General features: G+C 37.9%; 1 long non-coding RNA gene across 1 annotated transcript; it reads left to right on the forward strand.

Annotated features, from left to right (window-relative positions):
• Positions 1–47,670: 47,670 nt before the first annotated feature.
• On the forward strand, positions 47,671–48,172 carry LOC149267283 (uncharacterized). Its single transcript, XR_016253073.1, has 3 exons — positions 47,671–47,723; positions 47,929–47,999; positions 48,106–48,172. It is a non-coding gene; the product is annotated as an uncharacterized LOC149267283 (long non-coding RNA).
• Positions 48,173–144,179: the final 96,007 nt, after the last annotated feature.

The raw sequence follows: 144,179 nt of genomic DNA on the forward strand, positions 1-144,179 counted from the left end.
TTTAATTGAGATATCGAGAGGTATCATCTCTTCGATATTGAACAATTTCTTTTCAAAATCGGCTTCGTGAATTGAAATGGAAATCATAGGAAACTCAACAATATTGGGTTGATACAGGTCGCTAAGATTATCCTCAACAGAATCTGGTAAGGAGAAACAATGATGATGATCATCCCATGACATGTCGTCTGGAATCATGATGTCCATGATGCTCTCATCGGTAGGGAAAGTGAGAGAGAAAATATCAGAACACATGCCATAATCCAATGGATGATCAATCCAATTTCCTAAAGATGTAAGCTCAGGATGCGCTGCACAAGCAGAATAAATGGTGTCATAATCAAGCTCAATAAGGATTAGCGGCATTTGGTTTCCAAAACTGTCGATGTTAGTTTCATTTGGTACAATCTAAGGATCAGTTGGAATAGTAAAAGACGATATCATATTCATATAGGCAACCGAAGGAGAGCTATTGGGAACCAACGACGAAGGAAGAGAAAAGTTTCCCATGACAGAGGGATCCTTAAGCAATCCAACCCTGACATTTTGTTAAGGGTGTAGAGTTTCCCCTACAAGAGGTACACTTCCTATAACTTGAGAAATAGAGGCAAAGAAGGTGAGTTGATTGATGGCTACAATCCCGCCTTTATGGGGAAATTTCATCATCCAAAAATAAGTTGAAATGATAGTAGCCATGGCATAAACCCATGTGTGACCCATTAGAAGGTTATAGTCAAGTAGTACATCCATAATTTTGACTTCTATGGATACAAATTTACCTCTTGGTCTGCGAAGCTATAGATTATGGGTTTTCTCCCTAGTGAAGTCACCAATTTGTTATATGAAATCTACAAATTCGGACAGACATATCTTCCCTAGACTAGGCGTCCTAGTCTAAAACAAACAAAATGAAAAGAAACCAATGCTTTCCTTAAAGTAAATGGAAAACAGGATGAAGCCTACCTAGAATCCATCGTAAGCCTCGTTCCTCTCTTATCTTGTATGCTCCAATCATAGCTTCGATCACTATAATTAGAATCTCCACAATCAAACAACAGAAGCCAAAAATCTACAACATCTATGTAACATTGTCCAATCACTTCATTCAATAGGTCAACATGGTATTGAAATACATGAAATCATAACATCACATATAGGAACCAATGAACTCTTTGTATTAATTTAAATGGAAAGAGTTATAACCAAATATAGACTTGATCTTGTAGAAGAACTCCTCCAAGTTGACTCGTCCTTTCTTGTCAAAACGTGTATTTGAATGTCACCCTAATGCATGGAATAATGGCTCTCACCACAACTGCATGAGGGTAGAATCTATCTCCAAAAGCCAAGTTCTAGCTTATTAATGGTAGTAAATATATACAAAAGGATGGTACGTTAGTAATTATTATTCATTTACAAATCTAAGCTTGATATCCACTCTTGATGAGAGGATGAACTCAAGGGATAAGGTGTGAAATCTAAAAGGTTGTATAGGATAGGATTAGATAATTTCGTCTAAGGTAAATTGTTGTAACAACTCCAGAAGCTTCTAGAAGAGGAAGCTTCAAGATTCTTTTTATTTTCCACGAATTTCTAGAATCAACACACCTCCAACAAGGGGAAACTTGCTAGTGATTAATGCAGGTCCAGAGAGGGCAGTGTTGGCATTATGGCTAAAGTGTTGTCCTTGATGGCAACCCATTCAGGTGATAGATCACAGTACTTCAAGTCAGCAGCAGAGATTGATGATCAGCTATCAAATATTGAAGAAAATAAGGGGTACGCAGGTACATCTTACATAAGGTGCGTACACGCAGGTCAGTGTTACATAAAGTGCGTACATACCCGCAGTTATCCCGTTCAGGAGGTGCGTACCCCCAGTGCACACATTTCAAGGCAAAGAAATTCACATGTGGGGTTTTCTTATGTTTTACTCTTGGTATTTAGCCGACGGTATTGGGTTATTATGGTGTCGGCTCGTGGTATTGATCCATGTTTTAAGGAAGAGCTTTCCTATATAAAGCAAAGGAGATCATTTGGCTTGAGTATGTTTTGGGTTGAATATCTTATGAGGGCTAGATCTGGTCTAGATCTAAATAAGGCGAATCTATTGATGGACTGAGATCTTTTCGGTGCATGTTCAGATCTGTAGATCTGACTGTCTGGGTTATTTCTGAAGTCTTGAAATCATCTATGCCCGAAGGTACGCAGGTACAGTGAAAGAAAAGTGCGTGCATACGCAGGAACGAAGCGTTTCAGGTGCGCCGGTACGCAGGCATAGAAGGGTTTCAGGTGCGCCAGTACGCAAGCACAGAAGGGTTTCAGGTGCGCTGGTACGCAGGCACAAAAGGGTTTCAGGTGCGCCGGTACGCAGGCACAGAAGGGTTTCAGGTGCGCCGGTACGCAGTCACAGAAGGGTTGTAGGTGCGGAGGTCTGCAGGCAGTTCAATGGACTCAGAGCGAGGTACGCAGGCGAACAGTTGAGCAGGATGCGTACTGTAAGCAGGCAAGCAGTTGAGCAGGATGTGTACTGTAAGCAGGCAAGTAGTTGAGCAGGGTGCGTACTGTAAGTAGGCAAGCAGTTGAGCAGGGTGCTTACGTAAGCAGGCGAGCAGTTGAACAGGGTGCTCACTTCTCTTAAAATCTTTGTTTATCATTGCTGTGTTCTGGGTTTGGTCCTATTATTGTTGATCTGGTTACTACAGTTGATTGGGTGATTCTCTTATACTTGATGATCATTTGATGCTTATGGATCCAGTTTGAAAATTTATGAAAAGTGGTCCTTGTAAGAAAAGAAGTAGGGGGTTGTAGCTCCCTTCCAGGAGAGACTGGAAAACGAGAGAGAGTTGTAGCTCTCTGCAGGTTGCAGCCTGCGTACTGGTAAAGGACTGCACCAGTACAAAATCATTGTAAAAGGAGTTTCTAATTTGAAAGAAGATAGAGACATATTGCAGCAGGTGGTTTTCACCCACATTGGGTTTCCACCTTACATCTTGTGTTCTTTGGTGTGACTATCTGTTTTCTTTGTTCATGCTCATTATTTTATAGTACTGACATGCAAAACTAATTCAAAGAACAAATAAGGAAGATTTATTAAAAGAATTAGATAATACTGATTCACCCCCCCTCTCAGTATTATTTCCAACAATTGGTATCAGAGCAGGTCCTTCAGAGAAGCTTAATCGCTTGAAGGTACATCGTTCATCATGAGCAACTACGAGAGAGAAGCATCAATAAGGCCACCAGTTTTTGATGGGACAAACTTCAATTATTGGAAGGTAAGAGTTACTGCCTATCTTCAATCTCTTGGTACAAAAGTTTGGGACATCGTAGAGACAGGCTACGCTTTTCCTTCAGCTACTCCTACAGATGCAGCCGAGAAAAAGAAGTATGAAACAAATGCGAAAGCAGTCAGTACTCTATTAGGATGTATATCTCAATCAGAATTCATGAAGGTAATGCACTATAAATCCGCAAAAGAGATATGGGACAAAATTGTCACGAGCTATGAAGGAGATGAACAGGTAAAGCGTGCTAAACTTCAAACTCTCAGAATTCAGTATGATACTCTCAAAATGTATAATGATGAAAGTGTGGCTAACTATTTTCTTCGGGTAGATGAGGTTGTTAATTGTATGAAAAATTTGGGTGAAGAAATAAAAGAGGCTATTGTGGTTGAAAAGGTTCTAAGATCATTGTCCCCCAAGTTTGAATCTAAAGTATCTGCAATAGAAGAAAAGGAAAATCTGTGAATTCTTACTATGTCTGAGCTACATGGAATTCTAACTGCTTATGAAATGAGAAAGGGAGGTCCATCAGACAGAAGAGAAGCTGCTTTCAAGGTATCAGGCAAAGGAGATTATTATGAAGCAAGCCACGTCCCAGAAGAAGAGGAAGAAGAATCAAATTTTGTCAGAAATCTTCAAAGGGGTTCTGGAAGGTTCAGAGGTAAGTTACCTTTTAAATTCTTTGCTTGTGGAAGAGTAGGTCATTATGCTGCAAAATGTCCTTATAAGGATAAAGGAAAGGAACCTGCTAGATGGAACAAGAAACAAAACGCAAATAAGAAAAGCTACTACACTCATAAAGATAGTGATGGTCTATCAAACAGTGATGAAGATGAACAAGGTAATGAATATAAGTTGTTAATGGCATTTGAAGATGATGATTATATGGATGCTATAGATGTGGATAACCTTTATGATGAAATTACTAGACTCAAGAGATGTATAGAAGAAAAGAACATGATCATTGATACTCTACAATTTCAAATTGATGAAAAGGAAAAACATCTTGAAAAATTAGAAGGTGAAATTGTTGGCCTTAGAAAAGAGATTGAGAAAACAAAAGCTATTAATCTCAAGTTTGTCAAAGGATCTGAAACTTTGGATGAGATTATCAATGTGCAGCGGTCTCCACTAAACAAGACAGGTCTGGGCTATAATGGAGAAACTTCTCAAGCATCCACCTCAAAAAGTTATCTTGATGCAGCAAGAAGAAATGAGCAAAAGCACAATGGAGATCATCAGGTAAAGCAGGGAAAAATTACAAACAGAAACTATCAGGGGCAATCCATCTTAAGTGTGAACAAAAGCTACAACCAGCCACAGGTAAAATCTTCTCAATTTGGTTCAAGAATAGATGACAATAGAAATTACAATCAATTGGCTGGTAGATTCGATAACCGCAGAAGTTTCTTCAATGGACAATGCTTTTCTTGTCATAACTTTGGTCACAAAGCAGCTCAATGTGTTGCATATAAAACAATCATGACTAGGGAAGCTCAAAAACAAAGAAGTATGACCGGGATTACAAAAAGGACCTATAACAACTTTTCGGTTCTTGAAAATGAAGTTGAATGTTCTATTTGCAATAACTTTGGTCATGAAGACTCTGAATGCAGGAGCAGGTTTCAGAAGAAAAAGGAACAAGCCTCAAGCACCAAAACATGGAGAATAAAGGAACCACAAACAGAAAGATGTGGGATAGCATTTTATGCAGAGGGACAGGAAAATCTATGGTACATTGACAGTGGATGTTCGAAGCATATGACAGGTGATAAAGAAAAGCTTGAGTCATATTCTGCTCTAGAAAAAGGAAAGAAAGTCTCTTTTGGAAATGATACTCCTGCAACTATAAAAGGAAAAGGCATTGCTCAGTTAAAAGAAAAGGTCAAGGCTGGAAATGTTTTGTATGTTGATGGACTGAAGCATAATCTTCTAAGTGTCAGCCAGATGTGTGATCAAAGAACCGAGGTTATATTCAGATCAAATGGATGTCTTGTTCGTGATCTTGATACAGGTAAAACAGTGATCAAAGGCAAAAGAACTCCAAATAATCTGTACATATTTGAAGAAGGACAACAACAATGCTATCTGAGCAAGGATGATGAGCACTGGTTATGGCATCGAAGGTTGGGACATCTAAGCTTTTCACAAATAAGGAAAGCATGCAAATATCAGGCAGTTCGCGATCTTCCAGATATCAAAATTCCTGACAACACTATATGCAAATCATGTCAGTTTGGAAAACAAACCAGAACTAACTTTCCAGAGAAAGAAGGTTCAGTTAGCATGCATCTTGAGCTAGTACATACAGATACATGCGGTCCTTTCAGGAAAAGAACACCTCGAGGAGAAGAATACGTGATATTATTCATTGACGATTTCTCCAGGTTTGTTTGGTTAGGACTTATGAAGCACAGAGATGAAGCATTCGAAAAATTCAAATCCTTCAAAGCCTTGGTTGAAAATGAATCAGGTCACAAAATTAAGTGCCTCAGATCCGACAGAGGTGCGGAATTTACTTCAAATGAATTTTTCGATTTCTGTGAAGAACATGGGATAAGAAGAGAATTCTCTACAGCAAGAACCCCTCAGCAAAATGAAGTTTTGGAAAGAATGAACAGAACAGTCCAACAAATGGCTCGTGCTATGCTTGATGAGTCAGGAACTCCCGCAACTTTCTGGGGTGAAGCTGCACATGCTGCGGTTGTTATTCTCAACAAAACAAATTTCCGGGTGAACAACACTCAAACTCCTCATGAGCTCTGGAGTGGTAGGACTCCTTCGGTAAAGCACTTCAAAATCTTTGGGAGAAAATGCTATATCAAGAATACTGATGAGCAGCTTGGTAAACTTGAACCTAGAGCAGATGAAGGCATTCTTCTTGGTTACTCTCCACATAGCAAAGCATACAAATGCTACAATAAAAGACTTGGCAGAATTGTTGACAGCATTGATGTAGTGGTTGATGAGAAGGGATACATTCCTAGGCAAGTACATCATGAAGACATCGAAGAAGATGAAGGCTACCCCCAACGACAGAATGATGAAGAAGAAGAACCTCAAGAAGAACCTCAAGAAGAACCAGAGGAGCAAACAAGAATAGAAGAAAAGACTCCATCCAAATATGTTCAGAAGAATCATCCAGAATCTCAGATTATGGGGCAGAAAGAAGCAGGTGTACAAACAAGAAGAACAGTTGCAGAAGCTTCAAGCTATTTGGCATTACTCTCATCTACTGAACCACAAAATGTGAAAGAGGCATGCAAAGATGAATGTTGGGTGAAAGCAATGGATGAAGAACTTGAGCAGATCGAAAAGAACAACACTTGGGAGCTGGTTCCTAGACCAAAAGATAAGAATGTTATCGGAACAAAATGGGTCTTCAAAAATAAATTGAATGAAAATGGAGAAGTAATTAGAAACAAAGCCAGACTTGTTTGTAAAGGGTATGCGCAGCAAGAAGGAATAGAATTTGAAGAAACCTTTGCTCCTGTTGCAAGACTTGAGGCCATCCGAATGTTCCTTGCTCTCTCGAGTTTTCAAAACTTCAAAGTATTTCAAATGGACGTGAAATCAGCCTTTCTGAATGGAGACTTGGAAGAAGAAGTGTACATTGAACAGCCAGATGGGTTCATTCTTGGAAATGATCCAAATCTTGTATGCAGATTGAAGAAGGCTCTCTATGGTCTCAAACAAGCTCCAAGGGCTTGGTACTACCGTTTGGACAAATATCTTCATCAACAAGGCTTTTCAAAAGGATCAGCAGATAGCAATCTTTATATAAAAGTTGAAATGACAAATTGCTAATACTTGTTTTGTATGTAGATGACATTATTTTTGGGAGCAATGAAGAAGCTATGAGTCAAAGTTTTGCCTTGGTCATGCAGAAAGAATTTGAAATGTCCTTGCTAGGAGAACTGACATATTTCCTTGGTTTGCAAATCCAACAAAAAGAAGGAGGAATATTTTTATCTCAAACCAAGTATCTCAAACAGATTTTGAAGAAATATGGTATGGAAGATGCAAAACCAGTATGTACACCCATGGTCACAGGATGTAGCCTCAGTGCAAATGATGAATCTGCAGCAGTACATCAACCAACCTACAGATCTATGATTGGAAGTTTACTTTATTTGACAGGTACCGGACCGGACATCATGCATGCAGTTGGAATAGTTGGAAGATTTCAGGCAAATCCGAAGGAGACTCATCTTCAGGCAGTGAAGAGAATTTTCAAATATCTTCAAGGGACTCAAAATTATGGCTTATGGTATCCTAGAGATACAGATCTTACACTTCATGCTTATACAGATGCAGATTGGGCCGGAAGCATGGATGACAGGAAAAGCACAAGTGGTGGTGCGTTCTTTATGGGTTCTAGACTGGTATCTTGGTTCAGCAAGAAACAGAGTTCAATTGCCTTGTCTACAGCTGAAGCGGAATATGTTGCTGCTGCATCTTGTTGCACCCAACTCCTTTGGATGATGCAGACTTTGCAGGATTTTCAAATCACTTGTAGACCACCAATCCCCATCTTATGTGATAACACAAGTGCAATCAACATCTCAAAGAATCCTGTTATGCAATCAAAAACCAAGAACATACCAATCAAGTACCATTTTCTCCGGGAACAAGTGCTTGAATAGAAGGTCAAGTTGGAGTATGTTCCTTCTAAGGAACAAGTTGCTGATATTCTCACCAAACCATTGCCCAGGGACACTTTTGAATACCTCAGGCAAAAGCTGGGGGTTGTTGATGCATCATCTTATTGCTGAACCTCTTCTGATTGATGGTACAGGTTCAGGGGGAGGATATAATGCATTGTTGGCATTATGGAGGATGTGCAAAAGGAGATCTTGGAAGTAGCTGCAATATGTCTCTATCTCTTTCATGGTGGATTATGGTTCTTCGTTGCAGATCTGGTTCATATTCAGGGGGAGCATGTTCTTAGGGGGAGCATAACCCTTTGCCCTTGATGTCAAAGGGGGAGAATGAAGCTGAAGTTTTGAGGTTGACATCAAGTCCAAAGGGGGAGATTGTTGGCATTATGGCTAAAGTGTTGTCCTTGATGGCAACCCATTCAGGTGATAGATCACAGTACTTCAAGTCAGCAGCAGAGATTGATGATCAGCTATCAAATATTGAAGAAAATAAGGGGTATGCAGGTACACCTTACATAAGGTGCGTACACGCAGGTCAGTGTTACATAAAGTGCGTACATACCCGCAGTTATCCCGTTCAGGAGGTGCGTACCCCCAGTGCACACATTTCAAGGCAAAGAAATTCACATGTGGGGTTTTCTTATGTTTTACTCTTGGTATTTAGCCGATGGTATTGGGTTATTATGGTGTCGGCTCATGGTATTGATCCATGTTTTAAGGAAGAGCTTTCCTATATAAAGCAAAGGAGATCATTTGGCTTGAGTATGTTTTGGGTTGAATATCTTATGAGGGCTAGATCTGGTCTAGATCTAAATAAGGCGAATCTATTGATGGACTGAGATCTTTTCGGCGCATGTTCAGATCTGTAGATCTAACTGTCTGGGTTATTTCTGAAGTCTTGAAATCATCTATGCTCGAAGGTACGCAGGTACAGTGAAAGAAAAGTGCGTGCATATGCAGGAACGAAGCGTTTCAGGTGCGCCGGTATGCAGGCACAGAAGGGTTTCAGGTGCGCCGGTACGCAGGCACAGAAGGGTTTCAGGTGCACCGGTACACAGGCACAGAAGGGTTTCAGGTGCGCCGGTACGCAGGCACAGAAGGGTTTTAGGTGCGCCGGTACGGAGGCACAGAAGGGTTGCAGGTGCGGAGGTCCGCAGGCAGTTCAATGGACTCAGAGCGAGGTACACAGGCGAACAGTTGAGCAGGATGCGTACTGTAAGCAGGCAAGCAGTTGAGCAGGATGCGTACTGTAAGCAGGCAAGCAGTTGAGCAGGGTGCGTACTGTAAGCAGGCAAGCAGTTGAGCAGGGTGCTTACGTAAGCAGGCGAGCAGTTGAATAGGGTGCTTACTTCTCTTAAAATCTTTGTTTATCATTGCTGTGTTCTGGGTTTGGTCCTATTATTGTTGATCTGGTTACTACAATTGATTGGGTGATTCTCTTATACTTGATGATCATTTGATGCTTATGGATCCAGTTTGAAAATTTATGAAAAGTGGTCCTTGTAAGAAAAGAAGTAGGGGGTTGTAGCTCCCTTCCAGGAGAGACTGGAAAACGAGAGAGAGTTGTAGCTCTCTGCAGGTTGCAGCCTGCGTACTGGTAAAGGACTGCACCAGTACAAAATCATTGTAAAAGGAGTTTCTAATTTGAAAGAAGATAGAGACATATTGCAGCAGGTGGTTTTCACCCACATTGGGTTTCCACCTTACATCTTGTGTTCTTTGGTGTGACTATCTGTTTTCTTTGTTCATGCTCATTATTTTATGGTACTGACATGCAAAACTAATTCAAAGAACAAATAAGGAAGATTTATTAAAAGAATTAGATAATACTGATTCACCCCCCCTCTCAGTATTATTTCCAATAGGCAGGTCCAGAGAGGGTCAACCTTCTCATGAACATAGTCTCCTAAGTCAACAAGGTGCATTGGCCCTTAAAGTCACTAAAATGAAGCAATTAAAGTCATAAATTTAGGGATTAGGGAGAGTCAAGCTTAAGGATTTGAGAAAGGTGATGACAAGGGGTAAAAGGATGTTGATTGATCCAGTTAATATGCCTATTGGCCTGATGTGACAAAATGTCCTATAGCTAGTTTATTACCAGAGCATAACCCCAAAGGCGTCGAGAAGAATTGACCTTGTGACCTCCCATTAGTGAGTATTTTTAGCGATGGGAACTTGACCAATTGAGCTAACCCTTGGGGCTAATTAAGTGTATGTTATCTCCAATATGTGTATGTGTGTGTGTGTTTTGATGTAGATCTTAGATGAAAATATCTTCCCTATTTGAATGATGATGTTTCTATCACAATGTATAAGAGTAAGGGAATTGACATGCTACTAAAAACATTTCACACTTCTATAGCTAAAATACTTAACAACATGCTTAGATAAACTCTGTGATTCTTTTTAAAATCAATGCTATAATTTGAATTCAAAAAGTGAAACTATATATTGAAATTGCTTTTCAATCACTTAATATACTAATTCATTTCAAATATTAAAGTATGACTAACTCCATAATGCTTGTGGTTGTGTTTTGAATCTCATGATCCAATGTGTCTTTCACAAATATAGTGTTCTATTTATTTTTTTCATATTAATCTATCATAAATATGGAAAATGACTTATTACAAAAGGAATATCTAACTATAAAACGAATTAGATTACCAACTAACCTTTGCAATTAACTTACGATAACATTGTTTCTCTTAGCTTCTTTACTCCTTTTTTCACCTTTCCTTATATTAAATTCTACTTTCATACACTTTTCACTCAAAAATGAAACAATAGATTGTGGGCATACTTTAAAGATACCATTAAGTGATATTGATTTCAAGCATTATTGCATGATTAAATTCATGAATCATATACATAAAAAAATAACAATTAAAATTTTGTTATCTTTCCTTTTTACATACTATGTTGGTTCTGTTTGACTTCTAACAAAATCGTAAAATCATGTTGTTAGTGGTAATTATCAATTCTTCTATAATATGCTCTAGGGTCTTGTTTTGAGCCATAAGATGCTTCAAAGTAATTATTTAAAAATTTTGATTTTATATCCATTTGGTTAACTTCTCACTTATGGTGTGTTGCCAAATATAAATTTATGAACATCTAGGGAAGATGTTTCTTCATAGTCAAAGACTTGCATATATGATTTTTCCAATAGCCTCTCCTTATACCTTTCAATCATACCATCACCCTTGTTCTTGTTTTTATATATTCATTTTACTCCTACTACTTATTTATCTGTTAGAAACACTGTTGGGTCTCCTCCTTCATTATTTTCAATTACCTCATTTCCTCCTCTATTACTTTACAACAAAATTTAGGTTTAGTTGCATCTCCATAACATATTAGCCCACCTAAATTAGAAAAAAAAAAGTTTAACAATATCCACTTGATAAATACGTATTTAGTAATTTTCTTTATGGCCTTTTAGCATTGGAAAGACTTGTACTTACATTTGGGATTTTTTTTGGAGCTTTAACTACTAGTACTAGTGGGGGATGTCTCTCTTTTTATACTTATTTTTGTCCATTACACTCTTGGAACACTGCTTGGTGAAACATCACATGATAATTTTATATCTTCATTATAAGAAAAATGTTTCACATTTTCATCTATGTTTACTTTCTTGTAACTTTTAGGACATATACATATTCCAATGAATCAAAAATGGTTAAATTCTTCACTCTTCGTCTTCGCTTGCTCCGTGATTTCTTCATAACTATTCACTACTCCTTTAGGGTTGTAATTAGAAATATACATCATATTATTGCTTCTACGGAAAGCTCATTTTCAGTTGATTTTGTTGGCTACATAAACCTTGTCATTAGAAAAAAAACTAGACATTTTCATTTTAACAATGTTAAATTATTGCAGTCAAAATGACTTTTTATTATAATGTCTATGCACCTGGGAAAAAAAAAAAAAAGTGTCTATGCAATATATTTTTTAATTCAATTGTCTGTACATTATGCATTGAGTTATTTTGAATTGAATTATTCCACTTATAATTTTAAGAGAATAACTAGGGGAGAGATTCCTAATGTTGTGTAGGGACCAATGATTGATATAATACTGGTCCCACCAAACTACCATAAATTGATACTTTTGAAACCAATATTTAAACAAAAATAAATAACATTAAGTATAAATAGGTATTAATTTATGTTCAAAATTTCCCCATACATTGACTGGGCCCACAACTGTCCATAAATAGTATTTTACTAGTTAAAACTGCAAACCATATTTACCCAATTAGAAAATAGCTAAAACCATAAAGGCTTCCAAAATGGCCTATTCCAGAAGTACAAAGTAGTAATCACTTCAACCCCCACTCATCAGAACTGTAGCTTTGCATCCCAAAGGAATATGCCTACCTGCACATAACAAAAGGGAATGTATATCAGCCATAACTACTGTGTTATTCAACAACTAAACACCATATGTTCAATAAATGGCACCCAACCCAATAACATTTAAACCCACTTTGTGCAATAAATGACACCCAGACCCAATAATTGCAATAAATGACACCCAACTGACTCTATTTCTCATTAAAACAGATCAAAGTACATGGATCAACAAATAACCAATTCCCAACCATTAGATCACATCAAATTAAATCCAGAGCACACATTCAAAATGAAGCCATTGCAATCCATGTGCATCCATGTCCACCAATTAAATTCAAGTGCCCAAAACTATAAAATAAGTCCACCCACTGTTGAAGTTGCATCTTATGCTTTCAAACCATTAAGCAAACTTGAAGACAACATCACAAAACAGTTGCCAATATATTCAGGTTAGTTATATGAATTACAACTCATTCTTCTTACAGTTCTGTTTTCATTGTTTTCATTTATCATATTTCTTACATGATCTGTGTGGCCATAACTACTAGAAGGATACCTAGATGGTTTCACAAACAACCATTGAAAGTCATTTTTCTTACAGTTCTATTTTCATTGTTTTCATTTATCAGAGTTCTTACATGATCTGTCTGGCCATACTAAATATTCAGAGTAACTAAATATTCCGAGGGAGGTTTTTCTTATTTTTCTTGAAGATAATAGGGACGTAGTTCAAAAGAGTTCCATGCTACTGTAGCAAAAATAAATTCAAAATTTTATTTAATAACCATGTGGCAACAATGATGAGAACAAGAGCAAACAATCTTGATTATAATTTATCATAAACTAGAGACACATCAATACGACTCTTTAGTGCCTTCATTACATAGGTAAGCCTATGTTTTTGGTAGTCATTTCTTGATGCTAGATAGTGCACAGAAAAACTTTGTTCGGCTTTAATTTTCAAATTCTCTTTGATCCAGGAGTCACCCTTGGATCTCATCATGAATTGTTTTGGCGGCTGAAAGCATTTTAATTGAAATTGGCCGCATTGAGATCAAGATCAGAATAATCAAACAACAACGCATATGGAAATTTACAGAAACCAGAACAATCGAACAGCAATGCATATGGAAACCAAGATGACTCTAACGATTGCTTCCGAGTCAAAGTTCAATTCCAGTAATCAGAAATTATCCCAATGCAGTTTAGCATCAAAAGAGACTTCACTAATTTGAATGAGTATGGTATCAAAAATCATTGTGGTATTGGCATGGACCATTATCTTTGTTTTGTTTTATAGTGAGATATGGGCTCAAAGGAATCATGCTTTGAGATGGTCAAAGGAGGAAAACAAAACATTGATAAACTACTTGACAGTTATCCTGGTTTTCATCACTTCTGAGATTTTGGCATTGCTTCTTTTTATTCTTCCTTGAGATTGTTGCTTGCAAATTTCCTCTTCAACTACTATTTCCAAATCAAACCTATGGTCTCTCTAATGAACGCAAAATTGAAGATTAAAAATATTCCATGCAAGTGGCATGTTTTACTTAATCAAAGTAACAAAATTTCTGTGGTGTGATCATGGGTCCTGGTTAGTCATGTATTTCATGGACACCTTGATATAGTATTCCATTCTCACATCCTTCATTTTTTGTGGGAATATTCTCCCATATTGGTGAGATAAGGAATATTAGAAATTTGAGGTTGTGAGTGCTATCCAAAACCCAGAGAAAATATAAAATGTAAATCCATCAATGTGAAAACTAATTTTTGCAGGTGGCCCTAGGAGGTGAATTTTGACAGCTTATTTCTGGAAAACGAAGCAAAATTTTGAAAATCCACGAGAAGTTGCAGTACTGAGACATTTTTGGCAATGCCAACTATCATAGAATCCTACTTGAATCCATATAAAAGTTTCTAAATTGATGAACCATGGATTTACTTGGAATGACATTTGCAAAATTTTGACACCGCCCTAGGAAAGTTAAACATTTACTCTCATTATGAAAACAGATGAATACATGGAAAAATAGCTTAATTGCAAAATTTCCTGGATCACTTTGGGTTTGGGTTATAAGAATTTATAAGCAAGTGTTACATTGTGAGTCATTTGGTGCCATTGTCAGCCTACACAACATATGTACTCCATAAAGATCATAAAGAGTTACAATTGGATCTAGTGGACTCTTCAAGGAATCTGGTATAGATAGATTTACAAGGGTTTTAAGCAAAAAACCTTAGGTTAGGTATTAATGGGTGGCATTGTCAGCGTACACATCATACAGATTCCATGAAAACCATCAAGAGTTACGACACAGAATTATGGACTCTGCCAGGAATCTGGAAAAGAGATATTTACAAGGGTTTAAAGCAAAAACACTTAGGCTATGTATCAAAACCCCCGATCCATTGTAAGGCTATTAATACATGCAAAAAACAACATTTCAAATGAATCTAAGCCACATCAACAAGAAACAACATCAGAAACACAAAAAAAATTCATCTCCATTACAAAAACAAAATCCCACTTCACCACTGAACCCTTAATGGGATAGACAGAGTATCAAGCCATCCCCAAGGGTTCCAATATCGTTCTGGTCTCCCCCACCAAATAAAGAAGAGAGGCAGGGGAAAAAATCCAGGTGATTTTGACAAAAAACCTCGCTCTCAGAAACCTACATCTAAACCGAAATAAGTCCCCGGGGACAATCGGGTCTACTTCTCCAAACAACATCCAACCAAACAAAAGATGAATGAATAAAACTCATTACTAAAAAAGATAAAACTTGATCATTTCTAAGCACTCATTCCATCGAATCTTGAAAATTCACATATCAAACTTCAAAGATATGAAGTAGATGACTTGACTCGCCCTAATCAGGGTATAGATTGGTAATACCAGCATCATATTTTTCAAAAAAAATAATAATTTACCAACATTGGAGCTACATGAAAACGAGTATAAAGGATCGAACCCATGACATACCTCTACAGAGAAGTTGTAGTATTGAGACATTTTTGGCAATGCCAAACAACAAAAAAAATGGAAAATGTTATTTGAAACAACTATCATAGAATCCTACTTGAATCCATATAAAAGTTGCTAAATTGATGAACTATGGATTTACTTGGAATGACATTTGCAAAATTTTGACACTGCCCTATGAAAGTTAAACATTTACTCTCATTATGAAAACAGATGAATACCTGGAATGGTGGCCATGGAATACAATGGAGAAGTTGTAGTACTGAGACATTTTTGGCAATGCCAAACAGCAAAAAAAATGGAAAATGATATTTGAAACAACTATCATAGAATCCTACTTTAATCCATATTAAAGTTTCTAAACTGATGAACAAGCAGGTAATTGAGAGACTACGAAGTAATTTGCAATGATAGACTATGAAGTAATGCAATTCGATTTCCTGTAACATAAGTAATGCAATTCGATTTCCTGTAACATACATGTTGATAATTTCCTGTAATAAAGGAAAAGTATTTTTGCAGAAGTAATAAAGCATAATTTACAAATAATAATGTCTAAATGCATGCAATAATTTTACAGGTTGTTGCATCTATGGCAAAAGGAAGTTACTCTGCTCGTACAAGGAGAAGTGGCAGGAGAGTGACAAGGGGTTCACAACAGCGATGCACATCATCTGATGATGACAGGCCAACTGATGTCAATGCCAACCATGCACCAGGGAACATTGTTGAGGATGACCATGTGATAGCAGTTGATGTTAACACACCATCAGCCACAGAACCACCATCAACAACAGTCCAAGGGGAAAGCTCAACTAAAAAGATTAGTGGTATAAGAGGATGGACAAAAGAACAAATGTTAGTTGCAATTGACAACATAGAGTTTCATGGATACTTAGTTCGGGCATCTGCAAAAAAACATGGTATTCCTCCCTCATCAATACATTATTGGATAAATGGACTGACTCATACAAAACGTAGAGGGCCTCTTACAGATCACTGAGGAGGAGGAGGCCAAGATGGTTGAGTGGTGTAAAGAGATGGCCCAACTGGGATATGGGCTAGAGTTGATACAACTCAAATCAACAATTGCTCAAATCTGTCAAGGGAGGCCAAACCCATTCAAAGATGGGTTTCCTGGTAAATCATGGTGGTTTGGGTTTAAAAAAAGGCATCCAGAACTTGTATTGCGTACTACTGAGGGCCTTGATAGAGACAGAGCATTAAATTTGCGCCCTACAGTTGTGCAAAAGTTCTATGACACACTTTCTAGTGCTTACAATAAACATTCTTATGGAGCAGACCATATATGGAACTGTGATGAAATATGTTTACAGGCATGGAGGAATTGTGGCATGCGGGTAATTGTCAAGAGAGGGAGCCGAAATGTGCCAAAGATTTTTCCCAAGGGCAGGGAGTGGATAACTATTTTATGTTGTGTAAATGCAATTGGTACTTCAATCCCAAGATTTTATCTATTCAAAGGTAAAAATCAACTGAAAAATTATATGCAGAATTGTGAACCAGGTGCGTGCATGGCTGCACATCCCCATGCATGGATGACTAAAGAACTGTTTCTAAGTTGGCTTTTTCACTTTGCTGCATCGATACCAGGTGGTGTCTCGCCTAATAATAGACACCTTTTGATATTAGATGGCCATGGGAGCCACATGGCTGTACAAACAATTGAGGAAGAAAAAAATTTAGGCATCGACCTATTGACATTGCCAGCTCATACCACTCACAGTCTGCAACCCCTTGATGTTAGTGTGTTTGGTCCTTTCAAGAACTATTTCAGGTCGGAGCGTGTTGCATGGATGGCAAAGAATCGAGGGGTTGAGGTGAAAAGGTTTGAACTGGCATAGCTTGCAAGTAAAGCTTTTGGAAGGGCTTTGACACCATAATATATCAAGGTTGGCTTTAGGAGGACAAGAATCTGGCCACTGAACTATGATGCTCTTATGCATGATACTAGTTGTAGCCAAGCATTTCATGTGGATGGGCAGGAAGAAGGGAATGCCCAAACAGGTGTTGAAGTGCAAGAAGTAGATGACCAAGATGATGTTGTTGCAGCTGATAATATGATTTCCCCATCTCAAGGACACTTATATGCTGAAGATGATGAAACTGTATGTGAAACATAATATAACAATGAAAAAATTCGCAATAACATGGAGATCGTTCCACCAACTCAAGAACATGAAATTCCTATTGCTGATATTGTTAATGACATTGTTGAGCATGGAGTTGACAATGACCAATTCACATTGCCAAGCCAAGTAACCCCACCTTCATGGCTAGCAGAAGTAATGATCAATATGAATGCACATAGTGTCTCAGCAACCAATGAAGAAAGCATGAACATGCCCTCACAACTAGCAGAATTGAACAGTGAAATTGTTCATTTTTTTGTGGAAAATAGATCAATGGAAGAAGATGAAGGACATAATGAGGCATCAAATGAAGATAATGATATAGTTCAATCAGTTCCAAAAGATACTAAAAGGGAAGTACCAAGCACTGACATGCAGGTGGGAGGGGTGGAGAAGACACTTGGACAGTTCCTAAAGCTACCAGTACATAGAGTATCAATGAAAAAAAAGCAAGGTGCACCGGGTAGTCTTCGTCTGGGCCGAAGCTCACAGTTACTCACCTCAGAGGACTATATAAACCTGCTAGTTGAGTCTGAAAAAAGAAATTTGAAATGCAAGAATTAAAACAGAAAAGAAGGATCTAGTCAAGGAGAAGAAGGCAGCAAGGATTGTTGCAGCACAACGTCGAGCAAACGAAAGGATTGAAAGAGATAAAGCAAGGCAAGTTAAGGACCAACAAAAGCAAATGACAAGACAGGAAAAGGAAAAACGAAAGGCACAACAAATGCTTGAAAAGGAACAAGGGATAATCAATATGGTTGACAATGATACAAGAATAGCCGATGAAACCAAGATTATTTCAAACTCATTGGACTCCATTGCAAATAATACACCATTATTCCAAGATCTCATAAACATTCAAGTGCCTCACTATCAAACTGAGGGTTTACCCACTTGCCTTATTCCTACCAGAGTTGGTGACAATTCTATGTATTCTCATTACACACCTCCACTTAATGCAAGGGTCAGTAGTGCAAATGTGAGGTATGGGTACTCAATACCTCCATGGTTGGAAGCTGCAAATTGGAGTCAATCATATGGCAGAAATCAACCATTTCCTAATCAACCCTTGACAGGTAGGCCAACCTACCTGGCTCAAGAAGGTAACTTGCGGAGTTTTGTCACTCAAGATTCTCAGGGCCATAAATAATAGGGGTGTCATATGTTTTTGGTTGTAACCACATTATGATGTGGATTTTGGATGGATTGTATCTTTTTCTTGTCACAGAAACATTTTGGCTTACAACCTAGGTTGTTTTATTTCATAATGTGTGATATATTGTAGCCAAAATTCATTTTAGAAGGAACATATATAGTCTATTATAATGTAGAAATCTTACAAGATTCTCAGGGTCCTAAAGAATGGGGGTGTCATATGTTTTTGGTTGTAACCACATTATGATGTGGATTTTGGATGGATTGTGTCTTTTTCTTGTCACAAAAACATTCTGGCTTACAACCTAGGTTGTTTTATTGCTTTGAAATGCTAACAACATTATGGTTCTATGCATTCACTACATTGAAAAGCCAACAACAGCTTGGTTGGTTGTAAAGCAATTTTATTTGCGAGCTAAGCACAAATGTTTATAAAAAAATAATTATTAACATTGAAAGACTATTTATTACAGTGGAAGAAATGCTAGTACCTAGAAAGACAAAAAGAGAAACCAATGAAGTCTGCCACCCAATGGATGCAAACATAATAGTTAGACCTGAAACCAATGGCTCAAAAAATACACCAACCTCTGAAATATTTAAGAGAGATGATATCAGTCCACAAAAGATGCTACAATGATAACTTAGATACTTATTCCCCTTTTGAAATTGTTATGTCAATTCATATTATGTCTTGGGGCTTCCTTTTCCACTGCAAAGATGAACAATATTCCACAAAATAAATCACTTAATACTTCACCATTAGCTTCAAAATGATGTTCCCAAGACTGATAAGTGATTTCTTATGGATATTAAACCTTAGAAAATTGATTTCTTCCTACTGAAACAAGTACACCAGATCTCGAAAAGCATATTTTAGATATCAGAAAACATATACCAGACCTTAGAAAAACACTTCGAAAGTCACCAACAGAAAAACATATGACTTTATTAGCCTCTTATGGTCAATGTGCAATGGTCTTAGGCTTATTATTATTGTCTTATGGTATTTATTAAGTCATAGTAGCAATATGCTTCAGATCTAATTATTCATTGCAGTCAACAAGGATCATAGAAAGCAGGCCACTGTAAGCAGTTTTTCAATTTTGAAAGAATAACCTAGATCTAAGTAAGCTTACCTACAACATCTAGAGCTAAGAGAATGAGAGGGAGGATATGTCAATGTGATCCTTCATACACCTGTATAGTGGCATGGTCCATTGCACCAACATCGAGGGAAACTGAAAAGGAAGCTAGGGGTGACGATGCTTAAGAGTAGGACAACGCCTGAAATGCTTCGGATCTAGTAGTTCTTTTAGATGACGAGGAAGTAATCATAAACAAGAAGAAACCATCCAGTTAGGTTCCATGTCTCATATCCTGCTAGGTCCCTTACTATAATTTGACCTCTACCCCGACAAAAGACTGATTAAAGAGGACAAATACCTACTGAACTACTTGGGATCTATCAATTTTTTCAAATGATGAGGAAAGCTGAAGCAATCATCCACATCCACACAATCTCAAAATCATTAATCGACATGCTTACTAATTTCATTCACATCCACAAGCCTATCTCCAAGACGATGGTGTGGAAGGAAAAGTAAATGTTAGCAACCCTCAACTGAAAGTAGCTAATTTAGAAACTAAAAGCCATGCACAAAAGTCACCTTTATGTTAATTTTAGATCTGACTTCTATAAGATTCCTTCTCTACTTTAATAATGCAACAATTTTGGAATGATGCGTTGAAAAGTGTGAAACAATAAATGCTTGTTGAGAATGCAACAAGATTATGGAGCTTAGTGGAAAGGAGTCGCCTTCACTAAGTGGGCCCGCTGGCAAATTATGGCGCAAGTTCTATTTTTGGATCTCAGCAAGGATGATCACAGTAGGAGTGACCACAGCAGGGATGATCACAGCAGGAGTGACCACAGAAGGAGTGATCATAGCAGGAGTGATCACAACAGGAGTGATCAAAGTCTATTTTTAGACTGGCTGTCAAAAATAAAAAAGTCAAATATTATTGTCTCATAATAATATTTGGACTATAAACTTGATCTTATTCTCTTGGAGCACTTCAGTTTGAGCTACAGATGTGGCACATGCAGCTGTCAGAAGGAAGTACGCTTTCTTTGTGGGTCAGTTGAGTTGTTGCATGCATGACTTCAGTTAAAACTCAATTAGTTGAGTTTGGTGGAGTTGATTGTAGAGTTAATGAAGTTGTGTTTAGTTTGACTTGGTTAAACTAGTTGTAATTAGTCTAACTACAAATAGACTAATGATGAGTTTTTAAACTAATTATTAACTCATAATGCAACTATAGAATACATCAGTTAACTCAGTTGCATGTCAGTGCATGTTCAGTTCAGCATGGACATGTGTTAGAGGATCAGATTGCTATCAGTTGTGACTATAGTTGTGCATGATAATTTGCACAATCAAAGGGATTGAGTATGCCAATGAATTGGCCAATACCAAGTATTATAGCCTCTACTCACGTCTTTCCTAGTGTGAGTGATTCTTTGGAGGTTAAATACGAGTTTGGTAAACCATTCTCATTCATTCTTGAGCAGGTATTGAGCTGTGGAGGCAGGCAAGCAGCGGGGGAGATTTGGAGATCAGATCTGAGCTGTATTGTGTGTAGCATGTGGAGATAGTACTGAGTACTTGTGAGGAGTATTGTACTATGTATTTTTTCATGATTCAATCACTATAATATACAGATAGTTGGGGTTTTTAGCGAGATCCTTTCCCCGGGAAAATATTGTGTTTATATGTGTGATTGATGCTTCTATGTACGCCTGTGAATGTTTCTGCTTCTGTAAATTGATGATCAACGTAGAGAAGGTTATGTATTATGCATGTTCCGCTTATAAGTGTATAATCAGGATAATCTCTGTGAATATGTGTCATATTATTCAAAATTTCTACATGTTATAAGAGCTGCTTGATTTGTAGAAGAGATTTTTACAGGATATCAAGCGAGGATTGATCATCAGATCTATTATTCAGAAAGTGTTTACATTTTATTTCTTCAGGCAGGGTCTGTAATCGGGCTAGGTAGCCTCTGGATTCATCCTTCTTTTGGAAGGTGAGATATCCGGTGAATGCCCAGACAGTCAATCTCTGTACAAGAAATACTTTGTTCTCACGAATTCTAGATCGGAAGTGGTTGAGTTTTTGAGCTGGTGGAATTTGAATTTAATTCCAAAGCAAGAGATAAAACTCAGAAACATTAAGTGTGAGAATGGAGAAAATATGCCCCAGTATCTCACGAAGTTCACCCAATGCCGGGATGAGCTGGGAAGTGTGGGGGTGACTGTCGGATGAGGATGGTGAGTCTAGCACTCCTTGACCTTCCTAAGAGTTGGCATAGCTACCAGGACTCGGTGAATGGAAGGGAGAAACTGCGAGGATGGGAGAGACTTTGGTCGGATCTTGTGCAGGAGGAGATTAGATGGAGCACCAGAGACGGTTCTTCATCCATGTAGGATGAGGAGAACTGTGCCTTAGTGAATAAGGTGAAGAAGGGGAAGGAGAAGGGTTCTCTTTCCGAATCCAGTTCTTCCAGTGGTGGGAAGAAGGTTGAAAAATCGAAAGTACGATGCTTTCCTCGTCATGAGGAGGGATCACGGGTCAAGAACCTGTATGCTCTTGAGGTTCAAGATGCATGCAAAGCCTTGAGTAGCGAGGCAATTGATGGAGACTTGGTGGTTGAGAGGGAAGGTATGTTACCTTTCAACATGTAGAGCCAGAAGAAGTCTCAGATGATTGTGGAGGAGCCACGATTGGTGAAGCAGCTTCAGGAGGTTGTGGAGCAGCCACAATAGGGGAAGCTGAGAGGAGATCGAGTAGAGACATCTACTCATCCAAAGACCTCCAGTAGGGGGAATCTTCGAGCCAGGTGGTCCGAGGGATCACATGTAGCCATACCTCCAGGTAGGAGGTGGGGCGATATAGAGTGATTGTCCCAAGGAGGAGGGGCAGGATCCTTGAGGTACCCAACCTCTTGGATGAGACCTTGCTACGGGAGCCCTGATGTGGAGTAGCAGGAACTGATTGATTGGGTAGAGATAGATGCGGATGGAGCGGCAGAGACAGCGACAGTGCAGGGAATCCCAGGACAACGCATAGCTAGCAGGCTGCAGCAATGCGAGAGACACAAGTGTTTTGCACAATGCTAGGTGGCATAGAGAGGTCTGCAATGGTGTGAGATGCATGGAGATGTTGCAATAGCGGAGATGTTAGAGAGGGAGCACTTGTCAGCAGTAGGTAGAGCTTCAGCATCAGAGGGTGTTTCTAGCCCAACAGGGAGGTCAGTTGGGAGGTGCAGTGCGGATGCAATGCTGGGAGATAGAACCAGCAACAACATGGATGCAGTCAGAGATCAAAGTGACAGAGGCTAGAGCAGTCAGATACTGAAGAGCACAAAGATGCAGAGTCTTCAGTCGACAGAGGCAATAGCAGTCAGAGACTTTGATGACAGAGCAAGTGGACCCGCCAAATGTGTTGCATGGAGAACATTCTAAAGTTACAGGATCGGGTTTGAGAGGAAGCCTTTCTTGTTGAGATGGAGTGTTGAAAAGTGTGAAACAAGAAATGCTTGTTGAGAATGCAACAAGGTTATGGAGCTTAGTGGAAAGGAGTCGCCTTCACTAAGTGGGCACGCAGGCAAATTATGGCGCAAGTTCTATTTTTTGATCCCAGCATGGATGATCACAGCAGGAGTGACCACAGTAGGGATGATCACAGCAGGAGTGACCATAGCAGGAGTGATCACAACAGGAGTGATCAAAGTCTATTTTTAGACTGGCTTTCAAAAATAGAAAAGTCAAATATTATTGTCTCATAATAATATTTGGACTATAAACTTGATCTTATTCTCTTAGTGTTACACTAAAAAATGTCACCATGACTATTTACAATTAGTATGGCTCTATCAACAGTCATGCTATCCTCTTAGGCAAGTCTTATGCCTCTGCTCTCCATGTCAAACTCCAAAGGAGAGAAAGTCTTTATAAATGTATTTATCTCTGGGTACGCAGGTTCTCTCAACCTTACCTGTGGGTACGCACCCAATGTTCACAAAAGCTGCGTCCTTGTACGCTCTGTATGTAAAGGGGCAGGTGCGTCCCCCTGTAAAGGTCAAAATGCGCAAGTTTCATCTTTAAAAAGTTACTTGTGTTCATTTCTAGAGCATTCTAGAAGGTTGTTCGACGTGTATTGAGCGCCTCCAGATGGTTCATGTACCCCTACCAAAGAGGAACTTATCCCATCAATGAGGGAGCTATCCCATCCAAAGAGGGGATTATCCCATTGATGGTGGACCTGAATAACTTCCTCTAGACCACTATAAATATAGGCATTGGGCTAGAAGGAGGGGAGGTTGGAAGCTATACATTTCTAAGGGTAGATGCTGCTGGAATTAGGACTCCCATTTAGAAGCTTGTGAGGAGAGATTGCCATCTTTACTTGTTCTATTTGGAAGTGGGTGAGCTTTGTCAAAGTAAAGGAGAACTCTTGATGGACCCTGGAAGGGACTTGCACAACACCAAGGCTCAGGTTGTAATTGTTCCTTTTGTTTCCTATTAATGCAAATGAGTCCATTCTTCTCAATAACTTGTTATTTATGAGTTGTTTCATGTACTCCTTGGTCTATATGTTAAATATGTTTTATTCTATGAGATTATCAAGTGCTATTTAATCGTTTGATTGTTAGTGGATGCAGGTTTCAAAGTGAAGGAGGAGCTCATCCGGATCAGTGGAGCTGGACTGCTACAACAGCGTTGGACTACAGGTAGGATCTAAACACTTGATTTCTTATATAATAGATGCATGTTTAGAGAAGGATTGCTCTTGTTTGTCTTGTTTGTCACTAGAGAGTCTTAGGCTCCTAGGGAGGTTGGTTGTGTCCGCACTATCGACTCTTTCCGCCTGACAAATTGGCGACTCCGCTGGGGACTCCATTGATGTGAAAGTCTTTTCCTTTGTATGCAACTTTGCTCTGAGAAAAGTCATTTATTTTCTGGTTTTTGGCTCTGTGACTTTGTTTTTGGGTGGGTTAGCTTAGGGTTAGATTGAATTTAATTTTTCTTGGTTTTTTCAGTAGGACGCACCCTCTGAGTATTGCACAGTGCGTCCTTGTACGCACTGTTGCTGTGTGCACAGAGCGGGCCCGCACCTGGCTCAACTGGTTGCCTGCGTCCCCTGCTAAAAATTAAGAAATTTCCATTTTTTGCATTTTTTCTCTTAGATTTTGCTTTTTCTTAGTTTTTACTGCCCAGATCCATTAGTCTCTTGTCAAAGATCTTCACCTGAACTTGTTTCGATAACATTGAGTGTTTTAGTGGATTTCATAGAAGTTTAAGCCCTAGGGTTTGATTTTTGAGTAGGTCTTGTAGTGACTTTGGCGGTAGAAGTTGTCAAGCCTTAGATCTCTCTGGTATTGTCAGCATTCTTAGAAGTCAGACCTGTCATAAAGTCTACCTGTGAGAGCAACTTACCTTTGAGTGGTCTCTTTGGCAAATTTCGAAGTACTTGTTGATTGAGTATTGAATTCCATTTTACAAAAAGAACAAAAAGATTTGAGTTTTGTTTTGACTAGTCTTTTGATTCTGCATTAGCTGGTCCTTGACTTGATCTTGGTCAAGTAAAACAACCTAGAATCATCCTTGTAGGCTTTTTCCTCGTTAGGTTTGCTTAGAGTAACTTTCTTTTTTATTTGCTTGTGAGTCAAGTTTTCATAGATTTTATAGCTTTTGAGATTGATTTTCGTTAAATAGATTTATATGCTTTATTAAATAAGAGAAAATACAAAAACATCTCCTTTGAAAAGTTTTGTTTCAAGTAGCTTTGAACAGTTTTGAAAGAAAAAGAGTTTTTTGTGCACGTAAGGAGTGGTCATGTTTGTATGCTCGAAAAGATAAAGAGAATTGTTTCTTTGATTGTCTTTACTAAGAAAGTTGTTTTCTATAAAATTTGCATTTCTCAACTCTCTTAGTTAGGAATTTCATTGAAAGAGGAAAGTAGTGTAAATCATCTTAGGTGCATCTTTGTAGTGGTTTGAGTCGAGTCTACACACCATTGGTTTCACTTCCGCTACCCTTTGTCTTTAAGAAAAACCATAAAATTAACGCTTAAAGTAAAATCGACGTAGTAACTTTTATTTACTAGGGCTCTGAAAAACCAATTTAGATCAGGCTGGTGTCTTGGAGTAGGAGAGTAATTAACTCTCCAAGACAACAAAACCAAAAAAGTAGCTTATCTTGTGATAGAATAAATCTAATTGTCTCATTTGTACTCTGGGAAAGCTCCTCTTAAAGGAGAAGCACGAGCTCGTGTCCGAACCAGTGAGGGGATCAATCCCCCCTCGTTGGGAACGACGCCAGACACGCACGTATTACAAACGGTAAACCTCGGATTAACCATTGTCGAGGAGCCAGGGGTCACTTGTCGGTAAACCTTGGATTATTGTCAAGGAACCGGCAAGGGGATTGAGCTTGATACTCTGCCCTTGCGTGCTGTCGGAGTGTAGACTGTTCCCCCAGGTGCATTTGTTGCGGTTGGTAACCTTAGTGACCATTATCTTTAGGATTCTACCGAGGTGACGGTGGAGGGAAGATCCCACTGTACCTGGAGCAGACGTCGGCTAGACTCACTTGGATTTTCTGGGGGGTTCACTTCACTCGAGACGGTTAAAGTGGAGGAACTTGTGCCGGTCTATTCATTAAGCAGGTTGCCGGGGTAACTGTTCCACCCGCCACTTCTGTACTGAATCCGGCGATGTTGGGTTTCATCTCCAACTAGCTTTTTCGGTCTGGAAGGCTACTGTTTGTGCTTGGTTTGACGCCCTAGATTCTTTAGGCGTGTGATTCAAATTTGTTTGGTTCTTTAGAGACTTTAGGTGGTTTGATTTGAGTTTTTGCTTTGTTTTCGTGTGTAGTAGTTAAAAGTTTTTAACTGTGGCGGAATTACCGAGACAGTCCCGTAGACTTCGGGGCCAGTCTCCTGAAGTTGTTTCTGTGGCCGAATTGTTGAGAAGATCCCGTAGACTTAGGGGTGAACCTCCTCGAGACGACCCCAGTAATCTAGAAGGTTTGAAGGTCCTTGTAACTACTCCTAGTGGCAGTAGAGTAGGTTCACCTGAAGAAGGAGAATCTTCCTTGGTAGTCCATTCAGATTACCAAGGCCTAGAGACAGGTTATAATCCCGAAGCTGTTACAGTTTCTGAGCTTGTTGGTAGTTTTTTGTCTGCTAGTGATACAGGCGAAGAACCTGAAATATCTGAACCTGTTACTCCGACTTCTAGTGTTCCAGATTCACCAAGAGTAGAACGAGTTATCACTGAAAATCTTCCTACTGGTCTGATTGCTATCGAAGAACTTTCTCCAGAGGAAGAAATATGCGTCTCTAACCTTGAAGATCAACTTACTATTGATCTCAGGGAGCGTGAATCTATCTTTTACAGTCCTCCTAGAAGTACTACTTGGTACCTTTCGTTAACCAATGATTTAGACAACTCAGGGGTAGGTTTTTCTACACCTCGTACTCCCTTTCCACCTGGAGGTATTTATACTCCTGTAAATATGTCTGGTCAGTCGTCCGTGTTTACTCAAACTCCTGAATCTTTCTTACACGGCGGTACTTCTGTTCCCACCGGGTATCAATCACTTTCTGGTACCTTTGCGGGGGCATCTCCTCAACCCATTGATCATGGGTTATTAGCTGGAAACAATGGTAATACACCATTGGGTGTAGGAGACATTTACATGATGTCAGGTTCAGTTCCCGTTTCCCAACCTCAAGGTGGCCAATTACCGCTTGGGGGGCAGCCTTAGTTAACGCCTGGGGGGCAACCTCAAGGTACACAAATCGTGTCTGGGGGGCAACCTCAAGGTCAGTATGCACCTATGGTGCAATAAATGCCTCAAGGTCAATCCCAGCCTCAATATGTACCCCAGGGTCAACCTCAGTATCAATATTTACCCCAAGGATGGCAACCTCAAGGGTATCAACCTCAAGGTTATCAACCTCAAGGTCAAGGTTAACCCCAGTATCCGTATTTACCTCAAGGTTATCAACCTCAAGGTCAATACTCGGGTCAAGGTTATCAACCACCTCAAGGTCAGTCATATGTTCAAGGTATGGGAACTGCACCTTTCACTTATCAAACCTATCCTCAATCCGGTTATGGATCTCAGTATCCTCAACCTGTTACGGGTCAATACCCCGGAATGTTAGTGTGGGATCCATCACAGGGTCAACAGATGTTGCAGCCAAGTATACAGTTGGTACCTCAAGCTGGACAACCCGTAGTTTCTGGTCCACCCCAGCAACCGCAACCTGTCCAGTCAAATTTTCAAACTTCTGTAACTTCGGTAGTTACTCAGCCACCAATTGCACCTAGTACTCCATCTCAAATGGCTGCTGCAACTACCGCTACATCTGCCACACTTACTTTTGGAGTATCGATGGCTCCGGTTTCTACTGTCTCTGTAACCACTCCTCAGACATCTTTACCGTTGTCTGGATCTACGATTCAAACCACGGTCCAGATGCCTACAGGTCAGCCTGGTATAAGTACGGTTGTCACTACTCAACCTCAATTTGTTCAACAACCGTACCAGGGACAGTACCAACATGGGCAAGCTGTCCAACAGCCGGTTTACCATTATCAACCGTATCCTGGGTACACTTATCAACAACCTCAACAACCCCAGTACGGTCCGGTTAATCCTGGTTTTCCAGGAGGATATAATATCCCTAATGCGACTCCTGTTCCTAGTTATCCTGGATATCCTCCTCCTGGGACTGGTCTTGTGACCCAGAGTTTTAGAGATCCTAACCGGCAGTTACCGTTTATCGCAACTTTGGATTTACCAGACTTGACGCGCCTAACGAACGATCCAATTCAATATCTTCCGTTCTGGCCGCCAATGCCAAATAAGTTGCCCAGTGATATACCCAAGTTCGAAGGTAAGTCTGGAGAGGATCCGTCCAATCATGTGATGACTTACCACCTTTGGTGTGCTTCAAATTCTATCTCGGATGATTCGATCCGCTTATGTCTTTTCCAGCGTACACTCATTGGTCTCGTGGCCAAGTGGTACATTGAGTTACCACGGGCCTCTTTTTACAATTTCAGCCAGTTAGCTACCTCGTTCTTAACTCACTTTCAGTTGTCGGTCAGATATGATAACGACACAGAGTTATTAACTTCACTAAAACAATCGACGTCCACGTATATTTCTGATCACATTCATGAGTGGAGACGTCGAAGAAGGCTAGTGAAATTTTTTATCCCGGACCAAATCTTAGCTGAATGGTTTGTTAAATCATTATTACCGAAGATTAATGAAGATGTAGCTAAGGCCGGAGTAGTTACTGAGGAGCAAGTCATTGCTCAGGCGCAATACCTTGACTTAGTTTACACTCAGTCGGGTACGTTACACGAGAAGATTCCAGATCTTCCAAAATCGAATCAAATCGCTGCTGCTCCTTCGGGATCTCATGCCGCTGATGGTATGATTGGTATCGTGAATACAAAGAGCAAGAAGAAGTCTTCCAAGGCTTCAACTACTCCTATAATCACTTTGCCCGATTCCCCGACAGGAGAGTCTTCTCCTAAACTTTCCGCCGATATTCACGCTGTAGAGTCATCTACGGCCAAATCAAAAAACGGTGGAAAGAAGAAAGGAAAGAAGAAGGCTAAAGCAGACAAGGCTCCGAAGGAGAAAACGGAAAAGTCGGAATCCAATGATGAAAAGCGCAAACCTCGATATCCTTGTCTTATTTGTGAAGAGGATCATTTTACGAGAGATTGCCCTCATCGGGCCGAGGTTGTGAAAATAGTCAAAGGTTCTCCCACTCCTGCTGTGTTAAAAGATCCATTTCCAAAGCAGGAAAGTAAGATGATAGGTTCTTCCTCGACTGCCAGGGAAGAACCCATTTTGATGATGTCCCATGTGAGGATTGCGACTCGATCGCAAGATTATGGTAGTAAGAATCCTGTTGATGGTAAGGAAGCAGAATCTTCTCACTCTAACCCATCAACCTCAGCTCCCAGTTCCGATCCACTACAGATCGAGAAACCTAACCCGGGCCTAGTAATCAAACCGCCCGCCAAGGGTGTACTTCAAAGGTCTGCTTTCAATCCACATGCGAGAGCAGCCCAAAATTACAACATTGTTGAAGACTTAGCTGTTTCACCCTCAGCAATGTCGACTTTAGAAGTGCTGCAATCATGCCCAGCACAACGAAAATTACTTTTGTCGGCTATCGGAGCTGTTGATGTTCAGGACCCGAACCCGATAATCTTCGATCTAGAAAATAGTACACCGCGTCTACCCCATCAAATGGCTTTCCAAATTCCAGTGATAGTCAAAAACAAGCCTATTCATCAGACTGTGATTGATGAGGGAGCTTCTACGTGTATTATGTCGATTCAATGTTGGAGATCGCTTGGTTCTCCTTCGTTGAACCAATCCCCGACCATCCTTAAGGCCTTCGATGGCCGTGGGTTCCGTCCGTTTGGTATTCTACAGGAATTGCCTATAGGGGTAGAAGGTAAAACCGTTAGTCTGGATGTGGAGGTGGTTGATGCCCCTCTAGACTACAACCTTCTTTTGGGTCGAAGATGGTCATATGCTATGACAGCAGTCGTTTCATCGGTCTTCAGAGTAATAAAGTTTCCATATAACGGTAAGATCGTGACCATTGATCAGTTGTCATACTTTTCATCCGACCCAGCCTCTTCAGAGAGTATCCAGCATGTCGGTAAGACGACAATCCCTTATAGGGATGTTGGCGTAGGTTTAGTTAAAGATTCCGGTTTACTGGGAACTTTTCCTTTCCCTCCAATCAACGCAGACCCTTCATTTGCATCAATTCATATGATTACATCAGACAACATTATTTATGATGATCCTTGGATTGTCCCATCTGAATCTGAGATAGACTCATTCGGTCATGCTATGGCTTTGAGTCCACATGAAATTGCTTATGAAGCTATCCTGTCTTTTACCGACTCGCGTTCAACCCAAATCGACCAAATGAATGTGGTCAGTGAAGAATCACTTTTCACATCAACCTTGGAACGGATAGCATTTCCCGAAGTCGTGTCATCTGACGAGCAACTTCACGAAATCCTAAGTGTAGACGATCTACCATGGGAAGATCTCCATCACAGATCTTCGTTTTTTCCTAAGGATGATGCTTTTGAAAATGATTTTTCATCTATCTTTACCGCTGAATATGTCAAAGACGCTCAGAATCCAACGAAACATTCTGATTCAGAGTTGAATTTAGGGAATATTTCTCGCACTATTCCCATTGATATTTCAGTGAAGCCCGGAATTGAGGAAAACATTCATATAGGTGCCTCATGTACAGAAGATGAAATCCAAACTTACAAGGCCCTATTCCAAGAATTTCGCGATGTGTTTGCCTGGTCTTACGAGGAAATGCCGAGAATCGACCCTGCCATTGTTGTTCATGAAATAAAGACCTACCCAGATGCTAAACCCGTCCGGCAATGGTTGCATCAGATTCACCCTCGGAAAGCGGCTGCAATTAAAGTAGAAGTCGAAAAGCTGTTGAAAGCAGGCTTCATTTATCCAATCCCGTTAACGGATTGGGTATCGAATATTATTCCGGTCAATAAGAAACAAGGAACAATAAGAATCTGTATCGACTATAGGGATATAAATCGAGCTTGTCCAAAAGACAACTATCCTACGCCTTATATCGATCAAATTATTGATGATTGTGCCGGAAGTGAAATGTTTTCCTTCATGGATGGTTTTTCGGGCTATAATCAAATCAATATTCTACCTGCCGACCAACCAAAAACGACATTCATTTGTCCATGGGGGACATTTGCTTATTGCAAATTACCTTTTGGACTTAAGAATGCCGGGGCCACTTTTCAATGGGCGATGTCTTATGCATTTCATGACATCAAGCACATTGTGCAACCGTACCTCGATGATTTGCCCGCTCATTCTTTACACCGAGCTGATCACCTTGTCCACTTACGAGCAATATTTATGAGGTGTAGGCATTATCGAATTCGGTTGAATCCCCACAAGTGTGTGTTCTATATAGAGACAGGTCGATTGCTGGGATTTGTTGTTTCAAAAGCCGGCATTCGCGTCGATCCCTCGAAGGTCGAAGCTATCATCAAATTGCCTCCTCCTTCGAGTTTGCGCCAACTCCAAAGTTTGCAAGGGAAAGTGAACTTTTTACGCCGATTCATTCCAAACTACGCCGAGGTCACTAAAGGTTTTACACGGTTGTTGAAACAGAACGCTCAATTCTTTTGGGATGAGATTGCCCAACAATCTTTTGATGCACTTAAACACGTGTTGACCCATGCACCGTTGTTGCATCCTCCCAACTACAACCAGGACTACTTCTTATACCTCGCAGCTTCGCATTCCAATATTGGAATGGTGTTAGTTCAAGAAGATGAATTCGGAGCGGAACATGTGATATATTATCTTAGTAGGACATTAAACCCCACTGAGCTAAAATATTCGCATGTGGAGAAATTGGCCCTGGCAGCCGTTCAAGCTGTCCAGCGTTTTCGTCACTACATTCTTCTCCGTAAAACTACAGTCATTTTGGATTGCAACCCTATGATTTATATTTTGACAAAACAACTGCTAGGGGGCAAGTACTCTAAATGGATCGTTATCCTGCAAGATTTCGACTTGGAGTTTGAGAAGTCCAAGTCTAAGAAATCCTTAGTTTTTGCGGAATTGATGTGTGATTTCCCGCGTGCTGACACAGAAACTGTGGCAGAGGAGTCCATTGCGGATGAATCTTTGTTTCTTATCAGTACTTTAGATTTGTGGTACGGGGATATAATCATCTATCTCCAAACCCAAACCTTCCGGCCTGAAGCTTCAAAGTCGGAACGTCGAAAAATTCGGTTTCAATCCCAGCAATACAAGATTATTGGAGATACACTTTATCGCCGGGGGGCAGATTTAGTTTTTCGACGTTGTTTAACTCACGAAGAGGCTGAGAGGGTTTTGAATGATTGTCACTCTGGAGCATGTGGCGGTCATATGTCTGGGTATGCCACAACTCAGAAGGTGTTGCGCGCTGGCTATTTCTGGCCATCTATGTTTAAAGATTGTATCATTGCAGTCCGGAAGTGCCACAACTGCCAAGTGTTTGATCGCAAGATGCGCGCACCACCTACTCCTCTCCACCCTATAATTTCCGTTGGTCCATTCGCCAAATGGGGTATCGATTTTATTACTTGTAACCCTCACCCGGCCGGGGGCATGCATATATCATCCTCGCGGTTGATTATTTTACTAAATGGGCCGAGGCGATGCCTACATTCGACGCAAGCGGCAAAACAGATGCAGTTTTTGTATTCAATCATATTATAACTAGGTTTGGTGTCCCACAAGCAATCATCATTGACCATGGGAGCCATTTTCAAAACATCATGATGACTGAGCTTACAAGCCAGCTTGGTTTGCGCCACGATAGCTCTACTCCTTATTATCCGCAAGCCAACGATTTGGTTGAGTCTATCAACAAAGTTCTGGTTATCATGATCCGACGAACCATTGGTATTCATCGGTCGAATTGGCACAACATGTTATTTTCAGCGCTATGGGCATACCGAACCTCAGTGAAAACTTCAACAGGGTTCACTCCTTTCCAGCTAGTTTATGGCTTGGAAGCTGTGTTACCCATTGAATGCGAAATCCCATCACTTCAAATGGCTGTCGAATTACTTCCAGCTACTTCCGAAGAGGAGAAGCGTTTATTATACTTAGCTAAATTAGATGAGACTCGACGTGACGCTGCATTGGCAATCAAGACTCACGCGAAGCGAATGAAAGCTCAGTATGATAGAAATGTGACCCCTCGAAGTTTTTCGGAGGGAGACCTAGTGCTATTATATGATCAAGCTAACGATAAGCTAGGTGCTGGAAAATTCGTTCCTATGTGGCATGGACCCTACATTGTAAAGCGAAAGCTAGCAAAAGGGGCTTATGAGCTGGTAGATTTTGATGGGGACTCTTTGGGTAAACCCAGAAATGGACTTTACCTAAAGAGGTATTATGCTTAAATGGTGGGTATGGAGAATTTTTAGTTAGGTTAGGTTTTCTTTCTAGCTAGTATGTTTGTTAGTTTAGTTAGTGTGCTTAGCTTAGAGAGTGTGTTTTTCGTCGTTATTCTAGCTTATCTTGGTTTTACTCTTGATATTGCAGATGTTGACGCCTTTCCAAACATACATTGCATTTGCTGATGGTGCTTGTCGTAGTACACGGAATATCTCTTCCGCAGCTTGGGTTATCTATTCGCCCTCTGACTAGTTAGTTTCTATGCATGGGGTAAGCCTCGGTCAAACAACGAACAACATTGCAGAATACAGTGCAGTGGTTGAATTATTATCCGAATCTATTTCATTTGGAATTCGACATTTGATAGTGAGGTTAGATTCTGAACTTGTTGTATTACAGCTTAATAGAGTATATGCCATTAGAAATCCTGTGTTATTAAGGTTGTTTTTGAGAGTGCGTCTCTTGGAACGTGAATTTGATTACATTGAATATCAGCATATTCCGAGGTCTTTAAATACATTAGCAGATGCAATTGCTTCTCGAATGTTGGACAGACATTTACAATAATCGTGCAAGTAAATTTAAAAACATTTCATCACATATGTTAAACAAGTGATCCGGATTTAAATGGGAACGCAATAGATTACAGAGATAACCATAAATACAGAGATGCGATAACCATATACACAAAGATGCAGCGGAAATAATACTTCATTTCATTACTGTAAAATATTGAAATATGCTTACAAACAGAAATGGAAAGAAACCAGCTAGGGCGATGGTAGCTTATCTCTGAGAAGAGATGTGGCGGCTACATGCCTCTGAACTGTTCCGAACTGTGTTACAATGAGGCTCGAAGGCCTATTTATTGTTGAGAAACAATGGAAAACCCTTCACATCCCAAAACCTAACCCTAGAAGATGAAACACCAAATTGTGGGCCCCGTTTGGGTAAATTGGTACATCAATTTCCCGGGGTCGTAACTTTGGCATACGATCTCCGTTTGACGCGTACGATAGCTCGTTAGAAAGATCTATCCGAGTACTACCACTTTGGGAGGCAACATCGGTCCATGGACCCATGTTGCCCCAGATTCCCAAAAAAACGTTGTTTAGGGCCTCAAAATGGCTCCGAAAGTTCAGGACCCGAAAAACTGCTAAAAATAGTAAACTGTGCTACAATTTAGGAACCTGAAAAAGCTGAAAGAGACAGTTGTGGGGGTCCAAATGGGTTGGTGGGTGGCCACCAACATCCACCTGGATCATTCCTCCCCCCTTAGGAAGCAATGGTCCCCATTGCGTTGAGTTCCTCCCTGAGATGAGGAAGCTTCTGCTGAGTTGGTTCTCTGGTGAGCTGTTCTGTAATCTCTGATGTGTCCAGAAATGGTGGGAAGCATGGTCTACGACGATCCACAATGAACACTCGGTGCAAGTCAAGGAATGGAGGAATGTTGTGCTTCGAAGCATTGTTGCCCGTAGCCTTGGTACTGGTGTAAGGACCATGTCGGAGTTGCCTGAGTTTCTGATGGGTTCTAGTAAGGCGTTCTCTCTGCAGATGTAACCAAACTTTGTCGCCCACTTGAAACTTGTGTGGTACCCCTATGGCTGAGGAGAAGTTGTTCCTGTGTTCTGTCATGACCGTATCCCTTTGCTGCTGCTGCGTGGAGGAACCCTTTGCAGGGGTCATGGATGTAGCAACGATCTTCCCCTTACTTTGGGATTGAACCAGACAGATGAATTTCCTGGTCTATGATATGAGCTTGCTACCTTTTTTGGTAGTGATCAAAGATGTGGCGGTAGGTGGGGCTACCTCCGGTATCCTGTATAATGAATTACTCAAAGAAATAATGACAGCACGAGGCCTGGACTCATACACAGCATGTCGCCTCCACAAGTATGGCTGGCCTAATAATACATCACAAACATCCAGAGGTGTAACATCACATAATACCTCGTCTGTGAAGGGCTTGATGCTGTAGGGAAGGCGGCACTGCTGGCGAACTTTGAGATCTCGTCCTTCATGAAGCCACCCGATATTGTACGACTGTGGGTGTGGTGTAGTCGGTAGGCCCAACCGCTTCACGACCTCTGCTGAAACAAGGTTCTTTTGGCTACCACTGTCGACAATGAATTGCAGCGGCGAACCCTTCACCCACATCTGTGAGTGGAAAAGACGCTCCCCTTCCTCTGGATTTTCGAGCTCATCTTTCTGGATCTTGGCGGTGGCAACAGTGGCGCTGGGATCCGCATCAATGATCTGCTTCCCTTTGCCATTCCCCTTGTCGGGTTCGGGCTCAGGGTCGGAACATGCATCTGATTCGGAAGCCTTCAACTCGGCCACCAACGACTGCTTGGTCCGACACTCACTTGTGTTATGAGTGGGACCCTTGTGGAACTCACACCACTTTCCTGTGTCCTTCTTCGGCTTCATGGTGTTGTTCTTTTCTTGCGGCTTCGACGGGTTGTCTTGGGTCACCCCGCCTTGGCTTTGTCCTTTGGGCTTCGGATTTGCAGATCCAAAGTCTCGCTTCTTCTGTTTGAACTTTTGCTTGATTTTGACAGCGTATCGGTATGCTGTGCCAAGTGAGGAGATGTTCAAGAACACCATCTCTTCTTGGATGTACTTGTGCAGGCAGCCACGGTATTTGAGTACCAGATGCAGCTCAGAATCTTTGATACCCAACTGTGTGCGAAGGGTATGAAAAATTTTTGTGAACTCCGGCACATCTTGGTCTCGTCCCTGCCGTAATGTGGTCCATTTGATGTATTTGTCCTCATAACTTCCGACAGGGTAGTACTGCTCCTTGATGGCATCCCGAAAGTCATTCCAAGTGGGTACGGCTGAAAATAGTGAGCCTGTACTTTCATCCTTCTGCTCGCAGTAGGTTTCCCACCAGTCCTTGACGTGGGGGGCTGCTTTGAGAAGAGCGAAAACAATCTTTTCCCGACTTGAAAATTCGTGAACAGAAAAATACCCATCTAGCAGATTTAACCATTTATCTACCGCATCCGCGTCTATTTTACCCACGAAGATGGGGATTTCAAAATTAACTTGTACCTTAAACGGTGTGGCATTTCCAGAGTCACTGTCGGAAGCCGATGCGTCGCCTCTGGGTAGCCGCTGAAGGATCTGCGCAAAGCTATCCATCATCGCGTTCCTTTGCCGCTCGAGCGCTTCTTCGAGCAAGATTTTGATAGGATCTCCTGCCCCCTCGTCTTTCTTCTCATCCGCCATGGGAGGCCATCGGGATTTGCGAGGCTGGTCTTGCAAAGGTTCGACCAGTTCAAGCCCTAACTCCTTATATCCCGACCTCGTTGGGGACATGCAAAGAAAAACAGAGAAAAAGCAGACCGCTCTGATACCACTGATCCGGATTTAAATGGGAATGCAATAGATTACAGAGATAACCATAAATACAGAGATGCGATAACCATATACACAAAGATGCAGTAGAAATAATACTTCATTTCATTACTGTAAAATACTGAAATATGCTTACAAACAGAAATGGAAAGAAACCAGCTAGGGCGATGGTAGCTTATCTCTGAGAAGAGATGTGGCGGCTACATGCCTCTGAACTGTTCCGAACTGTGTTACAATGAGGCTCGAAGGCCTATTTATTGTTGAGAAACAATGGAAAACCCTTCACATCCCAAAACCTAACCCTAGAAGATGAAACACCAAATTGTGGGCCCCGTTTGGGTAAATTGGTACATCAATTTCCCGGGGTCGTAACTTTGGCATACGATCTCCGTTTGACGCGTACGATAGCTCGTTAGAAAGATCTATCCGAGTACTACCACTTTGGGAGGCAACATCGGTCCATGGACCCATGTTGCCCCAGATTCCCAAAAAAACGTCGTTTAGGGCCTCAAAATGGCTCCGGAAGTTCAGGACCCGAAAAACTGCTAAAAATAGTAAATTGTGCTACAATTTAGGAAACTGAAAAAGCTGAAAGAGACAGTTGTGGGGGTCCAAATGGGTTGGTGGGTGGCCACCAACATCCACCTGGATCAACAAGATAAGCCGGTAATAGTGATATATATATAGATAGGAGTGTGTCAAAAAATATACATCGTCTTCGATCATAGGTTGAAAAACACCTTATGATAGGCAAAAATGATAAGTACAAAAACCCAAAAATGTCATGTGTCTACAAAAGTGACTAGCCAATCACTGGTGGTGCTCTCTATACGAAACCATTGCCCGCGCTACCCTACACAAGAACCTCCTAAAAGGTCCTGGGACTGCGACCACATAGCGCTGAAGTCGAATGGGAATGTCATCTATGGTGGTCTCTGGTATATCCGCCGTCAGACGCTCTAGATCCTGTTCCAGCTCGGCTAAGGTCTCTGCGGCCGCATCCTGTGGGGGTGGTGCTGGTACAGCTGGTACTCTCCTCTCAAAAGGCCGGAGGTTGGCTGGGCGCTGTGGACCAACATCTGCATTTTGAAAATTTTTACTGTCAGTTTTGAGACGATATATATAAAAAATAAAAAAATATGTAATTTGAAAACTTGTGAAAAATAAAGTACCTATGTCATCCCATTGTTCTCCCTGTGGAAGAACCATGTCTGGATCACCTCGAAAATCTACTCCGGCATACAGAAAGTCCTGAATAGCAAAGACCTGGTCCTCTAACCAGTGAAAATAACCATCAGGGAATCGAACAACTGCCGCACCCTCGTCAGGATGCCGGGCCATCACCGTAACCCATCGTATCAGCTTTGGCTCCCGAGGACCCAAGATATCAACAGTGAGTTGCTGAGGGATCAGCATCGGAACTCTCTCTAAGGCAAAGCTCACAACTAGAGGCCCATATCCAAAGGTCTTCAGTTGTCCGTTCTTTGCCCTAGTCAGTTGGCCCTTCATATTGGCCGACACAGCATCGCACCAGTTGAAGATGGTGCCTCGGAAACAGTCAATCGTCATCCGCATTTGGGACCCAGTGGCAATATGTAAAGCGGCTGCACCGCAAATTCTGGTAACCGTGAAAGCTATAACCTTGAGTTCACGCCGAGAGATGTGTTTGATTTCTACGCCTTTCGCATGGTGTTGATTGGGTATGCACCAGTCTTCCCGGAGACTAGCGAGGGATTGGCCACCCGGCCTAGTCCCGGCTAGATTGAGTTGCTCGCCCCTATTTGGCAAGCCAGTGAGAAAGTATATGTCAGAGGGCTCTATCTCGAGCTGGTGCCCTCCGATGTAAAAGAATTGCTCATGAATGTTCCATCTCTCAACCAGCCACTTCAAGAATCTCACCTGAGCCCTCATGCTAGGTATGGCCCAGTATTTATATAGTGCGCATGCTTTTAAGGCATCAATGGAAGGTTGGTGATTAATTGCGGCTAAATCAACGTCCTCGTGCTCTCTTTCTCTCCAATCCAACATGGTGAGTGCCCTACACACCAAGAAACAAAGATTAGAATTAGTTTGGGAAAATTCAAATGGTTATTTTTGGGGTTTGGGGTTTCAAATTCCGCCCTTCGCGGGGGACGCACGCCGCGTTTAGGACACAGAGCGTCGGGACGCAGCTGGCTTGAAGGTGGGCTGCGTAGCCCGACCTTTTTCCTGTGTGGGAAAAAGTCGGGGGACGCAGGTCACCCTTAGGGCACCTGCGTACCCCGCAGAGCGGATTTTAAAACCGAAAACCCCCCAAAAATACCAAAACTAAAACCTAAAACAAAATTTTAATCTGATGAAATTGAAGAGGAGGATTTTGTGAAATACCTGGAAGAGACGGCGTTCGATTCTGACGGTCGGATTCTCCGCAACGACCACGGGAAGTTTCTTGCCAAAAGCTCTTTTTTCAACCTCAACAGTAAAATGGTAAAAATGACATGGTAAAAAGTCTTTTTATAGGTTTTTTGGATGAATGAATGCTAGGTTTGTTTATTTTTCACCATGGAAGGATATTTTTCAATGTATTTTTGCCTATCTTAAACAAGTATGAGTAATGTGTCGTTTTTGTGCAGGACAAAGGGATTTAGAGGGAAAATTGTCATTTTTCACAAACCAAAATATCAGAGTCATCTTTTAAGCCCTTTTCTAACTCCTAAAATATGAAAAGATTGCCGAGCGTTTCTTTTACACTCGTTAAAACGAAATTAAAAGACGGTCCCCTTATAGCCCTTTTCTGACCGTAAAAACAGGAAAAGGTTGCCGGGTTTTTGTCATTTCAAACTCGATACTGGAAATAAAACGACGTGTCCTTGATCGCTTTTTACTTTTCAGGTCAGTGACACTAATTATGAAAGTACTCCTTGGTCGCAAGATCAAGCGGTTCCCCCAGGTATTATTTTATACTTTTTCGGGCTTGAGGGACACAAATCTACGAAAAAGTTCAACTTGGAGTCTTCTTAAGTTTTTCAGACTCTCTAAAATTGAAAAACGCCGAGTTTCTCCTATACTGGACTCGTTAAAATTTCACAGTAAAGGACCTGTCCAATTACAAACATGAACGAACCACTCCTTCCTAGGGTTCGAATCAAAACTAGGTTGGACTCATCCGAAGGATGAGCTTATAATCAAGCATATGTTATCCTCCTCAAGCTTGTTAAAAATAAAGAGGTACTTGCCAAAAATGGTGGGGGAAAAGAGAGAAGAATGAGCCTATTTGTTATCTTTTGTCTCAGAAGAAACTTTATTACCACTCTTGAACACGACACTTTTCATTCACCTGGGTTGGGAAATCCTTGACCTCACAGTTGATCAAACCACTTTGAAAGACTTCAGCCGGGTTCCGGGGATTAACTTTGAGTCATTTATCACCAAGCCATCTGTTGTGTCGTTATGTGTTCAAGATGTCTGCAAACAAAACTTTCATCTGCAAAATACTTGTCATCCATTTGACCATCCCTGAGTCAGTCCTTACAGCAACATTTCTTCAACTTGAACAAATGATTTCGTGTTGTGGGCTTTCCTGCAACGGGTCGCTTTCTATCGACATCAACACATTATCTAGAGAGATGACTTAGAAATCGTCAGTACCTTGAAGTCTGCATGCATCAATGGCAGGTTTCTCGCCTTTGACGTCAGTTTACATCATTGACTCTTGATCGAAGGATTCCGTGAAATTTTCGACATCAACTCATTCATTCACATCTCATGGATTGTACTGGGTACTTTGAGAACCATTGACATTACTTGTGGTCTCTCTCACACTTGTTAACAGTTTACATCATCGACTGGTAATCAAGTGGTTTCTACCATGTTCGACATCAACTCATTTATTCGCATGGCTAGAATCGTACCAATTCAGGAAGTAGAAGTGAAGACCTTGGATCTAGTTTCCACCATCCAGGCTGCGAGGAGTTTTTTATTCATTATCTAAGTAGACTAATCATAAACAGATGGTTGTGCCCATACTGTGTCTACAAAAGTCTATGATTATGATGTACTGCAAGATCATTCCTGTATCAGAGTAGTTAGTCTGTTAGTTAAAGTTTTGATCTGAGTATGGGAATGCCTACCTCAGTGATGATATAATCTTATACATGTATTTTGTGTTGAAAATTGCAGGTTCTGACCAGGCTCTCCATGAGATAATCCTTGAAATGATAAAGCACTTCACCCTTCCTAGATAATACAAAACCCTAATCTATTACAAGCTTCGCACTTTAGGGGGCAATCTGTTACACTAAAAAATGTCACCATGACTATTTACAGTTAGTATGGCTCTATCAACAGTCATGCTATCCTCTTAGGCAAGTCTTATGCCTCTGCTCTCCATGTCAAACTCCAAAAAGAGAGAAAGTCTTTATAAATGTATTTATCTCTGGGTACGCAGGTTCTCTCAACCTTACCTGCGGGTACGCACCCAATGTTCACAAAAGCTGCGTCCTTGTACGCTCTGTATGTAAAGGGGCAGGTGCGTCCCCCTGTAAAGGTCGAAATGCGCAAGTTTCATCTTTAAAAAGTTACTTGTGGTCATTTCTAGAGCATTCTAGAAGGTTGTTCGACGTGTATTGAGCGCCTCCAGATGGTTCATTTACCCCTACCAAAGAGGAACTTATCCCATCAATGAGGGAGCTATCCCATCCAAAGAGGGGATTATCCCATTGATGGTGGACCTGAATAACTTCCTCTAGACCACTATAAATACAGGCATTGGGCCAGAAGGAGGGGAGGTTGGAAGCTATACATTTCTAAGGGTAGATGCTGCTGGAATTAGGACTCCCATTTAGAAGCTTGTGAGGAGAGATTGCCATCTTTACTTGTTCTATTTGGAAGTGGGTGAGCTTTGTCAAAGTAAAGGAGAACTCTTGATGGACCCTGGGAGGGACTTGCACAACACCAAGGCTCAGGTTGTAATTGTTCCTTTTGTTTCCTATTAATGCAAATGAGTCCATTCTTCTCAATAACTTGTTATTTATGAGTTGTTTCATGTACTCCTTGGTCTATATGTTAAATATGTTTTATTCTATGAGATTATCAAGTGCTATTTAATCGTTTGATTGTTAGTGGATGCAGGTTTCAAAGTGAAGGAGGAGCTCATCCGGATCAGTGGAGCTGGACTGCTACAACAGCGTTGGACTACAGGTAGGATCTAAACACTTGAATTCTTATATAATAGGTGCATGTTTAGAGAAGGATTGCTCTTGTTTGTCTTGTTTGTCACTAGAGAGTCTTAGGCTCCTAGGGAGGTTGGTTGTGTCCGCACTATCGACTCTTTTCGCCTGACACTTGGAGCACTTCAGTTTGAGCTACAGATGTGGCATATGCAGCTGTCAGAAGAAAGTACGCTTTCTTTATGGGTCAGTTGAGTTGTTGCATGCATGACTTCAGTTAGAACTCAATCAATTGAGTTTGGTGGAGTTGATTGTAGAGTTAATGAAGTTGTGTTCAGTTTGACTTGGTTAAACTAGTTGTAATTAGTCTAACTACAAATAGAATAATGATGAGTTGTTAAACTAATTATTAACTCATAATGCAACTATAGAATACATCAGTTAACTCAGTTGCATGTCAGTGCATGTTCAGTTCAGCATGGACAAGTGTTAGAGGATCAAATTGCTATCAGTTGTGACTATAGTTGTGCATGATGATTTGCACAATCAAAGGGATTGAGTATGCCAATGAATTGGCCAATACCAAGTATTATAGCCTCTGCTCACGTATTTCCCAGTGTGAGTGATTCTTTGGAGGTTAAATACAAGTTTGGTAAGCCATTCTCATTCATTCTTGAGTAGGTATTGAGTTGTGGAGGTAGGCAAGCAGCGAGGGAGATTTGGAGATAAGATCTGAGCTGTATTGTGTGTAGCATGTGGAGATAGTACTGAGTACTTGTGAGGAGTATTGTACTATGTATTGTTACATGATTCAATCACTATAATATACAGATAGTTGGGGTTTTTAGCGAGATGCTTTCCCTGGGAAAATACTATGTTGATATGTGTGATTGATGCTTCTATGTACGCCTATGAATGTTTCTGCTTCTGTAAATTGATGATCAACGTAGAGGAGGTTATGTATTATGCATGTTCCGCTTATAAGTGTATAATCAGGATAATCTCTGTGAATATGTGTCATATTATTCAAAATTTCTACATGATGATACGATGATAAGTATAGGAAGGATATATTATGCAAGAGTTAATATTCCCGAAGAGTAGCTAGAACATGTTGTGTTATATGAAAAATACAAATCAGAATTTCAATGTAATGTTTTGCGATGGGATGAGATGCAAACATGCAACACTCAAATAAGAAATACAAAAAGAGAAACCAATGAAGTCTGCCACCCAATGGATGCAAACATAATAGTTAGACCTGAAACCAATGGTTCAAAAAATACACCAACCTCTGAAATATTTAAGAGAGATGATATCAGTCCACAAAAGATCCTACAATGATAACTTATATACTTATTCCCCTTTTGAAATTGTTATGTCAATTCATATTATGTCTTGGGGCTTCTTTTTCCACTGCAAAGATTAACAATATTCCACAAAATAAATCACTTAATACTTCACCATTAGCTTCAAAATGATGTTCCCAAGACTGATAAGTGATTTCTTATGGATATTAAACCTTAGCAAATTGATTTCTTCTTACTAAAACAAGTACACCAGATCTCGAAAATCATATTTCAGATATCAGAAAACATATACTAGACCTTAGAAAAACACTTCGAAAGTCACCAACAAAAAAACATATGACTTTATTAGCCTCTTATAGTCAATGTGCAATGGTCTTGGGCTTATTATTATTGTCTTATGGTATTTATTAAGTCACAGTAGCAATATACTTCAGATCTAATTATTCATTGTAGTAAAAAAGGATCATAGAAAGCAGGCCACTGTAAGCAGTTTTTCAACTTTGAAAGAATAACCTAGATCTAAGTAAGCTTACCTACAAGCACATACTTCCGTAAAATATCTTAACTCTCAAACACATCCATCTTCTATTGAATACAGAAAGAAGTTAATACACAACAATAGCTCAAAACCAAAACTCACTAACCAACACAGTGGCACACCCTACATTTCCTTTCTCAGATAACAGAATAAGGTAAAATAATGTCTCTAAACACATGCAATAAGAACTTCGTTTCACTGTGTCAAACCGTAACCCTACTCAGAACACCTAGTACACCCTAGCTCCATGGATAACTACACATCAGGCAAATCTGTTGGTGCCTCCTATAGAACTAAGCTCTCATCCAGAAATAGACAACTCCCATAAAAGCACCTTGGACAGCCTAAGGATGTAAGCTATTTGAAAAACAGACCATGCATGCACCCTCAAAAATGAACTAAACTTAAAGCCTAACTGAAGAGTAACAAAAGACAAACCGGAATTTCTAAATCTGAACAACTTGCAGAATGGAATTAACTGAAGGTGGAAACACACGAAGGATACTAAGATTCGCATATGCATGTTAACACAAGTATGCACCCTCTACACAATGTTCAACCCAAAAAGAACAGTAAGGAAATGGTTAAGAAACCAGTGCACTTGCCAAAAATTTCTTCATTATGCTCAGTCCATTGTTGTGAGATGGCTATCAATCAATACAAATAGTCACAATATCCTTACGATGCCTAGGGAAGGTCATTATTTTACAGTTGACCACACATATCCTAGTTTGTGTGCTAAGCATGTATTATCAGACGACAGAATTCATCACATTACCGGGAGATAAGCTTTAACTCTTGATGTTGTAAAGAGTGAAACATATTAAACTCCAATTTTGCAAGTTCTAAGACCTTTTGAGTCTTCATATCTGGCATCGTCGAAACAAACAAATTTCAAAAACATTAATTGAAAACTTTACAGGGAGCTAAATTATTAAGACAAATTTTTAGTGATACAGGTCAGAAAAGCAACAACATCCCATGGCTTAATTGACAAAACCGATTTTTAGTGATACAGGTCAGAAAAGCAACAACATCCCATGGCTTAATTGACATAACCCAAAACCTATCTGCAAATTTAACAAAAATTCCAATAAACAAGGTGAGGTGTTGAAAAACACAAGGTGAGGTGTTGAAAAACACATCATAAAATGGCTGGTAGGATTAAAATCCTACCGGATAGAAGCCATGTCCAAGTCCAGAGCTCGCCACACCTTCGGCGGACCTTCTCCAGCGCTCGCCACACCTGCCACACCTACAACAAGTGGGAAATTAGCAAATGGAGAAAAAAAAACAAAAAAAACCACACAAAAACCACCAAAACCTGCAATTACCTGTAAATGCCACCTTCGACCTCGAACTGGCTGAAATTGGTATTGGCTCCTCCCCAAACAACAAATAGCGCGAATTAAACAACCACCCAGGAAACCCTAAACCACCGGCGGTCCAAACTGAACAACAATTGCAGGCGGAAAACCACAAGAACAACAGAAACCCTATTCCAACCATGGATTCGTGCAAGCAAACAATGGCGGACATCAACTCAACCATGGCGGACATCATGCGCATGTAATGGAGCCCTCTCGCGCCATCGTCGGCGGAGGGCTTCGAACAAACACCAAACCCGAACAGAAAACCCACACGCAAACCACACATCGCGGCAAAAAGGCAGAAACGAGCGGGCGGAAGGTCGGCAGTTGCAGTTTTATGGCCTGACACGTTGCACAACATGTGGAAGTCTAGGCTAGATGTGTGTCGTACAACGTCGCGTGGTGTCCACGTGCTCATAGGACAGGTGGAGAGGAGGGCGCACAGGTAATGGCATCCCTCCCCTACATTTTATATTAACTAAAACTTTAAAATTTAGGATTCCTCAATCTTACTCTTTAGAAATACATTTGAGGGGACTGTATATATTTAAATAAACAAGATATAGTCGTTGTTAAATCTCCCATGGTTTTCTAATTGGAAAATTTTCTCTGTTACTTAGTGCATGACGAAAGTAAATGTAATCATTTAGTTTAATATTACGGACGCCTTGAATGATAATATTTGAATTCACAAGAAATTCAACCGTTTAAAACTTAGATGGCCATAGTGTCAAGGTACATCCTCAAGTATTTCTTTTAAAGGGCTGCGAATTTTTATTTTCCACTAATATTATTATAAAACCTTTTATAAGTTATATAAGAAACAATATTTCATAATCTTTTTCTCGATGAAATATCGTGGATTCTAAATATTATTAGGAGAGTATATATGCCTTTGTAGTTTAATAACTGGATGTGGGTCCCTTATCCTACAAACAAAAAATCTCATACATCATTTGGACTTGGCTGTGACCTTAAAATTGGATAGTAATAAATCAAATATGCTCATTCATATTAACATAAATCTTCTTATTATTTTTCTTACTTTCAAATTTATATAATTATTATAATTATTGAATATAAAAAAAATCTATGTAATTATTAAATATCCATTCTATATGCATCTCCAAAATGAAATCCTTATTCTCTTCCCAATCTTCTTATTATTAGTCCCTGCCATCTGGCATCCGGCAGGGACTATAGTAATCGATATGACCCCTACTTAACATTACTTCACCCCTTTCATTCTCTGTTATACGGCGGTTAGATCAAGTTTATATCAAAGTTTCAAGGCTGTCTGCCCTCCCCGCCAGGATGCCGAAGGACTGCCATCTTATTTGGCCTCTTCCCGAGGCGGGAGAGGCCAAAACTTAGGCTATTTCGGAAATTTGCGACCTGTTCATTATCGTTAACCGTCACGGTTTGGCATTAATGTTAACATTAATTCGTTTGCAGGATATGCTAACGGGTATTATTTCGTATTCTGCAGGGGTATGATAAGGTTTCATAAGATTTGGTGTTAAGCTGCAGGTGTCCGATGCGGGCAGGTGTCATGGCCACTGCATGTACTGTCCACATGGCCACTGCATGTTTCGATTAATAACTTTGGGGTTTTGTGTGTATTTACTGTAACAGGTTCATACGATTCGGCAGAACGCGAAGCAAAAGCTTACGATGTTGCAGCGATTAAATTCTGGGGTTTAACTGCCAAAACCAACTTTCCAGTATGACTTCTTTCTTGGTTTCATTGTATGTGTATTTACTGTAACAGGTTCATACGATTCGGCAGAACGCGCAGCAAAAGCTTACGATGTTGCAGCGATTAAATTCTGGGGTTTAATTGCCAAAACCAACTTTCCAGTATGACTTCTTTCTTGGTTTCATTGTATTCAATGTTGTTGTTTTGGTTTTATTATATCAAAATTTTGGTATTTTTTGCATTAATCTTCTTTATCCCTCTACATTGTAAACTCCAAACCTCTGATCTAAAGCTGTAAAGCCCGGATGGATGGTTTTTATATCATATTAGTATTTAATATGGATTTTGTTTACAGGGGAGAGACTATGAACAAGAGATCAAAGAGATGGAACACATGACTAATGAAGAACTGGTGGGGAAAATAAGGAGGTAGCGACGGCGTCTCACTAAACTGTATATATTAACAACTTTAAAAATTTATTTGCACTAAACTAACTAAAATGTATATATACTAAGATTGCAGTGGTGTTTTCGTTACACAGAACAAGCCTGCAATTCTGTGGAGGCACGTCCAAGTATCGCGGGGTTACCAGGTTTTTGAAAAGCTCTCCTCTAATTCTAATTTCAATTTCATAGTGAAAGACTAGTAATATCTAATAATTACATGCTTGCATGGTGTGTCATTTTATTTATTCCACACCATTAAAGCTCTCCTCTAATTTCAATTTCAACTGTTGCAAGCAATATCTGATAATACCTCTAATTTCAATCGTTTGTCATTTTAATTATTCTGCAAAGACGCCATGGTAAGTGGCAGGCGCGGATAGGAAAAGGTGCCCACAACAAAGAGATGCATTTGGGTACTTTCAGTAAGTGTACTTCTATAGTTTCTCGTGTTCTGTTCTGTTCTAATATATTTGTATTTGTAGTGTAAGATACAAATCTGCAGGTTATTTAACTTTCCTCACTCTCCAGGCAACGATCGTTGCAGGCACATCTCTCCTATTTTGTGGCAGGTTACCTACCAGAACTCAGTCAATATCCAAGCTCAGGTAATTCTCGTCCACGTTCTTTTTTGGTGTTATATTCGCAACACTCTGCATTCTTTTTTGGTTCTTTATCATGATCATGCGGCCCTTATGGCATATGAATTTCAGACAGTTAATTTGCTAAGGATACACGAATGGCAGCCATTACTTACATGACTTGCGCAGGTTCTTTCTTAAAATCCCTATTATCCTTACGATTCTGACTGTAAAATAATAAATTCAACAGTTCTGTATGTGCCAATTTAATAATGTTTCCTAGCAAATCTGAAATAATCTGAAATTATTTTTTCGAAATTCAATTGAATTTACGTAATTATTCTTCGTAAAATCTTTCTGCCAATACGCAATCTTTGAAATGAGGGAGCGACCTATAGAACAGACCGATTATTGATGTTAATATTTCCTACTGTGTATAACTGGTTGATTCACAATTACAATACTCACCGCAATGTCATAAATTGATGCAGTTAACCTGGAGTCAGAAGTAGCCCTGCCAAAGCCTACTAAGGATTTCTGAGTCGTCACTCCAGAAAATAAGCTATCAAACCATGCATGAGGTTCTTCTCCTCCTCTGGTGTGAACTGATACAACTACAGTGCTATTCATCAATGCAACAATCCATACGTTTTAGCGGCAGAAAACGGTGCTGAAATGTGATATGGTTACCTCTTGCTTAACCATGAAATGGCTAGGCTCACGAATCTTCTTCCGTCTCCTTCAAGGGAAATACAGGATTCCATACAAGATTATTTTCACCTTCAATGAGATTTTGTATCACAATGTTGTAAATTTGCAGCTTTATGTTGACGTGCCTTCGGACTTTCAGACAAGACTCAAAGCGTCGTATGCGGGTATCAAGCCTCTCTTCTTCAAAGGGGTAACTACAGAGTTCAGTGCCACGAAATCCTTCACAAGTTGACAAATCTCAGCTCAGAAGCATACACCATTTGGTAGACATGCAGGTTGTGGTTCAGCATGAGCGATACGTGGCTGTGTTTATCATGAAAAAACAATCATGTGGGTGCCTTATTGCTTTGACACTAGCACAGGACGGTGGGACCTTCTTTTGTGACGTGGCGTCTCTTGCCTTGCGTGATGTGGCTGGATTCAAGAAGTGCCTTATCCAAACTAGACCCAGAGACCTCACAGCGAACCCCAGATTGAAACTGTCCGTTCAACCCAGTTGACCTAGCGCACTGACTAGATATGGTTTACTGTTGCTCTATGTGGTTTGGGGAGTTTAACGTGCAAATTAAGAAAAAACAGATCTGTTTTCTTTTTATTTCACTACCAGAGTATGTTCGCCTATAACTTATTGGGAGTCTTCCCTACGTTTTCTTCAGACTCTTTACGTCTATAAAATGCTTATTTCATTGTTTCAACAATAACGAGAATGTCTCTATGTTTATGGAAGATTGTTCTAGTTTTTTTTGTCACTTAATTACAGTACTTTGTAGCTTCATATGCATATATTAAGCATATGATGTGGTCTCTTCAAGGACGCTTTGCTGAACCCACGGAGGTGTTGGCCATCTTTTAATGACATGCACTCTCTACGGTTTTCATTTGCTTTTTTGATTTCGTACATTAGTTTGGATTACGGTTTTCATTTGCTTTTTTTATTTCGTACATTAGTTTGGATTCTCACATCTGAGAATTTAATGGAGTACTACTTGATCTGGTTAATCTATTTCCAGAGCTATGATAGTCATCTAATGGATATTTCCAAGTTATGTTCGACTCATGCATTGCTGGTTTTTACAAAATTTCTTTGTGTACTCTATCTCTTACTATAAATCAATACATGTGATAGTTACAATGTAGTTTAAATCAATACATGTGATAGTTACAACGTAGTTTAATTATGTCATTTATAATCGCCTCTATATCATAGGATTCTCGAATGAATTGCTAATATATCAGATGGGACTAAATCCGGGTAATTCAATGTATATACAGTCTTATAAAATAGTTACCTGCATGTGGATTTAATTGCATTTGTTAGCTTGATTTGTTGAATCTATTTGTAAGTTCGATTTATGATAGATTGCCTAGTTTTATTCTCCCCTCCCATAGCTGCATCTAGGAAGTGGCATGAAAGACTTTGCTTTCGTTTACTTGCAAAACGCTTCTCAAATTTCCTTCGCTATCTTGTCCATCAATGTTCTAGTACAATGAAATTTTCCTTCGCTATCTTGTCCATCAATGTTCTAGTACAATGAAATTTAGCTACTAATTTCACTGTAGACTTCACTAGTGCGCTACAGGTTAGAATTTAGGTTCGCGCGATTTTCATCAACTTTCCGTTGTTGAAAACTACATAATTTCACTAACGCACTGACTAGATATGGTTTACTGGTGCTCTATGTGGTTTGGGGAGTTTAACGTGCAAATTAAGAAAAAACAGATCTGTTTTCTTTACCCAGCAAAAAGTCATAATCAGTGCTGAAAAATGGGGAAAATGTCTTGTTTTCTTCTCTGTTCTACATAACATACCCGGCGTTAAATATTATGGGCGGAAGAAGATACATGAAAAACACCTCCTCGCTGAATATCAAAGCATGCGAGTTTTTTCCTTGGCTAAATAGCAATAATATTAGTCCAGTGCACAAACCCTGTCATCACAGAGAAAATCAATATAAACAACTCATGAAAAATACTCTTATCGTCAAGATTTCTGAAGTAGATAATGAAATATCCCCAAGCATGAAGAAAAATTGTAAAGTCCTCAGTGCTGTAAAGCAAATCTTCTTTTTAATCCTTCGAAGCTTTGATAAGTTTCTCTTTGTTCTAAGACAAAACTGGATCTTCCTTGTAGTCTTTCCTTGTAGTCTTGCAATGCAGCCTCTCTTTTTGAGTTTGAGAGCTAGAGTTGCTTGCCAGCATAGCTATGACACATCACGTATTATGCAGGCTCTACTTAGCGCAGGGACTCGCTGCATCGCAGCCTGTCTTGTTTGTCTTGCTTTCAAGTCTTTGTAATTATTTAAGATCCCTTCTATCTGCATCTACAAAATGAAATCCTTATTCTCTTCCCCCATATTCTGTCTATTTAATAATTAAACGAATTCCTCCTTTCTCTAACGGATTGTAAGTGTTATTCTTTATTTAACATTATTCTTTGTTGCAATAGTTTAATCTAGACATTTTGCCATTCTATTTAAACCACCTTCATGAAGTGACCATTGTTCCATGATATATTCCCAGTTCATCTTCTTCGTATCCTTGCTTCATTATATAATGACAATAATTGAATTCCGTTTAAGTAATAAGGGACTCAGTATTTATTCACGTATGAATCAAAAATGTTTTGATGTGTTTCATTTGTAAACAAACCAGTTCGACTTTAGTTGGGAAAAAAATAAACTTTAAAATTTTTGCAACTGTAATACTAAACACCTTAAACAAACCAATAACCAATTCAACTTTAGTGGGAAAAAAATATACTTCATAATTTTGCGCAACTGCATTAATAAACACCTCAATGCTTGTACAAAATGATTTAACACACGAAAACTTGGCTGCTCCTCTTTTTCCTTTTTTCCTGATTACTCTTCAAATGTTACATTCATATTTGTACAACTTGGAAAGTTAATTGAAAATGTCATGCATTTTCTTTATTTTATAAAATTTAAAAGGTATTTTAACACAAAAGTCATGCCAATTACTTGTTCGTACCTACCTTAATTTACTTAAAACGGCAATAAATGAACCTCATACTCGTTCAAATGGAAATAATGAAATAAATATGATTAACATTTAAATCATGTGAACAAAATACAAACACAAAAATACATCAAATGAGATTATAATTAAAGTAATTCCGAGTATCAATAATATATATGTTATGTTTTAGTTACCAAAACGAGTATCCATAGATTTAAAAAAGACATTTCATTCTAGTATCCATTGCTTTTGACAAAAACATTTCATTCACTTTATTAGGAATATATTTCTTTGGTCACTCACATGATATTCTAAATGAGCATAATGAAACAAATACCATTAATAGTTAAATCTTGAATCATGCAAATAAAATAGGACACTAATACATCAAATTAACTTATAATTACGATGTAAGTTACGATGTAAGGTGTTCGCTCTCAGTTGAACTCCCCTCTTTGTCTTCCTGTCATCTTTCTGCTCTGTCTGATGAATTGTTAGAGGATTGGAGTGTGTCTCGTCATGGATTTAACCTGTCAAATTCGGGTCGTTTTCGTCGTGTTGCTTTAACCTGCCAAATTCTTGTCATCTTTCCCGAACCTGACATAATCGAGTTTCGAGGTGTGGGCATTGGTGTACATGTTGGGCATGCATCTTACCTTGTGATTATCGTGGTTAACCAACTCATCTAGCTGATCTATGGACAATAGAACTGAAGGATGGTACATGCTTTTGCAGGGGAAAAGTCGAGCCAAGGCCACCTCCATCGCACGGCTCTCGGCCATCCAGGAGGACCTGTGGAATAACCTATTTCATACAAAGTGGCCTTCACTGGACTTGGAGGCAGTGGTTTATGTCGTGAATGAAGAAAGAAGTTACAGGAAACATGATGCTCTCCTTTCAGATCCCTTGATTTTGATGGATATGTCGATTTCTTTCAGAGGAGGTTGTTTCTTTGAATCTTTATTCAAAGTTTTATTTTGGCTCCATGGTGCTCATAAGTCCACTAGAGGAAATGCTCTGAGGAAGCAGAACACCACCAAGGTTAGTGGTTACCTCCATTTGGGTTCAAATTTATTTATTTCTTTAAAGGCTAGTGGGGCTTTCGTTCTTGACCTTTAGGGTTTCTACCAATAGATCTTAGGGTTCTAACATTAGGGCTGTTAATGTTTCAGGTTGCTCGTAAGTGTGTTTCATTGCCATTGCCTTTTAGTCGTAAAAATTGATTTGTTTATGATATGGGGTGGTATGGATGGATGGAAGTGATGGAAATGCATGTCTACTGAATAAGAGGTCCCATGGAGGCAGACTTTAGCTCCTTCTGAGGGTAGCGGATATTGTAGCTCCACACAAGTATAGGCCACACCCTACTCCTAGTCTTAATATTCATGGTTTCTCTATCTAGGTTTGATTTTCCTGCTGAGATCAAGGTGATTTAGACCATCTTGAAGTTAAACCATCTTGATTTTACCTGATAACTGTGCTCCTTTGTATTCAGGTTAAGTATGTTCTGGTTTCCCAAAGAGGCATGCATCAACTCTACATCTTCATATTTATGTTGGCAGTTATCCATGTTTTATATAGCATTTTAATTGTCGCACTAGCAAGAACAAAGGTAAGTGGAAGAGGAGATTGATTATTTTGTCCAATTATTTTCTCGAATAACGCCTAGTTGAAATTTTGCCTTGGGTTTTACTGTTTTAATCTCTGTATGCAATTATTTCCTTTGTTATTATTGATATCTACACGTCTTGTTGATGCCTAGATGAGGCATTGGAAAGAGTGGGAAAGGGAATCAAAAAATTTGGATTATATGTTTTCAAATGGTGAGTTATTTTAGTTCTTCTCCCTTAGTTGGGTTGGTGTGGAATCATAGTTACTTCAGCCTCCGAATACTCTTTAAGTTGACAAGTAATAACTAGTTGGCAACCTGCAAATTTTAATTGGGATATACTGTGTTAGTTATAAGTTGATTCGGTAATGTTTTTAAGTTCAAATATAGAAGATTGAAAGGGCACATAAAGAATAAAGAATATTTGGGGTTAGGTAACTTTTTGAGTGTGTTAAGAAAATTGTATATGGAGGGTTTGCTTGTTTTTTTGGTTCAAATAGATCCTAAAAGATTCAGATTAATTGATGAAACTTCATTTGCAAAGCAGCATATGACTTTATCTAGCCGAATATCCAAAAGAGTATAGAATATCCCACTTCAAATTATGTACACACAAATGGTGACAAATGAATTGCAATTGTTTCAAATCTCATGCATATTCCAGGAATTCTTGGAAGGGTTTAAGGGTTGTGTCTGTTGGGACTCTCGACACCACATATCTCCACATTGGTATGAGGCCTTTTGGGGTAAAGCCCAAAAACAAACCCATTAGGGCTTAGGCCCAAATTGGACAATATGGGGTGACAGGGCTGAAGAACTTGGGCGCAGGGGAGTGTGGGCCACTAGACATCTTTGTCTCGTAGTTTTGCATGTCAGAGGGTTGGTATGAGCTCCAGCGGGGCCACGAAGACGAGGAGACGAGGAGTACCCTTTGCTGCGTGAAGGTGCCGTGTATTCTATGAAGGAAGGCCAAACCCCATCTCTGAGTGAAGTGCGTGAAGTGCTGCATGAGCAGAGCATAAAGAGTTTGCTAAATCTCTGTTGAAGGTGAAAATTTCCATGTAAATGGGTATACGACTGTAAGACCTGGTAAGGCATGCGTACCCCAGTAAATCACTGGTAAAGTCTGAATGTCCGCTTGGGTGATATGGGGATGCATGTGGTGGTATGATGAAGCATACTGAACTAGGACAGTGTGTGAGATTATCAAATACCTTAACATTGACTGGGTAGGGCCTGGAGGTGAGTGGTTGCTGGCTCACTTGGCAGATTTGGCTAGATTTGGTCAAGGAAAACCCAAAGTCAAGTTTAAAGGGGGGATTGTTAGATAAACTTGACCCTAAGGTGGAGTTGAGGTTATGTCAACAGTTATGGTTAACAGTTGTGGTTTTGGGCACCTAGTATTGGTGACTCATGGTATTGAGCCCATGGTATTACATGTAGTTGAAGCCCTTAAAAGGCTTGTGTACTGTCCATTGTAGTGAGCCATGGTTGAGCGGTGAAAGCTCAGGTTGTTGGCCGGCTTGGCTATGGTTTAGCCAAGGACAATAATAGATCTATTGTTGGTTGGTTTTTCCCCAATTGGGGTTTTCCAGATAGTCATGGTGTACATGGTTTGAATGTGTATTTCTTGATTGTTATATTTATTTCTCTTGAACCCTAACAGTGTCGTGTGGTGGGCAGGGTTGAGGAATGGTTTGAGGGCAGGACTAGAGACAAAAGTAAGGTTTTGCAAGGATTTGAGAGAGCAGACGACGATTTATAATGTGAGAAAAACTGGCAGCACAAGTTATGTAGGCACCATTGGCATGCATATGGTGCATATTTTGGTGAAAAACAGAGGAAAATTTAAGAGTAGGAGGAAAAACATACGCTAACCTTTATGGGAAGTCTCCGGGATAAGAAAAATATGGAAGGATTTTGCAAGTCCAAGGCTTTAACTGCGACAAAATAGAATTCTATCAAAGCAGAAGAGGAAATTGTAACAAAGGGACAAATTCTATGCTTGACAGTTGCCATGCTTCACTCAAGTAGTTAATTTCCATGTTCACATATTGAATGAATGTCATTCTCATCTTTACATTTATGCTGAAAATTTCATGGAAAGACGATTTATTAATGATTAGAAGAGAATCTGTAATAATTTCAATGGACTTATATTCTTATGTACAAATAGCCAGGTTGAAAGTGCCTTCTATTTCTACATGCAGTAAAGCTGTATAGTAGCTAATTTCTCAGAAAAATTGAAAAGTTCAGCCCATGTGAAAAACAAAACCACTTAAAAGAAACGGTTCAAAATATAGGATTCACACTACATGGTAGAATGGGAAAGGTAAAAGAATAGGTAAAAGCAAAGTAAAAACAATCAGATTATACTTGAAAATGATCTCAAACCTCAAGGGAAAGATGTTGTATCTGAAAAATGGAGATAAGATACGTGATAATTAAGTTAATTGAATTCAAATTTTAGACCAAAAAAAAGTATGAGACACTGATAAAGTATCTGAAAAATGGAAATAACATATGGGATAATTGAACCTCATTAAATCCAATTTTGAAGTAGAAAAATAACAAGGAACCGACAGAAACTGGCATAAATGATTCATTGACACAGGTAACTCAAGTTGCATAGTACTTGAAGGTTGCCTTATTAACATATTTACATGGGTATCTCTATCTTCCCCTGGGCCATATGGGGACTTGTTGCACGTGAACCTTTATGACCTCCTCCTCACAAAGTAAAATCAATTATCCCTATACATGTAGTTCAAAACGTTTTCAGCATTATTGTACCTGTAAGCAATAGAAGGTGAAGTGAACGGGAAAACTTAGTATATGCCTTGAGTGAAGTAAACATTTAATAACTTGTAGTGTACAAAATTTTAAGGTCAATGACACCAACTATTGTTAACTTTATAATAGACATCAATAAAATAGAAAAATGGTAAAAATAAAACCTTCTCTTTCCTTAAACCACTCCTTTATTCTAATTATCGAAGAAACCAAAAGAAAAATGCAATCCTCAGATTGGGTTGATTTGGTCTTGACTATATTTCTAATGGTTTTTCAGTGTCACAATACAAATCTACAATGACATAAGTTAACCACGCTGATGATTAATGGATGAACAACTTTTCCCTAGGTTGAGTTGCGCAACTAAGCATGCCAAAATTATTTCCAATAATCATGTAGTGTGTATCCTATATGGTGCACTAACTATGAATTTAGAGTAATCATTAAACTGTGAAATTGTGCATTCAATTTGTTTTTAAATTAATGGGGATCTAATTAAATTAGAATGGTACTCATAAATAATGGGGATCCAATTAAATGAAAATGTTAGTCATAAATGCCATGTATGAGACCAGGCCCCTAAAATAGACTTTGGAGTTAATTTCAGTTGTAATTGTATTTTGTCATGCTATCAATTTGATCATTGCGCGGAGTGTCTACTATTTTTCATTACTTTTATATGGTTAGTTACTTTTGTTGAAATATTATGTTACATTTTTTTCCAAAAATGTTCTGCTAAGAATGGAGATCTATTGAGACAAAGTCAGATGTGTCATTAGTGCCAAAGGAATGATAAAGAAGGCATAGTTTTCTATTGTAATTGTGAAAGAAAGCATTATTGCTTCAACTGAATTAGAATATGGTACTTATCTTATCCTCATAACCCAACCATAAGTTAAATGAAAAAATAAAAACCTTTTGTTCATTTGTAGGACTTTGGAGAATCTATATTATCTCTGCACATTTCTTATAAAACTTTATCTATGGATGTGACAAATGGATGTCCAAATACTTTTAGTGTCTTCTTCATATTATGAAAAGTGTTTTCTAAATTTCCTTTTCCAAATAACATTAACTGATTTAAGTTATCATAAATATTCCATTTCAAAGATTTAATATTTTTCAAATATTAAGCACAACAAAATCTTAAAATGATGAATATTATGAGTAAAATTGTTGTTTCACTTAATTAATTATGAAATTATTTAAATTTTGAAGGACATAATATTATTCCGATTATTGATTTTGCCTGGCTTTAAGCCCTATTCTTGTCTGTTTTAATCTTTTTGTGGTTATGGAGTGGGAAATATAAGTACCCTGAATAGATTAGAAGGGAAATTGAAGAGGCTTGTCGTGTTTTTCGTGGGAATTTTAGTTGCAAGGCATGCTTGGGTGAAAAAGGTCAACCATAGGTAATTGATTTATATTTCTTTTAACTATCAATGTAATTGACTTAGATGTGTATGAAAAAATTAATTTTTTTCTTCGCAATTTGGTCAGGCTAGTGTGAAGGAAATAAATAATGCGGAGAAGATAATCCATATGAGGCACTTGCTATATATGGTTCTTCCTGTGCTGAAGAAAATCTAGGTTGAGTAGTTGTTGGAACAGGAAGTGGAGGCAAAAATTGGAGGTAAATACTTTAATATGTTTCTGAGACAAGTGGGAGTCATAATATTACTTTATACTTATGAAATTTAACAATCAACCATGTTGTAAATACATTTTTGATCAGGAGTAGCATTAATAACAAAACTTCTCAGGGCCAAACTCAATCCAGAGAGAGCCTCTATTGGCATGCAAATTTTCATTGATAACTTGTCAAATGAAATCTTAATACGCACCTGTTCTAATCACGATGTGAATTTATACTTTGTTTATTAAGAACTTATTCAGAGAACCTTAATTATGTTGGTTATCTAACATATCAATCCAACATGTTTGCTAAGTTTTGCAGTAATAATTGTACAACATGTATTGTTGATTAGCATAGAAGCTTCCCAAATTGTTGTTATGATCTCTGCCTCATTTGTTGTCGTGAGATTCGAGAAGGCCATCAGCGTGGTGGTGATGAAGCAAAGTCTACTCACCAACAATCTCAAGAGAGAGATAATTCTTTTGTTTGAGACAATATTGGTGCTTTAGCAAGGATATCTGGCTAGGAAAGCTCATCCTATGCCTTATATGTTGGCATCAAGGATCCATTGCATCTGTTACCTGATTGGAGAGAAAACAATGATGGTACTATACCATGCCCTCCTAAGGAACGTGGTGGATGTGGCAGTTAGTTATTAGAGTTAAAGCACATTTTTAAAGTAAATTGGATTGCAAAACTTGAGAGGAATGTTGCAAAAATGGGTGGTAGCTCTAAAGTTCAATATGCCTTGAAAGATTCAGAATCTTTCTCTTGATGCCTCCAGTTTGATTGTCAGGGAAAGAATGAATTTTCTAATAGCAATCTACGACAATCAGCTCTGAGAGAGGGTACAAATGACAATTAGTTTTTTAAAAAAGGTCTAAGATGAAATAAAGGAGCCTATTTTAGAAGTTGCAAGTCATGGAATTCCCATACTTGTTTCCATGATGAAATAAAGGAACATGTATTGGAAGTTGCAAGTCATGGAATTCCTATACTTGTTTCCACCTAGTAATTGGGAAATGGTGAAAATGATGACCAATAACTATTAATGTAGGAATTGGAAACAAACTACTTTTTTACAATATTAAACATGAATCTCCCTTTAATCCTAGCCTATGTTTGACATCATGTCCAGAGGCCTCTTTAGAATCATGATCACAATCCAAGTCATGTTATGGCATATGATGGTCAGATTAAGAGAGAGAAATCTTTGAGCCTATTCGAATATCCAGTGAGAGTAATGTGAATACAAGGGTTCTTTCTTGTGAATATAAGGCTTATGTTTTCATCTCCAATTTCTTGAATATTGTTGCTAGAAAGTACTTGCAAAAATATGCTTTAAGGGCCATTTTTGAAAGGTAATTCAAATCCATTTGAAAGGCTTAACCGTGAGTCTCCCCTATTATGTTCCTCCCCTATTATGTTCCTGTCACTGTTTTATTTATGAATGCTTTAATTTTGTAGCCACCATATTAATTCAAGTTTGTTGTAGATTTTCCATTCCATAGTAAGGAAAAACCTCATTGCATGTTTTAAGAGGTGTACCTTTGGAAGGTCCCTCCAATTTTTCTTTTGCAATATAAAACAATAAATTGGGGTTGGTTGTAGCATGTTTTTGCAGCTTTACTTTTCCCTAATAATTAATAGGAAACAAAAATAGTGCCCTTAGATTGACACTTTGACTCCATATGCCCAATGTGGATAGGCACTAGTCTTGGTTCTCAAATCTATCTATTTCTAAGGTTTATCATACACTTTATAGAGATACATCTCAAAGGTTTATCATACACTTTATAGAGATACATCTCATGTTGGATGAGGTCTAGTTCAAAAAGAGTGAAGGAGTTTTTCCATTGAAGTGGATAACCCTTTTTCATTACCCCTAGGGTTGTGCTTTTGTTTTAGGGTTTTACCACTTAAAGTGTAGTTTTGGGAGGTGACAGAGAGAGCAACATAAAAACATAGGACAAATGGATATAGATTGTGCACAATATGGACATATGTGAAACTTTATCATGTAATTCAAATAAAAAAAATAGATTTCACTCTTTACCTATATTGTAATTAGAAGGCTTGACTATTTGAAACCTTATCATGTAATTTAAATAAATTTCCAGATCTCAATATCTACCTATACTGTAATTCCAAGGCTCGACTGTGCACTTTGTATTAGAAGTTAGATCTCAATACCCCAAGGACAATGGTTTCTCATTAGCACGACATTATAGATAAAAATCATTAAAAATCACCTATTTAATCCTTATAGAACATTCTAGCTTGTTTATATGACTACATAGAATCATGTTGGTTTTAAATTTTCTAAGATTTTGACGAATTTACATATTTTTTTATATATGAGATTTATACTACTGTACTTAGCAGTATTTGATATATATTTTTTGATTTATTTTTATTTTTTATTTTTTATTTTTCTTTCAGGTATATATTTTTTCTAAATCTTAGAAAATTTATATCTGTATCTTAGATCTTATTTATCTTTCTTCTTTTATCATTGTCTTAGGAGATCCATTGGCACTCCCTGACATTAGATTGTACTTTTTAAAGTCCCTTTAACCTAATTTTGTGGTTGGAAATTAATAAAACTAACTTATCTTTTATTTTTGGGAAAATATTTGTTGTTTAAATCTTTTATATTTTATAATTAGGTATTACCAGAATATAGGATCCAAGGGCATTTTTTGTTTGGCAAATCTTTCTTGTTTGATAACTTAATTAGGTATTGCCAAAATCTAGGTTGGATTCCAAAACTAATTGTTTATGTCTTATTGTTATGTGATGAAGTGGTTGTTTATATTGTCATATTGTGTGGTGAATTGGTTGTGTTTAATGGGTATATTATAATTATATCAATATTATCTTTTTATCCACTCTCTAATTCAATTATATAAAGTCCACTAATGGTCTGGGAATATGGAAGTTGATTATAATTCTACTATAGTAGATTGAGAAAAATTGTGCTTGTTCCCATATCAATTTCCATGAATATTTTTTCAACATAGCTAAGAAAGTAAGGTGTATATATTTTGTGCTATTCACCGCCAACATTGAATTGTCCTTGTTTTTCTTGATAAGGTATAGAAACCCCTTGTATCTTTCTTCGGCTCCTTTAATGAACCGTTCATGGACATGTATGGTCGAGATACCTATAGAGACAACATCACTTAGTTCAAATATAAGAAGATGATACCATAAATGAATCTGTAACACGGATCACAACATATAAATAAAATTACTGAAAGACAGGATAAAACAGAAAATAATTTAGATACCTAGTGAAAGAATGACTTTTGCCTCTGGACTGCGTCCGTAAGATCATACTCAATCTTATACATTTAAAAATCGTTACAGCAAAGTTCCCTGCAACGGAATGAGTCAAATCATGCTCATATGGTTCTTCCCGGTAAGAGTATTTCCATATCTCCTTTGTTTCTTTTCTGTCAGCTTCTTTGATAGATGACTCCATGAAAGAAGCATCCAGTATTCTGCCATATATTTTCTTGCAATCCTTTCCATATTGGACTTGCAGACTGCAATTTATGAAAGGAATAAGAATCTGGAATCATACTCTGATGCTTAAAGATTACAATAGAAATGACTCTATCATACTGGATTAAGCCTGTGACAGTGCCAGATCCATTCACATTCGAGAGGAACAAGAAGCTAAAAAATTGCATTGTCGGATTCTATGTGCTCAGCAAGTAATGGAAGCCAACACTGCTCATACCTATTCATAACACAAAGAAAACACGTTGAACAAAATTTAATATCCACAAATTATTTTCTTAATCATTTAGAAAATAAAATATTTTTCTTACTAGAATAGGGAAATCAAACGAAATTGCATATTGTCACACAATTTTATAATTGATACAAAATTCAACAAAAGAATCTTGAGTATCTGCAACAAATTTTGAAATCGACAGAAAATTTGATGATTAATACAAAATTCAACAGAAGAAATTTCACACGGTCTCATTTTTAAGTAAAGGGAAACTTTTTCCATATTAGAACAGGGAAACAGATAAAAGTTCATATTGTCTCAATTTTCACAAGGCCGACAGAGCTTAAAACTAATTTTCACATAACATCCCGTTCAGAAATGCCCACTTCTGGGATCCCTTTTAGGATCTATCCTTATGGTTTCTCTTGAAAGTAAAGAAAACTACTTTTCACATTTTGTGATTTCATTTTGGGATTTCATTTTGGTTAGGTGAAATGATTGTGATCTAAAAATCAACTCTGCTAAATTCACATGTTTAACTTCTAAAATATAGTCACTCTATTATGACCTAAGTGAATATATTCTATATACTATCTATAGGCTATAAAAAACCAATTTATTTATCCAAACAATTCTCCAAATCTATTTTTTTAAATAATTCATAATTATAATTTAAATATTCAATAAATGACCTAACATATCACATAACTAAATAAATTGTTAATAAATGATTATGAATGATAATATTATTGTTAAAAAAGAATAGGATAAAAATGTAAAATTAAAAAGTAAATATTAAACAATTAAAAGATAAAATTAATGTGAAAAGGAACTATGAAAATAATAAGATTAAAAAAATTATAGTTAATTGTAAAAAGATTCAATTTAATTTTAGTAAGGTTAAGACTAAGATTCAGATTTTTAATATTAAATTGCCATTTAAGTTACATAACTACAATGATATAAATTAAAATAATACTAAAAAAACATTATGATATGCTTAAAAAAATAAGATTAATATTTTATTTTATCTTAAATATATTTAATATTATTTAATATCCATAATTGGATCATTCTTAAGTACAAAATAAATCTTGTTACAGACTTAAATATATTTAATACCCATAATTGGATCATTCTTAAGTACAAAATAAATCTTGCTACAGATTTTCTTCCAGGTTGAAGCAAAACAAAATCAATTGGAAGCATCATACATTGATTTGGAACTCAAGGACAAATATCAACGGTAGATTGAAACTATAAAAAAGTACCAAAGCATGTAATGGTCATTAGTTGCATGATTGAACTGTCTAACATGCACTTGAAATGCATATGTGCAGAATCAGTAAAGTGCACAATTAATTTGTAAAGTATGGTCCCTGTCCTAACATATAAGAGAGTCATTGTGTGTGTTTAAACATATAGTTTTAGCCATGTGTGTGAGGAGTCACAGAGGTGTCACTGTGTATGAGAAACAATAGCTTTATTGTGTGTAAAAATAGAGCCATAGTAGAGTTTTTGTAAATATTCCTGTGCAGCAACATCCTCCATTTCATTTTCTCGAAAATGTATTTGTTCTTCTTAAATTAAAAATATAAATACATACAATAATGTGCTTTATATTATGATTTTTATTTTATTTTAATGTTTGTCTTAGTAGGTTTTGTTATGTTTTTATCTCTATCTCCTTTTTCAAGTCATATTAGAGCCAAAGTTTATTAGAGTTGAACATGAAATAAAGGTTTATATGAGTGAGCTATGATGGTTTCAAGTACAGTTTTGAAAAATCCAAACGTTCCTCAATTTAATAGGGAAAACTATGATTATTGAGAAATCATAATGAAGACATCGTTTTTTTTCTCAGTATATATGGGATTTTATAGAGAATGAATTCTAAGAACTAGCTAATGTAGAAAAATGCAATGCATTGACACAAGGAGAAAGTTTTTTTTTTTAAATAATAAGAAGGACTCCAAAGCCCTCTTCTACATATTCTAAGTAGTGCATGAGAGTATTTTTCCAAGGATTGTAGTAGAAAAAAAATCAAAGCAATCATGAGACATTCTCCACACAACATATGAAGGCATGGAAAGGGTAAAAAGAACAAAGTTGGAAATGTTAAGCAGGGATTTTGAAATAGTGAAGGAGTTTGAGATAACATAGTCATTTTTTTATACAAATCATTCCACTCTTAAATGAAATCAGATCTCATGGTGAGACACCTAAAGAAATGAGGTTGGTTGATTTTTTTTGAGAAATTTACCAACAAAGTTTGAATATATTGTTGTGGCCATAGGAGGGGCAAAGTATCTTTCAAAATTCTTGGTGGATGAGCTTCATGCATCAGGGATTTTGCATGAACATAGGCTAAACAAGTCATCAAATTATTTAGTGGATCTTTCAAGACAAAAGTTTCAATTGGTCATCGTAGAGGTAGAGGAAGATCAAATTCCATACGTGTATGAAGAATTTGATCTACTAGTGGAAGAACCAACTCCTTGAGCTCAATAGGAGAGGGCAACCCTCAAAATCCAAGTCAAAATCCAATCGAAAGTCAAACACAAGGTCAAAGGTATGACAAGTCTCAAATTTTGTGTCATTATCGCAACAAGTACTAGTATTATTCAAATGAATGTAGAAGGAAACTACATGATCTTAGAAGACCAAATTATTACAATGGAAAATCAAAACCAGCATAGTATGTTATTAGTTTGCAATGTAACACAACAAAATCAAAAGGATGTATGGTTTCTAGGCTCAAGTTGAAGCATCACATGAAAAAGAACATAGAAATGTTCTCCAATTTTGATGAGTGTAAAATCAGAAGTCACAAAAGGGACTATCAATAAAGTGAAAATCATGGGAAAAGGAAACATAAATATTCTAACGAGGAGGGGGTAGAAAAAATATATTCCATATGTGTATTTTATTTTTGGTTTAAAAACTAGTCTAATAAGCATTGGACAACTTATGAGAAAGGGGTATAATGTTTTTTTTTTTAAATGTAGAAGCACAATCCTAGATAAATTTCCAATGGAGAAGCAGAATCATTGAAAAGGTCCAAATGAAAAGAGATAGAATGTTTTCCCTAAGGAAATACCATATTTTAAGGTAGAGCTTGCTCAAACACAACCCTCAATGAACCTACAAGAAGATGACAGAAAAATTATAACAATCACACAAACAACCTTTCAAACACAAATCAACAATGAAAATTCGCTATGGCATATAACATTTGGACATCTCAAATTTGGAGGTCTAATATTACTACATAGGAAATTCATTGTAAAGGTTTTTCCACTTATAGAAAAACCATAAAGGTTATGTGAAGGCTAAGTTTGGGGAAAAAACATAGGGAATCATTTCGATCAAGAAACACAATAAAGGAAAAGGCACCTTTAGATATCATCTATTCATAGTTGTGTGGAACAATGCATACAATGTCAATTGGTGAAAGATATTATTTCTTGATATTCATATATCACTACACAAGAAAACCATGGCTCTATTTTCGAATACATAAAAATGAAGTGTTTGATTGTTTTTGTCGATTCAAGGTTCTTGTTAAAAAACAAAATGGGAACCACATTAAAGCTTTGAGAACTAATAGAAGGTGTGAATATATTTCAAATTGCTTCCTAAGTTTTTGCAAAGAGAATGGAATTCACAAACAATTAACAACAAGGTACATACCTCAACATTGTGATGTCGTTGAAAGAGAAAATAGAACAATTATGGAATGGCAAGGAGTATGTTAAAACCAAAGATTTTTCCAAATGAATATTGGGTTGAAGTTGTAGCATGTGCAACTTAAATTATGAATACATGTCCAACCAAAAATTTAATGAGCATGATTCTCAAAGAAGCTTGGAGTGAAAGAAAACACAGTGTTTCTCAATTGAGAGTGTTTGGATATGTGACATATGCACATGTCCTAGATGAGTTAAGAAAGAAATTGGACGAAAAAGGAGAGAAATTCATATTTGTGGGTTATAGTGATCAATGAGAGGCATATAAAATATACAACCCAACAAACAAAAGAGTCATAATCGATCGAGATGTACAATTCATAGAATATGAAGCATGGGATGAAATTTTGGATAAAACAATTAATGTAGCAACAAGTTTACCAAATGAATATAAAGATGAAATAATAAGAACAAATTCTTCTTCAATTATGACTCCTCCCACATCTATTAAAGCTCTACAAAGTACTCATGAGTGACAACTTCAACAAGCAATAGGATAGCCTCATGTATTCAAGCAAATACTCCTCCAAGTGGACAACAAATATCATCAACACCAAGAATTATTGATTGAGGGATAACAACCCCAAATTTTACAAGTTAAAATTCAAGTGACCAATCAAATCCAATTTTGGAAAGCTTGAGAAGACAAATATTTGGCACTTTTAGAGGTATTTATGAGCAAAATGAAGGTGAAATTAGTGAAGGTCTAAATTATCTCTTTGCTTTATACTCACATGTACATGATCCACTTAATTTCAAAGATGAAATTGAGGAAAAATGGGCAGTAGAAATGGATAAGGAAATAGACTCTATAGAAAAGAATGATACCTTCGAATTAGTGAGTTGTCCATAAGGAAAAGAAGTAATAGGTGTAAAACTGGTCTATAATACCAAAAGCAATGTGGAATGAAGGATAGGATGACAAATATCAAGGCTCGTTGTTAAGGGACACTAGCAATAGCCTAGAAGAGATTGTGGTGAGACATTTACTCTAGCTGTGAGAATGGAAACTCTGAGGATAGTTTTAGCAATAAAAACCCAACATAAATCTAAGGTATATCAAATGGATGTGAAATCATCCTTCTTGAATGGAGTATTGAAAGAGGAAGTGTGTGTGGATAATTCACCTAGTTGTGACATTCAAGGATAAGAAGACAAAGTGTATACACTAAAGAAAGCTCTTTATGAAACATGCACCATGGGCATGATATAACATGATAAATTCATATTTGTTAAACAACAACTTTAACAAAACTGATTGCAATCTTCATCTCAACGTCAAAGAAAGTGATGGTAAGTTTTTAATTGCGGTTGTATATGTAGATGATCTAATTTTCATAGGGAGTGATGATTTTCTTATTGATGATTTCAAAGAGGTCATGAAAAATGAGTTTAAATGAAAGAATTGGAATTGTTAAGGTATTTTCTAGGCATATAAATGAAGCAAATGGAAGATGGCATTTTTGTTTCTTAGAAAAGACATGCAGTAAGGTTTAAAATGAAAAACAACAAGCATGATCCAACACCAATAGCCATGCTTTTGAAATTGAGTAAAAAAGATTTTAACAAAAATGTGGATCCAACCCTAGACAAAAGCATGGTTGGGAGTTTGATGTATGTGACTGCAACTAGATCTGATCTAATGTATGGAGTGAGTTTGGTCTATAGATTCATGGAGACACCAAATGAGACAGTGGGTAGCAACTAAAAGAATTCTAAGGTATGTTAATGGAACCAAGGGACATGGATTTTTGTATACTACAACAAATAAATTTAGGTTGGTTCGATATACAAGAAGTGACTGGGCATGAAGTGTAAATGATAAAAAGAGCACATCAGGCTATGTTTATCATTTGGGTTAGGGAGTCATTTTATGGGCTTCCAAAAAACAACCAATTGTCTCTCTTTCCACAACTCAAGTTGAATATGTAACAATAATAGGGGGAGCTTGTCAAGCAATTTGGATAAAAAAAATGTTCAAAGACCTAAGGTATGAATAAGAGGAAACACCAAAGATTTATTTTAATAAAAACTCTGCAATTACTTTATCCAAAACCGCAATTTTTCACAAAAGAAATAAACATAGTAATACAAGGTATCATTTTATTAGAGAATTTATCAATCATGGTGAAATTGTTTTGGAACATTTTAAGTCTCATTTGGGAATGGTGAATATTAGTAATTGTGATTGAAACTAGGGGTGGAAATAATCCCAACTACCCGATTTAATATCCACAGTTGTGCCATTCATAGAATTCAGAATAAATCTCGTTACAGATTTTCCTAAAAGCTAAAGCAAGGTCAAATTAGTTAAATTTTTGACCATTATATTGTTTTTCCATCTCTACAAGATATCAGTGTCAGGAACTCAACACACATTGATTTAGAGCTCACGACAAATATCAACCATAAAACAAATATCAACATGCAATATTTTCCCAATTGAATTGTACAATGTGCACTTGGTATCCATATGCATAGAATTGGTGAAGTACGTAATTAATTTGCAAAGAATGCAATCATAAGTATTATTAAATACTATAGAGTGGTCCCCTGTCACGACAAATAAAAAGGTCAAAGCGTGTGTTTAAACTGATAGTTTTTACCCCGTGTGTGAAAAACAACAGTTTTAATGTGTATGTAAAAACAGAGTCACAGTTATGTAAATCTTCCTTCTACAATGGTTAAAATGACCATCAACCTCTTTCATTTTCTGGAAAACGTATTTTTACTTCTGAGATTAAAATACAAATATATACAGTAATGTGCACTTTGTTATGAAATTACCTTTTATTTTGGATCTCTTTCTCACTCTGTTTTTGCTATGTTTTTATCCTTTCCCTCTTTCTTCACATGTATGGTTCTATGCGTATTCATTAATTTTTTTCCTTATAAAAGATGCACTAATTAAATAAATCGATTGAGTACTAGTTAAATAAATTTTATTAACAGTGGAATTATATGGAAAATATATCTCACTTTAAGGTTTTCCTCTCACTTTATATATCTCTATGATCTTCGAATACACCAATCAAATTAATTATGTATCGTTTCTTGAGAAGCATAATCAAATTAAGCTTCACCAATCGAAATTTCTTTAAGTGAAGTCCCATAGCACTATATTTTAATCTTCGATTCTCTACTTTATGAATATCTCTAAATTCTTCTTGGTGAATGATTCGCTATGCATCTTTAGCCAATCAAGAAAAAGATTGGTCGTTGTTGGTAATATGCCCCATTAAAGAGTTTAGTAGCTACATTGTTGATAAAAATCGATGTTTTATTAATTAAGTGGCTCTCTAGGTAAGATACGTGAGAGTGCCCAAGCACTTCACACGTGCCCAAGCACTTCACACATACACACTGTGTACAATCAGTAGAACAACCGAGTATATATAGGCTTTCTCACACTCATGATGGTTTCAACCATTCCCTAGATAGTAGAATCTCAGGTCTAAGATTAGATTCTTAGTCTTATCATCATTACAATAGTGATCTAATTTTAGCGTTCTCCATTAATTCTAACACTCCCCCTTAATGGAGAAAGGGTACTGAAAAAAAAAAAATAACATACGAGTGCTAGTCTAGTCTCAGCTAGGCTTACAATCAAAAACATGAAAAAACTTGGTAACACAATTTTCATTTTAGTCTTCTTGTAGCATAGCCCATAAGTCTTGTTCATTTGTGGATGAGGCTTCATCTTCATTTTCTTTGCCATGAGGTAGTGTTGTATCTTCACCTCATTTCTTCCCCTATGAAGGAAAATCTGAATTCTTATTTTTGCCCTTTTCAGAATTATGGCAGGCTCGATAGAAGAATTTTCCTTCTCACTATTTCTGGTGTCAACCATCTGAACGCCAACGATGACGTCTTCACCTTTCATTACTTCATAAAGACATGGTGTTTCAAGCCATGCTTCAAGAAATTTCATTTCTTCTTCAAACTTCGTTATTTTTTCCTTATCGTTGTTGGTATCATCTCCACACGTAGAAATATTAATGAGATCATCACAATTTAAATTCTCTTCAGCTTTGTTTTCTTCTGCCACATCTTTGCAATCAGCTTCATCTGGCTTGTCCCATTGATCTTCAATACTTTGTTCCTCTTCACATCCTTCTTGAAGATCAGCTTGTGAATCTTGCACAACACACTGTTCCTTTTGATTCTCGTGGTCATCAACAAAACCACATTATTTTTCTGAAATTTCATCTGACTCGAATATACTACCCATGTTAATGCCAAATGCCCATGTGAGAAAAAGATCATCATCAGAATTAAAAATATCTTCAAATAAAGACATGTTGTTAAAGTCCAGCTTATCTTGCTTCGAGATTCCTTTTCGACTCCACAGAGTCCTCTAACTAGCTCAAACAAACTCGTTACCGCACAGGAGGGAAACATCTCCCTTTGGCAGCTCTTCAACTGTAGAACCTTGTAGATTGTGGCTTTTGTGCCACGCAGGTCTTAGTGCCCTTGGCTACTAAACAACCTCTCACAAGCTGGAAACACTATCAGTATCTAATTCTGATGCACATATTTCTGAAAATGGGTTCAAATCAAAAAAAAAAAAAATTCCACATTTTCTGTGACATATAATAGTTTACAAGTGTTCGACACGTCCTGCCAATACGATGACCTTGCTGGCCCACAAACAACTCTTGACAGGTCACTGATTCAGATTTAGACTCAATTTTTTGCCAATCTGCTCTTTTTGTCGCTTCTCACACTGTAGGGTAAAACGTCAAATCTCCTTTTCTTGATCTGGGTATCGAATCCACTTCCATTTGCAGCGGACTCATCTCCATTCCCATCCTGGCAGTCTTCAACGGCTTCACCTTCAGCAAATACATAGTGCCCCAAGGTCGATCTGCCACTTTCCAAGACAGTGGCCACATGCAGTGCTCTTAGGTGGATCACAATAGCGCAACAAGGGAACTCACTGCCTCTTCACACTGCTTAACACCATCGAGCTTACTCAACCAGCTCAGAGATTTCAGTGAGAGCGCTCCCTATACATGCAGTGATCTAGTACAAATCTCGTGGAATCTCACACAATGATCTATCACGACCTGGGATATGGCGCTTTCCTTGCCGGCCACGAGCTCCACAACCCTCTTGCCCTGCGGAACTGCAAAATGTGCCCTGTCAAGGTACTTGACATCTTTCAAAGATTTGATGATCCATCCTGGTAGAGGAGAAATGACATCTTCAACGTTGGGAGGGAGAAGCACGCCGGAGTTGGAGCTTGGGAACATGTAAGGGCCCTCCTCAAAATCACATCTTGTGAACTGAGGGGGAAAAACTCCTTGATTTCCACTGCATCCAGCACTGGTCTGCAAGCCGGATCCTCTGCAATGCTAGGGTTGTGAATAGTAACATCAAATACACTGGAAAGAGCTCTGAATGCCTAGGAATAAGCATCTCAGCCATTACTGCTATACAGGTTTTGTATGGATATGTCTCTAGAAAAAAAGACATTCAATCTCTCAAACTGTGCACAAGTCCTCGCCGTGCTAAATGTAAGCGAGTAATAGGAGCCCCTTGTGACCTTGATACTCTGGCTAATGGACGCCTCAATTTCCAGTCTCACAGCATGGGCTCCTTCATCAACATATCACGTTGATGATGTCCAGATGTTATGTTCTCCACAAAATCAAAATTCGATTCACAAAAAAAATGAGTAGCCTAAATTGCTCTGATACCATGATAAAAATCGATGTTCTATTAATGAAGTGGGGAGTGCCCAAGAACTTCACACATGCACACTGTGTACAATTAGGAGAAGAACCTAGTATATATAGGCTTTCTCACACTTAGGATGGTTTCAACCATTCCCTAGATAGATAATCTGAGGTCTAAGATTAGAGTCTCGGTCCTATCATCATCACAAAAATAATCTAAGTTTAGCTTTCTCCATTAATTCTAACAATTGTTAACCAAGAGCCTCCAAGTATAAAAAGTGATTGATTGCTTGTAATATGGGCATATGACTTTCGTTGTGCCCTATCATTGATTGGTTTTCACTATGATTTAAGGGTGAATGAACATGGATATCTCACAATATCTGAATTAAATGTTAAATATAATTTTTCAAAATTGTTCATCAGTGAAAATATGCCACATGCATATCACATCATATTAGAGTTAAATGTTAAATATTATTTTTCAGAAAGTTTTCATCACTTAAAATATGCATTAATTCTTTCAATCAAAATTATATCCATATCTTCATAGACCTAAACGTAGACTTATACTTGTTAGCTTCAAATATGTTGGATATTGAGGTTATTAATGGATGGTTTTCCAGTGGTGAAGGAGATTTGATAATTGTGATTATAGTTTGGGGTAGGCAGGGAGAATAGTAGGAAAATGCTAAGATATATGGTGGTATTTTGAATAGGTGATAGAGGAATAGATGGAATGAATAGAAATGTTTAGGGTAAGTTTTTATTATAATTAAATAGATTTTATTTAGATTGGTAATTCTCGAGAATCATTTATAATTGACTGTTTCTAAAGAAATCTATATTTTGCATAAATTTTCTAAAATTATCCTCAATAGCAATGTCTAAAAATATATTTCTAAAAATGACTTAGATCTACAACTAAGTATACACTAGACCAATTAACATAAGATATTATTTTTAACACTCACCCTTAATCTTAATTGTTACATTCATGAACACTAAGAATGTTTAAGTATTGTTTGTGAAACTCAATAACAATTATTTATAATGGCTTGGTGAATATATTTGCGAGCTAATCTCTAGATCCACAAAATTGAGGAGATATGTCACCATTCTTGACAAGCTCATGAATGAAGTGAGAGCAAGTGTCAATGTGATTGACGTTCTTGTGAAACACATGGTTCTTAACATAATTGTTCAAGAGTTGATACGAAATATAGTAGTTCGTTCCTTCTCAACATGTGCAATATCTTTCAAAAGTCACCTTAACCATTGTGCATGGCATGTTGTTTTAGCATTTGCTACATATTGTGTATTTGTAGAGATGTTGAGAGAATCAGCTATTTCTTAGATTCCCATGAGATAAAACTTGTGCCCAAATGGAAAGCATATCCTGAGGTGCTTTTCCTATCATCAATATTGGTAAGAAAATCACTATCTCTATATCTTGTAAGCATGTCGTCTTTAGGACTTGTGTACTAGAATCCGTAATTAGTTGTACTTGCAATATACCTCAAATTTTTATTTCCAACTTTCTAGTGAGAATTCTTGGGAGACTCCATAACTACGGAAATATAACTATCGGCATACATAACATTAAGTCTAGTTGTATTAAGGTACATGAGGATGCTTACAAGCCTCTTATACAATGTTGAATCTACTACTTGTCCATCATCTTGCTTGCTTAGTTGTGTTCTTGTTGCAATACGTGTGTCTATTGGTTTGCATTTTTCCATTTTTTCCATGCAAGTACCAAGGATATGTTGCAGCCATGAGCACTATGATTGAAGTTCAACCTCCCACATTTGAGGAAGAATTAAAATAATAAGTTTGGAAAGATGTTATGGCTAAATAATATGAATTGTTTATGAAGAATGATGTTTGGGATGTTGTGTCGAGACCGAAGGGAAAATCTGTGGTGAATTCAAAGTGGTTATTCAAGACCAAGCATGGAGTTGATGGTAGCATTGAGAAATATAAGGTAAGGTTCGTGGCCAAAGGATTCTCTGAGAAAGAGGGAGAAGATTATGATGATATATTTTCGCCTATGGTTCGATATAAAACCATTCATTTGATAATTTCCCTTGCTGCAAGTCAAGCATGGACCCTTCATTAGATGGACGTGAAGACTGCATTCCCTTCATGGCATGTTACAAGAAGAATTGTAGCTTTTGAAGCCACATTTATTTGAGGTAGAGGATCGAAAAACACAAGTTTTTAGGTTGAAGAAAGCATTGTATGGTTTGAAGAAAACCCCATAGCACGGTACACCCGTATAGATAGTTATTTGGTGAAGTTGGGATTCACCATGGGGGATTCACTGGGGGAGAAATACCATACCACATGCATTCATATTTGGGGATATATTTAGGAAAGAATGACATAATATATTGAGCACATAATAGGGGGTAAAGGATTTTTATATTAGAAAGTATAAAAAATGGAGCTCAAAGTTAATGAAAAAATATAAAGGGGTATAAAAAATGTTAATGAAAATTTGGATACCTACAATATCTACTCTAAGTAGGGGTTTTTTAAATTGGGAAGGTGTATTGGGTTTGTATGGTAGGGGGTTAAATATTGTGATTTTTAGAGGTATTTTCCAATATGTAGTCAAATCAAGGGTATTTTTTAGTATGTCATGAACGCACGTGATATGTCATATGTTGATTGAGTGAAGACCCCTTGGGATTCAAAAAAAGCAATGTTAACCCCAACCTCTGATTAAAGGTATTCCAAGGTATGCCATTGATTTTGGATTTATATGTTGAAAATCTATTCTTGATAGGTAGTGATCTGGTGATGATCGAGTGTAAGAGGGACCAAGTCTATGAATTCGAGATGAAGGACCTTGGACTCATGCATTACTTTCTTGGCCTTGAGGTGTGGCAAAGGCCTAGTGAGATTTTCCTTTCACAAGGAAAATGTGTTATTAATATGTTCGAAAGTTTTGGAATGAAAGAATGCAAGTCCCTACCCACACCGATGGAAATGAACTTCAAAAATTTATGTGGAGAAGTAGCAAGACCCGATTTGGTGAATCCAGCCGAGTATAGATAGTTGATTGGGGCTCTGACGTTCCTAGTGAGCATCCATCTGGACATATGCTATGAAGTGAATACGTTGATTCAATTCATGACTCAACCTATCCATGCACATTGGATTGATGCCAAACATTTTTTGAGATATTTGCATGGGATGATCACACTTGGTCTAAAACATTCTATCGGAGATGTTCGACCTCATGGATACACAGATGTTGACTGGGAAGGAAATGTTTTCGATAAGAAGAGTATGTCTGGATGTATTTTTAGCCTTGGATCTTCCATGATATCTTGGATAAGGAGGAAGTAAAATTCTGTAGCATTGACTGTCAACGAGGTAGAATATATTTCCACTCGCATGGATAAGTGCAAAGCAGCTTGGTTGAGGAATCTATTTGAAGAGATATTTGAGCAGGTCCTAGACACTATAGTGATATATTGTGACAACAAGACTGAGATACTTTTGGAAGAGAATCCTATATTTCATGACAAGTCCATGCACATACAGATTTGTTATCACTTCATTCGAGACATGGTGCAAAGAGGAGTCGTTAGACTCCATCACATATCAACACATGATCAGAATGTAGATATTCTCACAAGGCTTTTACGAAACGGAAGTTGTTCATATTTAGAGATAATATTGGACCGATGGATGTGACCCCTCCTTATAAGCGACATTGTTGATCGATGACACTAAGCCAACTCTTCCCCCCTATTTGAGCTCAGAGGGTGAGGAATTGAGATGGATGGCTCTTAGGGTTGAGGGATCTCTGGACAATAGGGCATCATCCCTATCCGTTACCCATAGTGTTGGAGATGTTTCTACCCTATTTTGGTGTTTGCAGAATATACCCCAGTTGGCATAATCCCCACAAATGAGGCTTGTTGGGATTTTCCTTCCCCATCTAGCCAATGGGTTGAGGAGGCTTAGGGCATGTGATTATTACCTTATGGTCAGTTGGGCATCTAGCCCAAGCTCATATATGATGTAGGTGCCCTACCACATGAATCTTGAGGATCATTGTTGGGAATATCAATAGGCAATAGGATGGGTTGAGATGTGCTCCCCTATATCACATATTGCTCGATATGGGGTCGGAGATATTTAGCTACCCCATGATATTCCGAGTTTATATGTGTTCCCTAATGTGGTTTTAGATTGAGATATTCTCTCCCATGATGTAGAGGGTGGTAGCTTTAGCTCCCTGATGATTCTTCTTCTTTAGATTCGAGAATGTTTCAATAGATATAGTTGAGAAGATATGGAACATGATATGACAACAGGATATACATGACATGATGATCAATGGTCATATATTGACAGGTGGAATTCTCCCTAGTTGAGAGGGACTATTAAATTATGCAATTGCGATCAAATTCCACTTTGTCATGCTCATTTGATGGAAATGATAATTGCATTGAGTTTAACTTTTAGAGAGGAGAAAAATTGACCTAAATATCATCAAATTTGGACAAGGGAAAGTGTACTTATGAAGAAAATCCCACATATGCACATTTGGATAGATCAACCATAAAGAAAATTGGATTCCTGTGGAAGCATATAAATACAAGTGACCTCAAGCTCATTTAGACATCACCAAACATCTTCTTATTCTCTTGTTCATTGATTGGTTCACACAGGTCCGAGGCTCAGACGAAAAAAGAAGTTCGCAAGGGTGTGAAATTACAGGGTTTGAGGCTCACATCTCTTTTAGGGTTTTTGAGTTAGAGTGGGTGGGTTGTCACAAGAAACATTAGACCACAATCCCTAGCTTAGAGGCTCAAGGGAGAAAATTAAGCCTTTAATCACTCACATATCTCCTCCTCCATGCGACAGGGAAGATTGATTGAAATTGACCACTGACCGAAGTTGACCGCAAATAAGAAAAGTTGTCTTTGATATATTATGATGCTAGAAACCTATTTCTTAATTTTATTGGATTGTTTTGCTGGATGATATTATATTGGGCTCATTGTACTCTGTGCTAAACATTTTATGAAAATATAATAGAAGAAGAATTTCAAAGGGTTTTCCCCATTGTGGGGTTTTTCCTTGGTCTTTGACCAATCCTAGTGCCTCTTGTTGATGTGTTGATTGTCTCCTTTGTCATTGTATTTATTGTTTTATCTTAAATTACTGTTGATGATTGGAGATGCTAACTTTTATTGGAAATATTGTTAATTGAAACATTGAATTGGGCTAAACGAATTTATACAACATAGAATAATCTGAAAATTTTATAGTTTTTTAGACAATATACCCAAAATTTCCAACTAAAATCGTTAGTAGATGTTAGAATATAAAAACTTCCACCAATAAATTGAGTTTTCATAGGTCGACAAACATTTGCATGGAAATGTTCTAGAGGGTTCGTGGCTCTATAGGAGACTTACAAAATGTTCTCTCTTTGATTCTTCCCAAAAATGAAACTTCCACAAGTGCTACTTTTCTATTCAATATGAGAAATCCCTTCACAATTGACTTTTTCTGCAATAACATAACACTCCTAACATGTAAGTGGCTATCTTTGAGATCCCGTAACCTGGTCTCATATATTTTGAGATATTTTTAGCATAGGACTATGACATATTTAAAATTCTCAAATTTAATGGAAGCATTTTATTATTGGTCATATGGACCTTTGCAATAAGTCTTATAAAAGGTGAATTATATTATATTTTGCATGTGGAGTCTTTAAATATGACCTCATAAGGATGATTTTCAAATTTTTGTGGTTGGAATTAGTAGATACAAAGCTCATATTTTCTATAGTATTGATGTTTGATTATTTATAGTTTGGATTCGAAAGAGAGTCCATCACGAATACTGAAGAAATGGAGAGAAAGAGAACCCTATATATATATATATATCCCTGTGAAAAAATGAGGAGAGTGTCTCATCTTCAAACCAAAACCTAAAATGCATAAAACCTAAAAACCTGATGGAAAAACCTAAAATAAAATAATAAACATGATATAATATTCTAGAAATATAGTAATAATAGTAATTAATGGGATTATTTACATAAATAGTAGAATATTATTAGGATAATATAATAATTATAAGTATTATTTCTATTTCTATTTCTATTAATATAATTATAATGTAATAAATATATTATTATTATGTTTATTGAGAAGAGTTTTTGGCAAAAATCCAAAGCCTAAATTCATCATATTATTATTATTATTATTATTATTAATGTAGCTAATAATAAGGTAATAATCATATTTCTCTTGATAATTTTATTAAAGTAATAATAATAACACCAATATTAATGTGAAAATTATCTTAATAATGATATAATATAATATTAATATTATATAAAATTATATAATGCTTTTAAAATTATCATAGTACCAACCTAAAGGGAAACCACATAATAATACAAACCAACATAGATCTATTTTAACTATGTATCTACCAAGGATCTAATGCGATAAAATCTCTCAAAATCCAACCCTTTTTTTTGAGTTCAGAATTTAAGGAGAGATTTGTAAGTTGAAGTATTTGACTCCTCCTTGTTCATGGTATATTCCAAGTTAAGATATATCTATATTGATTATGAACAACACGTTAATAAAATTCTTTAAGTGTAGAAAGTGAATTACATATATATATATCTATATCTATATCTATATCTATATCTATATCTATATCTATATCTATATCTATATATATATATATATATATATATATATATATATATATAGTAGACATAGTTGACATAGTTGACATCGAAATATTTTATTTATTAATCACATTCTACACTTAAAATGTTGATAGATCCCAATGCTATTTGGAAATTAGAAAACAAATATCCATAAAACTCTCTCATCCATAAAATTATTTTTGTTATATATATATATATATATATAATTTAAAATGTTACATGTCAACTATATATTGAAAAATAAATAAATTAAAAGTCTCTCCAAAAACCTATTAAAAGATTAAGAATTTCCTCCACATATATATATATATATATATAATGAATCTTATATATACATATGTATGTTTTGTTTTATAAAATATGTAGATAGTTGATATTGAACTATTTTATTTGTGATTTAAATCTTACATTAAAATGTTAATACATAACCCTATTATATTTGGAAGTAGAAAACATATATCTATAGGAATCTCTCTCTATATAAATATTTTTAAAATATTACACATGAACTTCTTATTAAAAAATACATGAATTAGAAAACTCCCTATAAATGAATGATATTATTTACATAAATAGTAGAATATTATTAGGATAATATAATAATTATAAGTATTATTTCTATTTCTATTAATATAATTATAATATAATAAATACATCATCATCATCATCATCATCATCATCATCATCATCATCATCATCATCATCATCATCATCATCATCATCATCATCATCATCATCATCATCATCATCAATGTAGATAATAATAAGGTAATAATCATATTTATCCTAATAATTTTATTAAAATAATAATAATAACACCAATAATAATGTTAAAATGATCTTAATAATGATATAATATAATATTAATATAATATAAATTATATAATGCTTTTAAAATTATCATAGTACCAACATAAAGGGAAACAATATAATAATACAAACCAACATAAGCCTATTTTAACTATGGATCTACCAAGAATCTAATGTGAACCACACTGGTTGGTTCGAAATGCATCGACAAATGATGTTTCATGTGATATTCGCTGAAAAATCTTTTGTAAACGTGATAAAATCTCTCAAAATCCAGCCTTTCTTTTAATTTAAAATTTAAGGAAAGATTTGCAGGTTGAAATATTGGACTACTCCTTGTTCATGGTATATTCCAAGTTAAGACATATCTATATTGATTATGAACAACACATTAATAAAACACGTAGCCTAATGAGGCGGAGGAGTTGCCCAGAAAGTTATGGAAATTTCGATCATATTTAGAGAAAATCCGGCAAGGATTTTTGTAAATCCAAGTTATAGTTGTTAAACCTCAAAATTTTAGGTTTCCTAGACATTTTTGATGGTGTTGAATCCATTTCCACCATCAAAAACACGATTCAAACATTGCCTCTAGAAGATTTTTAATTTTTTTTTTTGCCCGGATCCCAGCCCCTTTTAGCCATCCGGGCAATTCCTCCCCCTCATTAGACGACTTCTTAATAAAATGCTTTAAGTGTAGAATGTGAATATATATATATATATATATATATATATATATATATATATATATATATATATATATATATATAGACATATATATATACATCTTTTTTTTATATAAAGTAGACATAGTTGACATAGAAATATTTTATTTATTAATCACATTCTACACTTAAAATTTTGACAGATACCAATCATAACAAACATAATTTTATGGATAGAAAAGGTTTTATGGATATATGTTTTCTATCAACATTTTAAGTGTAGAATGTGATTAATAAATAAAATATTTCTACGTCAACTATGTCTACTTTATATATATATATATATATAATTTAAAATATTACATATCAACTATATATTAAAAAATAAATAAATTAAAATTCTCTTCAAAAACCTATTAAAAGATTAAGAATTTCTTCTTCATATATATATATATATATATATATATATATATATATATATATATATATAATGAATCTTATATATGCATATGTATGTTTTGTTTTATAAAATATATAGATAGTTGATATTGAAATATTTTATTTGTGATTTAAATTTTACATTAAAATGTTAATACATAATCCAATTATATTTGGAAGTAGAAAACATATATGTATAAGACTCTCTCTCTATATAAATATTTTTGTTATAAATATTTTTAAAATATTACATGTGAACTTCTTATTAAAAAATACATGAATTAGAAAACTCCCTATAAATGAATGAGATTATTTACATAAATAGTAGAATATTATTAGAATAATATAATAATTATAAGTATTATTTATATTATTAATAATATAATTATAATGTAATAAATATATTGTTATTATTATTATCATCATTATCAAGATCATTAATATATCTAATAATAAGGTAATAATCAGATTTATCCTAATAATTTTATTAAAGTAATAATAATAACACCAATATTAATGTTAATATTATTTTAATAATGATATAATATAATATTAATATAATATAAAATTATATAATATTTCTAAAATTATCATATTGCCAATCTAAAGGGAAACAATATAATCATACAAACCAATAAAGATCTAGTTTAACTATGGATCTACCAAGGGCCTAATGCCATAAAATTTCCCAAAATCCAACATATTTTTTGAATTGATAGTTAAAAAAAATTATTTGCAAGATCAAACATTTTATTTCTCTTGGTTCTTGGTATATTCTAGTTAAGATATATCTATATTGGTTATGAACAACACATTAATAAAATGATATAAGTATAGAATGTGAGTAATAAATAAAATATTTCTATATATAATGAAATTATCTATATATATATATATATATATATATATATATATATTTGTTTTATGTAAAGTATACATAGTTGATATTTAAATATTTTATTTATTGTTCACATTCTACACTTCAAATCTCGATACATACCAATCATATTTGGAAATAGAAAACATACATCCATAAAACTCTCTCTATGCATAAAACTATTTTTGTTATATATATATATATATATATATATATATATATATATATATATATATTGTTAGCCTCCTATTGCAATAGGTTTCATATTTCATGATTGACTGTTTTACATGCCAATATGTCATATTTTCATGCTGCAAGGTTCCATATTTCCAAGAAGTTCCATTTTGAAGAATTATACCATTTTTAAAGAGTTTTACAGTTAAGGGAAAGCCAAACAGCTTAATCTTGGCTTCCCTAGGTTTAAATTGCTTGTTTTAGAAGATAGAGAATGAATATCTGTCCAAACAGCTTAAGCTTGGCAGATGAGTAGCTAGGTAGAGAAATGAAGGAGCCCAACTGCTTAATCTGGGCCCTTGGAAGATATAAGGGTACATTTAGATAGGAGGGCAGTCAAAAGAAAAGAAGATAATCAGGGTCTGCAAGTCTAAGTGCACCCATTCAAAAGGAAGAAAAAATGTTAGGTAAGTAGGCTGGGTAGGCAGCTTTGTGGTTGCAGAATGAGGATTTGTGATCAATTTTGTATTTCAAAGTGTTTATCAACTTCAGATCACAAGTACAAGGCAATTTTCCTTTGGAGGAGCTCAAGCGAGGCATGTCTAAACTCCCCCTTCTTCTTATTCCCCAAATCATTCACTAACCTCCCCAAAGAGGTCAAGATCTGCTTGATATCTCTGAAGTTTCATCATTTGTCATATCATTGGCCTAAGTAAAGGTTTGCTTTGCTTAGGAGTACTCTTATTCACTCTATAAGTCATTTTTCCCTTTTAAGTAGCCTAAGATCTCTAAACTTAGCGCTTTCTTGTCATTTTCATGTTAACTTCTAACATTATTATGTAAATCCCTATCTATTTCCCCTTCCCCTTACTAAAAAGCACTAAATAGCTCCCCTATGTACATATTCCCATCCCCTCGCACTATAGCCCTATAACATCAATTTGGGGAAATGCTAAGCTCATTTGGGGCTTGGCATTAGCCTTTCCACATTCGAACCTAGGATTGATTTAGCATTTGGTTAAATTAATAACCATACCCCCCCCTCTCTCACACGTAAAACTTATAGCAGTATCCCCCGCGCATATATTTTATTTGGGATTAATTTGATATTCGGTTAAATTAATAACCATCGGCACCCACATAAAACCCATATAACCCGCAAACCCAAAGTTTTTGAACCCCCGCCACATAAATAAATCAATGCAATATAGCGGGCCCCCGTATGTGAACAGCCCACCAGCTCCGCGCTCTGTCAGCCCTCCGATCCGCCCTCCCAGATCCAACGACCCTCGGCGATTTCGGAGCCACCCAGACATTTGACGGTTAGCTTCCGATAGGCTAGCGGTTTCTCCACTGTACCAAAGACGCGTGTCTCCACGTGATTGCATCGGAGCCCCTCTGACAAATACCACCCCCGTACAGAAGGCGGTTCGATAAAACCACAAACCGCCTTTTGCCTCTCCCCCTGACGTCAGCACCACGTCGTCGCTTATGTCACCTCCACGTCAACCCACCATTGCTACGTGTCATTGCCATGTCACCCTGCCGTACCCGAGACCCGCTGCTGATGTCATGCTGACGTCATCACAAAAAAGGCGCAAAGGGCGAAATCGCATCAAAGAAGGCCTGAAACAAGAAACAGAGGCAGTTTTCGATGCGCGATTGAATAATGGCTCAAAATGGAGAGCTTCCTTGCTCGGCTACCTGCAAAACCCAAAAATTCACGGGAGGCAATGATGGAAACATAGAAACTAAAGAAAAGACAACATAAACAGAACTAGAGAACTAAAGGTATGCTGGTATGTTCATATTCAATCGACCAGCGCCGATAGCATTCTAGAGGTCACGAAAAGCATTTGCAGCAGTTATTTTTACCTTGAAAGGGCAGGAAAGGGGCGATTTGACAGTTTCAAGCATATCAGAGGAAAGATAAAGCCCAGATTCAATTAAAAAGTATCAGTGAAGCGATAAAGAGTATCAGATCGGCAATATCAAAGCAGGTAAACATTAAAGGCCTCCATCCAAGTCAAAGAAGTAGTAAAGGCCATTCAAAGCTCATCAAATCGAGATTAGTGCACATTAAAGCCACCTAAAAGTAGCAGAACTGCCTAAGAGGTACAGATAAAAGACAAGGCACAGTTATTGTAGAAACACTGCATCGAGCCACCAAGGACACCATATTAACTCATTTTGATGTAGCTGCCTCCAGCGCAACTCAAATAAATATCTTCTTGCATTAATTTCAGGACAAGATTAGATTAAAGAACTCATTTACCTCAGATCTGTTTAAGATCTGTTGTAATATATATTCTTGGATATTTTCTCTAGATAAACCACCCTGACTCATTGTTTAAAGAGTTGGTTGGTTGATAATCCTCATTCTAGACTTGCGTTGTATACTTTGAGAGCTCTATAATCAAAAACTGTTGGAATGCTTTGGATGAAGAACTGTCTGTTGTGTTATTTAATGGCCAAAGAGTGACTGTGGAATTCCCGTGCTAGTACGTGGCTCAATAAGTGTTTTCTTACCTCTTTTTACAGTTTACATGTTTATGCCACCATTGTGTTACCATCTAAATAGCAAGAAAGAAGAATAGCTTAGGTTTTGCTTGACTGTACCCTATGCTTAGTTCTTGTTATTTCTATATGTTTTCTTCAGAAATGGTTATGAATATGCATACTTAAATGATCATGTTTGCCATGTTTCTTTCACATATGACTGTTATTTAGGAATTCTTGACTGCTCCTAGACAAACTTTCATCCACCTTCCCTCTCTGTTAGCTAATGAAATAATCTTAGTTGCCTTTCATCTCTGACCTTCATTCCATCTTTATTCCAGCCTGATATTGTTCTATGTGTAGCTATCCTGCTCTGTATTCCTCTTGTGACCAAGAAAACGCAACAGCAAGCCCTAATCCATGACTCCATGCCCAATCGTTTGAACTTCTCACTCTATGCATCCCAACTCTGCTTGAAACCATCATCGTTCCCACCAAAATCAAAACAAAACCCATGTACACTATAACTAGCCTAAAATCAACCCAAAACAAAGTTAAATATTAAAGAGAGAGCCCTCTCTGACTGCAGGTAGGCTAGGACCTGCATCCCAAAGATTGGTTTGTGGTTACCTCGGCCGTATCCCTTAAGGAGCCAAGGGACAACCTTAGTGTTAACATCATTGGCGACTCCACTAGGGACCTTATTCAGAAAATTCCAAAAAACAGGTTAGAAGCTGTCTCCCAAGAAGAAAACACATAATACTAGGTCAAATCCAGACCCAAATCCACCAGTTGTTTTTGAAAATCCCAATTTAATCTCCAAAAAACTTTGGAAACAAAAACAAGAAGAGTTTGCTGATTCTAGTCCTGAAACAGTTCAGCCAAGATGTTTTCCAACCCCTGTTAAAGTTTTGTTTCGTTCAACCCCTACTTCCCCTTGTTCTTCATCCACTTCTCGAAGCACCTTTTCTACTCCTCCATTCACTGCGCATACTACCACTACCACTACTGTTATTACAGCTGTCCCAGTTGTTCCAGTCGTTCCACTTATCCTTGTAAATATGGCTAACAAATATGCACCTTTACAATTACCTGCAAATCCAGGAGCTATGCCTCAGGATTATCAAAACAAAATCACATATTTAGAAGGTATTGGTTCTGTCACAGCCCTACAACATACCAATAAAATGCAGGACTATTTTGAGAGTTATGAAATAGATGATGATAGTGTAAGAATGAAGATTTTTGTCCAAAGTTTAACAGGAGATGTAAGGCCTTGGTTTAGAGCTCTTCCTACAAATTCCATAGCTGACCCAGAGGCCCTTTACCAAACATTTCTTAACAGATGGGAGAAGAAGAAAGACCCTCTGCACATATTATCCGAGTATGACACTGTCAAAAGAGGCCCTCAAGAAGCTGTCTTAGACTATTGTGCCAGGTTTAACAATGTTTACAACGCTATTCCACAAAACCTTAGACCTCCACCTGATCTTGATTTATACAAATTCCCTGATGGATTTGATTCAGACATGGTTTATCAGTTAAGGGAAAGATCCCCTCAAACCTTAGCAGACATGCAAAATGTAGCTGTTAGTGTGGAGGCCAATCTGATTGCCAAGCGAAATAGAGCAAGAGATGAGAGAAGAACTACTTTTAAAGATAAACCTTCAGCCTTTGAGCAAAAATTGGATACAATCATCAAAGGTATGAACAACTTTGAAAATAGAATGGGAACTATTTAAAGAAAAGCCTCATGGGAAGGACAACAAAACAATCCTATCAGAAATTCAAACTTTAGAAAAAATCAGAACCCAAATGTTGGAAGGGCAAGTCCTGACCATGATATAAGACCTCCTTTTCATGAAAGCTATGATGAAGCATCCACATCTAGTGAGCAGATACAGGACACTCACATAAACTTGATGGGTTTGAAGAGTGAACAACAAGTATTTCTAACCCAAGAAGACCAAGATGACCATGATATAAATCAATTTCGGACCAAGTCTGGAGAGTCATTTGACTTCAAACAAGACTATGATTTAGCTGTCTACGAAGTCCATAAACAATACAAATTGAGAACAAGAACCATTGATGTGTCTGATCCCATCAAGCCAAAGGATGCCAAGCAAGCTAAGAAAGTAAAAGACAAGGCTGCTATCATAGAACCTGCTGATAAAACAGACCCAAAATTAAAAGAAGTGACCATAGAGGATGTATCTGACATGCATCCCTCTAATAACCAGCCTTTTGTGTCCTTTCCCTCAAAAGAAAATGTAAATAGCACTCCTCAAAGGCTTCCCAAAACAGAACAATCTCAAGAAATCACTGATAACCAAGAGAAGATCACTGAAGATATAATTGAAAAGGGAAAATCCACCAGTCACAATACTAAAACACAGTCAGAAAAACCTTTTGATTTAGAAGCATAAATTGGTAAATTAAAGATATCTATTCCTCTCTCTGAGCTTGCCAAACATGATGTGTACAGACAACAAATCAAAAGATCACTGCAAATGCCAGAGAACATGGATGATGTTAATGTCTTAGATAATCAACCTGAATTACTTTTTGGTCCTGAAGTCAATGGTAAATCAGGACATGGAGTTGTTCTACCCTTTTATGTCAGTTTTCTTCATGATAAAGTGTTGCACAATGCTATGTTAGATTCAGGTGCTTCACACAATCTAATGCCCAAAGCTGTAATGGAGAAGCTAAACCTTGATGTCACTAGGACTTATTCTCCTTTGATTCTAGTCAGGTCAAGTGTTTAGGCTTAATCAAAGACCTTTGTGTGTCTTTAGTCCAATTTCCCAAAAAAATGATCCTAATGAACGTGGTGGTTGCTGATATTCCACCAAAGTATGGCATGCTCTTATAAAGATCTTGAGGAGCAAAACTCCAGGGATCTCTCCAACTTGACCTCTTCTATGCCACTATTTCAGTCTTTGGGCAACCAAAGAGACTGTATAGAGAAACACTGATGAAGTATGTGGTAAGTAGTGAGGAAAAACCCCAAAACTTTCCCATTTACTCAATCCATTCTGATATGGATTCCTTTATATTGTTCAATGATGATAGCTGCCCTCCCATTGATGAGAAGCCTTTGCCTTTAGAACAAGAAACATGCATCAATCAAGAGTCGGTTGCCCATACCTATGAAACTATTAAAACAATTAGTGCAACCAACATACATGAAGAACCACATGAAGCACAAAACCTAGGTCCGCCCAATCCTAAAATGACTGAAACTCTTAATACTAACCACAAGCAAGAAATCACATGGTATTTAGAGTTTGATGGTTCTGTTAATAAGCTAGGAGCAGGGGCAGGAATATGGATTCAAAATACACATAACAGCCATGCAGAGGGTCATGCTTACAGACTAAACTTCAAATGCACCAACAACATGGCAGAATATGAGGCTCTCCTTTTAGGCCTTAAACTGCTCAAAGCTCTAAGCTGCAAAAGTGTCCATTCTAGGTGACTCCGATTTGATCATTCAACAGATGAAGGGTAACTTTGTTACTAATGACAATAGGCTAAGAGCTTATAGGTCTGCTGCCAAAGAAATACTCAATTCCTTCACCGAATCCAAGCTTGCTAAGATTTCTAGAAGCTATAACATGCATGCTCATAGTCTAGCTACTTTTGCTAGCACTTGCAAGCTGCCCTTTGAGCCCAATCACCACTTTACTGCTGAGATAAAGCACAGGCATACTGTCCCTAACAATATCAAAGATTGGCAAGTGTTTGAGGATGATGCTCAAATCAACAATTTTCTTACCTTACAGCAAGAATTAGCAAGCTTAAACATTGATGAAGATGCCATGGATAACCCACAACAGCAAATGAGCCAAAATGAGAAAACTATAACAGCTGAAGCAGCAAATCTAATGATGCACCCAACCATTTTTGATGAGAAAAACATGCAATAGCTGAAGCAAATGCATTTAGATGAAATAACTGAAGCAGAGGCCGAAGTGATTGATTTAAAAGACAATTTTCTACCTGCAGACCTTACTCCATTAGAAGACATATTTGATTCAAACGATGTCCCCAAAAAGCCAAAGATGCAGCCCTTAAACGCTGTTGTAGAAGACTTTAATATTGGGACAACAGAGAAGCCCAAAATGATTAAATTGTCCAAGTCTTTGCCTCCTCATCAAAAACCAAAATATGTTGATTTATTTAAAGAGTTTCAAGATGTATTTGCCTAGAGTTATGAGGAACTTAAGTCCTATGACACCTCTGTTACTCAACATACCATTCCCTTAAAGCCAAATCAAAAGCCCTTCAAACAAAAACTAAGGAGAATCAATCCTGTGCTTCTCCCTTTGATCGAGAAAGAAGTGAAAAGAATGTTTGAGGTTGGTATCATAGCACCCATTAGATTTTCAGAATGGGTATCCAATCTTGTTCCCACAAGGAAGAAAACAGGGGAGATTAGACTATGTGTGGACTTAACAAATCTGAACCAAGTCTCCCTTAAAGATCACTACCCACTGCCAAAAATGGACCACATTCTACAAAGAGTGGTGGGGTCTTCAAGGATTTCTTTGCTATATGGCTTTTCAGGTTTTAATCAGATACTTGTTCACTCGGATGACCAAGACAAGGCAGCCTTTACAACACTGTGGGGAACCTTTAAATATGTGAAAATGCCTTTTGGACTAAAGAATGCAGGTGCTACCTTTCAAAGGGCCATGGACATTACATTTGCCAAGGAAATCCATGATTTCCTAGTGGTTTATCTTGATGACCTTACCCCTTTCTCCAAATCTGATCAAGAGCACCTTAAACACCTGAGACAAGTGTTCCTAACATGTAGGAAATATGGCATTTCCTTAAATCCTAAGAAATCTCTCTTCGGCCTAGAAGAAGGAAAATTGCTAGGCCATATCATTTCAAAAGATGGAATTAGAATAGATCCGTAAAGAATCCAAGCCATTCTGCAAATCCCTTATCCGAGAAACATCAAAGAATTGCAATCATTCCTAGGAAAGATCAATTTCCTAAGGATATTTATCCCAAACTTGGCCGAGCTGATAAGAATGCTAAATAAAATGTTAAAGAAGGATTCTAAGGTGAAATGGACTTTAGAGGCCAAGCAAGCCTTTGAAGGCATAAAATCTACCTTAACCCAAGCCCCAATCCTCACAAGTCCTCAATTTGATAAATATTTTATCATTTTTTATTTTGCATCTGATCACACCATAGCTGCTGTCCTTTTGCAGAAAGATGATAAGGGAAATGAAAATCCAATTGCATTTTTCAACCGAGCCCTTAGAGATGCACCCTTGAAGTACTAAATCATGGAGAAGCAAGCATATGCCCTTTGTTATCACTTAGAACCATAGTTCATGTATGGAATGTTGTCCACAAGGTCCATATAAAGGTTTTCAGTTTTGTGAATAGGTTTATATGTGTGTGTCACTTTGAAATGTGAATTTCAAAAGGTATTGATGTAAGTTCGTGTAAGAAAAAATCATTAGATACCCTCCATCATTGTCAGTTAAGACATGTCATGTCATTAGTACTTTGCGCAGTTTCGCAGCGCATGTTTGTTTGGTCCATTTAGCTGCGCAATGATGATTCCGTCTTTTCGCAGCGTACTGTTTAGCAGCCATTTCGTAGCGCGTTTTGTTAAAATTGAACTGTCCGCGCTACGAAATCGGGGTTTCGGGGTTTTTGTAGCGTTTTCTCTTGCAATGTCAAATCCGGGAGGGGTGAGTCATAGGTCCGGTCATGTTTGTCAGTTGATGTCCTCTCTAGGTCATGATAAATCATCATTCCGCCATAAGGTCCAGAGTCATGCATATGAATGTCAGCTTAAGGGATTTTAATGAGGTATGGTTATGTCATAATGTGTTTTCATAATGTGAAAACATGTTTGCTGCATGAGAAGCCCAAGCTCTCATTTAAAGGGATCATTGCAAGCGAGCCTGCACTCCAAAGTCGAGATTGTTTTCGCGCTGTAGCTGCCATTAGTTTCCTGTGCGAAAATATCCGAAGCAAGATGGAAAGGAGGGAACATCGATCCGGTAAGTGTTTGAGGACAGAGCCGGAGGGGTTAGATGTTACTCTCGGGGATGAAGGTGTAGCAAGAGCCTTTCGAAATGCCGGTTGCTGGAGGTTCTGCGAGAAATTGAAGGGGGGACATGCAGAGGTAACGAAGGCTTTCGCATTGAATTTTACTGGACTGAATTCAAAGGTGTCAATGTTAGAGTTTCCTGTGTCTCCTGAAGCTATTTCCACTGTCACTGAAATTCCGAGGGGTGGTCATGAATGGTTCAAAAACTTTAAGTTCGACATGAGTCCCTGTAAAGAGTTTTTGAAGGAACCTTATGTAAATGAGGACCTCACCAAAGCGGTGCCAAGGAGTTACATAAAGGAACATTATGCTACGCTCCTCACACGCATCCAGAAATACCTAACATGCGAGGGAAGGTACAACAAAGTTTACTCCTACCACTTCAAACTTTTGTTGCATTTCACAGGTAAGGTTTCAATAGACATACCTTTCTATTTGTTCAGAAGCATTAGTAAAATGTGTGATAAAATCTAGTTAAAGAAAGATGGTTGTGAAACATCCCTGTTTCATCATGGTTTAGTAAAGTTGTTGGTGTTGGATGCTTTACAAAAGATTGGCAGAGATTGGGATTCATTTGTGTTTATGGCTGGCTTCCCAAGCAAAACAGGCCTCACTCCATTGCCTGTGAGGGAAAGGGAAGAAAGGAGTGAAGAACCCACTCTGGCTGAGCTTAGGAAAAAGGTGACTGACCAAAAGAAGCTTAAAACCAAGTTAAGGAAATCAGAGAAGTCTGTGGCAGCAAAAGAGACACCTAAATCATCAGCGCAGGAAACTCCTAAGTCATCATCTAAGGAGACACATCAGTCATCAAAGCAGAAGATCCAGAAAAAGAAGGATGAAGCTAAATCAAGTGAAGTTGAAAAGATTTCAAGGGTGAAAACCAGAGGTCAACTAAACAAAGAGAAAGGTAAGTCAATTACTGTGGAAGAAAGCCCTATTTCAAAAGCCAGTTTAAATGACTTACTTGAAGCTATTGAACTTGAGCAAGATCAGCCAATACAGATTGAACCAATAGAGTTGGAGCAAGATCACCCAGTGCAGCCAATGCATATTGACCTCACTCAATCTTCACCCGAAAGTTCTAAAAAACCAAGAGCTTCAAAAAGATTGAAATTTGAAGAGCCTAGTAAAGAATATGCTTTCAAGCCACGTAGACCAGTCACAAGAAGACAAATGAAATAAGTGGAGAAAGCGCAGAAAGAGAAGGCACCTTTAAAAGTGCCTAGTACAGATGTACTTGAGGTTTTGACCAGAACAGTTCAAGCAGCCAAAAGTAAAAATAAGGGTAGTAGGGTCATCATCAGCCAAGGTGGAAATGTCATTGCTATCAAGCAACAAGCAGGAACAACACAAGAAGAAGTGCCTCAGATTAAAAATGTTTCTAAGGAAAGGGCAGTGAGATATGCAAATTATAAAAGGGCTGTGATAAAAGGCAGAACAAGTTTAATGAGCCAAACTGACTCAGTGTCTGATGCATATGTGTGGACGGTGCCAGCTCTGAAGCAGGCAAAAATCATGAAACAGATGAATACAAGCTTAAGAGCAGAAAACAAGGTTTTGAAGGAGGAAGTTAGCAGTTTGAAGAGGAAGCTAGGCAAACTAGCTAATTAATCCAAGAGGAAATTTCCCTTCCAAGTTTTGGTAAATTTTGGCTGTCATCGTTTTAAAACTTTTTGAAACTTTTTGAAGTTCTTACACCTGTGTAAAATAGCTGAAGAAATCACAGAGTTAAGTCATTATTGCTTTAAGGTTCATATGCTTAGTTTTGATTACCTACAGCAGTTTCGTAGCGCGCTACGAAACTGCTGTAGATGACTGTTTATGTGAAAAAATTGAGATTGATGCTGAGGTCAGCAAATCTTAAAGGAATGACTCGAGGCTAGCATGGAGATTATATAAAGCCATTCAGATGTTTAAAAGGTGACAGGTGTGAGTATTTAAGGAAAAGGTGAAATTTTTGTCTTTTGTTAAAGTCTTCCTAAAATCACTTTATATCCGAATTATTAGGGTTCTGGTAGGGTTACCGAGATTTTGAGTGGTACACTTGTTCAGTTTATAAGGTAGCCAGATCATAAGGTTTCTTGCATCATGCGTGATTATTAGAGGATTAAATGGTTTGAAGCATAATCTTTTAATGCATGAAGACTAATGGGAGGCAGAGACCGTGAACATAGGGCACAGATTCTTATCAGTTGATGAGTCATCCACATATCAAGCATCCAAAGCTGCTCATTCAGTGAATGTTCTTCCAGCATGTCTTGGCTATTATTGAAGTGATACAGGTGTCAAATTTCAAGAAAGCATCAATGCACACGAGGAGATAGACTTGGAATTTCAATGGGAATGAAACTCTCTGTTTTCACAGCGCAATACCTTTGTAATTAATTAGTTTGTTTAGATATGGATAAGACAATTAATGATAGGATTTCGAGCTCCCTTCATGCTTGTTGAGGAGTCTCAGGTAGTAGTATTTTGGTTTTCCTATATATAGAAATGACTCTGATGTAAAAAAGGTTGGACATTTTATACAAAAACAGAGTTATTTGGGTCAATGTAAAGACTTGTTACAGTATTAGTAAAACAATGGTTGTTTCTTCTCAAGATTCTCAATGGATTATTTTGTTCAAATATGATGGTGGTGTTTTCTCTTATATGTTCTTTTACAACCTTGTTATAACATAATCACTCAGAATTCATTTCTAATGCTCTGACTTCCTGTATGTTTGGCAAGCTGTGGTTTGTGTGAGATATGTTTGAACATCTAATGCAAAGAGCCTTGACTTCCATGAAATGACTGTGCCTTTGTTTGTTAAATGTGTAAGACTCTATAGCCCAATGAAGACCAATTTGATATGTGTTCAACCAGCTTTGTTTTCATGAATTTGTAAAGAGTTAGCCATCTGTTGTTGTGATTGATTTTTATCAAAAGTCTGCGAGAGAGCCCTCTCTGATCAAGGAGGCTAATCCTTGGTCTAAAGTCTGGTTGAAAGAGTTACATGAAATCTTGCTTGGCTGTAGCCCTTAGTACTGATTTTGTGATAACACCCTTGTTAAAGCAATCAAAGATTTCAGAATTTACATTTTATATTCACATGTGATTGCTTATGTGCCAAATGCTGTTGCAAAAGACATATTAACTCAGGAGGGCATAGAAGGCAAAAGAGGCAAATGGATTTCCAATATCCTTGAGTATGACATTGAGATAAAACCCACCAAGCTGATAAAGGGACAACGTTTAGCCAAACTGATGTCCGAAACCAATTTTCAAGCCTTATACATTAATCAACTGGACAATGAATAGGAGCTGGCGACTCCACAGATCAGTGAAGCTTTTTTGCAATCCCCATGGTATGCTGATATATGTTTTATATTGTTAAACCTGTGTGCTCCTCCAGGGTTGTCCAGAACCAAAAAGAGATTTTTAAAGATGAAAGCATCAAAGTTTTGTGTCTTAGATAGTTCCCTGTTTTGGAAAAATCATGAAGGAATATTGTTGAATTGTCTAACTATGGATGAAACTGACAGTGTCATGAAAGAATTTCATGCAGGGGACTGTGGAGGGCACTTATATTGGAAGTCCACTGCTGATAAGATACTAAGGGCTGGTTTCTATTGGCCCTCTTTGTTTTCTGATGTGTGAAAGTTTGCTATTTCATGCCACAAATGCCAAATCTTTGAAGGCAAAAGAAAGCTTCTGCCCTTGCCCCTTAAGCCCATTTCAACCGAGAAGCCTTTTCAACAATGGGGTCTTGACTTCATTGGAGAAATCCATCCATCCTCTTCTGGCTAGCATAAGTGGATTCTAACAGCTACAGATTACTTTACCAAGTGATTGAAGCCATCCCCTGTAAGCAAGCCAATGGCTCCACCATCATCCAATTCCTTGAAACCAACATTTTGTCCAGATTTGGCTGTCCTGAGAAGATCATTACAGATAACGCCGTTGCCTTCAAATATAAGAAAATAATCAATTTTTGCCACAAATTCCACTTTACCTTAGGTCACTCCACAACCTATTACCCTCAAGGTAATGGCTTGGCCGAATCATCCAACAAGAGTCTGATTAACATCACTAAGAAAATCTTGGAGGAGAACAAGAAGAACTGGCACAAAAAGCTTCTAAATGCTCTATGGGCAGACAGATTGTCAACCAAGAGATCCATTGGGATGAGCCTATATGAGTTAGTCTATGGCATGGAGGCCAAGTTCCCCTCTTCTTTGGGAATCCTTGTTATCAAATTGCTACAAGAAATTTAGGCAGAGCCAAATGATATCCAAAGAAGAATAAACCAAACCATCCATTTGCAGCAAACAAGAGAGCAGGTGTACGACAGAGCTCAGATTTTACAATAGATGCTCAAGAAAATGTTTGACAAAAGAACCAAGGCTGAAGATTTCTACATAGGCAACAAAGTCTTAAGATGGGATTCAAGAAGACAGGACAAAGGAAAGCATGGCAAGTTTTATTTCATGTGGAAGGGCCCCTTTATTATTTTTGCTATTCAAGGCAACAACACATATTTTCTGAAGAGTTTGGATGGCAGCACATCTGAAGAAGGCACTGTCAATGGACGAATGCTAAAGCACTATCATGATCCCTTTTGTTTAACGCAACACAACTCTGTATACTATCTGTACATTAATATTTGTATTTTCAACACTTTTTCTTATGGCACGCCAATAAGAGGGAACAACGCAACAAATTTTGAAGGAAAGATCAAATAAAGCTCTATTTCAGATCTCTGTTTTCGAAATAAATCCAAAGAAGTGCTCAAGCAGATTTCAATATGTTTACAAGCACCCAAAAGGCAAGAAGCAGAGTTGTAATTTTTCTGCAATTCAGCTCAAAAGGATACTGCATATCAGCTTATAAGAATTCAGTCAAAGGCATTGAGAAGAAGGAGAATTTCAGTTTACAGCAAAAATTGAAGATCAAGGCATTCTGACCTGTTGTTCTTGGCTTTTCATCATGAAAAACCATCCCCAAGTGGAGCCACTGTTAGCCTCCTATTGCAATAGGTTTCATATTTCATGGTTGACTGTTTTACATGCCAAATATGTCATCTTTTCATGCTGCAAGGTTCCATATTTCCAAGAAGTTCCATTTTGAAGAATCATACCATTTTTGAAGACTTTTACAGTTAAGGGAAAGCCAAACAGCTTAACCTTGGCTTCCCTAGGTTTAAATTGCTTGTTTTAGAAGATAGAGAATGAATATATGTCCAAACAGCTTAAGCTTGGCAGATGAGTAGCTAGGTAGAGAAATGAAGGAGCCCAACTTCTTAATCTGGGCCCTTGGAAGATATAAGGGTACATTTAGATAGGAGGGCAGTAAAAAGAAAAGAAGATAATCAGGGTATGCAAGTCTAAGTGCACCCATTCAAAAGGAAGAAAAAATGTTAGATAAGTAGGCTGGGTAGGCAGCTTTGTGGTTGCAGAATGAGGATTTGTGATCAATTTTGTATTTCAAAGTGTTTATCAAATTCAGATCACAAGTACAAGGCAATTTTCCTTTGGAGGAGCTCAAGCGAGGCATGTCTAAACTCCCCCTTCTTCTTATTCCCCAAATCATTCACAAACCTCCCCAAAGAGGTCAAGATATGCTTGATATCTCTGAAAGTTTCATCATTTGTCATATCATTAGCCTAAGTAAAGTTTTTCTTTGCATAGGAGTACTCTTATTGACTCTATAAGTCATTTTTCCCTTTTAAGTAGCCTAAGATCTCTAAACTTAGCGCTTACTTGTCATTTTCATGCTAACTTCTAACATTATTATGTAAATCCCTATCTATTTCCCCTTCCCCTTACTAAAAAGCACTAAATATCTCCCCTATGTACATATTCCCATCCCTTGGCAATATAGCCCTATAACATCAGTTTGGGGAAATGCTAAGCTCATTTGGGGCTTGGCATTAGCCTTTCCACGTTCGAACCTGGGATTGATTTAGCATTTGGTTAAATTAATAACCATACCCCCCCTCTCTCACACGTAAACCTTATAGCAGTATCCCCCGCGCATACATTTTATTTGGGATTAATTTGATATTCGGTTAAATTAATAACCATCGGCACCCACATCAAACCCATATAACCCACAAACCCAAAGTTTTTGAACCCCCGCCACATAAATAAATCAATGTAATATAGCGGGCCCCCGTATGTGAACAACCCACTAGCTTCGTGCTCTGTCAGCCCTTCGATCCGCCCTCCCAGATCCAATGGCCCTTGGCGATTTCGGAGCCACCCAGACGTCCGACGGTTAGCTTCCGATAGGCTAGCGGTTTCTCCACCGTACCAAAGACCCATGTCTCCACGCGATTGCATCGGAGCCCCTCTGACAAATACCACCCCCGTACAGAAGGCGGTCTCATAAAACCACAAACCGCCTTCTACCTCTCCCCCCCGACGTCAGCGCCACGTCGCCGCTTACGTCACCTCCGCGTTAACCCACCACTGCTACGTGTCATTGCCACGTCACTTTGCCGTACTGCCACGTCACCTTGCCACGTCACCCTGGTGACGTCACTGCCACGTCACCCTGTCGTACCTGGGACCTGCCGCTGATGTCATGCTGACATCATCACATAAAAGGCGCAAAGGGCGAAATCACGTCAAAGAAGGCCTGAAATGAGAAATAGAGGCAGTTTTCGATGTGCGATTAGCGCTTAGTGCTAATCGCGCATCGCTAAGAAAAATGGCTCAAAATGGAGAGCTTCCTTGCTCGCCTACCTGCAAAACCCAAAAATTCATGGGAGGCAACGCTGGAAATAGAGAAACTAAAGAAAAGACAGCGTAAATAGAACTAGAGAATTAAAGGTATGCTGGTATGTTCATATTCAATCGACCAGCGTCGATAGCATTCTAGAGGCCATGAAAAGCATTTGCAGCAGTTATTTTTTCCTTGAAAGGGCAGAAAAGGGGCGATTTGACAGTTGCAAGCATATCAGAGGAAAGATAAAGCCCAGATTCAATTAAAAAGTATCAGTGAAGTGGCAAAGAGTATCAGATCAGCAATATCAAAGCAGGTGAAAATTAAAGGCCTCCATCCAAGTCAAAGAAGTAGTAAAGGCCATTCAAATCTCATCAAATCGAGATTAGTGCACATTAAAGCCACCTAAAAGCAGCAGAACTGCCTAAGAGGTACAGATAAAAGACAAGGCACAGTTATTGTAGAAACACTGCACCGAGCCACCAAGGACACCATATTAACTCATTTTGATGCAGCTGCCTCCAGCGCAGCTCAAATAAATATCTTCTTGCATTAATTTCAGGACAAGATTAGATTAAAGAACTCATTTCCCTCAAATTTGTTTAAGATCTGTTGTAATAGATATTTTTGGATATTTTCTCTATATAAACCACCCTTACTCATTGTTTAAAGGGTTGGTTGGTTGATAATCCTCATTCTAGACTTGCGTTGTATATTTTCAGAGCTCTATAATCAAAGACTGCTGGAATGCTTTGGATGAAGAACTATCTGTTGTGTTATTTAATGGCCAAAGAGTGACTATGGAATTCCCGTGCTACTACATGGCTCAATAAGTGTTTTCTTACCTCTGTTTACAATTTACATATGTTTATGCCACCATTGTGTTACCATCTAAATAGCAAGAAAGAAGAATAGCTTAGGTTTTGCATGACTGCACCCTATGCTCAGTTCTTGTTATTTCTATATGTTTTCTTCAGAAATGGTTATGAATATTCATACTTAAATGATCATGTTTACCATGTTTCTTTCACATATGACTGTTATTTAGGAATTCTTGACTGCTCCTAGACAAAATTTCATCCACCTTCCCTCTCTGTTAGCTAATGAAAGATTCTTAGTTTCCTTTCATCTCTGACCTTCATTCCATCTTTATTCCAGCCTGATATTGTTCTATGTGTAGCTATCCTTCTCTGTATTCCTCTTGTTACCAAGAAAACACAACAACAAGCCCTAATCCATGACTCCATGCCCAATGGTTTGAACTTCTCACTCTATGCATCCCAACTCTGCTTGAAAACATCATCCTTCCCACCAAAATCAAAACAAAACCCATGTACACCATAACTAGCCTAAAATAAACCCAAAACAAAGTTAAATATTAAAGAGAGAGCCCTCTCTGACTGCAGCTAGGCTAGGCCCTGCAGCCCAAGGATTGGTTTGTGGTTACCTCGGCCGTATCCCTTAAGGAGCCAAGGGACAACCTGAGTGATAACATATATAATGAATCTTATTTTAGAAAATAGTCTTCCAGATTTATCAGATTGTAAGGACCAACTAATGTGATTCATTCTCAGGACAAGGTGAGAAATCACTTAATCTGATAGAATAAATAACATGGCTGCATCATTGTTAAGTGTTAGTAGTTTAAAAATAGCAGTTGGTGAAATGAAATTTAGTTAGAAACTAGCTGTTATATAATAAATAATTAATAATTATAGGAAATTGTCACAATTTATTAATATAAATAATAATAATATCTAATAAAATTATATTATAAGCTTGGGTTGACCTAGTCAATGTGAATAAGGAAAAAACTAGTCGTTAGCTGTTATAATAATTAATTTATATAATTAGGTAAAAATTAGTTATATGGTAATAAATTGGTTGTTATGTAAACTAATATTATTATTATTTATTATATCATGATAACGACTAGTTTTTTCCTTATTTACATTGACTAGGTCAACCCAAGCTTATAATATAATTTTATTAGATTTTATTATTATTTATATTAATAAATTGTGACAATTTCCGATAATTATTAATTATTTATTAAATAACAGCTAGTTTCTAACTAAATTTCATTTCACCAACGACTATTTTTAAATGACTAACACTCAACAATGATGCATCCCTGCTATTTATTCTCTTAGATTGATTGATTTCTCACCTTGTCCTAAGGATGAACAACATTAGTTGGTTGTAAATGTGGACCCAATCCTTACAACATTAATTTGTTTGAAATGTCAACCCAATCCTTACAATGTGATTAATCCGGAAGACTATTTTCTAAATTATGGATCACAAAAGTCTTAGATCTAACATAATGAATCTTATATATACATATGTATGTTTTGTTTTATACAATATATAGGTAGCTGATATTGAAATATTTTATTTGTGATTTAAATTTTACATTAAAATGTTAATACATAACCGAATTATATTTGGAAGTAGAAAACATATATCTATAAGACTCTCTCTCTATATAGTTATTTTTGTTATAAATAGTTTTTAAAATGTTACATATCAACTTCTTATTAAAAAATAAATGAATTAGAAAACTCCCTATAAAACCTAGGTTATTGGAATAAGAATTCTCTCTCTTTATATATATAAAATCCATATTATACATGTTAACACACCAAGCTGACATTGAAATATTTTATTTATGATTCCCCATATTGAAATATTAATGCGTGCTCCAATTATATTTAAATATAGAAAACATATATCATAAATCTCTCTCCATATATAAGTTTTTTTGTTATCATATATATATATATATATATATATATATATGAAGGTTACTTGTAAAATCTATATTAAAAAATGAATGAATTACAAATCTTCTTAAAAAATCTATTAATGGAATAAGAATTCTCTCTCTTTCTCTCTCTATATATAGTTAACATTGAATTATTTTATTTATAATTCACATTCAACACATAAAATGTTAATTTATACCTCAATTATATTTGAAAGTAGAAAACATATATCTATAAATCTCTCTCATTTTAAGTAAATATAATTCTTATAAATACTTTTTAAAATGTTAGATATTTAAATTTTGTTATTAATATTTAAAATATTAACTGCCAACTCCATATTAGAAAAAAGGAGTGATTGAAAATCTCCTTAAAGAACTTATTAATGGAATTCTCTCTCTCACTATATATATATATTAAAGTTTTTTTACTAATAATTTGTTTTTTGTAAGTTTCGTAGGACTACATCTTCATCATGTCCAACTTCTTAGCCTTATCCGGGGATAGCACAAGATAGCACAAGATTAGACGGCAAGACTTTCTGTTCGGTGAGACTTCATTTCCATGGCAATTGCCAATTGAACTACCCCACGTGGATTTTTTTACTAATATTTATATATAATTCACATTAAATAATTTTTGATTAATATGTTTTAAATTTTGTATATCAACTAGAGATTAAGAATTCACGAAATTACACATATCCATTATAATTAAAAGTGAAAATAGAACAAACATTTTAATTTTAGTTAATCTTTTTTCTTTATAGAAATTTGATATAAATTATGTAATCTATTATTGATATTCAAATACTTTATTTATGGTTAATAGTAAATAGTTTTTTTTATTAGTGTATTTTTATTTTAACTATTACATGCCAACTAAACATAATAAATTACATATCATATACAAAAATTATATTATTTTCGCATGGCATTTTTCAACTTCATATTAAGTGGTGTATTAACTACATATATATTAAATCTTAAAAAGTAAATTCATTTTATTTTCTTTACTTTCATTTTTTTTAACAAAAACCAAGCTTTCTATTAATATATTAAGTTGTTCGAGGCGGAAATGAAGGAATAGGGGAATCGATTGCAGACTGCGGGCTAGGGTTTGCAGGAGAAAAACGCGGAGAGGATTAGGAAGAATCGCGCGAAAGGGGAAACGAGCAGGAGAATCCGGAGTTGGAGCGGAGGAGATAGCAGAAATCTCTGCATAGGAGTGGAAGTTTCCAAAACAGACTGTGCTGAGGCTAACAATGGAAAATCGGCAAGGGAGGGGAGAGATCCCCTCCTATAAAAATATTGTTGCAGGAGAGGCAAGTGGCAGCAGAACCCAGAGCAATGCCAGGGAGAATAATAAAGAAGCACCAGTGATGGGTAATTTGTGGCAAATGAAGACCGGAGGAAAATGCTTACCAAGGGCTCAGAAAAAACCTAGGTACGTAATACCCAACAATAAGCTGGAGGAATATAACAGCTACATGAAAGATCATGCATTGATTTGCAAGTTTGTAGGGTATTGGCCAACTGAAAAAGAACTACACAGGTGGATTTACCAAAGATGGAGGCCAAAAGGGCACATTGAGTTGAAACTAGGAGCAAAAGGGTTCTTTACAGCCATATTTGCAAACCTGGAGCAGAAAGAGAGGGTTTTCGAGGAAGGGCCATATTTTATGAATAATGCGGGATTGTTCATGAATTATTGGGAAGAAAGATATAACCCTGAAAATGAAAAGATGTTGGCAGCCCCGATCTGGGTCAGACTGTTTGGATTACCAGTGGAATTTTGGGATCCTGAGATTATGGAGGGGATAGGAAACATGATTGGTGATTTTGTCAAGGTAGTGGAAGCAACGAAAAGAGGTAAGTATACATCATATGCAAGATTATGTGTATACATGAATATAGCCGAACCTCTGCCGGAACATATAGAGCTAGAATATCACGATGAAATATGGCAACAGCCAATAGACTATGAGCATATCCCGTTCAGATGCAGAAGATGCCACGAGTATGGACACCTATATAGGCAATGTCCGTTAAATAAGGAGGAAGAATATACAAGGAAAAAAGAAGAACAACAAAGGGAAGCAGAGAAAACTGAGGAGACAGACAAGGGTTTCCAACAGGTTACTAGAAAGAAGAAATCCGGAAAAGAAGGATTAAAAACACAGGCACAAGTAAAACCTCTGAACATCGAAAGTCAGAACAAATTCAAAATTCTCCAGGAAAATAGTGAAGAGTGTGAGGACAAATTGGAAGAGGAAGAAGGTCTAGAGAATTAACCAATGGAAATAGTCAAGGAAACAAAAGAGAAAGACACAGAAGTAAGAGAAATGAATGAAGAAGAAGCTGCTGAAAAGATAGAAATACTGACTAACCAAGCCCAAATGGAGATGGAAAGCCAGAAGGAAAATGAGGCACAGGAAGAAAGAATTATGAGACAACTAATCCAGGAATGGAAAACCTTGGATGAAAGATTCATACCAGATAGTCAGAAACAATTTTATAAAGAGGCATTTAAAAAATACAAAGATAAAAAAGGGGAGAATATGGATAAACAGGAAACCATATCAGGAGAACAAGAAAGAAGTCAGATGGGAATTTGCGGTACTGGCAAAAGCAGCAGGAAAATAGGGAGGAAAACTCTGAATGAAACTATCCAAACAGTTGGCAAAATATTGATAAATTCAGGTAAGGTGATACCTCTATTAGAGGTATTTTTCCATTCCTCCAAAAGTTTAAAATGATTATTATCAATTGGAATATTAGGGGTCTGAATAGTAAGGGAAAGCAGAGATATATGAAAGAGAAACTTAAAAAAGACAAACCAAGCATTATGATCCTTCAAGAGACAAAGATTACCATGCAACAGATGGAAGGAATAATCAGAAACAACAAATTGCAATACGAAGTCATGGGACAAGATGCAATCGGATCAGCGGGGGGCATTGCAATCTTGTGGAATCCAAACGAAATAATTTTTGAAAACTGGACCAGCATGACCAGAATTCTTACAGGTATAGGAAGAATAGCGGGGACGAAGGAAAGGGTTATTATCTCAGGGGTTTATGGTCCTCACACTCCGGGAGAAAGAGAAAATTTCATTAAAAATATGCAAGCAATTCGAAGATTATATCCGGAGACAGCATGGATTGTAGGAGGAGATTTCAATTTAATCCGGTCACTAGAGGAGAAAAAGGGAGGAATAAGAAAACCAGACCAGTATATGGAAATGTTCAATGACATGATATATGGTCTGAGGCTGGTAGATATACCAACCATCAACGGAGTTTATACATGGAATAATAGGAGAGGGGGAAGGAATCAAATAGCGTCCAGACTAGATCGTTTCTTAGTATCAGAAACAATTATGAACAAAGATGTATTCATAGAAGCAAAGATCATGCCATCCCTTGGCTCAGATCATTGGCCAATTAGACTGGAAGTGGATATTAAAAATAACCTCGGTAAGAAGCCCTTCAGATTTGAAGCCTTTTGGCTTAGAGACCCGGAATTTATCAAAAAAATGGAAGAATGGTGGCTGCAAAGCATAGTTCAGGGAAAAAGGAAAATGCATACCTTCCAACTAAAACTCAAAGAGTTAAAAGGGAGGATAAAGAAATGGAACAAGGAAGAATTCAGAAACATCATGGAAGAAAAACATAAGTTAGAAGAAGAAATGGAAACATTACAACAAAGGATAATAATCGAAGGAACGACAGAGGAAAGTAGTAAAGAAGAAGGGATAATTCTAGGAAAACTGGAGGAGAGGAGAAAGCAGGAAGAAGTTTTATGGAGACAGAAATCTAGAATAAAATGGCTGAGGGAGGGGGAAAGGAACACTAAATTTTTTCACCAAGCAATGATACAGCACAGGCAAAGAAACAGGATACTATCTATCAAGAACGAGAATGGAGAAAGGATTGTTGAACAGGAAGGAATTGAAAAAGTACTGATGGAATACCACAAAGAAATCCTGACTGAACCCCAGGTGGATAGGTCCGAAGCTATAAAGGAAGTTTGCAAGGCCATTCCCCGGATAGTAACTGAAGACCAGAATAGAGCCCTAATGAGAGCAGCTAGTTTTGAAGAGGTGGAGGAAGTGGTGATGAACATGAAGAAGGGTACAACACCAGGACCGGATGGCTTTACGGTTGAATTCTATCAAGCGGGATGGCACTTTTTGGGAAGAGAGATTCTGGACCTGATAGAAGAATCCCGAATGAATCAAAAGGTATGGCCAGCCATCAACTCTACTTTCTTCACTTTGATTCCAAAGAATGAAAATTCAGAGGATGCTAAGGGATTTAGACCCATTGCCCTATGTAATGTTATTTACAAAATAATTGCAACGCTGATTGCCAAAAGACTGAAACCCTTGCTAGATAGTTTAATATCCCCTGAACAAACTGGATTTGTAGAGGGCAGACAAATTCTAGATGGTTTAGTGGTTACACAAGAAGTAATTCATTCGTTAAAGATGAAGAAGCAGAAAGGAATGATGATTAAACTAGACCTATCGAAAGCTTATGATAGAATCAACTGGCAATACTTGGAAAAAATCTTGGAAAGTTTCGGTTTCGGTACTAGGTGGATAAAGTGGATTCACAGTCTCATAACAACTCCAAATTTTTCAATATTAGTTAATGGAACCCCCTCGAAAACCTTCAATGCATCTAGAGGAATAAGACAAGGTGATCCTATATCTCCTTTCTTATTTATATTAGCAGCAGAGGGCCTCGGCAGATATATTAAAAAAGAACGAGCAACAAATAAAATAAAAGGGCTAAGACTATGGGGTAATGAATTGCCTATAACCCATCAACAATTCGTAGATGATATCATGTTATTTGGGGAACCAACCTTAAAAGAAGTGAGAAATCTGAAGAAGGTTCTGGATTTATTTGTGTTGTGGGGAAAAGTATCCGACTCGGATGACCCTATCCCTACTCTAAAGGTGACAGTCTTTAGCAACAACTGAAAGTAAAGCTTTAATGTTTTGCTTTATGAAAGTACAGAGAGAAGGAAGAAAAGATTAACCAACCGGTGTCTTTCGCTTTTGTCGATCCTTATCCTCTCTCTTTGTCTCGTGTTCCCAGCTCCTTGCTCCCTTTGCCGGTCCAGCTACACACAGATCCTGCACAACAGAGAGAAGAAAACTACAAGATACATGTACTCATAACTGATGCATGGATTAGAGTGAATCAAATATACAAGTAAATACAATACATCAATGCAATACAAGTATATAGGAGAACATTCAAAGCTTTATTGATAAAAGTAACAGGGTTCTGAGAAGGTTACAACCATCAATGGCTCCAATCCAGCAGCACCTCCCCAGCAGCAAGAAGTCTCCTCTTCACCTCTAGAAAAACAATCACCCAATAGCTCTAACTGTAAACCAACAGCACCTCCTTGCTTTACACAAAATTCCAGCCTCCTTAGACCTCATAGAAGAGCTCTATATATAGGAAAGAAGAAGAAAGGATGAGTCAGCTTGAGACTGACATAAAGCTGCCTTGTGTCCTCTCCCTCTTCAGTTAAACTTCAGTTCTTGAGTCCACTTGGAGATCCTTGCTTACACATGGAGATCAAGTACCTCTTACTCATCACAGGGCGAATCCCTTGAACCAAGTGTCAGTTTGGAAGCTTCCTGGGCAATTGACACCTTGCAGAATGACTGTGCCACTTGGCCAATCTCGCCCAGCGCAAGTAGCCTTCATTAGATTTGACTTTCAGCGCAGGTACAAGGAGGAGCAGTTGCATTCCAGCGCAGATGCTCAGTGGAGCAGCTGACATGATCCAAAATAAGCCTGTTTTTGAGTGTTTTCAGGTGGAGAACTGATGGGAAGTGCTGTGGTTTGTTGACCTTGTTCTTCTAGGGGTAAGAACAACATGTTTAGGGACTGAGGATCCCTGTAATTATTGACATTTCATGCTCCATGCTGCGAGGCACAAAAATGTCTATAACAGTTGCCCCCTAAAGTATGAGGCCGTTTATCGGGTGAAATGCTTTATCTAGAGGGTCCGAAGTTCATTCCAGTGCTGAGGAGTGCCCTGTAATACAATACAATACAATACATTATTTTTCATTCTGTTTTCATGATCTAGCTGAGGCGGGCATTCCCATGCTCAGATTTATAAATACATTTTGGTACATAGAACAGACGATCGTCTGATGGTAGACAGATAATTTTCTGCTGAAATTATCATCCTTTGAGTAGGATGATCATCTGCTGCAATGATGTACATGACAAATGCTTTTATATTTCCTGAATATGTATCGCAGCCCGGATGGATGAAACTAGATCCGGGGTCTTCAAACTCGTTCGATCTTCACTCTAAGTACAAGTCGATCCATGTGAGAATTTCGCTGAAGTCGAACATGGAAAGACATCACTTCATTACCGGTCAATGATGAAAACCGTTAACAAGCGCGAGAGGAATCACCGATAATGATAATGACCCTCAAGGTACTGCAGTACAATTCACGTGGCGTGAATAAAGGACTTGGCGTCGAACGCCACGCAAAATCTTCTGGTCGAAGGTCATTGATGTATACCTGTCGCCGGAAGTGAGAAACTTGCCATTGAGGCATGCAAGCTTCAAAGTACTGATGGGGTTGTTCCTAGATCAACTTCTTGGATAATGAGCTGAAGTCGACAAGAAGTGATCCGTCAAAGGAGGGCCTTAATGAATCCCACATCAATGACACGGAACAGAGCTAATGATTTTAGTGGAGGTGAAAACAAACTGTGATATATGATTCAGGGTGGCGATCATGAATGGATGAAGGATAATGTATGGCAGTGGATGGGACACGGTTGACACTTTCAGAATGACCCCTCTTGAACATACAATGACACTGATGCGATGGATCGGTAGCATTACCCCAAATGTGGATGGTTTGGCGAAGACCATGGTGATGAGACCGGTGAATGAAACAACCCAACCCGATGTGGAACGGAGGAAAAGTGTCATGTTCAAGAGTGACTTGCTACCATTAAACTTTGATGTTCTCCCAATTTTTCCCCAGTCATTTCTGACCAGTACCTCTTTATTTTTGTCAAGCTTGAGGAGGATAACATATGCTTGTTCTATAACCTGCCCTTCGGGCAAGCCCATCGCTATGATTTAACGAGCTTAGCGATAGGGAAACTCGTTCTCGTCTAAAGACAAGTTTGTCGCTATTTAATCATTTTAACGAGTCTAACGACAAAGAAAACTCGGTCCTTTTCATCTTTAGAGAGTCTGAAAAGGTACAGAAAGTTAACTCCATAATTCCTTTTTCGTCATCTAATCCCTTAAGTCCGAAAAAGTATAAAACAATACAGAAGGGATGAGTTTTCGATTGCTTTAACGAGCCGAACAAAACAAGCACTCGATCTTTTTGTGCAATAATCCCTCAGGTCCAAAAAGATTAAAATCTAGAGGAGGGATAGCGTTCCGGTCTTTTAACGAGCTGGAAGGCCAAAACTCGGCAAACTTTTCATATTTTACGAGTCAGTGAAAAGAGCTCAAATAAGACTCGTCTTTTGAGGAACGAGTGATAAACAGGGATAGCAGCAGATTCCAGGTACAGGTTGGAATTTTCCCATCACGGCAGTGTCACAAGGATGGCTAGGTGAAATCACTCTTCGCAGATGTTTCTCAAAAGAGGTAAACACACAAATGGAGGTGAATGATCGGCCAAATGAACAGTGGAGGTGACGGTGCACAAACACGACCAAGGCTTTTATGGCTGATGAATTTACGATCTCAAAAGCTTATTTACCGGTTCATTTTTTCTGAATGAGCTTGAACTCTGAAGGGAAGCCTGCTCATAAACTTATGTTTATTTTTTAACGAGCATGAACTATGCGCTAAAACTGCTCGGATCTTGCGTTTATTTTTTAACGAGCATGAACTATGTGCTAAAACTGCTCGATATACCAGTCATAATAAGAACGCCTCCTGTGAGATAGCTATTTTTTAAGGAGCTTTATCTCACGAAGCTATGCTCCAATTTTGGCAAGTTTTTACCTTTGCCCCACAGGCTTTCTTCATGTAAGGTCGGAAACGGCTAATCCTACGAGTTTAAAGGGTTAGACCTACGGGTTTAAAGGGAGGACCTAAAAATTAAAAAAAATAAATACTCGTCCCTTGCTTACATTCCAAAAGTTTGCATGCCCCCAGGTATAGGATAGAATTTCGAGGATGCCCCTCCTCTCCCCTACCTCTGCTTTTCTTTGGGTGTTCACAGTTGTTTGTCATCTTGCCAATCTAATGTTAACGATACTTGTCTTCTCGTTATTTTAAGGGGTCTTATGCAGTACTCAGGCTTCCCGTCGGCCCACTTTTAACAAACAGCTATTTGTGACAATGGAAGAACACTACTCAAAGACAAAACATTGGTACTATTGAGGGAGGCTTGCCTCTTTCTTATTATCCGAAGAGGGTTCTATTCGCTGCCGCAAATCAATCTCTTTCTTCGGCGGTGTCTATCATTGGGTTTACTCAAAGATGGTTACCCCTTGTTACAACAATATAGTCTCCTTCTTTGGAGGCTGCCCCTACTTATGAGGCTTGCTTTTCCCCAAAGATGGTCACTACTTGTTACAATAAAGGGAATTCCTACTTGGGCAGTGCCCACCTATTTAGACAAAGGTGAATGACTCTTTTGCCAAACACATAACTTTAACAAAAGAATACTATTCCAGAACAACCCCTCTTCCATCCATGGACGGGGTACGGACTAGTCATATTCTTCTGCGGAAATTCTACCTTATGCCCGGGGTTTCTTCTGCCCGAAGCAGACCAGGGTGCATGCCCCCTGGGTTCCAGTCTTTCTTTCCGAATCACTCGCACTCATCGGGAAGAAGGACTGGGGGTGGAGGCGAATCTTGAGTGAACAGACCATTTAGGAATGGTATTTGACTATTTGCGATGCGAGATCCCGGAAATGAAAGTTGGTCTACGAGCTTGACCATCCTTCCTTCGTGTGGAAAACACATTACTCTAAAGAGTGAGGAGACTATCGCTCCCATGCAATAAATATAGTCGCGTCCAAGGAGTAGGTTATAATCCAAGGGTCCTTGGACGACCATCACGTTCAAATTAACGGTCTTCCCTTTCAATGTAACAGGCACATTGGGGAGGATTCCTAATGGTCGACTGGTTCCTTTATCAAAACCTGAGAGATTTCTTAACTCAGGTAAAAGCGCCGGGGAACCCAGTGCTTTCCAAGCAACAGAGGAAAGGATACTCACAGACGCCCCTTCATCAATGATAGTACCAGCCATGATCATTCTATAGATCTGGACAATGATTCTGAATGGTACACTGGCTGGTAACCGGGGTCTGCCTAGTTGATTCCAATCAAAGGATACAACCAGGTTGCTTGGTGGTGGGACCGAATATATGGCCGGATATGACCCTGATGATGTTCCTTCCTGCGATAAAGGAATGGGCGCATTGCCCTGACGCTCATCAGAGTCGGTGCTGATGAAAAGAACCTGGATGGTGTCATCCTTATTCTCTTCAGTGAGGGTGTCGCATGAAGATGACTCTTCGGCGACGGTGTCATTTGAAGATGAAACTTCTGAAGGTAGAACCGGGTCAACTGCCGTATCGACCTTTGGACTTTCGTCCGGTCTGGATTCAGTAGGTTCATTTTCAGTGACTGACGCTTCAGCTGACCACTTGAGCGGGCCAGCTGGATTTTCAACTATCGAGGGATTAGGCACGAGTTTTTGGTATCCAGGAGGAAGTCGTAACGGTGATACCGGACGATCTTCCAAAACTCTCTTCGCCTCATCTAAGAATGGACATCGGTGAATGGCGTGATCGCCTTCACACAACATACAGGGTGATCTTGGTCTCCCTTTTCGTCCTTCACTCTCGCTAGTTGATGGACTGCAATCAACATGACTACCAGAGGTTGATGCTACCGGATTGTGCAACCTGGGGGACCAGTCCCTTAGTATCCAGGGAATACAAGGACAATCACGATGGAAGTGGGTCCCTTTGCAAATGACACATGGCGATTTAGGCCCGGTCGGTGCAGTGTGTGGGTTTTTGTCAGCTGTCTTTTGCTTGCCCCCAGTCGCCTTCGCCATAGGCCCCTTCTGCTTCTTTTCTCTCTTCTTCTTTTCCTTCTTCTCCTTGGGAGGCTGACTTTTGCCAGCTCCACCTTGCGAAGATGAAGGATCAGAGGAAGTATTGTAAGAAGTGGAAGGCTGGTGGGTAGCTCTAGACTGATCTGACTGTTGATTCGACTGCTCAGGATTAGTGGCGATCTGGACTACATTAGTCGAAAAGAGCCATACAGGTAGGCCAATTGTCAATCCTGGAAGTGACAATGTTGCCATATGAGGCGCACCAACATCTCCCCAAGAGGAGAAGGGATTTGGACTTCCGCCAAGGTTACTTCCTTGGTTGGTGGGCTCCATACTTTTAAACTGAAAGATCAACGTGGGAATAACAAGTGATTTTGTTCCGCTTAAAATAAATTTTATTAACGACGCTTTTTAGACACAAACTTGCTTTTTCATGTTTTAAGAGTCGAGAAAAAGCTAAAGATGACTCTAGTCGCCTTCGATGTATTAACGAGCCCGAAGTGACAAATGCTCGGTTGGACTTTTTCAGTTATAGAGTTTGAAAAAGTCCAAAAGAAACTGCTCTGGAGATCTAGGCAGAGGGTGTGCCAAACCTTTCGCGAAACCACAGAATACGTTTTACGGTACGGGTGGTCGATCTTCGTGAATGCCGTGTTCACTGCATCGCGATCAGTAGGGCGGCCGACACGGCTTCCTAAGGATAAAGGATAAATGCCTATAGGGGTCTCCCAATATACGCGACGGTACGCGGGAGCACAAGTCCGTATTAGTGCCACCGACTCTCAGGAGGAATCACCCACCTTCGTAGAGATCGACAGTCACTATGTTTAACGACGCCGGAACACGTCTCTACCTAGACCTCTAGATGTTTGCGTTATGTTACAAAGCGTTGTTATGTAAATTGGATTTATTTTAATGTTGATCTTGCTTAGCAGTTTGCCTTTAAGGATCACCACGAGATGTATATATACAACCTCCTAAATGCAATCTAAGATGAGAAGCAAAACTTTTCAATCTTTCAACTTTGAAAACCTTAATCTACTGAGGGAAAAGAAAGACACAACTTTTCACACAGATCATAGAACACACACTAAAATGCAAATTTTCCTAAATCGTCAAGCACACAGTCAAATGCAAAATGCACAATGCATGTATTTCTTTTCGTTATCCTTAATGTTGATGTAAGACAGAAAGGAAAACTGTTGTATAACTTTGAATCTAATTTCAAGCAAAAGTAAACAAGCTTGTCCAAAATCAAAAGACACCTTAAGATCGACTTGTTTAGACACTAGAAATGTATAGATTCAAACCATAAAATGAAAAACAAACAAACTCAAACAGCCATGAACAGTAATAAAACTAGCTCTTAAGATCACAAAGACACTTTTACAGTTCAGGATCTAAGAGGTCACAGCTATACTGGTTCGCTTTTCACAATGGGAAACTGTAACTGAAGTAAGAAATACTGAAAGAACATTCACAGTTTCATCACACAACTGAGGCGGAATAATGTCAAGGAAAATTGGTTTACAGCAAGTACAATGACCAGCAAGCAGCAGCAAAAAATCAGTGAAAACAGGGCTCAGACACAAAGGGAAACCTCAGGAGGACACTGGTTAACTGGTCCAGCGCAGGCTCTGGTCTGTCAAATTGACTTCCAGCGCAGTTCCCGAAGGGAGTACCTGCGCTGTAATGCAGACTGCCTGTGGACATCCTGCTCTGGGACACGAGAGTTGCGTTTACAAGGAATTCCGGGTCATAAGAAGCTCAAAAATGCACTGTTTTTGCTGAAATAAAAAGCTATAGGTCAAGTACAGGCTAAGGGATGATCAAGAGGATGAAAAGCTATCACAAAGAGTACAAGAGTCTTTTGTAGATCAGCTCTTCAAATCATGAATCTGCTCAATAAATGAACAAGAGTAGCAGCCCCTCTACTTCGCTTTTGATATAGTCAAAAGCTTTTCGATTTGGTACTCTTTGGTTCAGGAAATGAATAGCAAAGATACTACAAACACCAACAAGATACTAGGCTCCCCAGCGGAGTCGCCAGTTTGTTGTGGGGAAAAGTATCCGACTCGGATGACCCTATCCCTACTCTAAAGGTGACAGTCTTTAGCAACAACTGAAAGTAAAGCTTTAATGTTTTCCTTTATGAAAGTACAGAGAGAAGGAAGAAAATATTAACCAACCGGTGTCTTTCGCTTTTGTCGATCCTTATCCTCTCTCTTTGTCTCGTGTTCCCAGCTCCTTGCTCCCTTTGCTGGTCCAGCTACACACAGATCCTGCACAACAGAGAGAAGAAAACTACAAGATACATGTACTCATAACTGATGCATGGATTAGAGTGAATCAAATATACAAGTAAATACAATACATCAATGCAATAAAAGTATATAGGAGAACATTCAAAGCTTTATTGATAAAAGTAACAGGGTTCTGAGAAGGTTACAACCATCAATGGCTCCAATCCAACAGCACCTCCCCAGCAGCAAGAAGTCTCCTCTTCACCTCTAGAAAAACAATCACCCAATAGCTCTAACTGTAAACCAACAGCACCTCCTTGCTTTACACAAAATTCCAGCCTCCTTAGACCTCATAGAAGAGCTCTATATATAGGAAAGAAGAAGAAAGGATGAGTCAGCTTGAGACTGACATAAAGCTGCCTTGTGTCCTCTCCCTCTTCAGTTAAACTTCAGTTCTTGAGTCCACTTGGAGATCCTTGCTTACACATGGAGATCAAGTACCTCTTACTCATCACAGGGCGAATCCCTTGAACCAAGTGTCAGTTTGGAAGCTTCCTGGGCAATTGACACCTTGCAGAATGACTGTGCCACTTGGCCAATCTCGCCCAGCGCAGGTAGCCTTCATTAGATTTGACTTTCAGCGCAGGTACAAGGAGGAGCAGTTGCATTCCAGCGCAGATGCTCAGTGGAGTAACTGACATGATCCAAAATAAGCCTGTTTTTGAGTGTTTTCAGGTGGAGAACTGATGGGAAGTGCTGTGGTTTGTTGACCTTGTTCTTCTAGGGGTAAGAACAACATGTTTAGGGACTGAGGATCCCTATAATTATTGACATTTCATGCTCCATGCTGCGAGGCACAAAAATGTCTATAACAATTTGCGGAAGCATCTGGGTTGGAAATCAATAAGGAAAAGTCATGCACATTTATATTTAATACCATTGAGTCAATCAAAATCCATTTGACCAGGATGCTGGGATTTAAACAAGGAGAACTCCCAACTAAATACTTGGGAAACTTACTGGATTTCAATTCCAAAATACAGAAAAATTGGCAAGGAGTTTTAGAAAAATTAAAAAATAGAATGGCTAACTGGGCTTTCAGAACTTTAAACATTGCTGGAAGGGTTGTACTAGTGAAATCAGTGCTTCAAGCAATCCCCATATATCCATTATCGATTATGGCTGTACCACAAGGAGTCTGCACCAAGATCAGAGAAATTCTGAGGAAATTCATTTGGGGAGGATCGACTCAGCAGAAGAAATGGGCCTTAGTATCATGGAAGCACCTGACGAAACGAAAGGAGGAAGGGGGCTTGGGTCTGCGCGATCCTGAAAAACTCAACAAGGTGCTTGGAGCAAAACTTTGGTGGTGATGGCTAAGAGGGGGCAATGACCTGTGGAAAGCAATATGGAGACACAAGTACAATATGCCAAACACAATGGAGGGTATTTACTGGTTGAAGGAAACTCTGAAAGGCTCGGCAATCTGGGATCTAGCTCGAAAAAACAGAGATATAGTAGAAAGTAATGCCTTCTGATAAATACGAGGAGGAGGAGAAGCCAAATTATGGGATGAGAAATGGCAACAAAGAGGAAAAATGAGCAGAATTCAAAAAATCCAAAACATATAGGAAAAAATAGGGGATAATCGAAAATATGTCAAATATTACTGGAAAGAAGATGAATTGGATGGAATTTGGCGGAAATGGATAAGACCAGAGGAATGGGATATCGAGATAGACCAAGAACAACAAGAAGCATTCATGGAAGAGGTGGATTCTAGGAAAATAAAAGCTAGAACGGGAAGGGATATTCTCAGATGGGGGAATTCCATGAAAGGATCCTTCACTGTTAAGGAGGCATACTATTTGGCAGACCAACAGGCGACTAACGATGAAAACCAAGACTGGAAGATCATCTGGGGCAGTAATTGGTGGCCGAAAATCACCTTATTTGCATGGCTAGTAGCTAAGGGCAAGATCCTGACTTGGGACAAAATCCAAAAGAAAGGGTTCAGTGGGCCTTCAAAATGTTACCTGTGTAATATCGAAGTTGAAACACAAGATCACCTTTTAATCAAATGTGCATATACCAGGAAGCTATGGATCGAAACGAGAAGACTATTCCGGAAACCTGAGAGGCTCCCTAGAGACATAAATGAAATGATTTTTCAATGGCATAAGGAAAAATTCCAATGTAAAGTAGTTCGAAAAGCCTGGGGTCTCATTGCAGGTTTCGTGATTTGGATGGCTTGGAAAGAAAGGAACCGCAGAGTATTCCAAGACAAATCTAAAGATTTGGAAACAATATGGAAAAGAGTAGTGAACTTAACTAGAGAAACAATTCTGGTGGAAAAATGGGATGCGGATGATTGGAAAGCGGATCAGAATGAGGAGCAAATTATAAAGAAACTAAATTTGAATTATGAAATGGTGCATACCAAAAAAATCAGCAGAAATAGCACGAGAGCTCAAAGCTTAGACAAATTTGCATATCCCAGAGATAATTTTATGAAGTTGAATTTTGACGGGGCATCGAAGGGGAACCCAGGCAATGCCGGATTCGGAGGTATCTTCCGTGATAGTCAGAAAACCACTAGATGGATTTATGCAGAGTGGGGAGGGGAGATGACAAACAATGAGGCCGAGTTATGGGCGATCCACCAAGGCTTGAGAATCGCGATTAGAAATGGCTATAGAAATCTGGAAATAGAAGGAGACTCACAGATAGCAATAGAAATTCTGAAGAAACTTAACAACGGGAAGAATTGGGAGCAGATCACCACTAGTTGGAGAACTGCAGGGATTGTTCAAGAAATGGATGATTTACTAAAAGGGATTGATTATAAAATCTTTAACCATGTGAAAAGGAATGGAAATCGAGCGGCAAATTTCATCGCGAATTGGGGTTGTAAGGATCGAAATAGCAAAATTGACAATCAATGGAGAATGTTGTGACCGAACAGAGAATGGGAGGACCTGGCCGGTATCATTAATTATGACCATGAGCAAGCAACAAATGAGAATCGTAACATCCGTGCGACGGACAGGTGAGATGGATTGGAAATCCCAGAAATTAAATGATTGTCAGTCAAGGCGGGGGAGTGGCATAATGGGCAAGCAAGGTACATTATAGCAGAAGTGTGTGACGACAGGTAAGAAACAACCACCCCACAGCAAGATAATTAACTCAAGCGATCGGAGAGGGGGAAAGAACGGTATGTCAGAGTCCAGAAATGGAAATGAGGATCGAAAGATAATTGATAGGAAAGGCAGCAGGCAAAATAACAGGTGGCAGCGGAACGCTAAGTTGATAGGTAGACAGATCAAAGCAAGGAGGATTATAAACGGGCAGCAACGAAAGGAACGACGACGAGGAAACTTGTTTGGAAATCAGAGCGCGAAGGGAAGAAAGGTGGTGGAGAGTCGCACCAGAGAGAAATACAACCACCAAAGGAAATTGTGCCGAAACCTAACTGAGGACACCATGGAAACCAGGAAGAGAGCAAGGGCTGTAGAGGAATTGGAAGCCACGGAACGCAAAGACAGGGATAGAAAGGGCAAGGAGTTAGCGAAGGAGGAAACAATGGAAGATATATACGAAATTTACGACGATTTTGAGGATGAGGAAGACCTGCAAGAACAAGGCAGGCGAAGCAAGGAATGAGGTGGAACCGTAGCAGGTTGGGATACCCAACAAACTAGTGAAGAGCAGCAAGGACAATGGGAGGAAAAGGTAAGGCAATGCGATAGACAGAGGGGAGGTAGAGGCGCGGGTAGCAGGCTAGATTCGGGTAGCAGGAGAGGAAGAGGATCGCACAGAAACAATGGAGAAAGGGGAGGAAGACAGGGGCAGCGAGGGAGACCTGTTAAAAGAACAAGACAATTGTTAGATAAGAAAATCCAACAAGCAGAAAGGGCTTACAGTCAGAATACTAACCCAAGAGTCAGGAGGATTATCCAGAACATGGAAGAGGATACGCTTCAGGCTCAGTCCGACTCAGAGATGGAAGATTGGGAGTTTTTACTCCATGACCATGGCAATACTAGAGGCAGAATGTCCATATTTAAGCAGTCCTTGCATATCTACTGGGTGATTAGAGATTATTGGCTAAAGCCTTGGAACAAGCTGCAATAGAGATGGCAGAACTAGCGCAAGGAGTCCCCTACCTAAGGAGGGAGCTGAGGATTATTAAGATTACATTGGAGATGCAAGAAAAGAAGCTGGAGGAAATTCAGCAAATGATAAGGGAAGGACAACAAGGTGTCAACAGGGAGACAAACCAACGACCAGCGGCAGAAGCTATTTGAGTATAGATATGTATTAATTTTGATGAAGTTGCATAGTATAGATAATTATAGTTTGCTTAAAGTATTAGATGAGGAAAATCGCTATATGCATACAAGTAGAAATAGAAATATGCAAGACTGTTTAGTTTATTTAGCATGGATAATCAGAATCTGGAACTTTTATTTTTGGTCAACTATTAAGAACTTTAGGTGGCTGAAAAACTCGGTTTCCCCAAGAGGGCGAGTTGAAGTCAACCAAATATGTATTGTTTTGTTTTTGATTTAAAGTAATAGAAAAAGAAGAGTATCACCGTAGCTTACAAAAAAAAAAATTAATATATTAAGTTGTTCACATGTTTAGATGTAGCAAGTTCCAATATATCCACCATATCTAATGAACAATAAAAAAACACAAAATGGATTTGCAACATTGGCTCTGCAAAATGTCAACCACAATAAACAATATTATGTTTTGCTCCATTACAAAAACCATCACATATTGACAAAAGTGAAAAGCAACAAATTCACCTCAATGGAGGGAGCACTTACATGAAGAGGATTTTCCCCATCTTCTGAACTTTATCTTTGCAGAAGGCAGTGTTTATAATCTCCTCAAGAAGATATATGTGCCCCACCTTTGTAGATCATCAACGGTACCATTTTTCTCCTTGTATTTATGGGATAAGGACACCCCATAGAATATATCAGTCAACCTCTGAATTCTTTTCAACTAGTTTATGAGCATGGGGGGGTCAAATAAGATTTATTGAATACCTAGTCAATTGCTACTTTAGGATCTCCAAAGACATCTATTGTCACAATCGATAACCACTTTGGACAATATAAGATCCCCCCCCCCCCCCGCCAAAAAGGAATGATCTCCACATTTGTATTGGAATACATTCCGTTTTTCCAATTTAAATGATAATAATTCCCAACATTTATGACTATGTATGCCCTAGTACCATAGATATTATTAATATCCACCCAATTAATAAACCCCACTAGAATTATGCTCCATACATTCAAGGGTTGAATGTGCCTCGTTGTTCTCTTGTTAATCACAAACCTAATTTCTTTGAAGTATGCAACAATATTCAAGCAAGTACATTCATTGTTTAGAGTAAAATACTAAATTAAAATTGCATTTATAGTCCTCCAAATGAACTAGAAAATGTAAAGAGGAAGAGTATGATATTCCTTGTAGTCCGACATCTAATCCTACAAAGAAGCTTTCATAGAAGTAGAATTCCAATTGAAAAATACTTTTAAGATGTTCAAAACTCTAGTCGAAATAGAATATGCAATTGGCCACTTTAGGAAAAGGTAAACCACATCCTCCAGTTATGACTTACACAATATGCAACTATCAAACCCCTCTGACATAAGTTAGCCCAAGTTAATATCTTATTTTTCCACGCTATCCACCTAAAGCATTTAAGCTTAAGGGGGAGATTTAAGTCCTTAATTCTACTGAACCACCTTCTATTCACAAAACATTGGAGAGTAGGAGAGATATACCTGTAAACTTCCTTAAGTACGATCTGACCGTGGACATATTCTCCATCGCATGAAAAGTTATCTATGTTATCTGTCAATGAGATTCCAACCAAGCATCAATTTATCATGTACTTGTCCCAAGACTCTGCCAAAACACAATATAAACCAAGATATTGAGAACTTGTCCATGTATGATAAAAGGAAATGGGATCAAATGAAAATTGAATTTGATTTAAGAAATAAATACCTAGATTATGTATATATATGATAAGAGGGATAGGAAAGGTATGATTTCCAGTAAAACCTTTGATGGGATCCTGATTGAAATCCACCAAAGCACCTGATGCAATATCCAATTTAAAATTCCTAATCATCGAGTGTTTAACTTTCATCAAACTATTCCAATTGTAAGAATCTGAGTATGGAAATTGAGCCTCATCCTTTATCCATGCCATAATAGTATAATTTCTCAGGTACTTTTCCTTAATAATTGTTTGCAAAGTGGAAATACCATTTAAAGCACAACATAAAAGCTTTACAAAAAATCCCATCCAAATTTATGAATACTCTTTATGCCCCATCCAATGTCCTCCTTTCTTATTGAAATGTACTTTAGAAAAATAAGATGGATCTTATAGACATCTTTAGACCCTACCCAAATGAATATAGAAATAATTGAATGTATCCACATGATGACATTTTTAGGCATCATATAAATATGCATCTAATCCACTTCAATACTCTACAACACTGACTGCACCTAAACCAATCTAAGACCAAGAGTTAACCATTTATCGGACCAAGATGACATCCTATGCTCAAATTTATCAATCGTCTAGTGCTAGTCTCTTACACCATAGTTATTCGGTTTTAGGATGAAACCAAGGTACTTGAAGCCCCTATACATTGGAACCTTCTTAAAAGTGAATAATATTTAAACCTCTAAAACATTGGCCTCTTCCAAAGATGAGGCAATCAACAAAGATTTTTTATTTATTCATATATAGACCAGAAGCATCACCAAAGGAGAAAATGATATGGTGTAATATTTCCATTCAATAACTGAAACCTTCCAAATGATAAGAACATCATATACACAAATAATATGTGCGATATAAATATATTTTTGTGATTCCATACCCTAAGAAAGGCCCTCTGGAGTGCACCTCTGTAATCAATCTGCACATACCATCAATGTCCAGCAAAAATAAAAGAGGGGATAGTGAGAACTAATGCCTTAAAATCATTGAAGCTTAGAAGAAACAAGAAGGAACTGCATCAATTAAAACAAAAAAATTTACAGAGGAGATACAAGAAATGATCCAATCAACAACCATCACAGAGAGACCAATCTTATATAAAACCATATACAAAAAACCCCAATCGACATAGTCATAAGCTTTGGTGAAGTCAACTTCATTAACAAAGAATCCTTCTTTTTCATCTTAATGGAATCAAGCATTCTTGTGCTATTTCCATTGCATCCTTTGCCTAAATATACTTTAAGAACCCAAATTTCTCCAGCGTAATAAATTTGTAAAGAGAGTCTTTCAACCTATTTGCAATTATCATCAAATTAATTTTATACACAATATTGCATGGAGAAATTGGCCTATAATCCATGAAAGATGAAGCATTAGAAGAATTTGAGATCAATTCAAAAAAAGTGGAATTACATGTATCAGAGATATGACAAGTGGTCCTAAAAGAAGCAGATATGACGCCATGATACCCATTAAAGGAAGAAATAATTACATCGATCACCCAACCAAACCAAGGCTTTTGTGCTTGGTGAAAGACTTTAAGGAATATTTTTATTTCATAAAAATATATATTCCTTGTAGTAAAATCATTATCTCCCTCACTAAACATATTTTGATATAATTGTATGACCCTTAACTTATTTTAGATGTCCACCCCAACCCGGCCACAATATTGTTTACCAAAATAATGAACAACCTCCTTTTTAATTTCCTTTGGTTAGGAATTTCTCCTACCCTCTCCATCCTAAAATTCCCATATAGTATTATTTCTTCCCCTTAATGAGGAAAAATTATGAGATAATTCAGTGTTTATGTCACCCTCAACAAGCCAAATGGCACAATTTTTTAGCCTACATTCCTCCACTTGTAGTTTTAAAAGCTCTCTCTTATGCCATTTAAGTTCTAGGGACAAATAGTTTTTATCATTAGAAAAGAAACCGAAAGAAGATGGGTCAGATAACACCAAACAATTTTTGTCAATGTCAATCAATTATTTAATATTATTCCTCTTATATTCTTTTTCCCAACATCTTACCACCTTCTTTATGACAATACATTTATAACTAAACTCTTTCATCCAAGAGCTACCCTTGTGAAAATAATCCACTCCCTAAGAATCTGTTGAGGCCTCGAAAATCGCTGCCACAACAAAGGGGAAACCACCCGGTCCGGACCTTGAAAGCAGCTCCTTTTCCATTTGGGATAGTGGCTCCGACTGGGGATAATGGGACCAGTTTCCCAATAATAGATAAAAGTGGGATGGATGAATAACTTGTGAGGTACGATAGTGATGAATAAACAACTAAAACTATCAGCGAAATATATATTAACTATAATCTAATCCCGGGACTTATCAATCTTTCAAAGCGTAGCGTTTGATAATCTGTGCTTTAAGGCAGGCATATAGATGACTCTAACACTAAAGAATAGATGTTTAAACCATTTAAGATTGCTCTGCATAATTAGTTATGCAGAGCGATAATAGCGAATTACTACACATCGTCATTCATATCATTGCTACATGCATGATTAAAAGAAAGGCATATCACAAAACATCCAATAGTGGAATGAAATGAAGATTTGCTGTTACAGTGCATACACGTATTGAACAATAGTAAAAGATAATAACACAGCAATTCATATGAAAAGAAAGAGGACAGATGCAGATAAAAGTACCATGTAAGCTGCTCAACAATCCATTATATAAATCGCTATGTCGCAGTCTTTTCTCCAAACTAGAAAACATTCCAGACAAGAGACAATAGTGCACAAATGCATAAAACAGCCTTCTCGTCAAATAAAGGACTATTGGTCGAGTTTCACAAAAGAATATAGGCTGAAGCACAGTAGTGCAAACTTCAGCCTTTAAGTCTATTACAAAATTTTACGACCCTTTCCAAAACAATGAAAGGGTCTATAAATACTAATCTAATCTAAATATCTAAGGAAAACTGAACAACTATGAAATTGGCATCAATAAATGTTTTTCCATCTTTCTTGGTGATCTGGCAGTCGGCAGCAATGCTTCATTCGGTGGGCACCTTTGAGTGTGCGGCTTGATTAGAAAGTGCCAATATGCGTCGGAGGTTAAAGTATTTACTCCAGCGATTAATCTTCTCCTTTGTTCGAGTCCATGATAATTTGTTTGTTCAATTATGTTCGCTGTGGTTATGCTTCCAGGTGTACACTGAGAGATCATGTTGGCCCAATAGAGTGTATTGTTGACCAAATCAATCATATTGTTGGCAATCATTTTACACCTTGAAGCTTCCCTTTCCGCTTTCATCATCTGAGTGTTCCATTCCGTGAAGAGTATGTCCTTGAATGGCTCATAGATCCTAGGAAATTTTGCTTCTTTCCCCATATCAGTATCTTGCCAATCAAGATATGAAGTTATGGTTTCTTCGGTCTGATCTAGCTCATTTCTGGCTTTTTCAATCTGCTGACATACTGCTGTAGATACTTCACATAATGGCTTAGCCTCAGTTAATTGTTGGCACAAGAGTCTAACCTGAGAGATTAATGCATTATTTATTTGAGCTGCCTCTGCTCTGAAATTCTCGACTTTCTTAGTGCCCTTGATATCTTCGAGCTGTGCTAATAATTGAGCGATTTGCTCATCCTTTGACTTCGTCATTAGCTCATTTGCCTCTCTCAATTGTGCCAATGGCTCCGTTAATTCTTTCTGCTTCTGGATTGCACTCTGATCAATCCTCTGTTTTTCAGTCTGCAGTTGCTGGGTTAATACATTGTTTTCTTGCTGTTGCGCCAGCAACTGCTCTTCTACCTGTGCTGTCTTGTTTCGTGCTTCGGCTACTTCTGCTTGCAATGTACAAATTTCTTGGTCCTTAGTCTTTAACAAAAGACTTACCTCTGATGCTTTATCTATAGTTGCTACAGAATAAGCTCCCGCATACTGTGATAGCTTGGTAAGACCATCAGAGGGGTCAAATTCTTCTTTCCAGACTACATTCCCTGTGACTGTTTGTTCAAGAAAGATGGAAGGTTGATCAAGCCTTCGTCTCTTCCTTGAGCGCTTAACAACTTCTTTGAGCCTTGGGTTGTAGAAAACGTCCAGGGGAGGAATATCTTCCACCTGGAGCACAATCTGATCGGAAGGGTCTTTGGTGATTACCTCGAGATCCTTTGAAATGGGTGGGCCGCTGGTTTCGCATAGAACCTGAGAAGAAGTGGTGTCTGGTGCGTCTTTGGAGCCTTCCTTTCCATTGATAATGGAATCCAATTGATTCCATTGTTTCAGCAATTCAGAATCTATGGAGGTCTGTGATTTACTCTTCTCCTTTTCTTGTTCCAACCTCTTTTTCTCCTCCAACTCTTTCTGCTGCTGTTCTTCTAACTCCTTTCTCTGCTTATCTGCCTCTTCCTTCTTCCGTTGTTCCTCTATCTGCTTCTGCTTTCTCTGCTCTTGTTCCTTCTGTTCTTTCTGCTGCTTAGCCATTTGCTCCTTTTTCTGCTTCTCTGCCTGCTGCTTCTCTTGTCTTTCCTCCTGTTGTTTATTTTGTTCTTTATTTACAACAGGAGATTGGATTGTATGCTTCTGACCAGGCTTGCTTGAGGAGGACGTTGAGGTTAATGAAAATAAATCTAGAGGCAGAGTTTGCAACCTCTGCTCTCTGAGTTTATTGAACTCAGTTAAACTCTCATCATTATATCTCATCTTGGCAAGCTACTTGGTTTGGCCTATTGTATCGGCAGCTCTGAACAGGTCGTCAAACTCATCCTCTTGATGGTCAATCTTAGTCAGTTTGGCTTGTTCTAGGGCATTATAAGCAGTTTTATTTGGATCATAGAGTCTGGCTGGCATGGTGGGCAGGGATAAAGCTTGCATCTTTATAGCCTCCTTTTCTGCATGTTGGAGATTATGCAGAGTAAAAACACCCATCCTTAAGGGAAAAGAGGGCCAGCCCCTCTTCTTCTCTTTCTTGAGTGTTTGGGTTACACTCTCAGCCATAATTTGGTAGGATATCTCTCGGGCTAACAGTTTATCTGGAACATATAGAGGGAGAACATGCGGTTTGGCTTGGCTTCCATAAACCCTAATATAGGTAAAGTGCTCTTCTCCAAACCATCCTGCGATAGCTGGTAAGTCGAAGGAAGCGAGATAGGAGATTTTGGGAATAGGCCGATCAAAAATGGAATAATGAATGGGAACCATAAAACCATTGCAAATTTGATACAAATGGTCTTTGTAAGAGGACTTCCATAATTTCTGATGATACAAATGAATGGGCGAAGGGTCTTGGGTGGTCCATCTCCAACCGAGGATGGGAAACTCAGAGTTAAAACACAATGTGTCGATAATGTAGGCGCTATAATAAAATGGGGGGATTTTCCTTTCGGTGACTACAGATTTAGCTCTAAAATCCCGAATAGCTACAGTCAATTTATCAGAAAGAATGGTGGCCCAATCCATGATAAAACTATTAACAACTGCTTCCATTAGGGGAACCATTTCTATATCGAAATTGGCAGAATCATGTAATCCCCATAGCCTACACATCATAATTCCCGCATAGCAATAGGGAGAAGCCAAGGAATCGACAGAATACTTACCCGAGCTCTCGTGCTTGTGTTTGGCCGGGTTCTGCCTCCAATCTCGAATGGGCTCAGATGGTACATCATTTTCAGCTGCAAACTTCTCTACGAAGTCTTTGTTGTAGATTTTCTCTGGCTCAGGCAAATGATACATTTCCCTCAGGTGCTCTGGCTTGAACGACCCGAAAATCCGTCCATCTCTTGTATGGAATGTTCTGTCAGTGATTGGAATTTTCTCAATTGCCCATCGCACTACATCAGTGTAGTGAAGGACTTGCTCTCTAGCGGCTATTCTGTGAAGAAAGGAATCGGCCAACTCCTTGAGAGTTGCGTCGGACTTTTTGAGTGGGTCCGCAGTAGCTACTGTCACTGAAACTTGTGGTTGTTCGGCCTCTAATAGATTATATGTGCCTTGCCATGTAGCCTTGTTAAGACCAGTGCATGTAGTGTCTGAAACGAGGCATTTCTTGCTAATTGCAGCAGCTTGAGCTACTACAGGTGTAACAGTAGAGCCCGTAGCCCTCTTGGATCTTTTCCCCATCATGCTTAAGCTTCTCTCAAAAGACGAATTCTACACAATTGCAAGAGAAATTGTAACAACATAGTAACAATGACGCTACACAGTGAGATAGATATATCATTTGAAGCGTGCCAAGATTAATTTTCAAAGTGGCTGCTGATCCAATCGCTAAGAGTATATTGCAGATGCATTAATGGTGATTTGAGGCCTACTACTCATTAAATGTGATAATTATACCGTTATCCTGGTGAATGACTCACTTAAGCGTGTAACAGATATTCTGGCGGTTAAACGCAGGTGCTCATTAATCGAAGGGGCAAAATCTTTTAAATACCCACGCATTACCTTATCCCTTGTATTAACGGCATTTTGGGATTCGCGCTTTGTCAACCGCATATGAATATAAAATTAAAGCTTTTAAGTGATGACTTTCAAGTCTGCCGACCACCGATGAGCGATACCACATCGCTTCGGGGATTAAGTCCTGCACAATTATTACCAAAAGATCGTGCCGATAGCCGATAAGCGATATCACATCGGGCTAGCGCATGGGAACAGACGTAGGCGCATATACAATGGTTTGGGGTTACCGATTGCGATATCGCATCGCATCGGGGGTAGGAACCGAATGCCTTACCGAAGTGCGCGACGGCTGATAGCGATATCGCTTCGGGTCGGGATTTAAATCACAAGGCGGTTTCACATGAGGTATCGCCGATAACCGATCGGCGGTATCGCGTCGCATTGGGACATGAGTTATGTGGCTTTACTTGGTGTGTATGTAACATTGCCGATCGCCGATAGCAATATCGCATCGGCGGAAACCAAAATTCCATTTGACTGCATCTCTCATGTTGTTGCGATATGCGATCTTGCGATCGCTTTATCGCAATAATAAAAGATTGTTTGTTATTTGAAACATTAATGTCCGAAAAAGGCTTAAGTACATGAAAGCTCCTTTGATTATGCGGCCTTTTTTGAACATGCAAGCATTGATGCCAAAATTTTAAAAGGGACCCATTCCACATGTTAATTTTTGAAAAATAAGAATGATATGAAATGGGGGGTTGTTGTAGGGCACAACAATTGGCGATTCGCTGGAAGAACCAGTTATCTCTGAAAGTAATCCAAACACTTAAGCTTTTCAAAATTAGAAACTCAATCAGAAGGGAAAAATCTCTAATTTAACTGGATATTCGCGCGTTCTGAACCAAGTGAATTCTGTTAACTTCTATCCTTTTGGTTTCGAGAAAAATAAATACATCCCTAGTCTGAAAATAGGCCTTTATTGGTTTATAATGATAAAACAAAAAACTTTCCCAAATCAGCTTTTATAATTAACCCCTCTGTCATAGGTAGAGCCTCTGTTGCCAACAAATGTTTATAGTCTCGACAGGGATACCTTTTAACCATAGTATTATTCACTTTTCCATTCACATAAGATTGTAGTTAACAGAATGAAACTAAAATATGTTGCCATATTTTATTTTTTATCTGTTTTTTCATTCTTTGTCATTGATAAGATAAAAAGCCATTGTCCTGGTTTGGTGGCCAGCTATTGACAATGCCATTCACTGGTAATAATTTAACTGAACAAGCCGGCTCGTGATGAGACCTCTTTGTCTTGAAATTTCAAGCCATTACCCTGTTATGATAGGCAGTATTGGTAATGTCAGTCAAACTATTTTCCTATGAACATGGTAAGCAGGCTTGTAATAAGACCTCTTATCTTTAATATTCTATATTTTAGAATTACACTCTGAGTAACCATAAACTTTAGTGAATGGGGTGAACAATTTTCTCCTTAAGAGCAAATGGATGACAGGTGAAGAGTTGAAGATGCTGAAAATGGGTTAGATTTTATCTTAAAATGAATAAACTTTGGAGACCAGTATTTAAAAACCGAGAATGATTTACAGAACTTTAACCTTTCGAGAAGAGTCTTCAAAACGTTAAGTGGTGATTTCAGAACAAACAGATATCTAGTTCCTTAGAAATTATTCCTTTTGGTTGAGGGTTCTACTATCTAAAAGCAAATATTTGGATTATTCTGTGAGACAGCTTTTTCGAACCAAGCTAAAGGTCAATGGAGATACTCTACAGTTTTATTTCCTATCGATCCTACAAATTACACAAATCTACAAAGAGGAGAAGGAATCACCTTCTTAATTAAAGAATTTCTTCAAGACCAGGCCATTAACAGGGAGAGAATCTCTCACCCCTGATAAGTCTTGCAATATAAAGGTTGAATGGCCTATCTTGTCACAGATCTGAAATGGTCCAAGCCACATTTTCTGAAATTTGGTATGCTTACCTTTATCTTCATGGGCCTTGTCCCATTTGAGAACTAAGTCACCAACTTGGAAGTTTTTGGAATCAGATGAGGTTAAGTCAAAGGATGCTTTGATCATTTGTTGATGTTTGGCGTGAGTGATTCTGGCTTTCTTCCTTTCTTCTTCTAATTTGAGAATTTGGTCATGTCTAAGTTGGATAGAGGAAGAAGGAGTCTCTTCGATGTACTGTACTAGGGCTAAAGAGGGTAGACCAAGATTGGTAGGCAATACTGCTTCTTTTCCGTAAACTAGATTAAATGGGGAGGAACCTATAGAAGCCTTTTGTGTAATCCTATCAGCCCATAATGCAAATACTAGAGATTTGTGCCAGTTTCTATGATTCTGTTCAACAGTTCGCTTAATGATTTTGATGAGATTTTTATTAGTAGATTCTGCTAAACCATTTCCCTGGGGATAATAATTAGCAGAATATTTCAATTTAAACCCCCTCTTAATAGCAAAATCATATATAGCATTTCCTGAGAAATAGGAAGCATTATAAAAAACCAGAGCGTTTGGAACACCAAACCTGGTAATGATGAACTAGTCTATGAACTCGATGATTGCCTCTGAATTTGCTGCCTTCAAAGGAATAGCCTCTACCCATTTGGTAAAATAATCGGTAGCAGTGAGGATATACCTGTGTTGTTTGGAAGATGGTGGAGTAATCTCTCTAATGATATCTAATCCCCATTGTTCAAATGGTTGTTCAATGTTGACAGGTTGCAGGGGGAAAGCTGATTTCCGTTGTCTTCCACTAGCAGTTTGGCAATTGAAGCATTTTCTTACGTATTCATGAGCATCTCTAAACAGTGTAGGCCAATAATATCCAACATGAATAAGTTTGTGGGCTGTCGTGTCTGCCCCAAAATGTCCTCCCGCTGGCCCATCATGTAGTTCCTGTAAAACGTTTTGAGCTTCAGGTCTCTCAAGACATCTTAACAGGATAGAATCATAATTTTGTCTAAAGAGCACATCATTAATGAGAGTGAAATTCTTTGCCTTTAACCTAATGGCCCTTTTATTTTTGTAAGATAAATTTGGAGGAGCATAACCATTCTTCAAATAAAATATCAAATCTGCATATTGAGATTCGGAATCAGTGACACTTATCTGATTGATTGTTTGAGTCTGATCCATGTCGCTTGATTCAGGAATGTTTGATGCTCCTACCAATATCATGCAAAAACCTTGGCCCCTAACAATCTTTGCTGGCTTTATTTCTAGGTCATATTCCTGAAGTGCTGTGACCCAATTGGCCCTTCTTTCACCTAGTTCTTTTTGAATTAAAAGTTGCCTTACCACCGGGAAAGGGACTATAACTTTCATGTGAGTTTTCAAAAGAAAGGGCCTGTAATGTTTAACTGCCTTGAACACAACAAAGGCTTGTTTCTCCACATCGGAATAATTTAATTCGGCACCCTGAAGATTTGAGCTAAAAAATGAAATGGGTGCTTCCAAGTTATGAGCATTTGGCTGCGTGAGAACTGCAGCATAGGATACATCGGACGCAACGGTATACAATGTAAAATGATTAGAAAAATTGGGAGTATTCAAGGCTGGGGAATTGATTATTGATTGCTTGATAACATCAAAAGCTTGCTTTTCTTCTGCTCCCCACTTGAAGACTGAATTCTTCTTGATCATTGTCTGAAGTGGTAATACAATTTGAGAGAAATCTGGAACAAATTGTTTGACAAAATTAATCTGACCCAAGAATGACTGCATCGATTTTTTATTGTGTGGGAAAGGGATTTCAGAAATTTCCTTAATCCGATCAGGATCAATATAAATGCCATCCTTGGATACTATAAAGCCTAAGAGCTTTCCTTGATCAAGAGCAAAAGAAAGACTTCTTTGGGTTTAGAGAAATACCATACCTTTTACATCGCTGAAAGATTTGATTTAAGTCATGCAAATGATTATATCTCTTTTTAGAATATACAGTAATATCGTCTAAGTAGACGACTACTGATCGATTAATCAACCCTTTGAAGGCTATATCTATGGCTCTCTGGAATGTCGCTCCTGCGTTTATGAGTCCAAAAGGCATTTTCTGATATGCATAAGTTCCCCATTTTGTTCTGAATGTGGTTTTGAGTTGGTCATCAGGATGAACCAAAACTTGGTTGTATCCGGAGAATCCATCAAGAAAGGACATCAATTCAGAACCTGCTACTGATTGAAGAATTTGCTCCATAGTAGGTAATGGGAAATTATCTTTCAAGCTCGCTTTATTGAGGTTCCTGAAATCAATACAAATTCGAATGTCGCCATTCTTCTTCCTGACTGGCACCATATTAGAGACCCAACTTGAATGTCGGACCGGAAAGATAATTTTGGCTTTCAAAAGCTTATTAAGCTCCGACTTTATTTGGGTCTCCAAATTTGGATGTATTTTTCTTAATTTTTGCTGAATCGGTTTCTGATCAGGAAGCATAGGGATGGTATGCTGGATAATAGATGTATCATATGTCTTTAGGTCATCATATTTCCAAGCGAAGGCCTGTTTGTTTTTTCTCAATAGTTTAATAAATGCTTTCTTTTCTTCTTGGGAAAGTCCTATTCCTAAGTTGATGTTTTGAGGAGCATCTTCTGTGCCTAGATTTATTAATTCAAACCTAAGGGTGGAACTTTGAAGATTTGCATTAATTACAGGTTTAAACCTGTCTTTGATATCATAAAGGTCTTCAAGCTTCACCACAGGTTTAGGAATCGAATTTTCTTGAGGCGCTTGTTTCATTTGTAGATCGTGATCATCTTCCTCAATGACTTGATTGTCATAGGATTGTTCCGAAGTTAGAAACTGCAAGATATCTTTATCATGGTTAAATACTCTCCAATTAGTGACATTGTCAGGAATTTAAGGTCTAAAAAGTAATTCTTTAGAAAATCTATCAAGGCTGTAGTCTTCGGAAGGTAGCAGTTTGGAGGCTACATTGGCTAGTAGGTCGGCTGCTGAATTTTGTGACCTAGGAATAGAAGAAATGTTGAAGGCTGAAAAGTGTGAGGTAAGATCCTGCACTAGCGATTGATAATGCTTAAGGTGAGTCGAAAGGCAATGAATTGCATTTCTAACTTGTTTAACTATGATTTCCGAATCGCCGAACACTTTTAGATATCGCACTTCAAGGCCGATCGCTTTATATAAACCCTGGACCAAAGCTTCATATTCGGCTGTGTTATTAGTACACTCAAATTCTAACCTACAAGACAGCATTGTCTTGTCTCCTTGCGGGCTAACCAAAATGCAACCTGCTCCTGAGCCTTCACTGGACTTAGAGCCATCAAAATATAAAGACCAAAATAAAGGAGTATTAACAAACATATCTACAATTTTCTCAGCATCATTAAAACATCTGGACTTATCTGTTTGTGAAAAGTTTTCAATCTGAGATGTAAAATGATTAACTGAAAATGGAGATGGTTGGGCAACAAAGTTGCCAAAGAATGATTCGGACGAATAGTTCCCCAAAATATTGTTGTTGAATGCCACAGGTTGGTTTTCTTGTTCAAATTCAGTAACTGTGTGGGTCATATGCTTCTCCTGATTGATCCTTATTTGATTCGGCTTTCCCTTGTAGGGAAGCCACATATGTGACGAATCTGTGTAAATATACCCATGTAGTTTTTCGGACCAATCTTTGCTTAAAATCAAACCATAAAATTCAGGTATGTCGGCAATCAAGATGTCAATCCTCTGAACTATTCTGGGGTCGGCTGACAACCTCATGGTTACAGAATTAATTTCTCCCACAACCTGCACCTTAGTCCTATCCAACTGCACTATATGAATGGCAGACTTCTGGGGTTCAATGTTCAGTTTAGAGCAAACTGAAGCTGGCATTATATTAGATGAGGCCCCTGAATCAATTAAACAATTGTGCAAGTTTCTATTATAAATCTCATAAGTGAGCAGGAAGGGTGGAGTGTGAGAATTAGATTTATCTCCGATTAAAACTGAATCGGTAATTTCAACCATACCTGCAGGAGGCTGGCCTGAATCGTTGGTAGCTCTTGCACTGGGAAGGGGAGTAGAGGGGACAACATTTAATTCTTTGAGAAGTAGATTTTGTTGATGTTTTAGTTTACTGAGTTCAAACATGGTTATATTTGCCTTAGTCTTTTTCATGTCATCAACAATGTTATATTCCATTGAATCCGATACCACCAGAGTCTTGGATGTTGAAGGAGAATTAGAAGTTGAGGGCTGGTTTTGAGGAACTACTGCAGGTGACTTCTTTGGGGGAACTTTTTCCTTTGCTGTAGTAGCGCCCGCGCTCCTCTTCTTTGAAATTGCCTGGGCGGGTTCAAGAGTGCTTTTACTTCTTGTAGTAACCGGGAAGGCTTCTTCTTCATTCTCCGTATCAGAGTTGGGGAGTATAAAATCCCACATTCCGTGGCATTCAGCTACTTCTTCTTCATCATCGGTCTGTGAAGATGTTTCCTCTTCCTCTTCTTCTTGGTCTGAATCGGCGTTAGATATTACATTGGGCGGCTTTGATTCAGTTTTCTTAAAAGTTCTAAATGGTCTTTTACTTGAAGTTTCGGCCACCTGCTTTTTTATCTCAACCATTTCGTTAGACATTGTTTTAAGGACCTTTTGTAAACCTTCCATGTCATACGGGTCCTTCGGGGTTTTCTTCTTGGAATCTTCTTTAAACGAGACTTTTTTAGCTTTTCTATCCTCTAGAGCAGCTTTCTTTTCTAGAGCGTTTATGCGCTTTTCAACAGCAAGTGCTTCTCTCATGTTTTCAGCTAAGGTAGGTTTGCCAGCCCTGTCTACAAAAATGGCTATGTTGGCAGGTAGGGCAGTGATATACCATTCGCTTCGGATTTGTTCACTTGGTTTAGAAGCAGTAGGGATTTTATTCAGTAGTTTATTAAATCTGGCATTAAACTCTTTTATTGGTTCCCTGTGCTCTATTCTCAAATTGGAGAGGTCGTTTATTAAAGTTGCTAGGGACCTATCGTCTCCATATTTGGTGAGAAACTGCTCTTGGCATGTGTTCCAACTGGTAATTGAACCAGAAGGTAAGGAAAAATACCAGGATCCTGCTGATCCTTGTAAAGTGTAAGGGAAAAGTCTTACAACAACATCTTGCTCTGTCACTCCTTTTAGGTTAACTGCTAACATAAAGTTGTTGATGTGTTCTTCAGCCTGAGTCCCATCATCTGGATTAAATTTAGGCAGCCATTTTTCGGGATAATCGGGTAGATCATGCAAGGGTGCAGGCATATTGACTGCTCCTGGCCTAGTCCATGGATCTGCCATTATGATAGCAACAGTGGTTGAGACTACTGCTGGGATTCCGGATGTATGGGAAGGAATTAAAGATGAGGAGTGAATAGGTTGGGATATCGAGGCTTCTGATCCCTGGTGAACGACAATTTGTAATGGGGGAGTGGATGGTCGACTTTGCAGTGGAGAAAATGAAATGGAGGACGTGGATGAAAGCCCTTCACTAGCAGACCCTTCAGTAATTTTCTTTGCCCTTTTCCTTTTAGGTAAAGGAAACTCAGTGGGTTCAATACCGAGTTTTCCGCTCTGAAGTCTGGTGAGAGGGTGAGTAAGGTTGAACTGCGAAGTCGCACTGCTTTCTGATACCTCAAATTTCTGTGGTGAAATCGAGAAGCTCTGAAGTTTATGGATTAGAGACTGAACTTCAGGTGATTCAAGACTTAATTGTTCTGTGGTATGATGGGTTTGAGCAGTGGCAGTTGATTCCTCTTCTTCTTGTTTGGGTACCGGCGAACCAGTATACAAATGGGAAGATTGAGGAGATTCGGAGGGCAAAGTGCTCTTAGAATGGCTTATAGGTTTGGATTTATGTTCCATTCACAGCTGAGGCCCTCCTTCTAGCGCCAATTTTGTTGAGGCCTTGAAAATCGCTGCCACAACAAAGGGGAAACCACCCGGTCCGGACCTTGAAAGCAGCTCCTTTTCCGTTTGGGATAGTGGCTCCGACTGGGGATAATGGGATTAGTTTCCCAATAATAGATAAAAGTGGGATGGATGAATAACTTGTGAGGTATGATAGTGATGAATAAACAACTAAAACTATCAGCGAAATATATATTAACTATAATCTAATCCCGGGACTTATCAATCTTTCAAAGCGTAGCGTTTGATAATCTGTGATTTAAGGCAGGCATATAGATGACTCTAACACTAAAGCATAGATGTTTAAACCATTTAAGATTGCTCTGCATAATTAGTTATGCAGAGCGATAATAGCGAATTACTACACATTGTCATTCATATCATTGCTACATGCAAGATTAAAAGAAAGGCATATCACAAAACATCCAATAGTGGAATGAAATGAAGATTTGCTGTTACAGCGCATACACGTATTCAACAATAGCAAAAGATAATAACACAACAATTCATATGAAAAGAAAGAGGACAGATGCAGATAAAAGTACCATGTAAGCTGCTCAACAATCCATTATATAAATCGCTATGTCGCAGTCCTTCCTCCAAACTAGAAAGCATTCCAGACAAGAGACAATAGTGCACAAATGCATAAAACAGCCTTCTCGTCAAATAAAGGACTATTGGTCGAGTTTCAAAAAAGAATATAGGCTGAAGCACAGTAGTGCAAACTTCAACCTTTAAGTCTATTACAAAATTTTATGACCCTTTCCAAAACAATGAAAGGGTCTATAAATACTAATCTAATCTAAACATCTAAGGAAAATTGAACAACTATGAAATTGGCATCAATAAATGTTTTTCCGTCTTTCTTGGTGATCTGGCAGTCGGCAGCAATGCTTCATTCGGTGGGCTCTTTGCCTTTAAACCTCAACTGACATATCGTAAGCATTGGCTGTACTTCCGGTGGAGTGTTGAGACGCGACGTGAGCTGGGCATCATATGTGGCATCTTGAAAGTCGGGGATTAGGCACTTGAGAGCATCTGTTAAACACTTAAGAGCCGACCTTTGAGTGTGTGGCTTGATTAGAAAGTGCCAATATGCGTCGGAGGTTAAAGTATTTACTCCAGCGATTAACTTTCTCCTTTCTTCGAGTCCATGATAATTTGTTTGTTCAATTATGTTCGCTGTGGTTATGCTTCCAGGTGTACACTGAGAGATCATGTTGGCCCAATAGAGTGTATTGTTGACCAAATCAATCATATTGTTGGCAATCATTTTACACCTTGAAGTTTCCCTTTCCGCTTTCATCATCTGAGTGTTCCATTCCGTGAAGAGTATGTCCTTGAATGGCTCATAGATCCTAGGCAATTTTGCTTCTTTCCCCATATCAATATCTTGCCAATCAAGATATGAAGTTATGGTTTCTTCGGTCTGATCTAACTCATTTCTGGCTTTTTCAATCTGCTAACATACTGCTGTAGATACTTCACATAATGGCTCAGCCTCAGTTAATTGTTGGCACAAGAGTCTAACCTGAGAGATTAATGCATTATTTATTTGAGCTGCCTCTGCTCTGAAATTCTCGACTTTCTTAGTGCCCTTGATATCTTCGAGCTGTGCTAATAATTGAGCGATTTGCTCATCCTTTGACTTCGTCATTAGCTCGTTTGCCTCTCTCAATTGTGCCAATGCCTCTGTTAATTCTTTCTGCTTCTGGATTGCACTCTGATCAATCCTCTGTTTTTCAGTCTGCAGTTGCTGGGTTAATACATTGTTTGCTTGCTGTTGCGCCAGCAACTGCTCTTCTACCTGTGTTGTCTTGTTTCGTGCTTCGGCTACTTCTGCTTGCAATGTATAAATTTCTTGGTCCTTAGTCTTTAACAAAATACTTACCTCTGATGCTTTATCTATAGTTGCTGCAGAATAAGCTCCCGCATACTGTGATAGCTTGGTAAGATGATCAGAGGGGTCAAATTCTTCTTTCCAGACTACATTCCCTGTGACTGTTTGTTCAGGAAATATGGAAGGTTGATCAAGCCTTCGTCTCTTCCTTGAGCACTTAACAACTGCTTTGAGCCTTGGGCTATAGAAAACGTCCAGGGGAGGAATATCTTCCACCTGGAGCACAATCTGATCGGAAGGGTCTTTGGTGATTACCTCGAGATCCTTTGAAATGGGTGGGCCGCTGGTTCCGCATAGAACCTGAGAAGAAGTGGTGTCTGGTGCGTCTTTGGAGCCTTCCTTTCCATTGATAATGGAATCGAATTGATTCCATTGTTTCAACAATTCAGAATCTATGGAGGTCTGTGATTTACTCTTCTCCTTTTCTTGTTCCAACCTCTTTTTCTCCTCCAACTCTTTCTGCTGCTATTCTTCTAACTCCTTTCTCTGCTTATCTGTCTCTTCCTTCTTCCACTGTTCCTCTATCTGCTTCTGCTTTCTCTGCTCTTGTTCCTTCTGTTCTTTCTGCTGCTTAGCCATTTGCTCCTTTTTCTGCTTCTCTGCCTGCTGCTTCTCTTGTCTTTCCTCCTGTTGTTTATTTTGTTCTTTATTTACAACAGGAGATTGGATTGTATGCTTTTGACCAGGCTCGCTTGAGGAGGACGCTGAGGTTAATGAAAATAAATCTAGAGGCAAAGTTTGCAACCTCTGCTCTCTGAGTTTATTGAACTCAGTTAAACTCTCATCATTATATCTCATCTTGGCAAGCTGCTTGGTTTGGCCTATTGTATCAGCAGCTCTGAACAGGTCGTCAAACTCATCCTCTTGATGGTCAATCTTAGTCAGTTTGGCCTGTTCTAGGGCATTATAAGCAGTTTTATTTGGATCATAGAGTCTGGCTGGCATGGTGGGCAGGGATAAAGCTTGCATCTTTATAGCCTCCTTTTCTGCATGTTGGAGATTATGCAGAGTAAAAACACCCATCCTTAAGGGAAAAGAGGGCCAGCCCCTCTTCTTCTCTTTCTTGAGTGTTTGGGTTACACTCTCAACCATAATTTGGTAGGATATCTCTCGGGCTAACAGTTTATCTGGAACATATAGAGGGAGAACATGCGGTTTGGCTTGGCTTCCATAAACCCTAATATAGGTAAAGTGCTCTTCTCCAAACCATCCTGCGATAGCTGGTAAGTCGAAGGAAGCGAGATAGGAGATTTTGGGAATAGGCCGATCAAAAATGGAATAATGAATGGGAACCATAAAACCATTGCAAATTTGATACAAATGGTCTTTGTAAGAGGACTTCCATAATTTCCGATGATACAAATGAATGGGCGAAGGGTCTTAGGTGGTCCATCTCCAACCAAGGATGGGAAACTCAGAGTTAAAACACAATGTGTCGATAATGTAGGCGCTATAATAAAATGGGGGGATTTTCCTTTCGGTGACTACAGATTTAGCTCTAAAATCCCGAATAGCTACAGTCAATTTATCAGAAAGAATGGTGGCCCAATCCATGATAAAACTATTAACAACTGCTTCCATTAGGGGAACCATTTCTATATCGAAATTGGCAGAATCATGTAATCCCCATAGCCTACACATCATAATTCCCGCATAGCAATAGGGAGAAGCCAAGGAATCGACAAAATACTTACCCGAGCTCTCGTGCTTGTGTTTGGCCGGGTTGTGCCTCCAATCTCGAATGGGCTCAGATGGTACATCGTTTTCAGCTGCAAACTTCTCTACGAAGTCTTTGTTGTAGATTTTCTCTGGCTCAGGCAAATGATACATTTCCCTCAGGTGCTCTGGCTTGAACGACCCGAAAATCTGTCCGTCTCTTGTATGGAACGTTCTGTCAGTGATTGGAATTTCCTCAATTGCCCATCGCACTACATCAGTGTAGGGAAGGACTTGCTCTCTAGCGGCTATTCTGTGAAGAAAGGAATCGGCCAACTCCTTGAGAGTTGCGTCGGACTTTTTGAGTGGGTCCGTAGTAGCTTTTGTCACTGAAACTTGTGGTTGTTCGGCCTCTAATAGATTATATGTGCCTTGCCATGTAGCCTTGTTAAGACCAGTGCATGTAGTGTCTGAAACAAGGCCTTTCTTGCTAATTGCAACAGCTTGAGCTACTACAGGTGTAACAGTAGAGCCCGTAGCCCTCTTGGATCTTTTCCCCATCATGCTTAAGCTTCTCTCAAAAGACGAATTCTATACAATTGCAAGAGAAATCGTAACAACATAGTAACAATGACGCTACACAGTGAGATAGATATATCATTTGAAGCATGCCAAGATTAATTTTCAAAAGTGGCTGCGGATCCAATTGCTAAGAGTATATTGCAAATGCATTAATGGTGATTTGAGGCCTACTACTCATTAAATGTGATAATTATACCGTTATCCGGGTGAATGACTCACTTAAGCGTGTAACAGATATTCTGGCGGTTAAACGCAGGTGCTCATTAATCGAAGGGGCAAAATCTTTTAAATACCCACGCATTACCTTATCCCTTGTATTAACGACATTTTGGGATTCGTGCTTTGTCAACCGGATATGAATATAAAATTAAAGCTTTTAAGTGATGACTTTTAAGACTGCCGACCACCGATGAGCGATACCACATCACTTCGGGGATTAAGTCCTGCACAATTATTACCAAAAGATCGTACCGATAGCCGATAAGCGATATCGCATCGGGCTAGCGCATGGGAACAGACGTAGGCGCATATATAATGGTTTGGGGTTACCGATTGCGATATCGCATCGCATCGGGGGTAGGAACCGAATGCCTTATCGAAGTGCGCGACGGCCGATAGCAATATCGCTTCGGGTTGGGATTTAAATCACAAGGCGGTTTCACATGAGGTATCGCCGATAACCGATCGCCGATATCGCGTCGCATCGGGACATGAGTTATGTGCCTTTACTTGGTGTGTATGTAACATTGCCGATCGTCGATAGCGATATCGCATCGGCGGAAACCAAAATTCCATTTGACTGCATCTCTCATGTTGTTGCGATATGCGATCTTGTGATCGCTTTATCGCAATAATAAAAGATTGTTTGTTATTTGAAACATTAATGTCCGAAAAAGGCTTAAGTACATGAAAGCTCCTTTGATTATGCGGCCTTTTTTGAACATGCAAGCATTGATGCCAAAATTTTAAAAGGGACCCATTCCACATGTTAATTTTTGAAAAATAAGAATGATATGAAATGGGGGGTTGTTGTAGGGCACAACAGAATCCCAAACCAAACACTCAAAATCCTTGTATTTTAGCCAAGAGTAGTTGAATTTAAAAGGAAGGCCTTTTGAATTTCAATCCGCACACCAATGGAGGATAATAGGATCATGATTGGACCAAGAAAAAAATCCAATCTTTTTGAAATTCCATTTGAACTAGTACATCGATTCCTCCGAGTAGGCACAAGAGGAGCTAAAAAAATATCCACTAAATCATTCAATCCAAAAACCTCCTTAAAGAAACAACCTAGCAATTTCAATTTGATTTTCAAGCCCTAAATCTGATTCACAACCATAGCCAAATTTAAATCACTAACCAAAATAAGAGAGCCAACCTTTAATGATCCAATACAATCTCATTGATTCAAGAATAAATTTTTGGATTCATAAGTAGCATAGACATTTAAAATATGGAATAAAAACTTTGAACCACTAGAAAATCCAAAAAACAATATACCAACACAAGTTTTATAAGCAAAGAAATTTACGACCAAAGGAACCCATATTGCGGTCAAATCTTTAGGTGACCAAGGGATTTTTTTTGAATAAACCGTCCACCATGGCCATAATTTCAAAAGATATAGCCTAGATTTTACCTTATTCACCATACTCTCATGTATAAGGATGAGCAACAAGTGCTGAGCATTAATCAACTGTCACAAAGAATTTTGGTGAGCCTCAATATTGCAAATAGAGTGTTGAAACTCCCAAGGGCTCTTCAACTCTATTTTTCAGCCCATGGTTTGTACAAATTTCAAGGTGACAACACTATATGAACAGTAGATGGGATTCTACTTATGACACCCTCAGCTAGGACATTTTATCAATAGTGCTCCAAGGCCATTCCTCCTACTAAATTAGAATGAAAAATAACTAATGAAGTTGAAATTTAGAAGCTACCTCTAATTATAAAAAGGAAAATGATTTTGAACTTCAACTTGTAAATGTTATTGAATCAATTCATGAAAGTTTAAGACATACACTACTGGTAGAGAGGGAACTACATTATCTTGCAATCAACCATCTAGCTACCAAATCTACTTGCAGACAAGAACCTAACCTACCAAATCAAAACTAAAGATTCTATGTATCATCTATTTGGCTCACATTCTCATATAAATTAATGTTCTATTTGTTCCAAATCTATGACAAGGAAACTAATGCTATTCGATTTTGCAATGAAGGAAAAGGAGGGTTTGGAGTGGCCTAGGAGCTACCCTTGATCATGGAGTCATAGTTGGAGGTCAACCTACTTCTAAGTTAAGTCCAAATTGTAGCAATGGTCAAAAGTGGTGGGGAAACAGGTTCCTACATGTGTTCTATAAGAGGCTCCTACAGGTGCGATGTATTGCTACAAGAAGGCTGCTAAGAAGGTTTAGGAGGTGGAAATAATAGGTTCAAGGGATGTAAAGGTGGATGGAGGTTGAGGTAAGTGAATGAAGGGTGGAAACATATACTAGCCAAGCTCAGAGCCTTTTGAAGGCCTATTTTTCACTAGGAGAGATGCTCACGGTGGTCTAGGAAAATGATCTTATGATAGAAATTTTAGGACATAATTTGGGATTCATAAGGGAAGGTGAGGAAGTCCAAGAAGGAGGTGGGGACTTCCATTGCCTGTAGATCTAAAGGGTCTTGCAATCGTCACATGCATATACACATTTATCATTGACAAAATTCACCAATCAATTAGTGGAAAAGATGAGTTGAATTTAAATTTCATCTACTCTAATGCTAAAACTCTGATCTAATCAACAAATCAACTCCTAAGATGAAATAAGCACATGAAAAAAAATATGACTAACCGAAATATTCTTCCAGGAAATCATAAACATAGTGTTTTTGGATTGTGATTGTAGATCCTTTTGTTCATGCTCCCGTGCGAGAGATGACGTAGAGGTTGCAATCATAAGATTTTGATGGGTTATTCTCTAATTAAATGTAAGAAACTAATAAGCACTCTAAATCAAAAGTAGGTACAAATACACAAGAGGGACTTAAGCCACTACGGTTGGGCCGAAACCCAAGAGCCTCATCCCTCTAGAATTAACTCAGTGATGAAACAATAAGAAGTTTCTCATTATCATTGCATCAATGTATAATACATCATATAACAATAAAAAACCAACATTGCCAAATACTTGAGCTCAATAGTTACCTAGCTGAAAATAAAACTCGAACCCTAATGAGCTTGTTTACATGTTTATTTATACAAGAGAGTAGATACTAGTAGCTCCCGAGAAAACAATAATGTTTTACTCCCATAACTCTAGAATGGTGGATGCTCATCCTCATTAATTGCGTTTACTTTGATGTCAATAACCTCGCATTGCTTTGCTGCCAATGACCTCAAGCTGATGAGAGAGTGTTTTGAACTTAGGTTAATTGAAGGAGTTGAAGAGGTGGACAACCTCCTAGAATCTCTGCTTGTTGTCTACTTCAAACCCCTGTGTGGATATTATCTAAAAAATGCTCCATTTCCTACAATTAAACTATATTAGGCCACATGACATAGAAAAACATCTTTTACCCCTCCCTAAGCATAATATAACAAAAATAGTATATATAAATGTGGGAAAGAGATAGTTATAAAGCTGGATGATGGCATTATGTCTCTTATAATGTACCTATTGATGGCCCTCATCAAATTACACTATACGACATTCCCTAGGCCCTAGATGTTCAATGAAAAAATCTCCATGTAGGGTTATTTTAGGTGGGAAAAAGATCTCTAGGAGCCAAAGATGCAAAATATGTGAGAGGATAAGAAATGTGATGGTATAGATCATCAGAAAATTAAAAATCTAGAAGAAACTGTACCCCGAGGTTAATCATTTTTTATCTTGCCCCACTTCTCCTTCCCAGTGGTAACATTTTTCCCAAAATTTGGGCTAACGGTCAAGCCATATGATGGATAAAACAATGAATCAATGGTTAATAACTCCATTTCCAAAGTTGAATTTTGTTTCAGGAAATAAATATCACTCCCTAGATAAATTTTAGAAGTGAGCCCCCTAAAAATGTGTTGAAATGGATAATAAGGGGAGGTATTAGAGAGGGAGAATGAAAGTGTCCGTCGCGACAATAGGGCCAAAACCCACCCTAGAATCCACAGATTAGGAAAGAACAAAAATGGGTGGAAATGAAGTAAAAATGGATGAAACACCTAAAGAGCATACCAAAATATAGGGATTCAAACATGGAGTGTTATGGTTATCCACTAAATCCATAGTATTATGAGCAGAAAATTCCTCATCCAAATTTGAACCATCATCTATTTTACCTGATTGGGGAAATTGCATAAGAATATGTTGATCAATACTTGGAGTAGATTTATGAATGTCATTAATAGCATTGATAATTGAAACATCGAGTCATGAGGCTCCACCCTAACTCTTAAAGCATGAGTACCCCATCTTCAAATGTGCATGACAAGCATCCCCAAACTACCAAGGGAAATTAGCTAATAGATGGCCTGTCAAATGAATCCTCAGACACCAAAAATGGATACCCAAATAATAAATCCATTAGAAAAATGTCATATCACCCAAAATAAGGTCCAAATCAATAGGAAGACTAATTAAGAAATCTTATTCAACAAAAATCCTTGCAATACATTTGTCCAAACCACCTAAGTTGTCCTCCTCCAAAAATAAAAATCCCTTATCAAATTACCATCTCCACCAAACCCTCTCAAGACCAATAGTCTAAGGGGGAGTCCAGGGAACTTGACTTAGATAAATTTTCGTCACGGGATCTCCTTAAAAATATTGAACCATATAAATTAATGTTGTAGTGACCAGAAACTACATCCACACACCCAAGGAAAATACAATTTTTTTGCCACATCGTCTACATGGAGAAAGTGAAAAAACAATAAAATTTGTTAAATAACAAAATAATCTTTGGCCTGTAATTGACAATGTGGACCCAGTAAGATTTAACCAATTCCCTCATATACTACCCATCCATCCTAGAAAATTCCCAACGTCGACTAGAGCATGTTCTTACAAACCCGAATCTTGGTCCCAAAAAACATCAAAGCCAAATATAAGTTTTTGGACATTCTATACAAGCTTAACAACACTAATTTTGCGTCCTAGGATGAATTACCTAAATATGAACTCACCTTAGCAAATTTTTGACCAACCAAACCTTGATTTTCGTGTGAAACATAAGATGAGCACCCAAAGCAAGATTTAATCTCGTAAGGTAGATGTCAAGGAAAATTCCATGCAAAATTGTCCTCTACCACTAAAGTCACATGAATTAAGACCACCAGATATAAGGAATTTGAATATTGACCATAACATACCAAACCACATTAATAATAATACATGTTTCCCCAAAAAAAATAATGAAATAAACAAGGTAATAAAATAGACAATAATACTCACAAAATGTTAATTACAGGGACCTCCATGTTGGATCCAATAGAAAAGTCCATGCAGATCCGACAAGGTGGATATAGTTATCCAACCCTAGAAAGTAGGTCGACAGAATATACCGAACAAGCATGTCATGTAAATCGACCCAATTATGATCCTAAGTGGGCGTCTAGTCACATTAGAGTTGAATGACTATCCAAAATCATCATACAGAGAGCAGGTCAATTGATGACCAATAGCCCTTGAGAAAGAGAAAGTCAAAAGAAAAACATAAAGAGGGAATTAATACTAATCAGTAAGGTCATCCAGAAAAAGGATGTAAAATTAAGCTAGAAAATGAGGTAGTTTATTTAGCCGACATTGATTTTTTTTGTTATTACTATTTTTTGAATTTTTTATTGTAATTATTATTTTATTATTTTTGAAATGTAACATTACATGAAAACATCTCCCTCGTATTGGGTTGCAGAGTGCCTCTTGGCACAATAATTAGTAATGTTTAGGATAGTATAATTAATATGATTATTATCTATATCAAAATTAATACTAATGATATTACTATGGAAACAAACATACTAAAGAAGTAAAGACGATTGAGTTCATAGCTAAGGAGGAATGATAATTAAGGGTATACTAGCAATAATAAAGGAGAAGAAACTAGAAAACCAAGGGAAAAACCATACAAGCATGGAAAAAAGGAAAGGAATGAAAAGGAAACGATATAATGTACATGTATATAGTTCACAACAAAAGAACAAAAGTGGGGCCAAAAATGAAGAAAGAAATAATAATAAGATGCAAAAAAGAGTTGCGGGGCTGGTGGGGATTGGGAGGGAAAATAAAAGTAGGAATACATAGAAATAAATAAGGGATGTTAGAGAAGAGGAAAGAAGGTGAAATAAAAAGGAAAAAGTAAACGAGGAGAAGACCAAAGTCATAGGACGATGGAGGAGAGGATAGAAGAGGTCGGAATAGGAGAGACACCAAGTAGAATAGGAGGGTAGTTAAAAAAGAAAAGAATTAGAAATTAATATTTCCTAAGAATTTTAAGGATGATCCAACTATTTCTAACCTCTAATCCACCATACTTATTTATATTGTCAAGGTTCTTGATAATATTGATAGCTTAACTAAAATGTCTCTTAAAATAATGGAATGTTTTAGCAATAATTTCAGTTTTGTTAAGGCCTCTATGGCACTTGGTTCTGATGGAGTGCTCAAAAAGGGTGGAGGAGCATATGTGCTAATTTTTTATATGAATAATGACTTCCTTCATCCAATTTTTAAATGATATACTAGTTTCCCCAACATAGAATTTCCTAAGAGAACAATTATTTTGTAGATTTATTTATGTTGTCGTTGGTCTATGTCATCTTTGACATACCTCATCTCCTAATTGATGGTATTCATAGACTTCAATGCAAAGGATAAATTCTTGTTTTCTAGGACCTTACTGATTTTTTCAGTCACTCCTTTGATGTATGGAATATAAATCCATTTTGGAGGTGGTTGGGGTGCAGGAGCATGGAGCCTTATTTTTTCTACCTTTTTGAAAGATTTCTTGATTTAACTTTCTTTGTCGCTAACCTTGTTGAAAACCATCATCAAATGGCTTTATTCCTAATTAGTGTGTTCATTATATAAAATTGTTAGGGCTATTATGACTAAACTGTTTAGAACTCCAATTTTATAAGAGGGGTGCTATTGGGGAATCACATGGAGATAACTATCGATATGTGTTTTCTTCCTATAGAATTGGTGTCCTATATTTCCATTGGCATTTTTGGTGGCTAACACATCAAATAATGGGATGTTGTCGTATTATTTTGTTTCCATGTTAAATTTGATTTCATCTTATATGGAATTAAGATCGTTGATTTTTTATTTTATTTTTATTTCTTTACTTCCATGTGTCCATTTGATGTTAATATCATCAAAATTTATTTTTTACTTTGTAGGTTTCAATCGGTAAGAATATTGAGTCGTCTTCTCAATTTTTTCCATGAAAATATTTTCCACAATGGGAGAAATATGGGATCCCATTGATATACCAATGATCTATTTATAATACGTTCATTGGAAGTTGAATAAGGTAAAGCGTAGGTAGAGTTTGATAAGTTCAACTATTTCATGGCCAACCACTTCCTTGATAACATGAATGGCATTTTTTAAAAGGAATCTTGGTGAAGAGAGACAACATCAAAACTTATAAGTAAGTCATATTTTTCAACTTTCTCTTCGTCAATGGTGTTAATCAAATTCATTGGAATCCTTAATGTATGAATCAAAATTACCTACAATGTTCTTAAGGATGTTAGAAATTAATTTTCCATGTCGATAAGTGGGCGAGCCAATGAATTTAAAGTAGGCCATAGGGGTCCTCATATTTATGAATTTTTGGGATGCCATAAATTCCTGGTGCAATTTTTGAATTGAGGGTCACTCACTTCTTTGTCCATTCAACAAATTTTGATTCCTTAATGATATTTTTTACCCCTTTAATGATTTTGGAGGTTGGATAACTCTTGAACCTTATTTAGCTACCATTATAATCTTATTTTTCATTTATGTTGCTGATATAGTCACATTTTTCATAGTAATAGTAGCCCTGACCTTATCAACCTGAAGGACCACAATGTTCTCATCATTCTTGATGTTCCTAATAGCTAGAAATTCATTCTTGTTGAGATTGTTTTTTGGTGGTATGGAGTTATTTAGTATAGAGTTGTAGTATAATCTTATGGAATATTTGTCATCAATGCAAAATTCATTGATTCCTTTCTTGATATCTAATATTATGTTTTCAAAAGCTACCATAATGGGTGCAATAGAAAGGTTTAGGCGCTTGTTTAAAACATAGTATTATTCTCTTGTTAATTGGTGAGCTCATAGATTAATCACGTTTTTTGGTTGATTACACCTAATGTTTTGTTTTCAAGGATAAGATTATTGTTTGGATTCACGACCTTGTTTATTAGGGTTTAATTGCTGCTAGATCCAAGAGTTCCTAGGTTCAAATTTATACCAAGGATGAAGGTGAGGATGTTATTTGAGCTTGCCATGTTGTACATGCTAATGCTTACATTATTTCTAGAGTC

Source organism: Pinus tabuliformis, chromosome 6 (assembly GCF_031772625.1).
Source record: "Pinus tabuliformis cultivar Carrire ecotype Pingquan chromosome 6, CPIR1, whole genome shotgun sequence".
NCBI lineage: Eukaryota > Viridiplantae > Streptophyta > Pinopsida > Pinales > Pinaceae > Pinus > Pinus tabuliformis.